This window comes from Hyperolius riggenbachi, chromosome 6, assembly GCF_040937935.1.
Source record: "Hyperolius riggenbachi isolate aHypRig1 chromosome 6, aHypRig1.pri, whole genome shotgun sequence".
Lineage (NCBI taxonomy): Eukaryota > Metazoa > Chordata > Amphibia > Anura > Hyperoliidae > Hyperolius > Hyperolius riggenbachi.
Genome location: NC_090651.1, coordinates 61,207,924 through 61,352,102, shown reverse-complemented (window position 1 = coordinate 61,352,102; position 144,179 = coordinate 61,207,924). Strand labels below are relative to the sequence as shown.

The following is a 144,179-nucleotide window of genomic DNA, read 5'->3' as shown; positions in this document are numbered from 1 at the left end:
GATCTATATAACAATGGTGACCAGCGACCCCACTCATATACACAATATTTTGGCAGTTGGTCTGAATAACTACAGTAAATAACAAAATACTTGAAAATCTCCCATGAAGAGATGGACCAGTCCAAAACTTGTCAGATCTATCAGACTTTTGCTACCTACTGTAAGCGACAGCAACATGGGCAAAACATAATGTATAGTGCATTTTACTCTGGGAGCAATGTACATTTATATCTATGTGTTTAAATGGTAACCGTTTTTTGTGATAGTGTTCCTTTAAAGTGCGATTGTCAGTCATAAAATCACTGCTCTGTGTTTATTGTGCAGTGTACAAACTGGAGCTACATTGCAAGCACTCCAATATAATCATAAATGCGTCTGCTATAATAAATCTTATCTCGGTCAACCTGGCTCTATTTGGTACATTGCCGAGGAGAGGGAAGCTTGTTATCTCCCCTCCCACATTCCTGCTTCTCACTGATTGGCTGAGCGCAGTTCAGTGTGAAGTGTGAGCTATGATGTGCTCAAGTGTGTTTACAAAGCTATCTAGATATGACAGTGCAGTTTCAATGAGAAAAAAAAGAATAAGGGAGGAAATGACATCAGGATTGGCTTCAGTCAGAGGCAGTAAAAATGGAAAATGCCTGAAACGGTTTTCTCTTTATTTAGTGTATAAAATTCACTGAAATCAAAACATGGGCAGTACAGTACATCAGTTATGTAAGTAGCACAGGTATTCATATACTTATACATGTGTTTTTTTTTCTGGGATAATATGGCTGTCCCTGCTGCTTTAAGAAATTCAATTTTGCTTTAAAATTTAGGAGGGAGGTTAAGCCTGTATCCATATTTGGGTGGGGGCGCCCTCTCATTTCTCTCCTTGCTGTGCACAGAGTTAGCAGTGTCCATACACAGGCCTACCAAAGCTTAGCATGAAGTTGGCACTGTCTGGTCCTCTAGGTGTAATATGTTACGTTGTAACTTTTAAACCCATGTTGACGTTTGTGCAGTGAAAATGGCTTAATATTATTGCTCTTTTCCAGACACCATAAAGCATTTTGGCATATGGGTGCCTCGGGGATAAATTAGGACCACAGGCAGCTGCCTGATTAACTGCAGTTGTTTGGAGATGGATAATTAAATGAACACCCTGGGAACTTAGTCACTATGATGAGACAAACAGCTCAGAGCTAGAAGTTCCCTGTCCTATCGGAAACTGCAGACTCCAGAAATACAGGGGGATGTTAAGCTGATCATTCTTCAGCCTGCTCAGCTTTTATTCCTGCTGCTCTTAGACAATTCACTAACTGACTCCTCTCCCATCTGGAGGATTATAGAAAGTGTTATATTAAAAAGGACTGCAAGTGATGAGTAGTAAAATGTAATAGTTTTATTTCTGTTTCAAAAAAAGAGACAATTCTCACGCACCTTCCCTACATCACCAACACGCTACTCATCCACACATGGTAGTTATGTGGTGTCCTGATATAACTAATAACGTTAAAGGGATACTGTAGGGGGGGTCAGGGGAAAATTAGTTGAACTTACCCGGGGCTTCTAACGGTCCCCCTGCAGACATCCTGTGTTGACGCAGCCACTCACCGATGATCCGGCCCCGCCTCTGGTTCACTTCTGGAATTTCAGACTTTAAAGTCTGAAAACCACTGCGCCTGCGTTGCCGTGTCCTCGATCCCGCTGATGTCATCAAGAGCGCACAGTGCAGGCCCAGTATGGTCTGTGTCTGCGCAGTACACTCCTGGTGACATCGGCGGGAGCGAAGACACAGCAACGCAGGCGCAGTGGTTTTCTGACTTTAAAGTCACAAATTCCAGAAGTGAACTGGAGGCGGGGCCGGAGCATCGGTGAGTGGCTGCGCCAACACAGGATGTCTGCGGGGGACCATTAGAAGCCCCGGGTAAGTTCAGCTCATTTTCCCCCGACCCCCCTACAGTATCTCTTTAAGGCTATAAAAAAATGTTTGAAATACTTTTGCTTTTTTCCTATATAAGTGAGCTGCTAGCTCTAGAGTCACTTGTGATAAAACTCCTCCGCTTGTAGTCTTCTCATAGAGAATATTTATGTGCGCATAAAAACAAAACATAGATATATGGAGTTGTATTGCTTGTACTTATATTCCAATAAATGGCAAGATACATGTCACCTATATCTTTTTAAGCTTCACTCACCCTGATGTCATTTGGGTATGAAGCTCCGTGATCCATTGTGTCAGTGATCTCCTCCCGAATGCCGGAGCGGGTTCCAGAGTAGTTCCGCAATTCCTCCGCGTTAGATCAAAAAGCGGCGTCTCGGCTGTAGCCGTCCAGAGATCTCGCGAGAGTTCGACCCAGTGCGGGAGTTTACCGATACAGGTTCCAATTGGCTCTTGCTGTAACGTCGCCTCTTCGGGTTGTCAAGTACTTCCCGCGGTAGCTGGCTGTATTGTGCGGTTCACCTAGAGGCAGAAATCCGGATTTCCTGCGTTCCACAGCCACCCGCAGCACTTCCTAGTTACCCAGAGGTTCTATCAAAAATCATAAGCAGTAACAACGTCCTTTGATGGTTCAAACCAACTGATTAGGTACTCCAGTAGTCCATGGGACGCCCCTCTGGACTCAGATTGACATGTTTCAACAACTTCGGTTGTCTTCATCAGAATCAGTACCTAATGGTCCTCAGTGGTCTGCCATCTTTAAACATCATGCCGGCTCCTCCTCTTCCATACCTTCCGTCCTTCCTACTATCCATAATAACGTCCTTGGAGATATATGTGTATTAAAAATGTCTTATTTCAGTGAAAAGAAATATATATATATATATATATATATATATATATATATATATATATATATATATATACACACACAAAATAAAAAACTGGACACCACCACTCCCCAGGTACACCGTAAAAAACTCCCCATACATACCATACAAGAAATAGGGATTAATACTCCACATTCTCATAGAAACCCTGTAAACCTCCATTTCCTCATTAAGTCCCCTCAGGGCAAGAGTCTCGAGATTAAAGATCCATCTGCTTTCCCCTCTCGACATCTTTGCTTTATAATTCCCACCCCTCAGGTCTCATTCAATCATTTCTACCCCCCAAAAAATGGTATGGGGAGTTCTTTGTGGTGTACATGGGGAGTGGTGGTGTCCAGTTTTTTGCCGCACGTCGATTGATGTTGGCCCGCGACTTGGTCCCAATTTTCATTTTCGGGCCACTGTGTATCTGAATTTTACACCCCTGATCTAACTGCACTGAAATCAAAAGATAAAGGAACTCACCAAGGTTCTAATTTCATAAGCTCTGAGTTTGTATGAGCTGGTGATCGGACAAGTAAAAATACATTTAATTATAAACCAGGGAGAGCTTGAAAAGGAAAACAGTATGGTTCAGTTAATTCTTTCAATGCGATTGTTCATCTTACAATTGATTCAGTAAATCCATTGAGACTGTGATAAACCTTGTGTGAAACTTCACAAGAATGTCTTTCCATTTGGTTGATTTTCCACCATCGTATTGATTCTTTGTTCAGTCTAACTGGCTTCCACTTTCTCCACATTTTATTGTGAATTTAATTTTTTTCCATGCATATGGTGTGAAATATATCACAATTTGCAATACACAAAACGTTTTACTTTGCAAGTAAATCATTTTTACAATATTACATTTTTATTAACTAACTGGCTGGTTTGACAAAGTTGTTTTCTTCTGGGTGCTGTCTGACTAAGCAAGAGTGAATCCAAACTCCTCCAAATCTGGGCTATCAACCTGCAGGGAGCTTGTTTGTTCTATTTTTTTTGTGGGGATTTCCTCCGGGAAGCCTGTTTTCCTCTCACATGCCAAAAGCATAGCATTGAATTTATTGGCCTGCAGCAGCCGCGGGCAAACTACGGTTCAACCTGTGGCCACTATGAAGCCGGCCTGTTGGCAGAGAGCCTCGATCTCTCCCCTCCTCTCCCTCCCGCCGTCCTTTCAAAGTTTGGTGCAGCACACAACACAAGGCACCCACCAATTACTCGTTCTCGCTGCGCTCTCCATGGCAACGGTGGGGTCATGTGACATTCCGTCAATGCGTAACAGTGTGTCACATGATGCCAGCATCGCCATGGAGATCCCCGCTGGAACGAGTGGTTGGATGAGTTACTCCCAGTCGCTCAAATCCCGGAGGATTTGCCCACCGCTGGCCTAAAGCCTCGTACACTTGCTAGATAATCTCCGACCAAGACAGTTATTAGGCCTTATCTCGGCTAAGAATCGAATATGTGTACAGCTGTCCCTGACACAAGGGCGTTGCTAGTATCCTGAGATCCGGGGCACCTTTGGGCACCCCAGCCGAAAATGGGTGTGGTCATGCACTAGAATGTAAGTGTGGTCATGAGTGAAACCACATTTACATGAACTTAACAGTGATCTAAGTAGGCCTGTCCAGAAAAATGTTGGATGAAGCCCCCCTCTCCATTAATACAAAAAAAAAATGCAGCATATAATATAAATAGCCAGTGTCACTTAAACATAACTAGGCATAGTTACCTGCCTTCTGTGCTGGCTAGTCTGGCTTTCTGCTCAGTGGTCTGGCCTGCCTCCAGGTTATCTGGCAGTCCTCCCATAGCATTCCCATGCATCCTTCCATGCTCCCAGAATGCCCCCATAGTAAAACCACAGCTCCCTGCATGCCCCCATAAAGGCATCTCAGCACCCAGCATGGCACCACAGCATAGTATGCCCACAGAGATGCCCTGTGTGGTGCCATGCTGGGGTGCATTGGCCTCTATGTGTGTTGTGGTGGAGTAGGGAAAGAAGCCCAGAAGAGGAGCTGTTTGCAGAATCTGGAGACCAAGTGGCCAGAGGTAAGTACTGCCGTCCGCTGCCTGACTCTGCCTGAGGGACATCCGGGGCTCCCCAGAATAGATCCGGGGCATATGCCAATGATCTTTGGGGCTAGCAACACCCTGGTTGTTTAGTGTACTTTCTTACTTAATTGTGAAGGGCCTTGGCGCACTTTTGTGTTGCTAAGCTGATTCCAGCAGCGTGCATCAGAGTGCAATATTCAGGGATATCAGAAGTGCATAGACTTTTGCACTGTGCAGCAGGGTGTTCAGACAACACAATGCTGCATGCATTTCTATGTTCAAAGCTGTGCTGTCCCATTCAGCATTTCAACTGAATGGGGTTTGCATTTAAATTGGACCAGCGCTGCAATATTGAGTTAGTCCTGGGGCCTATTAGAGCGTTTTCAGCGGTGCTTTTGAGATTGCCGGCGATCCCAAAAGGGCTACGCTGATACAAGTCAATAGAGAGGAACCCGCACCCACTATATCGATTTGGCCAAATCACAATTGCAGATCCTGCAGCATTTTGTGAGCAATTGCCCTCCAATACAAAAGATAGAAGCGCTGTAAATCGCTTTTCTAAACTGTGGGTGGTTTTTACGTTTATGGCTTTCGGTGCATAGCCCTGCCCCCTAGCACAAGAGGTCATCTGCTCTTCTTTAGTTGGAGATAAAAAGCGCCTATGACCTCTTGTGCTAGGGGGCGGGGCTACTTGCCGGAAAGTGGTGGAAATGAAACTTGGAAGCCCGGAAAGTATTTTAAACTTTATTTCCACAGGTTAAAACAAACAAACAAAAAGCACAGTACAGTCGCCTCTAATAGATTACACACCACCTCCAAGCACCACAGAAATTGTACCAGAAACCCCTCTGGGGATTGTTGCACAAAGCAATTGTGTGGTTGCAATTGAAGCTGTGATCCCCAAGTGAGCCCCAGGGCCTAATTCAGGTTCAGTGTGCTTCTGTAAAACGCACAGGCACCTGCATTGCAATTCGAGAGTGAGCCTTAACCAGTTGAGGACCACAGGCTTACAACCCCCCCCCCCCCCCCAGTGACCAGGCTATTTTTTACAATTCAGTGCTCTGCAGCTTGAACCGCTCGCTGCAGGGCCATACAACTTAGTACACAAATTAATATTACCTCCTTTTATTGCCACCAACAGAGCTTTCTGTTGCTGGTATCGGATTTCTGCTGCAATCAGTATTTTTTTTTTTTAGTAATTTTATTGTGTACTATTATTAAATAAAAATGAGTATTTTATATAATGTATCCCTCCCCCCCGACAGCCAATCCCTGCGATCGTCTCTCATAGGCATCAGCCAATGAGAGCGATCACTTTGTCTCTGTCTCCAGGGGACAGCCAAGTGACAGGGATGTCCCCAGTACAGTGCTGCGCTAGATCACAGCGCTGTACACAGTAAATAAATTGCTGTTTGTTAGAGTAGCAGCCTGCCGACAACAATCGCCGCTGGCAGGCTGTTTACAGAGAGGATCTCGAGCAGGGATGCGAGCCGATCACCGTTATGCGGTCCATGGGGAACCACCTTCCCAATGCCTATTGGCGTTAGGGGGTCAAGAAGGGGTTAAATGACAAGCCACGAATGGTCTCACTGTACTCGCACTTACATGGCCACTGAAATCCGCTCGCTCATATGCCGCCCTGTCATACCTCCTCCCCTCCCCTTTGACAGTACATGCTGTTTGGCTGTTTCTAAAGAGCATGTCTGTACAGCCCTCATTCCCCGCAAAGTCCCTCAACTGACTGAGTATTACTCATTCAGGGAGACATTGATTGAAAGGGTGTGCTGGGCTTTATACTGTGACTGTGGTAAGGAACTAGCTTATGATCTCCTCACTCACTGTAATCTGGAACACTGTAGAAGAAGCTGACACTATATAAATACATACTAGTAATGGTTTTGAATTCCCCCAGCTGTAGGAGGTTTTCTGCCTCTGCTTAGTAATGTAGATGGCTGAAATATGCTGATATTTTATAATGGTAGTTGGATCACGTTGTGCTCATCCAGATATCATGCTAGGTTGAGCAGACTGGAATATAGAGCGTAGCGCATGGCTGAGTAATTGAATATAATGCTCTCTATAGGAGTCAATGGGACAGTACATCTGGAATCTGTGTGTGCTATCATTCTTCAACTGTTAATGTACATATCCTTAAAGAGGAATTTTAGCAAAAAGGGGAAAAATATTACATTGCAAAGTGAGAAGATAAAAATTTGAAGCTAGATCAAGAAATGATTGATATTCACCTTTATTTATAACCACACCCACTAACAATGCGATAGGCTAAAATGTTGTTTTTGTATAGATACACATACAGTAGGCACAGAAGGAGATGCTGCTTGTTTGGCAGTTGAAAACTGCCATTTTTCCTACAATGGAATGAGGCTCACAGACAGGAAGCTGTCAGGACCTAGGTCCTGACATCATACTGTGGGAGGGGTCTCACCACAATGTAAGTCGTACAGACCCCCCTAAATTTCTATTTGAGAAAAGGAAAAGATTTCTTATGGGAAAGGGAGTATCAGCTAATGATTGGGATGAAGTTCAATCCTTTGTTGCAGTTCCTTATTAAAGGGACCCTGAGCAGTGGGTTAAATATAAAATTGGTGCTCACCAGGGGCTTCCTCCAGCCCACCGTAGGCTGCAAGGTCCCCCGGCGTCCTCCTGGCTCCATGCTGGGTCCCTCTGGCGGCTCAGTTAACGGCGACACTGTCAGGCCAAGGCTTCCTGATCCGTGACGCTCCTGGTCATCACGCCGGCAGCTACACGTCATCGCGATGGCCGGCATCACAGTCCTGCGCGTGCACGGTTCATAGTTAGAAAACTGTGCATGCGCAGGACTGTCACGCCGGCCGTCGCAATAACTCGTAGCTGCCGGCGTGATGACGAGGAGCACCACGGATCAGGAAACCTTGGCCTGACACTCAGTGGGAGTGTCGCCGGTAACTGAGCCACCAGAGGGACCCAGAACGGAGCCAGGAGGACGCCGGGGGACCTCGCAGCCTACGGTGGGCTGGAGGAAGCCCCGGGTGAGTACCAATTTTAATTGGGCTCTGACCAATAAAGCAATATGCTAGCATTATTTACCCCCTTTTTAAGATACTGGCCTGTCAACCACAATATGTACAATATAAGCTGGTAAATCGTGCATGTTGCTGAGCTTAAATAATATACATCAAAGCTGTTCCCACTGCCTCTGTGAGATTGGATTGACCCTCTGAAGTCATTATAGCACATTTCTGTTTACTGCTCATAATATCTACATCTAGTTTAACCTCCTTAGCGGTAACCCCGTGTGTGACACGGGGTAAGCCGCCGGAGGGTGCCGCTCAGGCCCTGCTGGGCCGATTTACTTAATTTTTTTTTTGCTGGACGCAGCTAGCACTTTGCTAGCTGCGCCAGCACCCCGATCGCCGCCGCCGCGCGCCCGATCGCCGCTATCCGGTGCGGCGCGCCCCCCCCCCCAGACCCCGAGCGCTGCCTGGCCAATCAGTGCCAGGCAGCGCCGAGGGGTGGATCGGGTCTCCCAATGACGTCCCGACGTCGCTGACGTCGGTGACGTCATTCCGCCCCGTCGCCATGGCGACGGGGGAAGCCCTCCAGGAAATCCCGTTCTTTGAACGGGATTTCCTGATCGCCTATCGCCGGAGGCGATCGCTACATGATTTTAAAAAAAAATAATTAAAAAAAAACTGCTGCGCTGCCCCCTGGCGGTATTTTTCATACCGCTGAACTGTATATTAGTGCTGTATATAGTAGAATGTAGTAAATTATTTAGGAAACACACTTTTCCAGTTTCATCATCAGAAACACTTCCTATATCTGTATATTGCTGTATACAGTATATTGTTATGTAACCCCGCCCTACCAGTGAGGATTAGCTTAGGCTGTTTAGCTATGTGGAATTCTCCTCCTAGAGCATTCTGGGAGACCAGGCATCCTTTTCCTTCCTTCTGAATTCTCAGTAACAAGCCTTCTACAGAGATGCACCTGACAGGACTAAAAATGTTGCCACGTGCAAGGCCGGATTTATACTTTTTTGCCCCTAGGCTGTGTATGTTGCGCTCCCCTTTCATGTGCAGCAGCGCCCCTCCCATTCCATGTGCAGCCCCCTCTTCCATGTGTATTATGCAAATGCTGTAGCCCTTCTCTTCATGAAGAGCCTCCTTGGGCATCAGTTTACCTTTTTACACATCTTGCTTCACATTTTCATCCTCCTCTTTCCTATGTAGCAAGTCTTCTTTTATGCTCAGGTGCTCCCTTTGGCTGCTGCTGCCCCCTTTGTGGCCTTTCCAGAAATCTGGCCCTGGCCACCTGTGATACATTTCAGAATGTAAATCAGGGTGGGGAAAGATTTTACAGTGGGCGAATAACTGACTAAATAGTTTGTAAATGGAGGTTAGATTTACATACCTGCGGCTTCTTCCAGCCTCTAGCAGTCTATCTAATCCTTTGGTGTAGTTCTGCTGCTCTCCAGGGTGTGGCTGCCCCCTCCGATAAGTCCCCAGACCACTCTTGTGGTCAAACGCTACTGCGCTTACATGGTCACATTCACACACCTCTCTTGATCGCCCTTCCGTAGCCAGGAGCATTTAACACTTGCACGGTTCACAAATGCTTAAGCATTCCCACCCTTGGGAGCCCAATAGAGAGAGGCACCTGCACATGTGTAGTAGCCACAGCTGTGTTCAGGGATTTTTCTGAGGGGCTAGCAGCACTGTGGAGAGCAGCAGAACTACAGCAAGTGACCTGATAGACTGTTAGGGTTTGGAAGAAGCCCCAGTTAATTAAATCTAATCTACCCCCACATCCCTGAAGCAGGTGGTTTCAAGTACCACTAACAGTGCAGGTTTTGTGGCAGTCTACAGTTAGATTGCCACAAAATCAGCTCTGCTAAGACACAAATTACCTCACCTGTGAATGTTTGTGGTTTCCTGCAAAACATGCACTGTTGGTGGCATAGGGCTGGGAAGCCCTGCTCTAGAAGCCTGTGCTATATGAAACAGTGGGTAAATTGACCCTCCGCAGGTAACTTTCTCTTCCTTTATTTGTTCACTAATTACTTAAAGGAACAACCAAGTGTTCTAAAATGACAATGTTCAAATAATGTCTAAGTAGCTGTGTAAACATTTTCCTACTTTTTATGTTAAATAGAGGCAAAAGTTGTAATTCATTGTGTGTAGATTTTAGTTTGGTTGGAATGTCTCATTTCTATAGGTGAAACTCTGCAGTCTGACATGCTAAGAACAGTGTAATATTGATGCAGAGTTATATACAATCGCTCTGGTGTCGGAGTTCACATACTATTACAAATGTTTATGTTGCACATAAGATACATTTCCTCTGCTTTCTGCAGACAGCTCAGTCAGAGACAGGCAGCTGCTGAGAGCTTTCTCCCACACACAGGGTTAACAGATGCAGTGTGCGGGAATTCCCCCTCCCTTTATGATTTAGTCCATGCATGCGCAGACCTGTCACGCCGGCTGCCGTGATGAAGCGAAGCGGCCAGCATGATGGCCGACACCAGGCCCGGGTGTCGCTGGGTGACGCCGGTAACAGGGGGCCAGCGGAGGCTGAAGGAGAGGAGCCAAAAGGACGCCGCGGGACCTCGCTGTCTACGGTGAGCTGGGAGAAGCCCCAGGTAAGTGTATTCTTTTAAATGCGGGCGCTCCTCGGAGTCCCTTTAAAAGCACTTCCCAAACAATTCCTATTTCAATTGAAAAAAACATGTTACTCAATGGTGTTCCTTTAATTAGGAGTCAATTTAATAATATGTCCTGCAATTATATCCGTTAGATGCATTGAAAAGTCATCAGAGCAGTCTCACAGTGTTTCATATTATTTTATTATTAGTATTTTATTTTTTATTACTGTGTTTAATGCATTTGGGTGAGCAATTAATTTTAAAATGTAATCCCACTTTAAAATGCATTACATGGTCAGTTTATATGAATTTTCTTTCATTTCATTTTACTTAATTATTCAATTGACTTCATGTAATGGATTCTGTTGAACATAATATGTTTTTGTTGTTGTTTTTTTTAACATGTTTTTCTTTTTCAAGAGTAGAACATAATAATTATTCTTGTTATTAAAAAATGTTTGTTTTTTGCACATTTTTGTAATTATGGCAAGGTTTTGCTACTTGATGACGTTTACCCAGGGCCAGGTCTAGTAACAATGGGGCCCCCGGGCAAAATTAAAAAGGGCCCCCCCGACAGACACCCTGACCAAAAAAGCAGCATTAGAGGCCCTTTGTTGCAACCAAATTTTCCCCCCGTGGGCCCCAGACCCAGCTGCCATTGCCCCAGATCACCCTCCAATTAAGCTGTGTTCCCCGGGACCCCAGCAATGTCTTTGGTAGAATAGTGCTCACCTCTCCAGTGCAGCCAGGTCATAAAGGAGAGGCGGCCCTGCAAGGATGGAGTTGGGGGAGCGCCTGGGCAGCACCGTGGCGTAGTGGTTAGCGCTCTCGCCTTGCAGCGCTGGGTCCACGGTTCAAATCCCAGCCAGGACAACATCTGCAAGGAGTTTGTATGTTCTCCCCATGTCTGTGTGGGTTTCCTCCGTGTACTCCGGTTTCCTCCCCTAAACATACAGATACGTTTATTGGCTCCCCTCTAAAATTGGCCCTAGACTATGATACATACACTACATGATACATATCTATATATGACTATGGTGGGGATTAGATTGTGAGCCCCACTGAGGGACAGTTAGCTGCGCAAGATATTGGCGCTATATAAATACTAAATAATAAATACATAATCAAATACATGTCAGTCATGGACTGACAGAGGAGAGCACCCATCAGGACAGGTGAAACACTACTCTGCCAAAAGCATTGCAATGGCCTCGGGGAGCACAGTTAAGTTGGATGGGGGCATCTTGGGGACCCCTCCAGGCTCTGGGGCAATTGCCCCCTTTGCCTTTATGGAAGCACCGGCCCTGCGTTTGCCTATTCTTCTTCTGTTACATGTACATTTGCACAGAGGTTAATATCATCCAGATCCAGAGATTAAAGTAACAATGTAGGAATGCCTTTAGATGTTGTAATGAAAATAACAATGTGTGGTGTGTGGATGTAAAAACAGCAAAGAGGTGTGTTATGCGCAGCAGGCATATAAATGATCAATGTGTACATTTAATGTCCTGAGGGTATGCATCATGTAAAAGCCATAGCTGGAGGAAAGCAAGCCAGACTGCTGAAGGGAATATATCAAACTAAAAAAAGTGTGTGAAACCTAAACGGACCCCAGGGCGCTTTGTTGAGAGTGACATTTGTCTGTACCAACACAATGTAAGGAAGTGCACAAGGATTCATTTGCAAACTCAAATTAAAGGGGCAGTACACCAGAAATCATATTTAATTTGTAGGCGGAGTCTGAGGAGCACATCACATTCTGGGGATAAAATGAGCCCGTTGTAGATATTGTCCTCTTCACTAATTTAAAGATCCCAACTGCAATTTGATCCACTGCCTCTCAACCTAATCAGCACTTTTACAGAGGAAGGAGCGCCACTGGCCAGTCAGCGGCTTAGTTTACCTTTAATTAGCACGTTCTCCATACTGTAAAAGACTGATTTGAACACTTATTCCTGCTGCATTCATTCTAAATACAGAGGCCCAAATAATAAACATTGCTATAGTTTACAGAAGTGCCTTATGGCCAGCAATAGTTAGTCTTGAGGTGTTCGAGTCTAATTATCGCTGGCCATAAGGCGCTTTTTGTGATTTTATTGACCTGATGAAGTGAGAAATACCAGAGAAACGTGTTGTCTGACCATACTTTGTGCAATAAATGCATGAAATTTTAATAGAGTTAAATTGTCTACTTTGGCTTCCACAGGAGAGGTAAGCCCAGCAATACCTCTACTTTTAAAATGTTTTTTTTTTAAACTAGGATTTTTTTTTATATATGTTTTTTATCCTTTTTGGCACCTCTGTTTTTACCGTATTTTTGCATTGACTATGAAATCGGATTTCTGTGGACTGACCTTTTAAAAAATATTGGTGTTCACTCTGAAATCCGTTGCTTTAGCAGAGATGAAACATGAGCTGTACTCCAGCTATGGTGTATCATGGTGTGTAATATGAATTTAATGACTTGTGTTCTTCCTTGGTGAAATATGATCCTAATAACCTAACCATCTCCCTCTTGATTTGTCTTGTAGACGCCGGCAACTCCAGGTGATGCCTTTATGAAATACCCCACCCAGCTGCACCCCGCCATTGCCCCCATGTTCGGAACCCTCTCTTACAACCCAGTCGCTCTACCATCAGGTGAAAAAAGGCCCTTGCCGCTCGTGGAAAGACGCAGTTATATCAAACACAAATGTTAGCTCTATTAATCTTCCCACCGCCGCTGCTGCAGGGGCCTTGTAGAGATATTTGTTGACCGTCCCTGGAAGCGGTGGCAGGTTAGATAAATACCGAGACACAAAGATTGTTGGGTAATTCTGTGATAGAACCTCAGAACGGCCCGGGGGAATAGTTCTACTGTGTATATCATACTTTATAAACTGTACAGTGCTTCATGAAAACCTCAGCTGGTAGCAGGTACGTAAAGCATTTCATGCTCCTGTCAAAAGCACTTTTTGTATGGCCAGTTCAAGGCATGCGGACACTGAGCGCTGGATTAATCTGTTCACAGGAATATAGCTGGAGATGCCACAGAGCTTAAGGCTCACAGCTAAATACACAGTAGCGATCAATAGTATGTGAACAGTGTTATTGCCAAGATATGTATGCTTCTGTTGGTCTTATGAGTCACATCTCCACCTCCACCATACTCATCACCTTACTGGAGATGCTTTCCATGTGCTCATCATTTTTTTTTTTTTTTTTTAGTTTTTATTGGCATTTCTTGATAATAACAAACTTTTCAAAGAGTTTGATAATACATATATCTGTTTGTTAGTTTCACCAAATCAAACATTGTTGTGTTACAGTTGTGAACTCTTAGTATACATGAATAGGTATTAAGAACATAAACAAGAGGAATAAGAACGTGTAGTACCAACGGGTACTACTCTAAGCAAATTCTATTGTATTCGACTTAAGCTCGAGCGAGTCTCATTACCTTGGAGTACAGCCTTATATCTTTTATCGGTTTACCGATGGACTAGTGGAGTCCAGGACTGAGGAGCTTTTTCCATGTTGAGGTGAGGTATTAGTATATAGCAGGGAACCAAGTCTCAGGCCTGTAGTGTCCCAGGTAGACTTGGGTTTGCTAATGTAGGAGATCTGCGGGGTCCAGAGGGGTAGTGTGGAGGGGGGGGGGGGGGGATTCATGGGTGTGGGGGGGGAAGAGTACTGGTTCTCTATCATCTCTTAAGTGGGTTCTCAATGGGTTGTTTTGAGGCACCTAGTAAATTGAGTCCTTTTACCTGACTACTAAATTGTTCCAGTCAAAGGACCAGTGGTCTAACCCATGTGCTCATCTTTTAAACTACCGAAAGTACCTCTGTCACTCAGTGGCGTAGCTAAGAAGCTGTGAGCCCCAGTGCAAGTTTAACATTGGGGCCCCCCAAGCATGCTGTAGAAAACAATTGATACAACTCACCAAAACCAATAAAGGACAACCACAGTGCCAGAGGTGTAATAAGGGGATGAGAAACTGTGTGTTAATGATCACCACTATTCAAATCATCTATAGAAGTGAATATTATCAGCACAGGACCAATTAAGAGCTAATACTGTGTTTTAGGGGTGGGCCTCTCTAGGCCAAGGGCCCCGATGTGATCGCTACCTCTGCACCCGCCATTGCTACCCCACTGATGTCACTTGATTCATGGACCTGAACTCTTGCACAGGACAGAAGGAAAGCAGAGAGAAATACACCCTGTATGTATTTAGAGAGTTTAGCCTAATTCCCCTTCATCTGTGACTTATCTCAACTGTAATTTGATCTCTCAGCTGTGTCAGCTGGCTGCCTCAGCAGAGCAGCTAATTTGCTAACATAGGATGATAACCCTATGTCTGCTTCCCTGAAAGCAGGAAGTAGACACTTCATTGAAGGATTTTGTATCAGCTATAACAAAGAGATGTTTTTCTTTAAAAGTTATTATGCTGTTGCTTTTCTTTTTGAGCAGAGAGGAAGTTCTGAGTTCAGGTCCGCTTTAAGGTACTTTGTATAGTTTAAAAGTCCAAACACAGAACCCGAAAGAACCCTTAATGTAAAGCTCTGTGTTAGAGCTGCAATGGTCAGCGGGTGTAATTGGCAATTACCCACCCAGGGTGAATAATCCAGAAATCAAAATTACATTTTCATTGCAGTTAGACTGCAGTGGAACTGTAGCATAATACTCACACTGATAACTCATTAGAGTTGAAAAACTCGGTATAACCGATGAAAGATAGATGTTAACCTTTAAATAAGGCTATTGGATTCCAGGAAAGTCCTATTTAGAGAACTATAGATACATTAGAACTTTTTTCCAGGGCTGTGGTGTCGGTACAAAAATCATCGGTCACTGTCTATGACTCTGCAGCTAATAGAACCTCCAACTCCAGGTACCCAAAAATGGCTCCGACTCCTTAGTCTAATACTTACCAGGGCTGTGGAGTCAATACAAAAATCATCCAACTCAGTCTCCGACTCCGCAGTTTATAGAACCTCTGACTCCAGGTACCCCAAAATGGCTCTGACTCCTCGATTCCAACTCCTTAGTCTAATACTTACCAGGGCTGTGGATTTGGTGCAAAAATCATCTGACTCTGACTCCTCAGTTTACGAAACTACCGACTCCAGGTACCCAAAATTGCTCTGACTCCAACTCCTCAACTCCAACTCCACAGCCCTGCTTTTTTCTGCTCCCCTACATTTTTTTTCATCCCCCCCCCCCCTTTTTTTTCTTTTCTGTGGTGTAACTAGCAGTTTCCCATAATAATTCCATAAAGCAGGATGCACTTAGAGTAGTTCTGTGGCACCTCCTCTAGCAAGTGGTGGCCTAGGCAACTACCCACCCTTGCCTATATCTGAAAACAGCTGTGAATTTAACAAGACCCGGACCATTGTAGACTACCTGAGGAGTTCCTAGACAAGGCAGCAGTCTTCACTGTAATGAAATATAAAGCAAATTTCACTTTTACCGCTTTTCAAAATTTGACCTCCCTTTTAAGTACAACGAATTAAAAATAGAAACCTCATTTCATCAGCAACCCCCAGGAAGAGGAGCAGCTGCATATGTCATTCCTTTTATCGCAGTGTATCCTGCATCTAGCAGCCTGTTCAGCAGAGACTAGACTGTGGCTATAATTAGACATGACTAGAAGGCAGTGGGGGAGATGTGACATATAAGCCACAACACTAAATCAGGCCTCTCAGGGCCCCGAGCCATGGACACATTCTCAGGGAAGGAGGAAAATCTATGGGTAACCTTTCAATGGGCGCTCTGCTATTGATCCGTCACCGCTGGCCAATGAAAAGGATAAAATAATGTGATTTGTTTAAGCAGGTAGACCTTGTAGCCTTAATCATAATGGATCCCCAGCAAGTTAAGGTTTCATTTCGCAGAAACCGTAGCTGAATTATATGCAGTTTAAAAGCCCAAAACAGGTTAGAGTGTTAGTGTGTTTATACATATGGGCCCCTGATCAATAATGCAAAATATGTCACTCCCACTATATTCAGTGTAAGATGTTGCTCGGGGCTTATTCAAGAGTAACAGAGGCAGTAGCATAATGAAGGAGCTTGGGGCCCTAGTGCAGGTTTTACATGGGGCCCCTTGATATGGCGCCTCAAAACCTACCAAGGACAGCTGCAGTGTCAGAGAGGTGTAATCAGAGTAATGATTACTATTCATTGTACATATAGAGGTATCAATTACCAGTGTAATAGCACCAATGCAAAGCTAATAAGATGGATGAAGTAGGGCCCCTAGTGGGCACCTCTGGTCCAGGGGCCCCGGTTTGGTCGCAACCTCTGCAATCCCTATTGCTAGGTCACTGAACAGAGGTGCTGAGCTGTGCTCATTATGATGCCTTGGCAGAAGTGCTGACAGCAGCTGCAAATACTGGAGTAAAGCCTGGTAGGCTGGTACGCACTTTTAATTATAATTGACCAATCACTGACCGATTTTACTACCTCCATGTATTATGAGAGTTTACCGACACAACCCACTCACAATATTCAATATCTGTGACCCTCACATTACATGGAGGTGGTAAAATAGGTCAGTGATTGCCCAATCATAATTGAAAGTGTGTACCAAGCTTGAGGCTTAAGGTGCATACACACATCCAATTATGATTGGTCAATCACTGACCAATTTCGCCACCTCCATGAAGTATGAGGGGCAACAGACTTTGAAAACCATGAACAGATTGTGTATGTAAGCTCTCCTACTGCATGGAAGTGGTAACATTGGCCAATCAAAATGGGATGTGTGTACCAAGCTTTAGATAGCTCATTTTTCTAATGTAAACAATAGCAGTGACATACTTGTATTTTATGTCAGATGTTTTTATTAATTAACGATAGGAAACATACAATTAGAAACAATGGCATTGGCAATTAGACTGTCCTGTCCGTTCTCAGTAGGCTGGTCGCCACTTACGTTCCTGCTCTACTCACCTGTCCTGTGTGTCTTCCAATATCCGACGTCCTCCTCCGCTGCTTTAGTAATTGGCTTCTGCTGCCAATTATTGATGTGGCAAACTGTTAGCAGCGAACAGGCCATGAGGAATGACCTCAGGCTCATTTCCGCATTTGTCATATTACGCCTCACTGCGCAGACGCTTTTCACGTGTCCTTGATTGTGCGCCTGCAGCCGGGAGCGCTCTGCGCATGTGTATGAACTAACGCAGAGCACTCCCAGCTGCAAGCGCGTGATCAAGGATGCTCGGCTGGGAAAGCATCTGTGCAGTTAGGCGTAATATGACAAATGCGCAAATTACCCCAAGGTCATTCTCCATGGCCTGTTCGATACGAACAGTTCAGGCCATCTCTACTGCCAAGCCGCTTGGCAGGGGCGTAACAATAGACCCTGCAAGGGATGCAGTCGCAGGGGCCCCAGAAGCCACAAAGGGCCCCATGGGTGGAGAAGTTTATTTTCCCTGTCCTGAGACACTGACAACTAAGGGCACGGAGAGAAAAAGTTTTCTCTTGTCTGCACAATTGTTCTAATGACTGCATCTGCTCTGCCACTGATAAATAATCATAGAAAGTTTTGCAGACAAAGATTTGTAGACAGTCCCTATTCAGTGTGCATCAGGATCTTGTGTACAGCGCCTGCCCCCAACCTCTCTAGCCCTCCCCAAGTGCTCTGTACTGTAACAAACACAGACCATTTGTATTGCGCTTTTCTCCTGGCGGACTCAAAGCGCCAAAGCTGCAGCCACTAGGACGCGCTCTATTGGCAGTAGCAGTGTTAGGGAGTCTTGCCCAAGGTCTCCTACTAAATAGGTGCTGGCTTACTGAACAGGCAGAGCCGAGATTCGAACCCAGGTCTCCTGTGTCAGAGGCAGAGCCCTTAACCATTACACTATCATTACATCCTAACCATTACATCTAGTAGTGATGCTAAAAAAAAGTCTGCAGAGCCAGTTCTGCTCTATCAGAGATGGACCGAGTGAGTGTAATAAGCTGAAGCTGGGGCACACTCCTCTGTCGGCTTTCTGTATATGTTTCCTGTACACCATGTGTGTGGGGGGGGGCATCCAAAGATTTGCAGGGGGGGCACAGTGATTTCTAGTTACGCCCCTGCCGCTTGGCTTTTTATGAATCCTCTTCTTAGAAAAATATATATATTTATTATATATATATATAATTATTTCCCACGTCTAAACCCTGTATCTGATGGCTTATAGCATGTAGCCCCACCCCCTTGCAGAGAAGTGCCATGGCAATAAAATAGAGAGTGTCACCATAGCATATCTGTGCAAGGGGGTGGGGCTACGCACCGTATGTCGGCAGACACAGGTCTCAAGTAGTGAGTTTAACTTTTTCTAAAATAAATAAAGGATCTATAGAATGTTTATTTTACCCAGAATAGGCTCTTTAAGATGATGTATGGGGAACATTCAGCTCAGCAATCTTGTAGGAAAGGCATTTATTTGTGTATGACACATGAATAACAGAACAGCAATCTGACATGGGGGAAGACCAATCTAGAAACTACAATAGAGTAGAGCAGCACAAAATCACATAATGCTGAATATACACATCAGCAAAATGCTCCGTGCCACCTTGTGGCCATTTTACGAAACACAAACACTCTAACATAATAAGGATGTACTGTATCTATGATATGGCTAGAACTACAAATTCTACTGATCTTTACAGGGGTGCTGTATTCACCCTCCCTTGTCCAGGAACGGCAGTAATGTGCTGATGTAATTTCAGCTGAGAACTCCCCTTTTCCTGCATCATCTCCCCAAGATGTATTGTGATAGTTGCCTCTAAGGATGCTCACATTGAAATAGCTTTTTTTGAATCGTAGCTACAAATCATAGCCCCACCCCCCAGGAAAAGTTTGATGAGGCTCCCTCGATGCTCACAACGCTTCCCTATCCCTAGCCTCTCCTTGGTGCCCCTTACAGTCTGGTGGCCCAACCTTCATAAAAAAAAGCATGATTACAACAACCGATATTTGTAAAGCGCTCTCCTATAGAACTCAATGCGCTTATACATGTCTCAGACCAATAATTGGTTGATTGGTAAATTGTGATACAGAGGAAGAATTCTATGGGCTTGGTTCACAAAGTGGTGCTAACCTAGTTAGCACACCTAAAGACTTTTGGGCGTGATAAGCATTGCACTAAGTAGGTTAGCATCGCTTTGAGGGAAAAACTCACGTGCAAAGTTTTGAGCGCAAAGTCCGGTGCGCGCAAAACGTTGCATAGGGTTTTATGGCATTGCGCGCGTAAAACTTTACGCGCAAAACTTTACACGCGAGTTTATTTTATCATGCCTAAACTGAGTTTAGGTGTGATAATGGGATTTTCACCAGCGTGCTAACAGTTAGCACGGCTTTGTGAATCAAGCCCAATAAGTCTGAAAATGCCAGGATAAACAGGTGGCTTTTCAGTCTGGATTCGAATAACTCCAGGGATGGGGCTGTCTTTACTGGGTTACATAGTTTGGTTGAAAAAAGACATTCGTCCATGAAGTTCAACCATAAATAAATAAATAGAATAAAAAATAAAACATCATTCAATGTGTAGGATGGAATTCCAAAGGGTAGGGGCAGCATGACAGCTGTGTCTCTAAAGGTTTTGAGGTGCACTCTGGGAGTGGTCAAGTTTATGGATCCTGCTGATCTGAGGTTGTGGGAGGGTGTGGTGCAGTCTCAGAAAGTCCATCATGTATCCAGGGCCCAAACTGTGTAGGGATTTAAATGTTGATGACCATCTGGATCTTCTTATTACCTGAACTGGAATATCAGAGGGAGGGGAGGGTTAGCAGTGCAGTCGTGCGGGCTGCTCCCCTGTAGTTATGTCCCTGGACCCATGGCAATGGGTGGAAAAGTGACAGCTGGTCCCAGAAGCACGCAGATAAACTGCCTGATGATGATGTCACTTAGGCCACATACACACATCAGACCATAGTCTTTGGAAAATGAAAGATCACAGACCAATCTTACCACCCTTCATGCAGTATGAGAGCCATACTCTACACAGTCTTTTCTATGGAGCTGAACTCCACATCAGAAAAAAATCTTTGCAAGATGCTGCACACACAGATGCTGTACAGACACAAAAGTTCAGTATCTGCAAAAGATCTGTTCCTGCCAAAAATCCATTCCTGCAAATTGCAATGATAGTCTATGAGATCTGCAGATCGTCATACACACATGATTTAACTGACATTCATCTGCAGATCAAGCAATCATCTGCAGATCTGAAAATCCATCCTGGTGGATCTGATCTGCAGATGAATGTCAGTTAAATCATGTATGTATGATGATCTGCAGATCTCATAGACTATCATTGCAATTTGCAGGAATGGATTTTTGGCAGGAACAGATCTTTTGCAGATACTGAACTTTTGTGTCTGTACAGCTTCTGTGTGTGCAGCATCTTGCAAAGATTTTTTTCTGATGTGGAGTTCAGCTCCATAGAAAAGACTGTGTAGCGTATGGCTCTCATACTACATGAAGGGTGGTAAGATTGGTCTGTGATCTTTCATTTTCAAAAGACTATGGTCTGATGTGTGTATGTGGCCCAAGTCTGACTGTACCATATTTTCAATTAGGGACAATTACCTCAATTCACTAAGCAGTTTAGACTAGTCTACAGATGGTTTTTAGTCTACTGATGGTTTGGTGTAATGTTTTAGACCTGTTTTTAGACCTGGTCTAAGATTCCTGACAGAGATTAGACCAGCTGATTTCTGTAGGTAAAGTAAAGGTGCGTACACACGTCAGATAAAAGTCTTAGGAAAATGAAAGATCACAGACCAATCTTACCACCATTCATGTAGTATGAGAGCCATACCTACACAGTCTGTTCTATGGAGCTGAACTCCCCATCAGATGGAAATCTTTGCAAGATGCTGCACACAAAGATGCTGTACACATGCAACAGATCAGTGTCTGCAAAAGATCAATCCCTGCAAAAGATCCATTCCTGCAAAGTGCATTCATAGTCTATGACATCTGCAGATCCTCATACACACCTTGTTTAATGGACATTCATCTGCAGATCAGACAATAATCTGCCGATCTGAAGATCCAACCTGGTGGATCTGGTCTACAGATAATTGTCCGTTAAACAAGGTGTGTATGAGATCTGCAGATATCATAGACTATGAATGCATTTTGCAGGAATGGATCTTTGGCAGGAACTGATCTTTTGCAGATACTGATCTGTTGCATGTGTACAGCATCTTTGTGCGCAGCATCTTGCAAAGATTTTTATCTGATGGGGAGTTCAGCTCCATAGAATAGACTGTGTAGATTATGGCTCTCATACTACATGAAAGGGGGTAAAATTGGTCTGTGATCTTTCATTTTCCAAAGACTTTTATCTGACGTGTGTACCTACCTTTATTCTGTGAAGTATTTTAGATATGAGGATGGAACCTTTTGAATTAATTATGCAGGAGTTTAATTGTATGCAGAGGAAAGCTCATCAGAGGAGAAGGATGTCATGTCATAGCTACTCGTTTGTGAATTGCATCTTTTGATCATTTTCCCTGCTTTACCCACCTAATTACCAAATGGTTTAGACCAGGTCTAAAAACAGGTCTAAAACATTTGGTAATAGTGAATTCCCCTTTGATGCAACTGACCAAACCATCAGTAGACTAAAAAACATCAACAATGTGAATATTATTGGTGTGTTTTGTGAGGAGATGTTGATGTTTACTGTGAGCACTGCAGCAGGACGGCCATACGGTTATGAAAATGTGACGATATGGCCATTTATTGAGAGCAGAAGGCTTGGATTTAGCAGATCTGATGAATCCTTCAGTGGAACAATACTGACCTCTACTGGCTGACAGCTATAACCTTTGTTATAGTACAGATTTTTTCCATGGACAGTGAACGTAATTTAGCTTTACTTCTCTCAGGCTGTAGATGCTTCAGAAAATACAGTTCAGCCTGTGTTTGTAAAATAGTTTTCTGCTATTAGGTGCCAACAGATTGCAGCTCCTGCCTGGCTCATATCGGAACACAGTCAGGCTTCTTTCACACTGTGCTAAATCGAGCTAAAAAGTGACATAACGCAGTTGTGTTGTGTTGTAACCATACAGTGAGGCATACAGTATAATGAAAGTATGCATCACTGCTACAGTAATTGCGCCCGTTGCCCTGTAAATGCACTGCATGCTGTGTGGTACCGTGACAAAACGTGCTGTAATCATTGTGATAGCCCCAAGGGAATATCATTCCATTACTTGATGCAATGATGTTGCCAATTGCCAAGCAATGGGCATAGTGTGTAAGAAGCCTAAAGGTTTTTGAAACGTTAGTACATTAGTGATTGCAGAATTTCAGTAGCATGCATGGACTAGTATTAAGAACTTTGTAAAATAAATCTTCACTCCCCTGGATGGTGGGTGCAAGCCAGGGCAGTTTCTAGGCTAAATTGCACCCAGGGCGAGGGTGTAAAAATTGCGTCCCCTTCCCCGCGAACCCTTACTCTTTAGGGACAGTCACACAGCCTCAGGTCACAAGTAGATCTGCCTACTTACTAATGACCAGCTGCTCATCCAAGAGAAAGGAGGGATCAGGAAAACAGGCGAAGAGAGCCCGGAAAGCCGACTCCTCCATGGGCGCCGCGTACTGACAGCCTGCAGTACCGCTACAGGACATCAGGTGTCATCACGCGGTGGTGACTTGATGATGACTTGACGTCCGCTGCAGGCAGCCCAGGAGGAGTCAAGGAAGGTGATCGCTGTGGTAATATTTCTTCTTCCATTTGGCTGCACCGCACGTCACCAACTCCCTGGCGTTTATGCCCTTCTGCCTGCGCCCCCTATCTTCTACTTGCTGGTCTGCGCCCAGGGCGGTCGCCCTTTCCGCACTGCCCAAGAAACGGCCCTGTGGCAAGCTCACAACTGAAATGTCAATACTGCAAATTCTTTCACCATTAGTCAACTTTTGCTGCGGTCTGATATAACCAAAGTGAGGGTTTTAACCAACAATATCAGACTCTTAAAACCCTAGTTCAGTCTTCAAATATTTTTTTTATGTGTATGATAGTAAATTTACATTATTTTGCAATGCACAAAACTTTGCACATTGAATATCTGTGCTCCTTGCAGTAAGTATATTGAAAATACCTGACTGGCTGGTTCCCGTAGCTTCCTATCCTGCTGAGATGGCAGTGCAATATTATTGGACAGACCTACTCCCTGTGCTGCTGAGACTATTTCTGTCCAGCACTGCAGTTACATCCCAGAAGTTGTCACTGTCCCGGTTCGGCGTGTAAAGAAAAAAAAACTCTTTCAACACCCACCATATAAATAGATGTCTTTATAAATAGGTTATATAATATATATTCCACTCCAGAAGATCAAAGCCTATTGCTTATGATTTTGTTTATTGTTGAAGGGTTGTCAGCATTTGGAGCAGCTTGCAGTTCTACACACCTTTTTGTTTTTCTAGAAGTACAAAAATAAAGCTTTATGAAAGATAAATGAGCTTTATAAAAAGACGTAGAACACAGAATTGTGTGAGCTGTATACATGTAACGAGGCGTATGGTCTGCTGAGACTGACAGCTCCTCTAGGGCTTTCCTCAATTAGGAGGAAGCCGTCTATTAGCTCAGCTCCCAGGAGGCACTCTGACTGGGAAGGAGGTCATTTGGTCAGTGTGAGAAGTATGATGTGTGATGATAGATGTAAAATTGGTACTTCTCATTGACAGGCTAAGAAAAAAGTCTCAACATATTAGCAACTTAAAAAACTATCGTTTTTGAAATTTGTTTTAGTTTATTCTTCCCAAACATCTCTCTTTCTGCGTCTCACTACCTCCCCTTGCTTGCCTGGGTTTCCTTCAAGCATCCTGGCTTCCACCCACATCACCAAAACATACTGCTTGGTTAACCAGCCTCCCACTATATTGGTCTAAAGGGGGATTGTCAGCCATAAAATCAAATTCTATTTACCCACTCCCCCGTGTTTAATATGCTGTCTCAAACCTGACCCTGCAATCATTTCAAAATAATCATAAATGTTTCTTCTGTAATAAATCTTATCTCAATCAGCCTGGCTCTATTTGGTACATTGCCGAGGAGAGGGAAGCTTGTTATCTCCCCTCCCACATTCCTGCTTCTCACTGATTGGCTGAGGGCTGTTCAGTATGAAGCTGCGGAAATGTGATCTATGCTGTGCTCACATGTGCTTACAAAGCAAGCTAGATATGACAGTGCAGTTTCTAAGAGAAAAAATGAAAGTGAGTGGGAGTGATTTTAAAAAACGCTAATCAATTGCAAAACGCTCAGAAAAGCACTTCTAGTGTGAATGGGCCCTCAGGGAGGAAATTACATCTGGTTGAATTCAGTCAGAGGAAGTAAAGATGGAAAATACCTGAAATGGTTTTCTTTTTGTGTACTATATAAAATTCATTGAAATCAAAATGTGGACAGTACCATTCATATGTTATGTAAGTAGAACAAGTATTTATATACTTACCGGTATATGTGTGTGTTTTCCTCTGGGATAATATGCCTGTCTTTGCTGCGTTAAGGCCCGTACACATACTAGATTAAAGTTGGTTGAGGCAGCCAACAACGACCACCTCTGCCAATAATCTGACATGTGCACAGCAGCCCTGACTACCGCCCAGCTCTTAATTGGTCCTGTGCTGGTAATAATCACCTCTATAGATGCTGTGAATAGTAGTAATCCTTAACAAACTGTTCCCCATCCCCTTCTTGCACCTCTGACAATGTGTTGTCTTTGGCAGGTTTTAGTGCGCTGTATCAGTTGTTATGTATAGAGTGCTGGGGGGGGGGGGGGTACCTTTGTACCCTTGTACCTATGTACCTAATGGGGGACACATGCTGCATAATTGTAAAACTTGCACTTGGACCGATAGTTCCTTAGGTACGCCACTGCCAGTACAATCATATAACAGGCTTTGCAGAGAATCTACAGATGTGAGATTGATGCCTTATCCGGTTTAAAAACATTATAAAATATATATAATCTCCATACCAGGCAGCAATACTCCTGTGAAAACTTTGTATGGGGTGGTGAAAAGCCAATAAATAATTGAAATGCAGCTTATTGTGGGTTGCAGCATCTTAGCTGTAGTCAGGTTTCGAGGTCAGGACAATTGTTGAGCAGCTGGAAAACTGCCCCTTGGTGATATCAGAGGCTTCACTTGAGGCCCTCTATACTGTATGTAGCAAGCTGACACTCACTACTGTAGACAAAAGAGGCGGAATTACAAAAAGCTCCAAATTTGGCAAGTGCTGTTCTGAAGTTTTCATCATGGTGCTTGCCTGTGACAGAGCGGGATGAAGTCATGGTGGTGTGACTCATAATGACATGTAGAAGTCACTATCAACAATGACAAAAGCATCCGATTTCCACTTTGTTTTCATATCCGTGCCTCATGCAGTATAACAGAAATTACTGATGTGTAATTATTAACATAGAGGCCCATTCACTTTGCGGTAATCTCCCCAAGTGCTCCCATGTTGCAGTGGCTATTAATTTCAATGAGACTGGCCACAGTACCCATGGTGCATCGCAATGTGGCCAAAGTACTGTAGATGATGCAGACTCTGCAGTGCGTTGTCAAGCGGTATCTATTTAGATTTATTTGTTAATTATTCAAAATGCAGTGAAGTACTTCTTGCCCATCAGGGAGCACATCACTGAGCAGGGGGCGGAGCTATGCAAATTATCCTGTTGACGCAATCTGCCAAGAAATGGTGCAGTGCGATTGTCCTGCTGTGGTCTCTACTACCACAGGACAATGGCACCGCACCAAAGGCTTGATTCACTAAAACCGTGATATGAGTTATCGTGGTTTAGCGCGTGTTTTCGTGTTTGCGTGCAATCGCAAACTTGTGCGCGCAAATTTGCGATTGCGCGAAGACAGCCATGATATGAGTTATTACGGTTTAGTGAATCAAGCCCAGAGTGCAGTGTTCTCCCCAAGCTCTTTTAGCCGGGTGCTCCACCCGACTAGTTTTGGTGAGCACCCGGCTATCATCAGCTCACCTCCTCCTATGCTGTAAGCATAATTGCTCACAGAAGCACTGGCCCTGCATTTTCTCATCTAGCCCCACCCGGCTACTTTTTCATGCCACCCGGCTGGAAAAAAATTCTGGGGAGAACACTGGAGTGTGCTTTTAACCTAAAGCCAATGCCAGTAAAAGTTTTATTATTGTCCTCTGGTCCCAGAATTGTTATCACTTCTTCTGCAGATAGGAAGTAGTGAAAAATACAATTTCAGCCATGACTGTAGATAATGTGTGGTTTGAAATAACACCAATAATGGTAATAAAGTTGTGTACACACCTCTTGACTTATGTAGCCCATCGGGATCAGGACCTGGGGGTGAGCTGATCCACCGGGCAGAGTGCTTGTATGCTGGCAGCCAGGGGGTCGCTGTACACACGTCTAACTATCAGCTTAGGTAGTCGTTATCGCTGCTTCAGTCAGACATGTGTACGGGCCTTAAAGTGAACCCGAGGTGAGTGATATGGAGCTGCCATATTTGTTTCCTTATAAACAATACCAGTTGCCTGGCAGCCCTGCTGATCTATTTGGCTGCAGTAGTGTCTGAAGTACACCAGAAACAAGCATGCAACAAATCTTGTCAGATCTGACGATATTGTCAGAAACACCTGATTTGCTGCATGCTTGTTCCTGGGTCTATAGCCGAAAGTATTAGAGGCAGAGGGTCAGCAGAACAGCCAGGCAACTGGTATTGCTTAAAAGGAAATAAATATGGCAGCCTCTATATAACTCTCACCTCGGTTTCACTTTAAGAAACACATATGGTCCCGGCCCTTGTCAGCTTACAATCTTACACTCTAACCATCTAGAGGGTAGTGGGGTGGTAACACTAGGGGAGGAGGCATAGCGGTTAACGGATGAGGCAGTGAGCCTCCAATGCTATCTACAGATACTTACTTTTATGATAACTATCCTGGTTCCAGCATCAGAAATGCTTCCTATATCAATATATTGCTGCATATTGGCATGAAGCCCCGTCCTCCCACTGGTGCTTAGCATTGGCTGTTTATTATCAGGGATGTGTTAGAACAATTTCGTGAAAAGTGAAATCAGCCATGGAGGGGTGGGGAGGGGCTGTGTATGCAAGGGTTAACTCACCTAGGCCGCCGCCTCACTTCCAATGTGTTCCACGCTGCTCTTATTATACCTATTGGGATAACCCCTTAAACCCTGCGTACACAGCCTAAAAGACTTCAGCCACACGCTCACCCACTTGACTTACACGCTCTGAGACTATTTCGTTTTTCGTTGAATCGTTCTTGCTCACCCCTAATTACTATGCTGAATTTCCCTCACAGAGCATTCTGGGAGACGGGTGTTATTTCTGCTGGCTTAGGAACACAGATCCTCCACACATTCCGCAGTGATGCACCTGCCAGCAGTAAAGACGTCGCCACTAGTGATACATTTTAGAATGTAAATCAGGGGGGAGTAAAGATACAATGAAGACAATTTACAATGGTTTAAAAATCGCGTCTGCCATCTTGGCTATGATATAACTTCCGAGTCAACCCTGTCTTCTCTGGTAGAAAAGTGCATCACTGAATGAAGCAGGAAGAGATACGCATGGCCATTGCAAGAGGCTCCTTCAGAGGGGTCATAGCACGACTGTGTTGTAAGTCGTCTGGCTTAAGGCCTCTTTCACACCAAGACGTTGCATTTTAGGGGACGTTAAGGTCGCATAACGTGCCCCTAATGCAATGCATGGTGGTGTTGAAGTTGGACCTCACATTGAGCTGCGTTATGAGGCTCTTGGTGCTATCCTTGGAAGTCCGAATCTTTTCAATGATTCAGATGATTCGAATTGGAACATTGAAAAGATCCGGATCTTTGAACCGAATCTTTGAATCATTTTACTAGGGAAGCAGGAAGCAGGGGTGCAGCAGAGTGAGAGGTGCAGGAAAATGAAGGCACATTGAGGGTGCTAATAGGGAAGGGAGAGATGCAGCAGGGAGATTGTGCTTGTGCACAGAAGCTGCAGTTCCTGTTTCTTCCAGACATCCACTGTGAACCGAATCCTTCATTGTGATGATCCGGATGGTTCGACTCACAAAAAAGATCTGGATCAAAGATCCGAATTGTTCATGATCTGGACAACACTACAGTGCAGTGAATATTAATCAGCCATGTGGCTAGGAACAATAGCGGACTCTACCCTTACTGAGCATGTGCAAACAGTCTAACGCAGCTAAAACCACGTATAACGCACAGCATGCTGCACTTTCTTTGAACGTCCAGCGTTACCATGTAACGCAACATGGGCACTGTGAACAGCCCATTGATTTTTCATTACTGTGAGTTGGGCTGCGTTACAGGCTGCTCTAACGTGCGCCTGCAACGTCCCACTGTGAAAGCAGCCTAAAGGCATGCCCATGAGAGGTGCTCGGAGTCCCTTTAAGAAATAAGCACGTTTATTCATGATGTTATTTTCAGTTGCTCTGTACAAGATGCTGACTTTTTCTTTAAAGGGATACTGTAGGGGGGTCGGGGGAAAATGAGCTGAACTTACCCGGGGCTTCTAATGGTCCGTTCAGCTCATTTTCCCCCGACCCCCTACAGTATCCCTTTAAATAAAATATGTTAAAAAATATCTGAAAAGGGCAGACATCTCTGCTAAAGGACCAAAATAATAATAATAAAATAATAATGATGACAGCTTCAGACAACTAGACAGGGTCCCAGAGGCTGAGCTGGGTGTTCTATATGCATAGATTTCTTGATCAGCACATTAAAACATGATGGATGGTATCACCTGTGTGTCACTTTTAAATTAACCCTTCAGATGTTGAGCCATCCATAGATCCCACGGAGACAATTAATCCCCAGAGGCCCTGCGTAGTTCAGCGTCTGCCCTTCCGGGACGGGAAGGTTTAAAGTCAGGATTTACAAGATCATGATTAATGCAGGCCTGGCTGATAAAGGGGAGGCCATATTTTAATTTTAAGGAGCCGGTTTGGAGCGATGACCCTGAAAATCGTTCTTCGGAAAATTGAAATCTGACAGCTAATGTGTTTGCGCATAATGATTCAGCTTCATCCTTAAGTCGAGGAATAAACACGTGTGAACGGAAGAGGCCATTATTGTTGAAATAAATCGGGCTTTTAAAAACGTTGTGCCGTGATATGACAATTATAACGGTTATGACTCTGCACAAATTAAATAAAAGCCATTCGTAAGGCAACCCAGAATGCCATTCAGCCTACGCTACGCGATGTAATAAATGACCGTGGGCTGGCAGGGCTGGCGGTAAGGACAGGAGGACAAATGACCCCAGAGCTAATTTTTTACAATTCGAAAAGTGGCTACTGCTGAGAAGGTTCTATGCAGAGTTCACCAGACACAGCGGGCTATTATAAATACAGATACATCCAGATTGAATTGCTAGCATTACTGGCATGTGTAGAACTAGCTAAGCAATCTGTGGCAAATTAGGAAACATTCAGAAGATGTTTAATTATTTTACTATCGGTTCTACTATATTTTAGTTTATTATGTTTACTATGTTCATATATAGCACTGACACCTTTGTGGCACTTTACTGAGTCCACAATTGTGTCACTTAAGTAATGTACACTCATGCAATAACCATCAGCTGAAATGGCCGATAAAATCTGTTTTAGCCGACAATCGTGTGTACAGCAGCCATCAATCAATATTGCTGGGGCATCGTTAAGGATCCATCCTGTTGAGTCCTAAAAGGGTTATTTTAATGTTAAAAAAAAAGAGTTTAACTTAGGGCTGGTTCATGCGGACGTCTGCCGAGCTTTAGCTCGGCGCCGCGTTCAAACGCCGGCATTTAAACACTAGCTTTTGAAGGCTTTTGGTACGCCTTCAAAGCTAGCAGTAAGGGCCCTTTTCCACTAGCAATCGCTAGCGTTCACGCTGAATTAGCGGCGATTCCCCGACGTTCGCGGCCGCGATTTTGCTATGCTATGCACTGCATAGCAAAATCGCGGCAAATATCGCTCCGCCGCGCGTTCGCGTTCCCGACAAAAACGAATCGCGGTAGTGGAAATGACCTACCGCGATTCCTATGTTAAAAAGCAAACCGTAGCGATTGTAAAATCGCTAGCGGTTTGCGTTTTTGCGATTCAGGCTGGTGGAAAAGTGGTTTTTGCGCTGGTGGAAAAGGGCCCTTAAGGTTCTTCACTAGTTTGCCGTTGTTTAACGTCTCTCAAAGCAACATGTTGCTTTTGGGTTGAGACGCGATGCTGGGATCTACCGCCATGCTTCCATGAAAGCCTGCAAAAGCCGGTTCTGAATGCTCCCATTCACTTGAATGGGACAGCGCTTGATCCTGAAACCTTCAAACACCCAAATTTTGTGTTAAACGTCGGCAAACCATCCTTCTGAACCAGCCTTACCTGGTGCTTCCTGCAGCCCCCTGGAGTCACGCCGTCCTTTTGAGTCCCTCTGGTTAGCAGCAGCGACCCCCGCGAAGCTGGCCGGGGGTGCGGCCCAGAGCCATGCGCATGCGCAGTTCGCTCCCAGCATCGGGAGAACAGTAAAGAGGCGTGTGGCCAGCCAGGTTTGCGGGGTTCACCACTCGCTTCTTCTGGCCAAAGGGACTCAGAAGGACGGCTTGGGCACAGGTTGACTTCAGGGGGCTGCAAGAAGCCCCAGGTAGATAAAACTCATTTTTTTCACGCTTAAGATTTCCTGTAACGACTTCCGATGCCTGAGCATCAACAATTGCAAAGTTATTTTCAACCTCCACCGACCGATTGAAGCCACGCCGTCATCTGCCAATTGTTATCCCTCTGCCCCCCTCTACAGCAACAGAAAACATCGCTAGTCTCAAGGCTAGGGATGTGTCTGTACAGTTTCCTGAATTGTCATCCAAGGCATCGTTTCTCGATCCCAATGGGTGACGATTCTTGCATGTGTGTAGTTAGCTTCACTGTAAAGCCTTGTACACGCATCCGATTCTGATTGGCCAACCACTGGCCGATTTTACCACCTCCATGTAGAATGAGGGCCAACAGATCTTGAATACTGGGAACATTTTGTGCAAGTAAGATCTCATAGTACATGGAAGTAGTAAAATTGCCAATAATTGGCCAATCAAAATTGGAAGTGTGTTCTTGAGATGAATGATATGGGGCAATTTATACCTAGGGCTTCCTCCAGCCCCATGAGGAGCGTGGGTTCCATCGCCGTCTTCCCCGGTCGTTCAGTTAATCCAGGATCTTCTCCGGTATCTTTCAAAGTCAGGGTCAGTCGTGGTCTTCTGTGTTTGCACGCCCCCGTCGTGCTCCTGGGACCTGGAGCATTCTGCACCTGCGCAGTACTACTATGCAGGCACAGAATGATCCTAGCCGTGGGAGCGTGACAGGGGTGCACATGCGGCCAGGCTGCACAGGCGCAAACAGCCGCCGCTGTTGAAGATACCGGAGGTGATCCTGGAATGGCCGGGAAGGACGCCGATCAAACCATCGGTCCTCATGGGGCTGCATGTAATAGCGCATTTGGCCGGCGGGCTGAACTGCCTGATAAACGAGCAGTTCTGCTGCCCTTGGAAAAGAGGCTTAAAGCTGAACTTCCAACATCCCAAAGTAGCAACACCTGTCTATCAGAATGGGAATCCTGACATTTATGGGAATCCTGTCATTTCAACCTTCTGGTGACATGTGGCAAGATTATAAGCTAAGATGATCTGTTTAGCTTAATGGTATTTAATTGCATTGCTGGCAAAGGTGCTGGCTGCCCCTGTTTTCTGACTGCCAGCCTGGCCAGTTGACCATCTATCTTTCTATGCTTCCTCAGTGGTAACCAGCCCAGCTCAATTCACGTAGCCTAGAGAGCTGGATCGGACTGCCATTCAAGTCTCTATGCTCCAGGGATGGTGATTTCAGTGTGGCTCAAGGATGGTGACCATTGGTTTGCAAACCGATGGCAGTCACCAATTAACATACTGGCATTCCTAGGCTCATACCTAGTATGTCTAGTGCTAAATCCGGTCCTAGCTGTCCAGCAGGAAATATAGCTGCTAGAATCCTTGTGGCTACCATGTAGTCTCACAATTCTATTACTGTAGTCTGTTAGTGTTGGTTTAATGTTATTATTATTTTTTATTTTTTTTTGGAAAGGTGGGGGTGAGAAGAGCTTAGAGATTTGACAGCTTAATTGTAACTTCACATTCAACATCTGTGGCTAGCGTGAAATCTCACTTTACAAGCACTTGAAACATGTGGTTACATAAACTGTCGCTGAGGTTTGGCTGGTCTAGTTTAGGATGCATCAGTGAATATATTCCACCTGTACAGCTTCAGACACTTGGTCAGGGTGGCCTAGATACTAAATTCTTTTAGAGCCTTTATTTCTGATCCCTAATTTGCTTATTACTTGCCTTACTTACACAATGCATCTGCTTCCACCAGTAGCAATGCACCCCCTTCCTTATACCCCCTATATAGTAACAGCAACACCACCACCGAACCCCCTGAGATGTCCGCCTATACCCTACCCCAACTGTAGTGGCAGCAATCACATCCTTCTACAGGCACTTCAAGAGTGGCATCAATCCCCTCCTCCATTGTATCATACTCCCATCAATAAAGTGACACTGCACACCCCAGTTCTTTTTCTCCAGGCCTTCAGCATAGTGACAGAACCCCTCCTCCTCAGGCCATCATCTGGGAACTCCAGGTTCCTCCTACATCCCAAAAAACATAGATAAGTTAATTGGCTTCCCCAAATATGGTTTTTGGCCACTGCCAGGAATGTCAAACTCCAGTCCTGAAGGGCCGAGGTCCTCACACATTTTTGGCTCAGTGAAATTAATTGATGGGACTGAATCAGAAAAGGTGTAGTCCATCAATTAGAACACATTTCTCCATTTCTCAGTCCACTGAAATGGATATGGCCGTCGAGGACTAAGTTTGACATCTGCGCTTTACATATGACTAAGATATGTATTAGATTTTGAGTCCCTCTGAAGGAAAGTTAGTGACCACAGTATGTGCTCTGTAAAGTGCTGATGTCAGTGCTGTTTAAATATGAAATAAAAAAATGTTTTACCTTAGAACCATAGTCAGATTTTCTTCTCTCTTACCTTTAAATGATGAGGTTCTATCATTTCTGGTTCCCGAGGACACTGCCCAAGTTGAGTCAAACGCTATAACAGGGATGTTGCAGTAAATTCTGATCGATTATAAATCTTCCTATAATGCTAAGTAAGCGTATTTACTGCTTTCTGAGAAACCCAGATGCTTCATGTAGCTATTCCTCCATAAACATTTTTGGCTCCAATTCCATTTTGAAAGCTTTTATTATTAATACAAAATTTGCTGGCTCTTGAAACACGTAATTTCCTGATTGCTTTTTATTTCTCTTTATCCAACAGGCTATGTTGCAATGGGTGCAGTCCAGCCGTCGTTTTGGGGACAACAACCATTGATACAGCCACAGATGGTCTTGAGTGGCCAGCCTCCTGTTGCTCAGGTTATGCAGGGAAACCAGACAATAACATGGGCCCAGCCGGGCCTTTACCCTACTACTCAGCAACAACCATGGCCTACTCTGCCTGGCCAGTTTCCACCCACTGCCTTCATGCCAACTCAGACTGTATTGCCTTTCCAAGCAGCCATGTTTCAAGGTAGTACCGCTCCAGTCGCCACTGTCCCACCTTCAAGTGACTCCATGCGGTCAAGTCCACTGCGGCCTGATGAGAAAGTAACCAAGGAGATGTTCAAGGATTTCCAGATGGTGAACGCCCCTCCAGTGCCATCCAGACAGCCGGACCAGCCTGTCCTCTCATGTACCTCAGATGCCTTCTCAAGTTACTTTGACAAAGTTGGGCTGGCGCAAGACACAGATGACTGTGATGACTTTGATATCTCACAGTTAAACTTGACGCCAATGACATCCACCTCACCGTCAACTAACTCACGTAAGTATCTTATTGTTTGTTGAAGTGAGCTGGTCAAACCAGAAAAGTGCCTCAAGTTAAAAATACAATCAGTATACAAGCCCTTGTGATGGAGAGGCCAACTGTGCAGCCAGAGGTGCTAGTCCATAGTATTTTTTTCTTTTTTTTTTTCTTTACTAGGCTGCTCCCTCTTACCCCATAACCCCCCCCCCCCCCCCGACCCTTTTAGTCACTTATACACTTCCATTCAAACTATTCATCCATGCCATACAATTCCCATTCAATCATATCATCTATGCCATACAATTCCCCTTCCAGTCCATAGTATTCACACAACTTACAGCCTACATTTCTTGCCATGCTTTTATGTCTTCTCCCAACCATCTTAGGCATCCAGCATGCTTTATATCTTAGAGTTTCATATTAATTTAACAAAGATTTGAAAAAAAGAGTAGAGGAGGTCCACAGTTGGGGTACCGGCTTGGGTCTCTGGTGGAAGGATCTCATCTGTAGACTCCCCATGAGCCTATACCCATTATGGAGAAACAAATCACCAGCTTCCATCTAACATAGAAACATATGGGCATATTTGCAAAAGCACATTACATTTTTTCTGGTCCTGACACCAGTTACGTGTAGCAATTTGAGCAGTTAGTGCAACAAGGTTAATGCACACGTTGCTTGGGTATTATGCTAATTGTGCAACGCGTGCTCTGCTACTGGCTTCAGTACTGGTAGAATTGCCATAAGTAGGCAGAGCGTGGCAGTTTTAACTAATAAATATCCGCAATAGTCATGATTGGGATTTATTAAGCCCATTGTGACCTGGTGGATACTGGCTCATTACAAATCCTTGTTTTTTTGTCTGAATGACCGTACCTCCAGGCCATGGCAAATCTAAATAGAAAACAAAGGTTGATGCAGCTGAGCTCCTTTTTGTCTTTCCTGAAAACATTTTTGGGTCGATTCACCATCCTACAGTAAGGCCCGGTTTACATCTGCGTTTTTTTGCAGAGCCGGCCGTACGGATCCGGCCATCTGGATCCTACAAAACGGTCCGTTTTTTTGTGCTGTAAAACGTCCATTTTTCATAGGTTCCTATCGTGCTGCAAAACCTTCCGTTTCCGTTCCGCTGAGCAAAATGGTTTGAAAAATTGGGTCTTGCTGCATTTTTTTTGTCCATTCAGTGGAACGGACCATGGAACCGTATGGCCGGTTTCGTTGGCAAAAGCTAATGTGAACCGAGCCTAAAACTGCACAAAACTACATCAGTTTTACTGCTACTTACACCACTACAGTAGCATGCGTTGTGCAATTAGCGCAACCTGCGGTACATAAGTAACTATTGTATTGCTATGGTAACACACATCACTTGCATAATGCGCGCTACCATAGCAATGCAGGCATTACCCATGTAACACGGATTGTTCTGATCGCACATAGCGCGATATGCTAGTTGTGTATGTATCAGAGCACAGCAGTTTTACCATAGAATAGTGAAAGACCACTTTGTCACTAGCACAGAAGGCTTCTGCTGTTCACGGGAGGTGAAGCACTTAGGTAGATATTTATACGTAGAGATAATTTGTTTATTGCAGTTTTTGCTTGTTGTGACATGTTCTAAAACACAAAAAGGTTCACAGATGGTTACTTTAGTTTTTTGTTTTTTTTTTGGGGGGGGGGGGGCTAACTAAAGCTTGCAAGTTAGTGCATGGCTATAGGCTTCTCAATAGTAATGTGAACATTGCAGAAACGTCTGTCAATCTATCAGGTGCACAAGTGCCCCTAATATTAAAGCGGAATATAACCCTGCATTTCAACTTTGCTCTAAAACATTATTTACAGCATATTATATGCAAAAAGCATTTTTTTTTTACTAGACCAGCATTGGAAGGGTTAAACACAGAGGTTTAAGGTTTCGGGAGAGATATGCAGAAGTTCAGATTGTTACATTCTATTTAGTTATATGTATCTATTGAGAAATGTTACACACTTTGGCTGTCCTCCAGCTCCTTCTCAGTCAGAGACAGTGAGTCACATTCAACACTTAGATACATTTATGTAAACAAAATGTATCTATGTCAGCTTTGGATGCGTCTGCAGAAATCTCCAGGAACTTTAAAGCTGTGTGTAACCCTTCCAATGCTGGTCTAGTAAAAAAAAAATGCTGGTTGCATATAATATACTGTAAATAATGTTTTAGAGCAAAGTTGAAATGCAGGGTTATATTCCGCTTTAAGGGTGCCCATACATTGCTCAATTTTGTGGTCTCATTGACCTTTTGATTTTATCAGAATGGAGGAGAATCATTGCCACAACATGGCCCCTCAGTTGATGTTTCAATTTATTCCCAGATGAAATTGGTCTGAAGGATGAATTGAGCGCACTGGGAAATTTCAGTCGCTAGGGCTGAATCGGGTGCGCGGCGGTAACAGTGTTTGGATTCCTGAGGACCAACAGACCCCTCAGCTGGTGACCTCTCCCCCCAAGTGTATATGTGCCCCTTTTTGCCCATGTGCAGTGTTGAAGCCTCACTTGTCAGGCTGCCACGAATCCTGGCTTCCGTTGTGAAGCGTCAGTGTGAGCCCCTGTACCACCTGACACAGGCCCTTGTAGCTACATCACTACATGCCCCGTTGTCACATAGCACAGGTGCTCACATTGACACCAGAGGAGGCTGGGATTTGTTTGCGTTGGTGGAGAGATGAGCCTCTTAACACTACATACAGGCATGGGGGGAAAGGGTAGATTTCATGCTGAAACTATTGGAAAGCTGTCTGCAGTGTGTGGACAGGCAATATATACCTCTCTGATCAGATTCAATCAGAGAGGGATCTATCTAATGGTTGATCTGGTATGGCCACCTTTAGCCTTTGAGTTGACAACACTTTTGGGAAACCAGTCAGTGTCACAATGGAGTTATTTGCTTCTAGTTTTGATACATCTTCTAGATAGAACACAAAAAGGTCTGCTGATGAAGTTACTTAAGATTTTGGTTTATTAGGCTAATTAAAGCTGCAAGCTGGTGCATGGCTATAGGCTTCTCAAGAGTAATATCTGAACATGGCAGAGACATCTATCAATCTATGAGTTGCACAAGTGCCCCTTACATTAAAGGACCACTATTGTAAAATATTGTACAATTTACAATACATTTAAACACATCCAAATAAGAAGTATGTTTCTTCCAGAGTAATGAATGGGAACGCTAATCAAACGCAAGTGCTCACAAAAGCGCTTACAGTGTGGATCCGGCCTTACAGTAGGTAGTAGAAATCTGACAGAACTGACAGGTTTTGGGCTAGTCCATCTCTTCATGGGGGATTCTCAACATGACCTTTATTCTTTATACAAATATGATGGCCAGTCTCCCTGCTCGTTGCACACTTTTTTGGGCAGTTGACCATTCACTAAATGCTTTTGAAAATAAAGAAAACCCTGAGAAACCTCCCCAATGAGGCGATGGGCTAGTTCAGAACCTTTTGGTTCTGTCAGATTTCTACTACCTACTGTAAGTGACAGCAACATAGGAGAAAATTTATTTATGGCTCATTTTACTCTGGAACAAATGTACTTCTTATTTGTATGTCTTTTTAATGTTATTATGTTCACAATAGTGGTCCTTTAAAGTGAACCAGAGATGAAGCACCCTCATGTATTTTACCGTATATATCTGTGGGAACATTAGAGAAAACACCTACCCTGCTCTCTGTTTCATCCTTTACTGCTCAGCCTGCTTGTTCGCAGCCCTGATACAATCCGCCACTGAGCATTTAGTCTGGCTTTGCTCAGGAATCATTATAGCGGAGTCTGTGTTTTCTGATGTCTTTTCGAGCCCAAGCCTGCCCCCTTCTGGCTCTGCTATAATGACTCCGCTTTAATGATTCCTGAGCAAAGCCAGAGTGAATGCTCAGTCGGGGATTTTATCAGGGCTGGTAAAAGGCTAAGCAATGAAGGATAAAACAGAGAGCAGGGTAGGTGTTTTCTCTAATGTTCCCACTGATATACAGTATATGGTAAAATACATAAGGGTGCTTCGTGTCTGGTTCACTTTAAGCCTTTTAGTTGTCAACATTTTTGTAAGTCATTTTGGGAAACCAATCAATGTCACAGTGGAGAAGAATAAAGAAATCGGAAAAGATAACATGAAAGGTGGCATTTGTCACCATGTGATGAGTATGATATGTTTACCGTTCTGTGAATCATGCCAAGGCCTGGACTCTAATGCCCATGCTTGGTAGCTCTTTCCTGAACCCACGCAGTGTCCTCTTTCATTAAGTCCACCATTAATAACTCCTGCTAGATAAGTGTTTACTTGTGAAGATCTAGGGCCCTCCTGCCGAAGCCCTGCGTAAACCTTCCGCACTTGAATCTATATACACAGCGACTAATAAAAAGGCCATGCTTAAATATTTCATCCGTCGCTGCATGATGAATGCATGTTTCTCCTTTGAAAAATGCTTCTCAACAGGTTCAGACAGCAAACAGGCGGCCCGGGAAAATTATTAGTCTCAAACCACTGACTCCAAGAGGAATTTGATGGAGTCTGTTAAACTTCTGGCAGCAATATCTGTAATACACAATGAAATATGGATTTCATAACAGCCTGTGTTCTTTTATCTATTCGCCAGCAAATTATTTTTTTTTCTTCATCACCACTTCGCTGTGCCCTCCAAAAACACAACGCCTTCTCAAAGTCATTTTCTATTGCATTTTCGGAGCAAGCTGTAAATATTTTTTTTTCTCCTTTGGCCTTTAAAGCGGAATATAACCCTGCATTTCAACTTTGCTCTAAAACATTATTTACAGCATATTATATGCAAAAACCATTGGAAGGGTTAAACACAGAGGTTTAAAGTTCCGTGGAGAGATATGCAGAAGTTCAGATTGTTACATTCTATTTAGTTATATGTATCTATTGAGAAATGTTACACACTCTTTGGCTGTCCTCCAACTCCTTCTCAGTCAGAGAGATGAGTCACATTCAACACTTAGATACATTTATGTAAACAAAATGTATCTATGTCAGCTTCGGATGCGTCTGCAGAAATCTCCAGGAACTTTAAAGCACTGTGTAACCCTTCCAATGCTGGTCTAGTAAAAAAAAAAAATGCTGGTTGCATATAATATACTGTAAATAATGTTTTAGAGCAAAGTTGAAATGCAGGGCTATATTCCGCTTTAATTAAACCAGCTAAGCACTATTTATATATAAATGGACAAATCACTTTCTATTTACACAAAAAAATTAATAAATAATGCTGTAGGCTTATATGCACTTTGGCAGGATGTCTGTGGCTGTGAAAGATTTATAATTAAAAAGTTCAAACACGGTTTGAGATTTTACATACATCCAATGAAAGAGGTGGCACAAAACTGGCTGGAAAAACAGAGTAAGAGCCAGAAACCCACTAGGAGCGATTTTCTGAGCGTTTTGCAATTTGAGAGCTCTTGCTAATGTAATGCTATGGGTGTGATCCCACTTGAGCGATGGGTTTTTTTTTAAAAATCCCCCATAGCATTGCATTAGCAAGAGCTTTTTCAAATCGCTAGCGATTAGAAATCGCTCCTAGTGGGTTTCTGGCCTTAGAGACGTTTTTAAGCCTAGGCAAACTAGGCAGTTGCCTAAGGCACCATCTGCTGGAAGAGGTATCAAATGTTTATACCAACTTTATAATTAAAAAGTTCAAAGGCAGTTAAAGATTGTACGTACATCCAATGAAACAGTTGGCGCAAAACTGTCTGGAAAACAAATAGAGCCATTTTTAAGCCTAGGCAAACTAGGCAGTTGCCTATGACACCATCTGCTGAAAGAGGCATCAAATTATTATAGTGAGTTAACTCACTATTTTTAATGGAATTATTTTACATAGCCGCTGACATAATGGAAAGAATGGGGATGTGGAATATTCATACCGGACTAGAACTACATCTGGACTATCCAAGTAGAGACAAGCGCCACATCCATAGAACATATATAAAAGCACAAGTGTCCTGATTGGAGCTGCTCCTTCTACATACAACTTAAACAGTAATCGGAGAAGGTAGCACATTCACAACCATATAGACAAATAGGCAACAATTTCAGTTTATGAATAAGTCCTAGTTCATTCAATTCTCTTAGGAATTAACACTTGGTAACGTCTTGGCATCTGTAATTCTCTGAATATATCCACCACCACACCATATGGTAACAGACTCACCAGCAAGACCCAAATGTAGGTCTAGTTGCGCGTCAGGACACTTAGGGGCTGGCCCCCACCTCCACGAACTGTCACCTGCCTGGGTTGCTCTTCTTTCTTCATATGCACATATCCATTCGCCATATAATATTACCTCAGAGGAAAAAAGCCTTTCATAGTGTAAAACTGTAAAAATGTATTGGTTTCTAAAAAGCGATTGCACTCACAATATGTAGACTCAAATGTAGGGCACAGAGTTTTAACACAGGCTCTCCCCCATCAAGTTGGGCTCTGGCTGCCACTTTTTATCCCCTCTGCTGCTATCACTGGTGTCCATGCATGCTTAAAGAGACTCTGAAGCGAGAATAAATCTTGCTTCAGAGCTCATAGTTAGCAGGGGCACGTGTGCACCTGCTAAAACGCCGCTATCCCGTGGCTAAACGGGGGTCCCTTCACCCCCAAACCCACCCCCTCAAGACTTGGTCGCAAGTTGGTCGTAAATTATCTTCTTCCTGGAGATAGGGCTAACGGCTGCAGCCCTGCCTCCAGTCACGTCTATCAGACGCGCTTCGCCGCCTCTCCCCCGCCCCTCTCAGTGAAGGAAGACTGAGAGGGGCGGGGGAGAGGCAGAGATACGCGTCTGACAGACGCGCGTGGGGCAGGGCTGCGGTGCTTAGCCCTGCCCCAACCAGGAAGCGCTCCCCCGCTGACCCCCGTTAAGCCGCGGGATAGTGGCGTTTTAGCAGGGGCACACATGCCCCTGCTAACTATGAGGTCTGAAGCGATATTTATTCTCGCTTCAGACTCTCTTTAAGCCACCACCGCAGATCGGGATGCTCTCGGATTTCCCACACTTACTTGCTAGTCTCGCTCTCAGTTCCGTACCTAAGCTCTGTCCGACATGTTTCATCACAATTGACTCATCAGGAGCTCAGGAGCATCTGAAGCGCACACGGACACCAGTCCTAGAGTCAGGCAACTGGTATTATTTTAAAAAGAAAAATGCATGTCCTTCTCAGTTCAGGTTCCCTTTAAAGACTGTCCCGGGGAGTGGCGGAGGACTGCGTGGAAAGCCTCTGGAGGAACCAGAGGCTTCCCTCTCCTTGGGTAACTATTTACTTTTTGACAATTATTACGCCTTGGGTTCTCTTTAATGAACAGCACTGAGCTGACACGTATGACTGGAGGTAGTATGTATGACATATTAAAGAGAACCCGAGGTGGGCAGATGGGACACAGGGGCTTGTTCTCTGCCTCATAACATGCCTCTGTGTCCCGACACCACCACTCTCTGCCTCCACCGCCGCGCTATGCCCCCCCCCTCTCCCCACCCCCCGAGATTAGTGACAATATTAGTCGCTATCTTGGAGGTAAACATACATTCTTACAGGGTTTCCAGAGCTGCCATTGGGCAGCTCTCTTTCCCTGGCCATGCCCCCTTCCACTCCCCCGCCTCCCTGCACGCTGGATGAGAGAAAAAATCTCTATAGGTCACGAAAGTGAAAGTGGGCCAGTGAAACCCACAGGAGCGGCGTTTTTGAGGCTACCTGATCCGCTCAGCCCCACGGATCAGGTAACCTACTTTTTTTTTTTAGCCCACCTAGGGAAGCTGCCACTGCTTGTCTCCTGAATGGGCTATGAAAATAGATGTGTAGTTCTTTTTTTTAGTTTATAAATGCCTGCACATGACCATGAGCAGTGAAATACGTCTTTCTCTTCTAGTTTATACTCCAGGCACGTAGATGCTGTTTGAGAACATTTTGCCTGGATTTGAGGTGTCCTATATCCCCTGTGAAGATACTTTAAAGCCACATTTCGGTAGCTAGCACATGTTATTATTTATCATGGTGTCTTTTAACTTTTTTTCCAATGTCATGTCTTCCTAGCGCCCACGCCAGCTCCAAGGCAAAGCTCGCCATCAAAGTCCTCAGCGTCTCACACCAGCGATCCCATCCCAGACGACATCTTTGAAGAAGGCTTTGAAAGCCCCAGTAAAAGTGTAGAACAAGATGCAGTAAGTAGCTGGAAGATATTCAAATACAAACCTACCCTCCAGACAACGCAAAGCCACTAATACAAATTATTACAAGAAAAAAGTAAAAAAGAATATTGATGGAAGTTGAGTGTCGATGCTGCGCGCTACAACTCTGTTTGATGTTTGAGATATGACAGATGATGGAGCATTGTGTTCCACTAGAACGGGGCGGAATTTATGTTCCTTATCATAAAGACTAAGAGAGGATATTCCAAAAGGAAAATCACTGCGAGGACCTCCGTTTGTTAGAACTGAAAATAATCTTCAGATTGTTGAGGAGACTTCTCTATTCTGGGCAGATTTTGACATCTTGTGAATTAAAAGAAACCACAAGTGAGAAGGATATGGAAAGTGCCAAGGCTGTTATTCTTATTATGTTGCTTTTGTATACTGTGGGCATCTTCCACAGAAATATGCACGATACCCAGAGTAGTTAATTTCACTACCGGTCCATTAATCTCCCCTTGTGGTATAATTCTTTCCACATTTTAGGGTCTCAAAGCAGTGCAATTTTTTGTATGCTTTTAGACCCTGAAACCGCAAAGCAATCATGCCACTGGAAATGCACTTACCTCCCTGGGATTCAGCGCCGCAGTTCTCCCTCATTCTCCTGGTGGCGCTGTACCCCTATAGTGAGATCGCCGGCTGTCGTCATGACAACAGCCGGCGAACTTACCAGAGGGATCCAGAGTCTCCGAGGGCAGGAAGTAGAATGGCTGCTGGCATCTGATTCCCCGGGGAGGTGAGTTGAAATGCCCGCTGCAAGCTAGACTCTGCATTAACTTTGCAGCGGTCACCACAAGTCAGACTCAGGGTTACCGCTCTGAGCTGTGGATTTCTAACTCTGCTTAATCTGGAGTTACCGCTAAGGAGGTTAAAGGAGCTCACATTGTATTGTCCCCAGCATAGGCTAAACGGAACAGGTCGTTTTGGTGCTAAGCCCCGAGCACTGAAGGTGGGCGCCAGCACTTATGCTATAGTGCTTGCCCCGCACAAGTGTAATTTGGGATTCTGATCACTGAACTTTGAATTACTTCCCCCTCCGAGCTGTTATGGCTCCAAGGGGGAATAGTACTTACGCTACCAGGAATTTGAGCGGCAGCAGGGCGAGGAGTCATTCGGCTGACCCTGCGCCCAGCTCACCGGCAATGTTATAATACGTACGCAGGCTAAAATTCCTAAAGTTTCGGGCCAATTTCACACAATAGCATATTTACCTTCCAATACGTTACAATCTCCATGCAGATCGTACTCTGGCCAGAGATTGAACCTGACTCTTGGCATCAACCCAAGAGAGCTAGCTGTATTTTTACCTTGACTTTAAGGAGAAATAATTCATGAATTAATACAGATAACAAGAGATAAATCATCCTTTGAGAGAGATAAGGAGAGATAGGTTTAAGGTAGCCATACACTAACCAATATTGTGGCTGATTTGATAACGTTATCAAATTGTAAAAGAATTGATGCCACAACATGGACGATCAATCAAACTTATGCTCAATTTCCACTCAAAATCAGTTGAAAAGATTGATCGCACATGCTGGTAAATCTCAGTCGCAAGTGCTTGATCGGGTGCGTGGCGGTAATGGCGTTTGATATCACAAGGACAGATGGTCCCCGGGACGGTTTACCCCCAAGGGTAAAAGTGCCCCCCCCCCCCATGCCCTTGTACAGTGTATTCTAGAAGAGTGAGACTTAACTGAGCATGGACACCGGGGGGTCACTTTTTCTCTTGGGTGGGTGGCCAGGCAGGCGGCGGAGGGGCTAGACCGGTTTCTGATAGATTTCATGCTGAAGTGGGTGCAGTGTATGGCCAGGCAGCAGATCTTTTTCTGATCAGATTTAAACAGAGAGGGATCTATCTCATGGTTGATCTACCCATACATCGACCAGTGCATGGCTACCTTAAGACAGATGAGAAGGTATATTCATGTACTTCCAGTAAAACTGATGGTACTTACACAAGTTACATACCTCACATTGCGCAAATAGTGCAACCCATGTTACCAAGGTAACGCATGTTATACTAGCACCATATGCATGTGAGTTGCAGTAGTTGCGGAGTGTTCGCAACATAACTTTCACGTGGACCAGTAAAATTAGTGTGCGCTACCTGCGCACAGCAGTTCTACCAGAGGTATGTGAATATACCCAAGGAGGAATAAATTATGAGTTAACACAGATAAGGATAGATAAATCATGAGTTTAGCTTATAACGCATTAATTAAAATAGTTAAGCGGAGATAAATCATGAGCTAAGATAAGGGGTAGCAAAAAGTTAACATTTTAATAGACCTTTTGCAAATTACATAATGTTGATCACACAATTTGAGTCAATGCATTGTATACAACTAATGCATTGCTTGTACAACATGCATTATGCTAATTGCATAACACGCATTAAGCAAGTAACATAATTTGCGTGATACGTGATATATTCTGAGCACAGAAATGTTAGCATTCTTTTGTGAATATACCCTAAGATGAGATATGGTAGTTCATGTGATGAGTTTTATGAATCATCAGAGGTATATGGAGGCTGTTATATTTATTTATTTTTAACTAGTACCAGTTGCTTGGCAGCTCTGCTGATCTTTTTTGCTCCAGTAGTATTTGCATTACACCAGAAACAAGCATGTGGCTAATCTTGTCTGGCAGGGCTGCCAGGCAACTGGTGTTGTTTAAAAGGAAATAAATATGGCAGCCTCCATATCTCTCTCATTACAGTTGTCCTTTAAACCTTAAAGTGCATGCATGAAATAGAGGCACAAGGAAAAATGGGCACCTGGTGAAGCCAATATAAGTCTAAACGATACATACTGTTATGAATTGGGCGCCAAATGAAAACAAAAAAATGTACTGTGGTAATGACAATAGTAAAGCATTGGTAAATGCTACCGATATTTTATTACAACTAAACCTGACCCTACTCTCACACAGAACCCCCCCCCCCCATGCCTAGCCGTAAAACCACCTTCTTGATGCATAACCCTAAAACCTCCCTTCCTGACACCTATCCCTAAGACCCCCCCTTCCTGACGCCTAACCCTAACCCCCCTTCCTGAAACCTATCTCTAAGACCCCTCTTCCTGACATGTAACCCTAAAACACCCATTCCTGACAACTATCCCTAAGACCCCCCTTCCTGAGGCCTAACTTTAAAATCCCCCTTCCCAACCTTATAATTTTTAAAACCATGAATTTCAAAACGTTATTTAAAAAAAGAAAACATTTTTCAACCATTCTAATTTTCAGAAGGATAAAAATGTCAAAAACTACACCATTCTAATGTTTTCCAAATGATAAAAATTACAAAATCTATAACATTCTATTTTACAAAACGATATTTATCGGGGCCCCAAATTTCTTTTTTAGCCAAACATCCAATATTTACATTAGCTCCTATGGCGGTGCCCAAATAGTCCATTAGCCTCAGTTGCCCAAATTTCCTGCTTCCCCTGCGGCTGTGAGGACTCGGATGCGTGCTGAGGAAGACTGCAGCATGCTATCCATAAATTCCCCCGCGTCGCATCGCGCCGGATCACATAGGTAAATCCGCGTCAATGGAAACTACTCCAGTGACGTGAATTGGTTGCAGTTCCCTTGCGTTGCGATGCGGAGCAGTTTCCACATTGCAACGCGTCTAGTGGAAACGGGCCCTTAAGTGTGATGCTGCTCTGAGGCTGTTAGCTTCTGAGTATCCCATTCCCCCCAGTTATGTTTATATGTAAAAATAAAAATTAATTGTGTCTTACTCATCAGTGTTGACATCTGGTTGGGTTAGCTGTCTGCCTCGTAACTGAAGTTCAGTTGAAGTGGCAAATGTCTCCAATAATGTTTGTGAAAATCTTTTTAATGTGTAGCGCTGAGTTAGAGCACATTGTTTCTTTAGAGTGCATTGTTGTCTTTTTTCTAAGTAGAAGCCACGCTGCTTGCTTTCTGTCTGACTGACCTCAATCTTTACCTTCTTTTCTACTAAACTCTGACCTGTGTAGATCGTTCAGGGAAAAGTACCAGTTATGATGTTTTTGTGTGTTTTAGCCTGATGCACCTCAGGCCTCCTCCTGCACTGACCAGGGCGAGTCCAGTGGCGATACTATAGCCCCCGAGGTCGGTAGCTAGATAGCACAGACTGGGGTAGGTATCTGTCCTTTAACCTCTTCTCTTGCTGTTGTGTTTCTACTTGCATGTTTCCTTTTATTCTCATTTCATTGCTTTGCTTGAACGCTGTGCTTTTGTTAGAGCAGTCGTGTGAAATATGTTTTTGTATCACAAAGGCCATCTTGCATGATTTTGTGAAAGATTCCTATGTGCATGATATTTCTTTTTTTTACTATTTTTTCAAAGGATCCTATTGAGGCTTCCCTCGGTGGTCCGGTGTTCTCCTTTGGTGAGTGCGGCCCCCCTCTGCATCATTGCTGCACGGCTCCCCCTTCCGCATTTATGGCCGCACATTAGAAGCTTGAGCCAGCCCGCGCATGCGCAGTAACACAGAACCTGCGGCTCCAGCTTTACAGCACATGTGCTGTGCAGGCCATGAATGCGGTAACAAAAATGTTTTGTCGCTAATCTTTGGGGACTAGGGAACAGCAAACCACCAAGGGAAGCCTCAATAGGATCCTAATGCTTCCCTCTCCTTAGGTAAGTATCTGATTTTGTGTACCCGAGCTTTGGCTCTGGTACACTTTAATGTACACATCTCCTGGGTGGGAATCAAGTAAGCATAACAGCGTAAGCGTACTTACATGTCCCCCATCCTGTCCATTAGGATCTGTGCATGCGTTGCTAGGTAAGGCTTTATGACCTTGGCTGAGGACGTTCGCATTCAATGCTTCACATGCGCATGCGTGGAGGCAGTCAATGCGACACATCCATCGCTCCTGATTTATCACAGCCTCCCGTTCACATTGCTTCGTTAGAATGGATCCATTCTAACGCAGCAATGTAAACGGATCCTATTGATTAACATAGGATCCGTACACCTCCGTTAGGATCCGGTCCGTGTAGTTCTGCTGCACGTTGCCTGCACAGTAGAGCGGACCTGATCGGGCTCGGCTATTTCCACCTGAGCCCAATCGGAAAGCTGCTACTGCGCCTGTGCTTTATCCCGGTAAGTAAATATTTGCTGCTTGTCATGTTGCAATTTAGGGATGTCGTACATTTAACAGATTATTTAGCTATACAGTATATCATAATGCATCTTTAACATTTTAGATGTGATTGCAGTCATCCATTAGCTTATAGTTTTCATAGACTCATGCCACAGCAAATCAACAACTTTTGCAGTACATTTTGGCCACTGACCACCACTTTACCATCTCACGCAAAGCTTTCCTTTACTTATTGTCCTATCACTTAACCCGACTGGCCATGGCTCTCTTTCCCCTTTATCTCCTAATGCTGTGTGTGGTGACATTCTAATCCCTTCACAATATGGGCCCTGGATGCATGAAGGACTTGCTGAAAATGCACCACACTTCTCACAACCTCAGATTAGCAGGATCTATAAACATGGTCACTCCCAGAGTGCACCTCTAAACCTTTGTAAACAGAGCTTTCTGTCATGATGCCGCTATAATTTGGTATTCTCTACCACACCCAGTAAAGACAGCCCCATCCCTGGACTTATTCAAATGCAGACTGAGAGCCACCTGTTTAGCCTGGCATCTGCGTAGAATTATTCCTCTGTACCACAATTTACCAATCAACCAATTACTGGTCTGAGCCATACCTATGTGTTTTGAGTCCTACAGGAAAAAAGTGCTTTACAAATGTTTTTTTTGTTATTGTTGTACATATCATCAACCCCTATGTAAAATCTGTGCTTGATTTGTTCACTGCATCATCTGTAATCCACCATTGTTTTATATTGTTAATTTGTGTATTGTTATAACTAGCTTTCTGTTGTAGAGCACCACGGAAGATGCTGACGCTATATAAATCAATAATAATAATAATCAACACACTTACAATTAAAAAAAAAAAACCCATCACGTTATTATTTAATCTCTTTTCCATAGGTCCTATCACAAGATCCTATCTATGCTCAGATCAGAAGACCTAAGAAACAAAGCTAATGAGCTTGTGGTTCTCTACGACTAGACTGTACAACCGGCTGGCTAGCGGCAATCAATGGCAACAGCATCTATCAAAAGACACATCAATGGGTTTTGGCACCGTACGGAACAAGATTGGTCTACCGGCGTTGGCAGCACAAAGGAAGATAAAACAAACAAACAAAAAAGCAAACACAAGCTCTCCAACGTAACCAACCAGAAAGCTTTGTAACGGAAGTTGATTTTAGACTTGGCTATTTTCATCATTTTTCTTTCTTTCTTTTACTTTTTTTTAATTTAGGAAGAAAGGAACGCTACATTTTACTATTCTCCAAGTACCTTCACCTTTTTTTGTAATTTTTACGCGTTTCCTTTTTTTAAAATAAATTAATCCAATCTTTATGTAGCAGAAGCTGGAGCTAAGTTTACACCATTTTTTCTTCGTCAATGTTTTCTTAGTGACGTTTGAAATTAGAGAGCCCTCACTGAAGAAGAACAGTTTTCTTTGTGTCACGAATCATGGAATTTTTTTTGTTTTTTTGTTTTATTGGTGGGGAGAGGGTGGGAAGGCATTTTCTGAAACCTGGGTCCTATAGAATATCAATTGATATCATTTTTTATAATATTGCCTCTTTGATGTTAAGCGAACAAAGGAAAAGAACCACAGACTTTCATGGTCTATTTGGTTGTAGACCGGATCTCACCACTCTACTGGATAACAGACAATACAATAAGCAGATTGTTATTTACAATGAAGTTCTCGAAGTAAAAAGTTGGGAGGTATTTTTCCTCCACACTTATCTTGCTGCTGTACGGCTATGCAGTCAAGTTATCCCTTCTACGTGTGCCATTTTTGAAAGACTTATCATTTGCCCAACTCCTCTGGAATAATGCCAAATTGACATTTGGATAAAATTAGACTTTGTTCTGAGGCTACTGAGGCATGAATTTTGTTATATAAAAGAAAAAACTCTGTGATTAAATTCCTCATCTCTGTCTCTTTTGTACATTAGAGGGAACAAAATCTTTTTATAATGCAATGTTAAAATCTTGGGACAGAAAAAAAGGCTTTAAATAATTAACGTAAAAAAATGACAGGTTTTGTAAATATGAGTTTTACAACATTTTAACATTGTTATATTATTGTACAAGGCAGACCGTTTATGTAGTTGAAAGATTTCATGAGCAGGATTCATATATCAATTTTTTAACCTCAGAGTAATTAACCTGTCAGAAAAAAAAAAAAAACATAAACAAAAAAAACAAAACAAAAACATGACTCAATTCCAAAAGCATGTTTTTTTTTCTTTATAAAATTGTATTTAGGCTCCATCTGTCAGCGTTTTACACCGTCAGCTGTGTTTAATCAGGTTTGCTTGCCTCCCTGCAATTTATTTTATTTTGCCTCTTGTTTATGTCACGTCCTTCCATGCTTGGACAGCGTTGTTTATTTCCATTGTCCTGCATATTCACAGAGCATCTTTCTGTTGTATCTCAGGGCAGTAATAAACACTTCTGTTTCCTTACGTATACATAAATATATGTACTAAAATCAAAAAATATGACATTTCGCAATCTAAGCAGGAGTTGCACAAGCAGTTTGATTAAAGGAACCTCACTCTCAACATGGTAGAATTCTAAGCAGAGAGTGCATCAGAGATGCAGTTACAGTATATCACATAGAGATAAATAGAAAGTATACATGAATTTATAATGAGAAATCGATCTGGTGGAAGCTGCAGCAGGACATTTCCCATAAATAGAAAACTAATAAAGCCAAAGTGGAGTTTGTGCATATATATATATATATATATATATATATATATATATATATATATATATATACACAGGGTTTGGACAAAATAATGGAAACGCCTTGAAAATCAACAACATATATTTTAATATGGTGTAGGTCCACTTTTTGCGGCAATTATAGCCTCAATTCTCTGTGGTATTGATTCATACAAATTGTGAATTGTTTCCAAAGGAATTTTAGCCCATTCTTCAGTTAAAACACCCTCCAGTTCTTTTAGAGATGATGGCGACAGAAATCGACTTCTTACTTGAATCTCTAATAGCGACCATAAATGCTCAATAATGTTGAGGTCTGGGGATTGTGGTGGCCGGATGAGATGCTCAACTTCATTAAAATGTTCCTCGTGCCATTCTTTAACAATTCTAGCTGTATATCTAGTCTCGGCTGGTAATTCTTCCATTAAGGGAAATCATTGGCCGAGCGGATTTCCAAGAAATGGCACTCCAGATCATCACAAAACCCCCGCCATGTTTTACGGTTGGGAAAGGCTGAGGACGTTTTTTCCTTCTCTTTCAAAGGCAGTCATTACTTTTGAAACAGTACCTCTTGAAATGCCAAGCATTCGGGCAGTTTCTGTTACAGTAGCGCCTGCCATACGAGCACCAACAATTTGGCCTCTTTGAAAGTCTAAGAGATCTGCCATTTTTATAATTTATAACCAACTTTGGTTTAAATATCTGTAAAAAAAACTATTATTTTAATTAAACATATCAAATAATAATAATAATAAAAAAAAATTAACATATGTCAAGTTTTGATTGCTTAAAACATGTTTAAAGATTATGATGCCAAAATGTTAAGTGTTTCCATTATTTTATCCAACCCCTGTGTATATACAGTACACACACGCATATACATATACACACACACAGAGAGAGAGGAAATGTTTTATTTTATGATTATATTTAATTACAAAGTGTTAAATTTTCTCATATCCTCTCAGGCATAGCAATCCTGCGAACACCTAGCCTAAAGCTGGTCACACATGGCAAAATGCTTTCTAATCTACATTATACAAAATATTGGTTGAAAAAGTTGGACATTTCCAGTACAGAAGGCTAATGGCTATGTTTTCTGTTTTAGGCTGGTTTCACACCAGGACGTTGCGTTTTAGGGGGCATTATGGTTGCACAACGTGCCCCTAACGCAACGCCTGGTGCTCTCTGCTTTGGACGTCAGAGTGAGCCGCGTTGTGCAGCTCACTCTGGTGTCCGTGATGCGCACTCTTGGACGCATGCGGCATCACGTGGTCCCGCCGGCCAATCGCCGCACAGAGCGACCGCTCCAGGAAGTAAACACTGCAAGTCACTGAGTGCAGTGAATATTAATTAGCCATGTGCCTGGCCGCTCTCCGCTCCTCCCCAACGTTACTGAGCATGTGCAAACAGTCTAACGCGGCTCTGCCGCTTACAAAGTACTGCATGCAGTACGTTATATTATGGCGCAGCGTTACACTGTAACGCAACGTGGGCACTGTGAACAGCCCATTGATTTTTCATTGCTGTGCGGTGGGGTGCGTTACAGGATGCTCTAACGTGCGCCTGTAACGTCCCACTGTGAAACCAGCCTTAATAATGGTTGTATACAAATCCCAGACCTTTTTTCTTTGTCTGATTTGACCATTCAAAAACAGCATTCAAAGATCTAACCAGGTGTGCCTAGTTTAAGGCCTGACACTGGAACAGAAGACCCGTTAATGTGGTTAATAAATTATTTCACTTATGCTGAAGAGCTGTATGATCTTTCTCTCATCCCCCAGCATTGTACAATCTCTAAGGAGTACGCAGACTTTATGAATTAAACCGAAAGGGTGAATAAAGTTTAAAATCTAAACAGAGCTTTTTTTCTTTTCTTTTTTTCTTTAACGATTTCAATTTTGCATAGATAAGTAGATAAGCCTGTATAAATGATAAAACAAGAAGCCTCTGAGCTGACTGCAGAAATGTATGGATTATTTACTCATCTCGTTGGTTTGTATCTTTGTGTGATTAATGATATACAAATACAACCTTGCATTGGTTATAGGTTCCATGATGGAACCACATTTTAAAGGGGCAATGTGGTAAAAATCATTAAAAATAAATACATAATACAAATAAAAGATAATGCCTCAGTAAGTTTAAATATATAACAGATAAAAAAATAATAAATCAAAAACAAATTATTAACATTATTTAATAGGAAAACCAGTTTATGGTGCAATACATTGTTCTGCTAAATATTACGAAATATAGTAATTTTTATAAACATACGTAATTCCCCTTGGATAAATTGTCTTTATTATTATTTTTGAATATATATATATATATATATATATATATATATATATATATATATATATATATATATATATATATACATACAGGTAGTCCCCGACTTACTAACGCCAGACTTACGAATGACCTGCCAAACGGCATGGATTCTGGGATTCACATTGGACTTTGAAGTTTGTAGTTTTTAAGAAAATCGATTTGAAAAAATTCAAAGAAAAAATGGCGTTTAAACTCGTATAAGCAGGTACAGGGGGGGGAGGTGACACAGAGGGGGACGCTGGTGGCACAGGGGCACAGAGGAGGTACAGGGGTAGGGATGCTCATTCGGATTCCGCGGAAATGCAATTTCCGAAATTCCGATCGGAAATTGCATTTCCGCATCGGAATGCGGAAATCGGTAATGCAAGTGCCGTAGGCGGATTTCCGCCGGAAATCGCGGAAATTTCAACCGACTTTAACATCTATTTGCTCAAAAACGATAAGGTCTTTTTGAAAAAAATTTTTGCATCTTGTTCACAAGATTCGGTTTAATAAACCCTGAAAATTTGGCGTTTCTAGGACTTAAGGGGGCTTTGCTATTAACCGCTAAAGTCGGCGGATTTTTCCGCTGACTTTAGCAGTTAATAGCAAAGCCCCCGTAAGTCCTAGAAACACCAAATTTTCAGGGTTTATTAAACAGAATCCTCTGAACAAGATGCAAAAAAAAGTTTTCAAAAAGACCTTATAGTTTTTGAGAAAATCGATGTTCAAGTTGGGCGGAATTTCCGCGATTTCCGGCGGAAACTCCGCCTTGGAATGCGGAAATTGGTAGCGGAAAGCGGAATCGGTAATCGGTACATGACGGAATGCGGATTTACCGCAGAATTGGAAATTGGCATTCCGACCATCCCTATACAGGGGACAGAGATGGCACAGTGTTCCAACCTAAGAACAGATTCAGGTTAAGAATGAACCTACAGTCCCTATCTCATTCATTAACTGGGGACTGCCTGTACATACATGCACACACACATAAGCATTGTTGTTATTTTTTTTTATTATTTCCTCGATAGTGCCCCTTGCAAGACAAAAACCTGCATGCTGAGACAATCTTTTTTAAAGACGATAAAATGAAAGTGGATCCGAGGTGAACTTTTACTTATTGCATAATTATGTTCCTTTCCTATTGTTTATAGGGCATTCCTCAAGTCAAATACTTTTTTGTTTTTGTTTTAATACTCTAATTCCCTATAAACTAAATAAGCCACGCCCACAGGTTTTCAGAGAGCCTTGGCAGTAGCAAGGGCTCATGGGAGCTCAGTCTGGGCAGGAGGAGGAGGAGGTGTTACTAGCCATTGATTTCAGAGGCAGAGGGAGGAGGGGGGGGGGATTAGGTTTTTTTTCACAGGCTTAGTGATCAAGATACAGATAAGCCTGCCTCTGTGTAATGTTTACAAACAACATGGCTGCTGTCATTGTATCACAGGAAGAAATAATCATTTTCTATTAAAGCTGTTTGCAGCTAGATTTGCCATGTAAACTATCTAAACTTTAGATAAGATATATAGACAAGTTATTTTGTTATATTTAGTTTTTCATCTCGGATCCGCTTTAAGCTTGGCTTACTTAAAGGAGAACTGTAGTGAGAGGGATATGGAGGCTGCCATATTTATTTCCTTTTAAGCAATACCAGTTGCCTGGCAGCCCTGATGGTCTATTTGCCTAAAGAAGTGTCTGAATCACACCAGAAACAAGCATGCAGCTAATCTTGTCATATCTGTCTAAATTTGTCAGAAACACCTGATCTGCTGCATGCTTGTTCAGGGCCTATGGCTGAAAGTATTAGAGGCAGATGATTATCTGAATAGCCAGGCAACTGGTATTGCTTAAAAGGAAATAAATATGGCAGCCTCCATATACCTCTCACTACAGTTCTCCTTTAATGCCAATCATTAGATTCAATCAATTCTGATCAAAAATCTTTTGGAAAATGTCCATTGTTTTACCACCTTCCAGCTCCTGATAACTGTAAGATCTGAACCAACATACAGTAGATCACACTCAGCTGCCGCTAGTTTTGTACTGGTCAACGTGGCCCAGTGATATGTGAAAGTTGCATTGTTACACCAGCATCTAATGTTCCTGTGGCCATTTGATGGGATAATAAATGGAAAATTCTGATTTATGTTCAATCAATAAAATAACTGAACATCAATCAACATCTCTTATTCTTATATTATAGAATTTTTATCAAAATTTTAACAGAAAGAAATGATTAATCCATGAAGTTATAGGTAAATGGTTACAACATCATTAACATTTGTACAGAATTTAGTGTAACACAGCCACACACACACTGAAAGATGGTAGAAGTTAAAAAATAGAAGATAAATCAAGCGATGATACTAAAGCTAAATATATTGATATGACAGCGCTCCTCTTCTAAATCCTTATGACCTGCAAGATTAAAAAACAACTACACATAGTGCATTACTGCTGGTTTTTCCAAATTAACTCAAACACCCTAAGTGCCGAGAAAGTGCTTTCACTCGTGCTCCACTTCTAGTGCAGACTTCCACCGATTCCCTAAAAAATGCAGGTTCACCAGATGTATACCACCTCAAAGCCAGGTGGATCTAGCGCAAGGGTAAAACCACAATGATCTGACGTATTTAAACTTCAAAAGCTTTTTAATCCAGATTCCTCAATAAAAATATACAAAACAAAACATGGCATAAAACCTTTTAAAATTCATATAAGCCCTGCGCTAAATGCGCACTCACGTCATCCAAAGTAGTTCTAAGCGTATCGGGCTCCCTGGCCCAGTGATGTACCCTCTCGTGCGAGGTGTGATGGGGGCATGGTTAGAGGTATGGCAGGGGCACTATGGTGAAAAAAGCGTAATATTTAACTTAAGGACCGGGCTGTTTATCTCTCATCTGTGCTGCGTGGGCTCTCCAGCCCGCAGCACAGATCGTGTGCATGGCAGGGCGATCAGACTTCCCCCCCCTTTTTTCCCCACTAGGGGGATGACCTGCTGGGGGGGTCTCAAAGCCCCCCTGCGCAGCGATTTACGCCCTCCCTTTCTCTCCCTCCCTCTCCGTTTCCCTATGGGCTGCCTAGGATAGGCTTCAGCCTATCAAATGTCGTCGATCCCCGGCCAATCAGAGGCTGGGGATCTCCTTTACGGCGCTGCTGCGCAGCAGCGGCGTATTGATGTAAACAGCGGGGATTTCTTCCCCGCGTGTTTAAAATTAGCCTGCGAGCCGCGATCGGAGGCTCGCAGGCTATTCACGGAGACACCCTCCGAGCAACCGTTTCCATGTAAAACCACAAACGACCAACCGCCGCCTATCGGCGTTAGCTGGTCGTTAAGTGGTTTTTAAAGTACATGTAAACATATACAAATAAGAAGTACATTGTAACGATCTGCTAGTGTGTGAGCACACAGACAGTGTCAGTAGAAGGCAGCACTAACACTGAATACAGATAATGAGAGTGGTCAGGCAAAACGGGGTCGGTAACAGATCTGGCAGACACAGTACAAAATCGGCAGGCAAATACAACGTTAGTAGACAGGCAGAGGTCGGCAACAATCAGATGTGCAAAGGTACAGAATCGGTAGGCAAAGCTAAGTGAGTGTTCAGGCAGAGGTCGGCAACAGATCAGATTGGCAAAGGTACAGAATCGATAGGCAAAGAGTAGTCAGAGGATCAAGCAGAAGTCAAGCACAGTATATCATATCCATCAGTAATAATAATATAGGCTAGCTGGTATGGAATCCCCGGGGTCCTGCCGGTTCAAGCCACACACGGAACTGACTAAGGTCTGAAGCCTTCACTGCGAAGTGTTAGCTAGAGCAGACAGTGAGCAAGTGTCAGCACAGCTCTTAAATAGCCCGGGTAAGCAGGCAACCACGCCCCTAAGCCACTTGGCCAATCAGGCACTGGAGGTGGAGCCATGCGTGTCAGCTGACAGGTGATCAGCTGACACGCGTCCTTAGAGTATTAAAAGGGCATCGCCGACAGCGCATGTGTCCACCCTCATTTGCAGTCTGAGAATCATGCAGCCAGATCTCTGCATGAACGCTGCTGACACCATCCCTGACAATGCGGACAGCCGCACCGGAAGTCCCAGATGCGCTGCCAGCGGAGGCAACAGAAACTGACATGGTAAGCGCAGGATTACTGACATACATTTTTCCCAGAGTAAAATGAGACATAAATTACTTTTCTCCTATGTTGCTGTCACTTACAGTAGGTCGTAGAAATCTGACATTTCTCACAGGTTATGGACTAGCTCATCTCCTCATGGGGGTTCTCAGCATGGCCTTTATTCTTTATAAAGACAGTTTTTTGGCAGTTGGATGGAGCATCCGCCATTTACTAAGTGCTTTTGAAAATAAATTAAATCTTGAGAACCCCCCATGAGGAGATAAGCTGGTCCAAAACCTGTCGGTTCTGTCAGATTTCTACAACCTACTGTAAGTGACAGCAATATAGTAGAAAAGTAGTTTGTCTCATTTTACTCTGGGAAAAATATACTTCTTATTTGTATATGTTTAGATGTACTTTACATTTTAAAAATGTTTGCCATAGTGCCCCTTTAAGTGTGCCTTTTATTAAAAAAAAGGGAGGTACGCACCTCCCCCTCCCTCCCCCCCCCCCCTCCACACACACACAGTAAGTAACACTACGCACAAACACACACACTTTAACCACTTAAGCACCAAAGGCTTTACTCCCCTAGTGACCAGGTTATTTTTTACAAATTATGCCACTGCAGCTTTAAGGGCTCGCTGCACAGCCATACAACTCAGCACACAAGTGATTCCCGCCCCCCTTTTCTGCCCACTAACAGAGCTTTCTGTTGGTGGGCTGGGATGTTTGTTTATTTATATTTATTTGTGGGGGGTTTAACCACTTCACCACTGAGGGGTTTTACCCCCTGAGCACCAGAGCAATTTTCACCTTTCAGCGCTCCTTCCATTCATTCGTCTATAACTTTATCATTACTTATCGCAATGAAATGAACTATATCTTGTTTTTTCCGCCACCAATTAGGCTTTCTTTAGGTGGGACATTATGCCAAGAATTATTTTTTTCTAAATGTGTTTTAATGGGAAAATAGGAAAAATGTGGGGAAAAAAATAATTATTTTTCAGTTTTCGGCCATTATAGTTTTTAAATAATGCATGCTACTGTAATTAAAACCCATGAAACGTATTTGCCCTTTTGTCCCGGTTATAAAACCATTTAAATTATGTCCCTATCACAATGTTTGGCGCCAATATTTTATTTGGAAATAAAGGTGCATTTTTTTCATTTTTGCGTCCATCCCTAATTACAAGCCCATAGTTTATAAAGTAACAGTGTTATACCCTCTTGACATAAATATTTAAAAAGTTCAGTCCCTAAGGTAACTATTTATGTATTTTTTTTAATTGTAAATTTAAAAAAAAAAAATTAATTACAAAAAAAAAAAAAAAATGGGGAGTGTGGGAGGTAATGAGTTAATTTTATATGTAAAAGTCATTTATTTGTATGTGAAAAATGTGTAGGGTGTAGTTTACTATTTGGCCACAAGATGGCCACAGTAACTTTTTGTTTTAATGCGACCTCCAAGCTTCCTTCCGGAAGCTTGGAGGAAGTATAAGGAGGCTGGACACGTGAGTTTGTTCTCACAATGATCGCGCTGCCCATAGGAGAGCAGCTGATCATTGCGGGGCTTAGATCAACGAACGGGAATGGATTTTCCCGTTCATTGATCTCTGGGCGAGCGGGCGGCGGCGTGTTTACTAGCGGCGGGCGGCGTGTTTACGAGCGGGAGCGCGGGCAGCGTCGGGAACGCGGAAAGTACGTGTTTCTCCGTCCCTGGTTGTTAAAGGATGGAAAAAGGGGCGGAGAAATACGTACGTGCGGGGGTAAAGTGGTTAAAATAAATGTTTTTATTTATCTTATTAAAACCCCTCCCTCCCCCCCTGCCAGCCAATTATAGCGATCGGCTCTCATAGACATCAGCCTATGAGAGCCGATCACTCTCTGTGCCTCTCAGGGGACACTGCTGCCATCGATCGCAGCGCTGTACAAAGTAAAGTTTCGCCGTCTCACAGTTTCCTAGCGGCTCCCTGGGAGACTGATGACGGAGCGGAGCTCCTGCAAAACCCCACCCCAGTACTTCATGCCAATTGGCATGGAGTGGTCCTGGGGCTGCTGCCGCGTTCACGCCGGTCGACAAGGAGTTAAGGTGGCCACACACGATACAATAAAATGATCGATTTTACGGAAATTGGAAAATATGATCGGATCTCCCGTAAAAATCGAAAGCTTTTTTTTACACTCAAAAATTGATTGCAATACTTAAATTGAACAGATATTTAAGGAATTGTATAGTGTGGTCACCTTAAGAGGTGAAGGTGCAGATGCTGCCCTCACCTGCTGTCCTCTGAAAAGAATGATGCCCTGCGCTCTCACCATGGCTCATGCACGTTGTTCTCATAATGCCGCCTGGAGTCTGCATCTTGCCCATACACTGCCACTGCTCAACCCCTTGGGGTTGCCATGTCAACAGAACATGGAAGCCGGCTGGCCACTGCGTGTAGTGCAGCGGCCCGCCTTCTGTGTTTTTGGAACCACAGGGGCTCAGGGCGGGACGAGTGGAGCTCTCGTCGTTGCCAATTAGCAGGCATAAGTTCATAGCGCTCGCTACGTTACTCTGATAAGGCATGTTAACTCTGCCAAGGCACGCTAATTGTTATAGTGAATTAACCCCCTGATCTGCTGCATGCTTGTTCAGGGTAAAAGTATAAGAGACAGATGATTAGCAGGACAGCCAGGCAACTGGTATTGTTAAGGAAATAAATACCTCCACATACCTCTCACTTCAGTTGTCCTTTAATTAGCTTCAGATTCACTTTAAGCAAAACCGTATGGCTTATACTGACCATTTCAGCGCTTAGGGCCCGTTCACACTTAGAACCGCAGAACACCGGCGTTTTGCGGGAGTGATTTTCCCGCGATTAGCGCGGAAAAATCACTGGACACTGCGGCGGTTTTGGAGCGATCGCGATTATCACGATCACTAATCGCGGAACGCTCGTCGCCGGCAAACCACTGCATGCAGCGCGGTTGCGGTTATCGCTAACCGCAACCGCGGCAGTGAGAACATTGCCACTCGCTACATTGTGTAGCAGTTCAGCGGTTTGCCATGAGCGGGAATCGCTCGATTCCCGTTCAGGTGAGAACGGGCCCTAAGTGTCACATTAACCTTTCTCTACTTACTAGAAAATGTTTGTATTCACACTTTTTACAATGTCGAGCCATGATGCTGCAGGTTCTGCTGGTAGACAATAGGGTAAATAGCTTTAAGATTTTTTTTTTTCCCACTGCAAATGATTAATTTATTAAATCTAAACTAAATGATTCCTTTTCAAGACATATTATTAAAAATAAGGACAGTCATCTCACACTGAGTTCTAAGTCGTTGTGCTCTCTTATTAACGATTTACATTAATCAGGTTATGCGTACCGTTTTGTATTATCCATGGACTTTCACAAATGGCTTTACATCTGCAAATCAATATTATTAATTCAAGTTATGCCTTTGATTTCAGTTCTGCTTGGTGAACATAATTAATATGATCAAAGTTTTGGAGATGCAAAAAAATCAAAAATGATTTATGAAAATAATTACAGTTGTGATATCAGTGTTGCAATCTGATGCGGAGTCTGTAGATTGGATGTTTTAGATGAAGATGCAGACGCAAATTGTGCCACTACTTCCATCGATGCTGAACGAGTCATATAAAGAGTTTCATCACTCAACTTAAATTAACTTAACATTGTGAAAGGAATTTAAAAAATATATATATACTAATTGTGTGTGGGCTAATGCTGGGCATACACTGGTCGATTTGGACGATCGATTGACCTATCGATTTTTAGAATTGATTCAAAATAAATGAATCGATCGAACATGAATCGATTTTTTTGCCCGTACACTTGGGTCGATTTTTGTTCCATTTTTCCAGCTTTAATTGATCAGTAGCTATTTTCGATAACAAAATAAGCAACCTGATGAATCAGATCGAGTAAAGGTTGATCGAATACACAGGGCAGCCATCAGGGGGGGACAACTGACACTGCAGTGAGGGGCCCCCCAAAGCACTGGAAGGGCCGCATGTGCTGGCTGCGGGCCTGTGGCTCACTAACCAGCACACCACATTCCAGCACTGAGAGAAGAGTGACATCAGCGCTTGAACGTGGGGAGCAGATGAGTGAGCCCGCTACAGCGGACTTTCTATACTGGGGCACCACCTATATCTGGCTACAGGCTACCTATACTGGGCCACCACTTATACCTGGCTACCTATACTGGGGCTGGAACCACCTATACCTTGCTACCTATTCTGGGGCACCGCCTATACCTGGCTACCTATACTGGGCCACCACTTATACCTGGCTACCTATACTGGGGCTGGAACCACCTATACCTGGCTACCTATACTGAGGCACCACCTATACTTGGCTACTTATACTGGGGCGCTTATAGCTTGCTACCTATACTGGGGACACCTTGACCTAGCTAGGGCAGGGGGACGAGCTGAGACAGAAGGGGACAAGAGGTAACACAGGGGGATAAAAGAGGCACGAGGGAACAGAGGTGGACAGAAGAGGCACAGGAAGACACGAGATGAAATGGGAACATGAGGTCAAACAGAGGGACACGAAAGAGGCACAAACTGAGGTGAGACAGAGGGGGACAAAAGAGGCACAGGAAGAAAAAAGGGGGACAAAAGAGAACAAATAAAAGATAAGAACGGACCTACAAGTCCCTATCTCATTTGTTAACCGGGGCCTACCTGTATTTTGCTAGTATTTGGCTCCACCCACAACATGCCATAGTCCCGCCCACTGTTTGCCACATCACGCTGTGCATGCCACTTTCTTCAGTGTCTGAGCCATGCACATTTTTCGCCGCAGTGCACTCCGTGCACGGACACAGGGGTGGGGTGGCTAGTGGGCAGGAACAGCAACCAGTGGGTGGGTGCAGGGAGGGGGGGGGCCAGCCCTGATGATGTGTGAGGGGCCCCAAAATTTCTGATGGCAGCCCTGCGAATACATAATGAAAAGCTCTCGATTCTTGCTCCATTAATTGAAATAACCCGACATACTCGATTGATTCATTTTAACTTGTTGCCAATTGGCGTGAACGCGGTGGCAGCCCCAGGACTGCTCAACGCCAATTGGCGTGAAGTCTTGGGGGCGGAGATTGCAGACGATCACCACTAGGAGACTGTTAGACTGCGAAACCACCGTCTGTTTACATGGTACAACGCTGCGATCTACTGGGGACACGGCTGGCCATCTGTGAGGCTCAGGAGTTATCTGCTGTCTTTGGCTGGCAGGGGGAGGGTGGGGGAAAAAATAAATAGGGAAATTTATTTAAAAAAAAATATACTGTATATATAAAACAAAACACAGCACCAGCGATCACAGCCCACCAACAGTAAGCTGTTGGTGGTCTGCCGATAAGAATCAATTCCACAGTACATCAAAATGACATCTCCATTTTTGATCCATTCAATTGATTTATTGGTTATAATAATTGATTGAAGTAAATAATCGACCAGTGAATGGTCACCTTAAAGGATACATCTGGGCAAAAATAAAAAACAAGATCTATTTACCTCGGGCTTCCTCCAGCTCCTGGCAGCCTATCTGTCGCTTGCCACAGTTCCGGGGTCCCGGGATCCCCTCCATTGCAGATGCCAACCTTCTGCGCCTGCATGATCGTGCTCGTGTAGCCTGGAGCATGTCTGCGCAGAACGCTCCCAGCTACAGGATCGAGAGCAGCGCAGGCGCAGTAGATTCAGACCTGGAGAGGGACACTGGGCGAGGGCCTCCAGACACTAGCTGGGAGTGGAGCTGTGGTGAGGAACAGATAGGCTGCCAGGGGCTGGAGGAAGCCCTAGGAAAGTAGAGCTGTTTTTTTGTTTTTGTTCAGACATATTCTTTAAGAAGGATACTTTCATATTTTTCATTTAATTGCTAATTACTTGTAAATAAGTAAAGTAAAGTAAATAGCTTCTGGGAAAGTACACTAGAGGTGGCCATACACTCATCGATTTTCTCATTCGATTCCTTGCAGATTTGATTCAACTGCTAGTATTCGATTCCCCAAAATGTCAGAGCCATCGATTTTTGATTGATTTGATTTGATTTGACTGAAAATAGAGCAAAAGTATCTATTGGACACAGAGGCGGGACAAGGTCCTCCAGCACCCAAGGCTGAGACACCAAAGTGCGCCCCTCCATCCCTGCCACCCCAGCCGTCACACACTGATTGCTATTAGACTAAGAGTCGCCCCAGGGCCCCCAACACCTCAACCACTTCAGGACCGCAGTGTTAACCCCCCCTAGTGACCAGGACATTTATTACTAAAATGGCCACTGCAGTTTTAAGGCTAAGCTGCAGGGCCGAACAACTCAGCACACGAGTGAGTCCCCCCCCCCCCCCCCCTTTTCTCCCCACCAACAAAGCTCTCTGTTGGTGGGGTCTGATCGCCCCCCAGGTGTTTGTTTTTTTGGGGGGGGTAAATATTTATTTGATTTTGAAATTTTCCATAAAATTTACTATTTTTTTTAATTTGTTCTTAATCCCTCCCTCCCCCCGCCAGCCAATCAGCATGAGCAGCTGGCATAGGTTTCAGCCTATGACAGCCGATCACTGTTTTGCCTGCCAGGGGGACAGCCATGTCACACGGCTGTCCCCAGTACAGCACTGCTGCAGATCGCAGCGCTGTACAAAGTAATTAGTTGGCGGTTTCGCCGTCTAACAGTCTCCCGAGCGGCAATTGCCGCGCACAATCTCCTGCTAGCCACATAGACGGCCGTTCACGCCAATCGGCGTGGAGCAGTCCTGGGACTGCCGCACTGCTCACGCCAATTGGCGTGGAGCAGTCGGCAAGTAGTTAATCTCTAGTTATCGATTGATGGCCCATAGTGCTGCACTGCATTAAACAGTGCATCTCTGCAGTTTTCAGAAAAATAATTGATCATTTTGGAACATTGGGTGGAAATCTAGAAGTGTAGCAGCTTTAGATTATTTATCTATGTTATTTATTCTATTTTGTTTAAGTTTAGATCTAAAATGATTTTTTTTTAAGGAAAGAAAAGTTTATTTTGCAAAAAAATCCTTGGGTTACAAGTAATACAACAGGCTTCGTATGTAGAACATCATACAAAAAAACAGGACAGTTAGTGGGTTACCATACACAATGTGCAAATTCAGAGCAATCAGTCTCGGTTCAAAATAGACCTTATTTTAAAATAAAAATATTTTAAGTTGAAAAAAATGTGTGCTTTGCCTATCTGTTGTAAAAATAAGATTCACCACCATGAGCAAGAAGAACATAAGTTGGCTATGCATTGTTAGATCTTTTTAAAGGACACCCAAGGTAAAAATTAACTAATGACAAAAACAATTCTATCTATCCTCCATCTCCTAAAAAATACTTTTTTTTTAGATATTTCACAGTTCTATAGTTAAATCTACTTGTTAAGATTTTACTGTTTTATTGTTTTTTCTCAATGACACATTCATTGAAGTATGCAAGAGCTAAAATCTATCAACTGTTGACCCTTCTTTATCTCTTTCCTGCTCTTAAAAGCCATTTTCTGCTAGGAAAGTGTTTTATAGTTGTAATTTCTTATCAGTGAGTATCACACTGTAGTCTGACCCAGTCCTGACTCAGACAGGAACTGCCACTTACATACCTGGTGTTTAACTCTTTCAGACAAAGAAAGAAAAAAAACCACAGCATAGTTATTTGTGTGCTAAGCACTGTATATACACGTCTATCTCATCACGTCACCTCGGGTATCCTTTAAGATTAGACATTAGAGTCAATAAAAATAAACAATGGCTTTTATTCAATTCATTTATTCTCCTAAGTTTTCTTCTAAGAGATCATTTTTCATCTTCTGTTTAAAATAACTTTTTAGCACTCTGCAATTGTAAATGTACCCAAAACAGGTTAACAAGTACTGTCAAAATTATTCAAAAAGTCAGAAAGGTCAAAGGTCAAAAAGTACTGTCAAAAGTATTATTTTGCTGTCCGGTAACTTAAAAGACATTTTATTGATACAATGTGAAAATGTAACCCGGGGAAAAAAAGGTAATTGAATGAGGGCCAATAAATCTAACCCAGATCTATTAAGAATGTAGGTACTGAATGTGACAGCCATCTTTTGAGCTTCACCCTGCATATAGATATTCTAGCGCTCTGGGAAATAACCTACAGTGTACCAATGCCAATGTGACATTATGAGATAGGCATTTGTACAGTGCCAGGCTGTCTCCTGTAGCATGGATCGAGGGGGGTCCCTAGAGCTGTGCAGCTGCACTTGCGTCTGTGTGGACTGCGCAGCCGTGGCAACCTCCGACGGCCCTTTTTGAGGAGGCAGGAGAGCCCGACCCGGGCTGTGGGGTTGGGAGGCGGCCCGGGGGGAGATTAAGCAGCGGGGACCCGGCGGAATTGCACAGAGGGCGCGGATGGCTTCCTCCGTGCCTTCAAAATTCCTGCAGGTACAGATTCTTTTCTTTATTTGGGCTCGTAAGTCCTTTAAACATAAAACTGTAGGAAATCTAAAAAAAAGTCAATTTTAGGAGTTGGATCTCATCAGTTTATTTTCACCTCAGCACCTGCTAGCTGACAGGAGGCATCATGGTCAGTGGTAACTGAACTATAAACCCTTGCCCACACAGATAGGTGCTACCACAAGTAGTGTAAACCTGATTCCTATCACTGGCGCACGGAAGGGGTTGTTCCGGGTGTCTGGAACCACCCCCTTGCACCTAGACCGGAAGTGCCTCCGGAATCTGAGCAGCGGCAGCCACTGAATGTAATAGTGCAGCTGCCGCTTGCTCATGTGTGTGCGCAGTAGGGGGGCCTGGGGCCCGCTAGCCGTGGGGGGGGGGAGCGCTGTCACCCTCCCTATTGAGGGACCCCCCAGCCAGATATGCTGCTTCTTCCCCGCAGCCCCGCAGTCTCCCGGAGGCAGATCAGGGCTACGGCAAGATGGCTGCCGAAGCCCTGCTCTGGAGACTGTGTCTCCAGTACAGGGCTTCGGGAGCCATCTTGCCGTAGCCCTGCACTCTGCCTGTCAGCGCAGGAGATGTGCTGCAGGAGGACTCGGGGAGCTGGTGCCAGATGCCAGGAGAGGAGAAGACTTCTGTCAGGTAAGTGATTTGTTTTTTTTTCACAGGTGCATTTTTTTTCTAGTTTCTGCTGCCTACATTACGATTTTCAGGTGTCTGCTGCCCACATTACGATTTTCAGGTGTCTGCTGCCCACATTACGATTTTCAGGTGTCTGCTGCCCACATTACGATTTTCAGGTGTCTGCTGCCCACATTACGATTTTCTGGTCACTGCTGCCCACATTGCGATTTTCAGGTGTCTGCTGCCCATATTACGACTTTCAGGTGTCTGCTGCCCATATTACGATTTTCTGGTCACTGCTGCCCACATTGCGATTTTCAGGTGTCTGCTGCCCACATTACGATTTTCAGGTGTCTGCTGCCCACATTACGATTTTCATGTGACTGCTGCCCACATTACGATTTTCTGGTCACTGCTGCCCACATTGCGATTTTCAGGTGTCTGCTGCCCACATTACGATTTTCATGTGACTGCTGCCCACATTACGATTTTCTGGTCACTGCTGCCCACATTACGATTTTCTGGTCACTGCTGCCCACATTGCGATTTTCAGGTGTCTGCTGCCCACATTACGATTTTCAGGTGACTGCTGCCCACATTGCGATTTTCAGGTGTCTGCTGCCCACATTGCGATTTTCAGGTGTCTGCTGCCCACATTACGATTTTCTGGTCACTGCTGCCCACATTGCGATTTTCTGATGACTGCTGCCCACATTGCGATTTTCAGGTGTCTGCTGCCCACATTGCGATTTTCAGGTGTCTGCTGCCCACATTACGATTTTCTGGTCACTGCTGCCCACACATTGCGATTTTCTGGTGCCTGCTGCCCACATTGTGATTTTCTGGTGACTGCTGCCCACTTTACGATTATTTTCTGATGACTGCTGGCTGCTGCCCACATTACGATTATTTTCTGATGGCTGCTGCCCACATTACGATTATATATATACACTGGCTGTATGCAGGGGGAACTGGCTATATACACTGGCTATATGCAGGGGGATCTGGCTATATACACTGGCTATATGCAGGGGGAGGCATCTGGCTGCATACAGTGGGTATATGGGTATATACAGGGGGGGGTGGGGGGATCTCTGGCTATATATACAGGGGATCTGACTATATACACTGGCCATATATACAAGGGGGATCTGGCGAAATACAAGGGGGAATGTACTGAACGGGGAGTTATCTGGCTATATACTATAAATGGGGATCATATGGTTACTTATCCTAACTGGGGGGGGCCTCATCTGGCTACCTGTGTGATAAATGGGGGTCATCTGGTCACCTATACTAAAGAGGGGTGGGGTAATTTCGTTATCCATAATAAAGGGGGGTTATCTGGCTACTTAATCACTGCCACATTATATATATTTTGGCGAAACGCTACTGCATCATGTGTATTTTGTAGGGAAACACTGCGCATTGTGTGTATTTTGTGGAGAAATGCTGTGCATCATGTGGATTTTGTGGGCAAACGCATGCGCGGTAGTGTGCGGCTTGCCAAAAGAGACCTATCAGGAACCCCCCCCTTGAAAATCCTGGATTTGCCCCTGCCTATGCCAGAGTAGCAACTGTTCTGACCCTATTCAAGCAATGTTTTCACACCCACTGCCTTGTTGTGTCACAAATTGACCCAGAGATCGCAAACCTAACATTGGCCAGAATTCACTAAGCTCATCTCCTGTCGTTAGTAATGATTCTCTGCTGTGTTTACTGTTATCACCATGATTATGAAGCATTCAGTATTCACTAAGCATTTACCTCAGGCAAACCTTAAAATGAAGATTCTGTCCTTAAAGTGAACCTGAACCGAGTAAAATTATTTAAAATAAACACATAATGTACCTGTAAATTAATATTACATACTTACCTCGCCGTCAGTTCCTCTTAGCGGCTCACCATTTTCTTCTATCAAGGTTTCCTTCCATTTCAGACAAGATTTTGTCAGAACTGAAATATATCAGTTGCTGTCAGTTATATATCAGTTATAACTGAAAGGACAACTGATGAGCAAGGTAATGTCCATGTTTCCCTATGGCTTAAGTGGGTGATACAACAGTTTAAAGTGGACCCAAATTAAAAATACAAGATTTCAGAAATAAAATCTATTTTCTAACTCATAAGAATAAATAGCAGGCTTTTTTTAGCTGCATGATGACAAATATAAAATATTTTACATTTATTGGAGGAACCCCTCCCTTTCTTTCATATTCCCAGGACAGAATCCGACAGACTGGTGGAAGAGATAAAAAAAAAAAAAACACAGGCTGCTACTGATGATGTCACGGGGAGGTGATCTCAGCTTGTGTGAGATTTCACATAAACGACGCCCCTATTAGAGCTGCTCAAATCTGGAACCGGGAGACATCCGGATAGTTGCTATCCGGATATCTCCCAGCAAACCTGTGTGGGGTGTGCGGAGGGTCAATCTTACCTGTCTGTCATGTTCTTCGTCCGTCCCTCGGCGCCTCCCACAATGCGCTCCACGCACGTCACGTGATTACAAACACTTCCTCCTTCAACCCGGAAGGAGGAAGAGTTTGTAATCACGTGACCGCCACTTGGACCGCATCATGGGAGGCGCCGAGGGACGGACCGAAGAAGACGTCAGACAGGTAAGATTGACCCCCGCCCACCCCGCACAGGTAACTGGGAGATATCCGGATACAACTATCCGGATGTCTCCCGGTTCCGGATTTCAGCAGCTCTGGCCCCTGTGAGGGAGGGCAGCTGATGACAAACACACCTATGATCTAAAACCTTCTACTAGTCTCAGAAGTTATGGCTGCCACCTGTAAAACCCTAGTTATGAAAAGAGAAGGGTGAAAGGCATGCACTGAAATGCTCATAGGCTTGAAGTAGTGTTTATTTATCTTTGTATGCGTCAGAGTGGTGTAACTAAATATATTGAATTAAAAAAATGTTTGGTTTGGGTCCGCTTTAACAGTGTGCTGATCAGGAAGCTGTTATGGAGTAATTTATATATGATCAGCACACAGTCCAAAAGCAAAAGACGAGTCTTCAACAAAGAATAAGAGCAGGTAAATCTCCACCACAATAAGTATGGGGGTCACGGCACAGCTCTGCAATAATGGATACTCAAAAAAGGAAAGAGGCTTACCAGCTGGTGACAACCCACATTATAACGTTGTATCAATGATTGGGAAGGACATCAGGAAGCAACAGTCTGTCCAGGATCCACCAATTCAGCAATGATTCATCTCATGAATGGATATCAGTAAACATCATAAAAAACAAACAAATGGCAACTCTAAGTGTAAACCGTTTAATATAGAGTCTTTATAGTAAAAACAGCTGAAAAATAGCATAAAAACACAACTTACATACGGGGCCCATGCAATGGGAACCCCGAGAAAAAAGCACGCGTGTATGGGTCAGCAGTAAAGGACAGTATAAAGGTGCCGCCTGTCTCCTGCCCGACCGGTTTCGCAAAGTAGCGTCATCCCCTGATGACGCTAGTTTGCGAAACCGGTCGGGGAGGAGACAGGAGGCACCTTTATACTTATTGTGGTGGAGATTTACCTACTCTTAGTTTTTGTTGAAGACTCGTCTTTTGTTTTTGGACTCTGCGCTGATCATATATAATTTACCTGTTTGTGAACTCTGGACATTGTTCTTCTTTCAGCAGCGGCCACTTTGTTTCCTTGGCGCTGATACACATATGCAAACTTGTTATGGAGTAATGGTCATTTTCAAAATGGAGGACGGAGCATTCCATTGATCACAGTGGACAAACAGGATGCGGGAGAGGAAAAAGAGATTGATGAGTAGACTACACAGGAGGTAAGTATGATGTGTATGTTTATTTTAATTTTCAATTCAGGTTTGCTCTAAAGCGTATCAGAGCTGTAATATAAAAAAAAAGATTTATACATACCGGTACCTGGGGCTTTCTCCAGCCCTATCCGCTCGGATCGCCCCCACCCACCGTCCTCCACTGTCTGCAGCTTCGTAAACCGGGTCCCATCACTGCCATCAGTCGCCTCCAGCCTACGCACGAAAATTTGCGTACCTCTCCAGCAGGAGGGGGGGGGGGGTGATCAGGAAAGTTGTAACTGTGTCTCATGCTCCTTGTCAACTCCTTTCAACCAAAAAGATGGCTGCCCCTATGAAATCACACACATTTGCATCTTCTTTTAAAACAGGGTAGGTAAGAGATTGTTATCTATCTATCTATCTATCTATCTATTTTAATTAACATGACTCATGTAACTTAATGACAGTATGTTTGTTTAGGCTCAAGTTCCCCTTTAAGGTTTCAGTCCTTAAAATAACATAATTCAAAAGTTAAAGACGGGCCCATAAAGTTAAAGACGGGCCCATATGTAATTTACTTTTTCTTCTAAGTTTTCTCCTAGGAGATCATTTTCCATCTTCTATTTAGAATAACTTTTTTAAGAACTTTGCAATTCAAAAAATACTAAAAAGTAGGTGAAAAAGTTCTATCAATATTAAATAGCTGCCCCCCAATATCAGCCAGAAGTCATAGCTGCCCCCCAATATCTGCCAGCAGTCAAAGGTGTCCCCTAATATTGGTCAGCAGTGAATTGATGGCCCCCTATATCCTCCAGCAGTCATAGGTGGACCCATATATCTACCAGCAGCCATAGGTGGTCCCCTATATCAACCACCAGCAGCCATAGGTGTCCCCCAATATCCACCAGCAGTCATAGGTGGACCACATATCTACCAGCAGCCATAGGTGGTCCCCTATATCAACCACCAGCAGTCATAGGTGGCCCCCAATGTTACCAGCAGTCATAGGTGGACCATATATCTACCAGCAGCCATAGGTGGTCCCCTATATCAACCACCAGTAGTCATAGGTGGGCCCCCAACATCCACCAGCAGTCATAGGTGGCCCCCAATATTACCAGCAGTCATAGGTGGCCCCCAATATCCACCAGCAGCCATAGGTGACCCCCAATATCCTCCAGCAATCATAGGTGGCCCCCACTATCACCCGGCAGCCATAGGTGGCCCCCAATATATTCTCCAGCAACCATAGGTGCCCCCCCCCCCCATATCCACTATCATAGGTGGCCCCCAATATCAGCTAGGTTTGAGTTGAAACAGCCATATTCAGGTTGAATAAAAGAACAACCCAAATGCGAACACCAACACTATAAATATACAAACATTTCCTGCCTCACAGAAAACAATTTCCCTTTTCCAAAAAGAAATGTTTTGGAGTGAAATTTTGCTGTGTTTAGTTTTATAACTTTGGAGCATCTGAGCCAGATTTCTGCTGCTCTCTCCATTCTGTCCTTTCTCTCCGATGATGTAGATCAATCAAGCATAGATTGTCTGCACTGAGTTCACACTGACATGAATTGTTCATCAGCAGAAATTACTGCTCTGTTTGAAAGTGCGAAACGTAATTGAATTATATCATCCCTACTTTTGTCTCATCAGCGTAAAAGACACATTACACCTCATTCCTATGTCATTATTTTGTGAAAAAAAAATGTTTCCATGCTGCCAAATTAATATAGCCTTGCATTTTATGTGTTTTTCATTGTTGTGTTGGGAGAGATGACACAACCTCTGCTTTTATTGACTCTTGGAGATCCGTCTGTTAAAACAAATGTGTGTTCAAATCTATTTGTACTTCTCTAAATTTTTAACCAAATACGGGAAGGGATAAAAGTAATCTCACAACCTGACAATAATTAACATGTCATCATAGCATCTAAGGTCAGTAAAGTCCATCTAGACAAGGACTGGTGGCAATGCTGTAAAACCAGTATTTGAATATTGACCTAACAAAGAGTCGTCTCAGATTGTTTGTTACAAAAATTTACATACACCGATTAATTATATACATGCACTATAGAAGTAAAGCCCCATCTACACGATACGATTCTTTATACGATTCGATTACAATTCTATTTACGATCCGATTAAATCCAACATGTCCAATCAGGATTCGATTCGATTCAATTCGATTTGCCATTGCAAATTGTTTGATTTGCTAAGCATCCTGCACTGTATGCTTTGAGCACATGAAGAGTACATTTACACCTGTGCATCATTCCTGCTGATCATTCCCTTTGTGTGCCTGCCCATACCTTTTGTTTTGAGCTTAATAATGTTAGGCGGCAATTAAAAACACATTAAGACAAAGGACAGACTTAACTTCATGTAACAGAGGTGTATTACTGGAGAAAGAAGTGTACAAGTAGCAAGGCCAGGACTTTTTTTCTGGTTGTCGAGAATTCTGTGTTCTGGATAACGAGGTTTTACTGTACCTTTGTTTCATTACTGTGCTTTAAACTGTAAAGTTACAGAGCTATAAAAAAAAATAAAAAGTGAGGAATGATTCTTACTTTCTTGTTGGTAGTGTGTTTCCCACACTGATAATTGCATTACAGCACTGCTGCCACAAGAGGGCACCCTCATCCTATCACTAGATGTTAAGAGAGGTTGCATTTGTTTAACTTTCTGTTTTCTGTGCAATTGCTAAATGGACTTTAGGTAGGACAGAACAGCAGCCTGAATCTGAGGAGAGGACAGCAGGGAGAGGCACCATGTTGTTTTACGCTGTCCTGCTGAATTTTGCACTTTATTTATCCAGGTAAGAACAAACGGTTTATTTTTTGATTTAAAGCATTGGTAGCCATGTGTGCAAAATACGTCTATTAGAACTTGGTACATAAAAAACTAAATTCAGGCTACAGCTAAAGGTACATAGATATTAGATAAAAATTGGCTGATGACTGCTTCGGCCGATGATTATTCCCCTTTCTAATGTGTGTACAGCATGCAGGGGATGCCTGAGCATGTCTGATCGCAATGTTATATTTGCCCAAACCCCCCCCCCCCCCCCCACACACTATGTCATGCACTAGTCGTTGTCCCTCTACCCCCCTCCATAGCTACAGAATGCAGGGGAGTGATGTGTCTGTACAGCATCGGACTCCGATTGGTCGCTTGAGGGATCATTTCCTGATCCCTGAGGGCCAATGGGCATACTAACCACCCCGGCGTTCTATTAGAACGGCCAGGGCGGCGGCGCAGCACATTTTTTAAATTTATTTTTTTAAATCATGTAGCTAGTTTAGCGCTAGCTACACGATAGCCGCTGTGCAGCGGCATCCCCCCACCCCTTCCATTCGCCTCCGGCGATCAGAGCAAACAGGAAATCCCGTTCAGAACAGGATTTCCTGTTTGGCTTCCCCCATCGGGATGACATCATCGACGTCATGGTGTCGGAGGGAGTCCCGATCCACCCCTTAGCGCTGCCTGGCGGCTGGCGCTGATAGGCCAGGCTGCGCACGGGGTCTCGGGGGGGCTGTTGCGTGGCGGGTAGGGGCGCGCGGCGGCGATCGGTATAAACACGCAGCTAGCAAAGTGCTAGCTGCGTGTTTTAAAAAAAAATTATGAAATCGCGGCAGTCATGGATGAGCTAAGCTCGTCCATACCGCTAAGCTGGTTAAGTATTCTGAGCTTAAATGATCAACATTTAGGGCAAGTTTCTACTAGCGTGGGCCATTTGTCTCTGAGACAGACGTGGCATTTGTGCACTGTGAATACGCATCTGAATCCCTGTCGCTGTGTTATGTACTGCTATGGTGATTTAGACACAATTGTCTAGAATTGTGAATGAGTGCTTTAGAATTTTTTGATGCATGCAAATTCAGAAGCAGACTATTGATCTAAATAGGATGAGATTACAGTTGCATATTCCTGTGCATGAAACCACGCAGAATCAATCGCTTTGGGAGTGCTTACTAACCTGTGAGAATGTGAGTGTACCCGTCATGGATTGATTCCACCTTCTATATTCTGGGACCAGTGTTTTGGGAAAGCCAGTTAACTTCCCAGTAGTTTTTTGGGATGTAAGAGGAGACCGGAGCGCCCAGAGGAAACCCACATATACATGAGGAGAACATACAAACGCCATACAGATGGTGTCCAGGATGGTAATCACACCTGGGACTCCAGCGTTGTGAGACAAGAGTGCTAATTAGTAGGGATGCTTATTCAGATTCTGCGGAAAATAAATTTCCACATTTGCCAATGGAAATTGGCATATGCGATTGTAAAATGGAAAACGGAAATCGGATTTCTGCGGAAATACCGCAATACCTCAACTTGATAATTTTATCCCAATCACAGAACTCAGAAGCATTGGACCAATCGGAGAATGAAGAGTCAACTCCAAAGTATTTGACCAATCAGAGAACGCAAAAAAATGACTACTTGGAAATCGGAAAACAGAAATAAAAAAATCCGTGGAATTGGTAATCAACACTGGCAAAAAAATGGTATTTCCGTGGAATCGGATATCATCATTTCCGACCATCCCTACTATTTAGTTAAATAAGTATGTCAGCAAACGCTACACAATTATTCCACATTTCCATCATTATTTGTAATACAGGTAGTCCCCGTTTAATGAACAAGATAGGCTCGTTCTTAACCTGAATCCGTTCTTAAGCCGAAACGCGGTGCCATCTCTGTCTTCTTTGCATCCTATGTGCCCCCCTTTACCTCCAGCGTCCACCTTTGTGCCTGTTTGTCCCCCTGTGCCTCTCTATGTCCCCTCTCTCTGTGCCTCTTTTTGTCCCCCACTATGTTTGTACCCCATCTGTGCCTCCTTTTGTACTTCCTCCTTACCCTCGCTTTGCCCCCTCTGTGCCTCTGTTTGTGCTTCCTCTGTGCCCTCACTTTGCCTTCTCTTGCCTCTTTGGCCCCTCTGTGCTCCCTCTGTGCCTCTATGCCCCTTCTGTGCCTCTTTGGCCCCTCTGTGCTCCCACTGTGCCTTTCTGCCCCCTCTGTGCCTCTTTGCTCCCACTTTGCCCCCTCTGTGACTCCAAACAGAGTCCAATGCTGTCGGTCCTCCTCTCTCTGCATACAGCTCCCTCTAGCCGCGTACAACACTGCTTCCTGTATGTCGCATGACATACAGGAAGCGAAGCGGTGCTGTACGCGGCTAGGGGGTGCTGGATGCGGAGAGAGGAGGACAGACAGCATTGGACTTGGTTTGGAGGTGAGTCCAGAGGGCACAGACAAGGCAAAGTGGGAGCAAAGAGGCGTCATCATGACGGGATCGAGACGTTCGTATCGGCGGGTCTTTCGTAAGTTGGGCGTTTGTAACCCAAGGACTACATGTATATTTCTGAATGAATTATTTATTTATAATACAGTATCGTTTTCTCTGCTGTGCTAGCAGTGACAGTATCATTAAAGGGATTGTAAAGGAGGTCATAGCAGTTGCATGGGAGGGGAATAATCAAACTATTGCGGGTTTGAGGGAGGCATTGTACCATGTAAATATTAAACTCTGAGAGAGTTATTAGTAATTATTTCCATAGCTGACGTGTCCTTATTATCCTTTGTGCCTGCTACACAGGATGCAATTTCCTGTCAGATTGATGGGTCAAATCGATAATTTCCGGCATGTCCAATCTGCTTCTGATCAGGGGAGGATCAGGGAGTACTGATCTGAACATCGATCCCATTCTCAATCAGAAGCAGGTTGGAAATTATGGAAATTTGTCCCATCAGTCTGACAGGAAATTGCATTGTATGTAGCAACTTTTACAGTGGCATAGCAATAGTGGATGCAGAGGTTGTGACCAAACCTGGGCCCCTGGACCAGGGGCCCCCCTTCATCCATCTTGTTAGCGTTCATTGGTGCTATGCTGGTAATGATACCTCTGTATGTGCATTATGCTGGGAATACACCATAAGATATTTTGGCAGATAGATGGTTCGATAGATAATTTCCAGCAGGTCCAATCTTGTTTTTGATCGCTTTTTCAGATCGATTTCTCATAGAAGTGAATGGAAATTGATAAGAAAAACGATCGGAAAATCTATCAGCAAGTTGATCGGACAGTAAATCTGCTGAATAATCTCATTGTGTATTCCCAGCATTACACAGTGGTAATACATACTGTTTCCTTACACAGAATACACCTCTCTGACACTGCAGTTGTCCTTGGTAGGTTTTGGGGTGCCATATCAATAGAGTGCTAGGGGGCTAATGTAAAACTCGCACTGGGGCCTCAAGCTTCTTAGTTCTGCCGCTGAGCTTTTTTAAGAGACACAAACATATTTCAAATAGTAGCAGGAGATAAGGGTGCCGCCAGGGGGTGGTTAGGGTTAGGCACCACCGCGGGGGTGGTTAGTTTTAGGCACCACCAAGGGAGGGTTCTGTTTGAGAGTCGGGCTGGGTTAAGCTGTATTGTTGAATTACGTAACGATTTTTAACATTAATATCTTTTCGTTATTATTTCCTGTATATGTTTACAACGGTATTTATCGTTAACAGTGTGCCTGTACTTTATACTGCAGCAGTGTGCCTGTACTTTATACTGGTTGAACTCGATGGACGTATGTCTTTTTTCAACCAAAATAACTATGTAACTATGTAACCAAGTTTGACAGCAATGTTTATCGTTATCAGATTTCGTTATCCACCTGCGCCATTTCGTTATCCAGACGTTCCCTTTTTTCACAGCGCCCTTCTTTCATGCACACTTTCACATTATAGTATGCTGAATACTAAAGAGAGGTTACAAACATTATAAACAGCCACAAAATATGACGCCAGAGGGTAACACTGGCTAATTTGTAGCCGTAACTAAGACATAGAGATTGGATCCGTCAAGACGTTGGCCCAAAATGAATGATTATGGCGCTCAATCGGCTGTCGTTAAACATTACTTATGAACTTTCATTAAACTATGTTGCATGATTTTGCGAAAAAATGTGTTCATTGCGCAAAATGTTTGGGGAAATTGCTTAGTGGGTATGGGCCTTAAGATGGAGACACAAACAGCAATAAAAGCTCAGACGTTTATTAATTTTTTGGCTTAAAGCGGATCCGAGATGAAAAATTAACTATAACAAGTAACTTATCTATATATCTTATCTAAAGTTTAGCTAGTTTACACAGCATATCTAGCTGCAAAAGTTTAAAGAGTGTATGATTATTTATTCCTGTTATACAATGTGGGCAGCCATGTTCTTTTTCTCATATTGTCACAGGCTAAGAGCTGGAGATGGTATCAGCTTTCTTGTGTGTAAATTCAGTCCCCTCTCCTCCTCCCTCCTCCCATCTGCCTTAGAAATCAATGGCTAGTAACACCTCCCCCTCCTCCTGCCCAGACTGAGCTCCTGTAAGCCCTTGCTATTGTCTGAAAGTGCCTTGGCACTCTGAGGGCTGTGGGCGAGGCTTGTTTAATTTATAGGGAATTAAAGTATTAAAACAAAAACAAAAAAGTATTTGGCTTGAGGAATGCCCTATAAACTTTAGGAAAGGGACACAATTATGCAATGAGTAAAAGTTCATCTCGGATCCACTTTAATCATTTTGTTAGTATATTTGGTCATGTGAAAGAAATGTATGTTCTCTGTGGGATTATTCTGGAGTGCCCAAGCTGTGATGGTGTCTCTGGGTCTGCTTTAAAGGACAACTATCAAAGGTACCTAAAATTCTAAATGCCAAATATTTTTCCAGTAGTTAATAGAAAATAACAATACAAAGGCTTTTTCTCATGTTTTCTTTTGTATGAAAAAAAAAATGACAGAGAAGAATTCTTACTGTGGGCATCACTATGGACGGCTCTGACCAGCACATCCAGCATACAAAAACAGTCCTCACTAGCAGTAATACTGTGAGTAAAATTAGTTCAGAATGATAGAAAGCAGAAATATACCTTCAAATAATGTGTAAATAATCATCAGCTGCAGCAGTGTGCCTGATCCTCTCTCTGTCTCTGCCTCAGCAGTGTAAAGTAAACAGTTTACAGCCAGGGAGAAGTGTAACCTAGCTACACAGTACAGCTCTACATCCCCCTCCCTCCGATGCCGACACAAATTGTTACAAACAGCTTAAGAACAAAGCATTATTTTCACACAGGCTGTGCTGAGAGACCTCTGAAAAGCTTTCTAGTGTTGCTGGCTAAAATCTCTATAGGAATGAGGGCTTAACAGAAAAACTGGTCCTTTGATGGTTGTTGTTTAAGCAGTGCTGTGATTTATGTCCCTTCAGTTGTGAGCTGTATGATGCCAGCCATGGTCTTGCTAAGAAGAGATTAACGAGAGCTGCTGTCGCTCCGCCAACACCCATAGACTGTACAATGTCCACCTGGTCATCGTGGAGTGGATGTGATCCATGTGAGAAAAAGAGAGTAAGTACAGATGTGGGTGTTTCCCCTACATTTATTGACAATGATTGTGAAGATTAATAGCAGTGACATGATATTGCACAATTTTGCTGATCTATTACATATTTAAAGGGTACCTTGAGGGACACAGGGCCTGAGGCACTAACCAGAGTAAATATTAGCATGCAGAGAAAGCGCATGGCAATATTACCTTTAAATACTACCTGTACTACCTCAGCAGTGACAGGTTATTAGCTCGACCTGCAGTATTCGAGTAACACAAGCATTGCTATGGTAACACACTTCATTAATGCACATTACTGTAGCAGCGATTGCAGTACTCCAGTACCGTGGGTTGCTCTAATAGTGTAACTGGCTGTACGCTGCTGCGATAGTATTGGTAATATTGCCTGGCACAAGTCTCTGCATGCTAACTTTAATGCTGGTTAGTGCATCAGGCTCAAATTTGGCAAATGCCAGTCAAGTTACCATGTGCAAGTAGTGCATGGCAACCTTACTGGTACATACGCCAGATAATGTGCATATTGCCGGTGTAATGCTTGTTATGCAAGTAGCCTAATGGTGGCCACTAATGATATGCAGATGATACACAACTGTACCTCTCGGCCCCAGACCATAACTCCCTCCTCACACGCGTTCCCGACTGCCTGTCCGCTATTTCCTCTTTCATGTCCTCTCGCTTCTTGAAACTTAATATGAATAAAAGTGAACTAATAGTCTTTCCACCATCCCTGTCCATTTCTCTGCCTGATATTACAATAAATGTTAACAACACGTCTATAACTTCAGTTCCCAAAGCACGGTGCCTGGGGGTAATATTTGATTCTTCTCTCTCATTTATTCCTCACATTAACTCCCTAACCAGCTCCTGTCATCTCCAACTCAAAAACATAGCATGTATCCGACCTTTTCTCTCCCTTGACACAACCAAAATGTTAGTACATGCTCTTATTATATCTCGATTGGACTATTGCAATATATTGCTTGGTGGACTTCCAACTAATCGACTAGCACCGCTCAATTCTGTACTGAACTCTGCTGCTCGACTCATTCATCTCTCCTCTCGCTCTTCCTCTGCTGCTCCTCTCTGTCAAGCTCTTCACTGCATACCAATTAACCAGAGGATTCAGTTCAAACTCTTAACCCTAACCTATAAAGCTCTCCACAATCTCTCTTCCCTTTACATCTCCTCACTAGTCTCCAGATACCAACCCAACCGCAATCTCAGATCTGCACACGAGCTTCTTTTATCCTCTTCTACAATTACCTCCTCACATTCACGTGTACAAGACTTCTCAAGTGCCTCACCCCTCCTCTGGAATGCCCTTCCACAGCACATCCGCCACTCTCCCACCTTTTCCGACAAGCACATTCTCTAGCATAGGCCATGCACCCACTAAATAACCTAATTACGCTCTGCCTGTACATATACTGTATACTTCCCACACCTCTTGTTTCCACCCCATTCCTTTAGATTGTAAGCTTGCAAGGTCAGGGCTCTCACCCTTTTGTGTCATTGAATGTTATTAACTTAATTGCTTGCACTCTGTTACAGAGCCGGGACAAGGTCCTCCAGCACCCAAGGCTGAGACACCAAAGTGCGCAGCTCCATCCCCCCCCCCCCCCACCCCACCCCAGCTGTCACACACTGATTGCTATTAGACTAAGAGGCACCCCAGGGCCACCAACCTCCCCAACATCTTAATCTCTAGTGACCTGGCTTGCAGTCACTGCCATATATCCCCTTTTCTTATTTCTCTCTGCTTCAAACACAATAGGGGAATGATAGCTGAGTGAGTTGTGCTCCCCCTCCTACACTGCACCCTGAGGCTGGAGCCTCTCTAGCCTCTGCCTCGGCCCGCCCTGCTATGTTATACATTTATACATTTTAGTCATCATGTTACATTTTCTATTGTAATCAGCAGTTCTGTATTTTGTATCAGTGTTCATATTTGATGTATATTATTGTCTGTATGATTCATTATGTATCCCTTGTTTGTTTTCTTACATTGTACATCGCCACGGAATATGTTGGTGCTTTATAAATAAATAATAATAATAATCCAATCTTTTTCATCCAATCTTACCATTTCTATGTTATATAAGGTAACTGCCTAAATTATCCATTCAATATATTCACCCTTATACCCCATAGATTTGGTAAAATTGGATGAAAAAGATTGGATAGTTAGTGGCCACCTTTAGGCACATCACCCTAGCTAGGTGCACGTTACCTAGGTAACTCAGGTTTCACTAACTGGGGAATTTGCACAAGGTCCCTTTTCCACTGGGAAGCGCAAGCGTGCTGCGTTGAGGTCGAGCAACCCGCAATTTGCACTCGCCACGTTTGTGCAGTGAAGCCGTTGAGAGTGGTCCATGACCGTTCAGAGAATTGCGATTGTGATTCGAGAAAAAAAAAATCGTGCTAGTGAAAAATGAGCACCACGCTTTCCATGTAAATCACGGTGCTATTGTGATCTGCAATATGGCTGCAATCTGCTTTTTTGGAATCTGAAGTAAAATAAAACTTATGATATAATGATTTGTATGTGTAGTACAGCTAAGAAATAAAACATTAGCAGCAGAGATATGAGTCTAATATTGTTTCCAGTACACAAAGAGTTAAGAGTTAAGTTGTTATTCATGCAAAAAAAAAAAATTCTGCACAGGAGAGTTCAAAAGATCATTAGCCCGCTCTGTGAAATCATTTAGAATGCTGAGTGTAATGTGTAAACTGCAAATATTAGAGAATGATGCAATGTTATAAAAAAAGCTATATGACTGAAAACAAAAATATGAGACTTGGGCCACATACAGACATCAGACCATAGTCTTTGGAAAATGAAAGATCACAGACCAATCTTACCACCCTTCCTGTAGTATAAGAGCCATACTCTACACAGTCTTTTCTATGGAGCTGAACTCCCCATCAGAAAAAAATCTTTGCAAGATGCTGCACACACAGATTCTGTACAGACACAAAAGATCAGTATCTGCAAAAGATCTGTTCCTGCCAAAAATCCATTCCTGCAAATTGCAATGATAGTCTATGAGATCTGCAGATCATCATACACACATGATTTAACTGACATTCATCTGCAGATCAGATCCACCAGGATGGATTTTCAGATCTGCAGATCTGCAGATGAATGTCAGTTAAATCATGTGTGTATGATGATCTGCAGATCTCATAGACTATCATTGCAATTTGCAGGAATGGATTTTTGGCAGGAACAGATCTTTTGCAGATACTGATCTTTTGTGTCTGTACAGCATCTGTGTGTGCGGCATCTTGCAAAGATTTTTTTCTGATGGGGAGTTCAGCTCCATAGAAAAGACTGTGTAGAGTATGGCTCTTATACTACAGGAAGGGTGGTAAGATTGGTCTGTGATCTTTCATTTTCCAAAGACTATGGTCTGATGTCTGTATGTGGCCTAATTTCTTTGCTACTATTGTTCTATCAATTATCCGTACTACACAACCAATTCATTATATCATTTTTTTTTTTTTTTTTAGTGTCACTTTAAGTGGATTGCAACTAGTGTAACAGGCCTTAAGTGACAGTAATGTTACCAGATGTTTTTGAAAATGCTGAGATAAACCCGTGCGTGTACAGGCCCAGTGCTATATAAAACTATGTGCTTTTTGTTTCCCACTTGTGTGATCATGTTTTCAGTAATGCACTGTGTGTGCAATCTGAAAGGTCATCAGAAGTGCATAGACTGCCATATGTTGTGTTACAGTGCGGTATCGCAGTGCATGCTTGCAGGCCATTTGCACAAACTCAGTGCAATTCCATTCATTAAAGATGAATGGCATTGCATTAAAATCAACGGAGAATCGAATAGCAACACTGCTACGGCCACCTATGTTTGCACAAAGCGTACAAATAGTACAAATCACTATCGCTTAGAAAAGGCTGCTAGTGGGTTTGAGCCCTTACTGATAACTAATTACAGACTATAAAACTTTTGCATGGCAGAGAAACATTTCTGAGTGCAGGAAACAGATAAAAAAAGGTCAATTCTATTTTCTGTTTCATTTGTTTTGCACAGTACCGCTATACTCAGGCAACACAGGTGTCGCAGTTCTTGGGTGAACGCTGTGAAACGGTAGACCGCGAGGAACAATCATGCACTACCACTAGTGTCTGCAGGAAAAACAAGCGATGTGAAGGATTCCAGTGCGTGGAGTCTGGTGAGAGATTCTTACCATATAACAACATGATAGTGCAGGGCCAGGCCGAGGCATAGGCTGGAGAGGCTCCAGCCTCAGGGCGCAGTGTAGGAGGGGGCGCACAATTCATTCAGCTGTCATTCCTAATTGTGTTTGAAGCAGAAAGAAATAAGAAAAGGGGATACATAGCAGTGACTGCAAGCCAGATAACTAGAGATTAAGGTGTTGGGGGCCCTGGGGTGCCTCTTAGTCTAATAGCAATCACTGTGTGACGGCTGGGGTGGGAGGGATGGAGGGGCGCACTTTGGTGTCTCAGCCTTGGGTGCTGGAGGACCTTGTCCCAGCTCTGTGATAGTGAATATAGAAAATAAAACCAACATCCTCTCCAGTAGGTCCAAAATACTCCATGAGTCATGTCAAATGAGAGAAATTGAAAATTGACTCTGTTGGTTCATAACCAAATCTGATATGGGCATTAACTTGTATGGCAGGGGCATAACAAAAAACCACTGGACCCCCTGCAAAACTCCCCCCCCCCCCTGTTTTCTGCACAGGTAAACTGAGAACCAATGTTATTCAATTGGCTAGTGCACACGTGAATGTGTTTTCCCCATGCAGATAAAAACAGACAGCAGTGAAGTACTGCACACATTTTCTCTATCAATTACATTAGCTTCCGTGATAAACATACATGTTTTCACACACACAGACACACATAACATTCAAACAAACACAGAACACTTATATCGTGCTTTTCTCCTGGCGGACTCAAAGCGCCAGAGCTGCAGCCACTAGGACACGCTCTATAGGCAGTAGCAGTGTTAGGGAGACTGACCCAAGGTCTCCTACTAAATAGGTGCTGGCTTACTGAGCAGGCAGAGCCGAGATTTGAACCCTGGTCTCCTGTGTCAGAGGCAGAGCCCTTAACCATTACTCCATTCAGCCACTGCTACTCCATTCAGCCACACACATAGGGCTTGATTCACGAAACCGTGATAACTTATATTACGGCCGCTCTAGTGTTTTTGCGCGCAAACACGAATTTTCACGTGCAATTGCGAATATTAGCGCGGACGTGATATGAGTTATCACGGTTTAGTAAATTAAGCCGTAGTGTGCAGAAAACACATATGGAAAACTGACAGACGAGTATGTTCCCAGCCTCAGCTTATTACACTCACTCTGTCCATCTCTGATGGAGCAGAACTGGCTCTGCAGACTCCTCCAGCATCACTACAGTACACAGCACTTGGGGAGGGGTAGAGAGGTTGGGGGCTTGGCACTGTACACAAGAGCCCGCTGTACACTGAATAGGGACTGTCTACAAAACTTTGTATAATTCCCTATTAGTGGCTGAGCAGATGCAGTCATTAGATTAATTGTGCAGAGAGCAAAAAGTTTTTTTCTCTCTGTGCCCCTAGTTGTCACTGTCTCAGGACAGGGAAAAGAAAAAGGGGCTTCTGGGCCCCGCTGCAGTTGCATCCCTTGCAAGTGTCTATTGTTACGCCCCTGTTGTATCGGTATTTAACCTGTTTGAGGTTGGATGTCTGAATACTTAAAATCTGATCTCAAATTGAGAGTATCCCTTATATCATGGGGCATCTCTGACGTTAATGACCACTGATGATTTAGCAATTACATTGGTGCATTATTTTGATATGAACCTATGTGATGTTGAACTTCTCTGTTATATGTGTGCGTTTTGGATCAGTGAATAATGGCGCACAGCGCCTATGCATAAAAATGGTGCCGCATTAAAAAGATACGCTTATCGCTATTTATCGTTAGTACTGCATAATAATGGCGCACAGGGAAAAAAGAAGAAAAACGGCACATAGTAACTTTATTTATCAATAGCGCCGTTCATATGCCAAACGGAAGACGTTATTGCACACAGTAACGTTATTTATCAATAGCGCCCTACATAAGCCAAACTGCAGACGTTATTTAACTGCAAAATGGGGAATTGATTTAATGTAGCACTGTCAAGGTTAGGGTTAGGCACCACAAGGGGAGATTTAGGGTTAGGCACCACCAGGGGAGATTTAGGGTTAGGCACCACCAGGGAGGTATTTAACCACTTCACCACTGTGGGGTTTTACCCCCTGACCACCAAAGCAATTTTCACCTTTCAGTGCTCCTTCCATTCATTCGTCTATAACTTTATCATTACTTATCGCAATGACATGAACTATATCTTGTTTTTTCCGCCACCAATTAGGCTTTCTTTAGGTGGGACATTATGCCAAGAATTATTTTATTCTAAATGTGTTTTAATGGGAAAATGGGAAAAAATTTGGGAAAAAATTTATTATTTTTCAGTTTTCAGCAATTATAGTTTTTAAATAATGCATGCTACTGTAATTAAAACCCATGAAATGTATTTGCCCTTTTGTCCCGATTATACAATCGTTTAAATTATGTCCCTATCACAATGTTTGGCGCCAATATTTTATTTGGAAATAAAGGTGCATTTTTTTCAGTTTTGCGTCCATCCCTAATTACAAGCCCATAGTTTATAAAGTAACAGTGTTGTACCCTCCTGACATAAATATGTAAAAAGTTCAGTCCCTAAGGTAACTATTTATGTATTTTTTTATTGTACATTTTTTTAATTTTTTTTTAATTACAAAAAAAATAAAAAATCTGGAGTGTGGGAGGTAATGAGTTAATTTTTTGTGTAAAAGTAATTTATTTGTATGTGAAAAATGTTTAGGGTGTAGTTTTATTATTTGGCCACAAGATGGCTACAGTAACTTTTTGTTTAATGCGACCTCCAAGAGTCCTTCCGGACTCTTGGAGGAAGTACTAGGAGGCTGGGTAAGTGTTTTTTTTTTCACAATGATCGCGCTGCTCATCGGAGAGCAGCGGATCATTGCGGGGCTTAGATCAACGAACGGGAATGGATTTTCCCGTTCATTGATCTCCGGGCGAGCGGCGTGTTTACGAGCGGCCGGCGGCGTGTTTACGAGCGGGAGCGCGGGCAGCGGCGGGAGTGCGCAAAGTACGGATTTCTCCGTCCCTGGGGGTTAAAGGATGGAAAAAGGGACGGAGAAATCCGTACGGGCGGGGGTAAAGTGGTTAAGGGTTAGGCACCACCAGGGGGGTGCTTAGGGTTAGGCACCTCCAGGGGGGTGGTTAGTGTTAGGCACCACCAGGGGGGGGTGTTAGGTTTAGGCACCTCCAAGGGGGTCTTAGGGTTAGGCACCACCAGGGGGGGGTCTTAGGGTTAGGCACCACCAGGGGGGTGGTTAGAGTTAGGCACCACCAGGGAGGTCTTAGGATTAGGCAGTGGCACCACCAGGGGGGTGGTTAGGGTTAGGCAACACCAAGGGGGTCTAGGGGTTAGGGATAGGTACAGAGAGGGTTCTGTGTGTTAACGCTAATTTTCAATAAAATAAACAGAGCTAAATAACGATAAGGCTTTAACATTAAATAGCGATAAATTACAAACGGATTAGTGGCAACACCGTGTGCCATTATTCGCAGTACGTATACAATTTTTAACATGTCTATGTAACATTTTGTATAAATAAAAAAGTGGTTTTATGAAATAGATGACCTGACTGACGAATCCTCATATAAATTGTTTACTTTGTACAAATATATCTCTACCCCAATAAAAATTCCAATAGCCCTACCGAGACAAAGATTACCATCTTTTTCGGGATGTTGGGAAATACATACACAGTGTCGGACTGGGAAGTAGAAATGCTGAGGTAATCCACCTGCTGGCCAAGCAGAAGAAACAATGTGTTATCACTCCCAACAGAAAGCTGTAGCAAGTCCTCACTGTGAGCAGCAACACCTGATTACTGCTGCTTGGCCACCAAGTGAATTTCCTCAGCTTTACCACCTCCCAGTCCGACACTATACACCAATCAAATGGTAACTAACAACATTTGTCATCCTCCATTGCAGGCAGGAATTCATCCTCCATTGCAGGTGAGGAATTCACCTCACAGTGGTGTGTCTGGAGGCACAGATGTCCTGGCACCCTAGACTTTGACCTACATGATCCTACAAACCACCTCCAAACTGCAGTGCAAATGTGCTGCCTGGCCCAGCTGTCACTTCTCCCTTGCCCATCATAGGTAGCTACAGGTGTCTCTTAGCCTTAGGTAGCCAGAGGTATCCTCAGTATTAACTAGCTAATAGTGCCCTTGACTGAAGGGAGATTTGGCTTCGGACTCTCCACATGGAAGGAGAGAAGGAGGAGCTAGGGGAGGGAAGTGAGCCGCCTTTTCATCACCAGGCATCTATAGGCACGTGCCTACAGTGCCTTAGAGTAAATCCGGCCCTGTTCCATTGTAAAAATGTGGGCTTTGTCTCAAAATATTAAAAGTATACCTGGTTACTCAATTTATGCGCCACCGGCTGTGAGCACTCTGCTCATGCACACAGGGGCGCCTTAAGGCATAGGCAGGACAAGCCTTGGCCTGAGGCGGCATGCTGGGGAAGGCGCTGCAGCGGGACCGAGGCCACCCGCCGCTACTACTGTGCACTGCAGAACAATTCATTATATTTATTTATTCTCCGGCTGGCACCATCTCCGGTGCCTGAACCATCAGCAAGCCCCCATTGCCGCCTCTACACACGCCCCCTCCTACCGCTCCTGGCCAATAGAAGCAGTGTTCAACACTGCTCTTCCCACTCCTCCTTTAGTCCGGCCCCTTCTCCAAAGCAGCAGCCGCATGGTACAATGTTTACCAAGTGCGGTGCTGCCTCTAACTCCGCCCCCTGCCAGTCAACCAGGAGTCACCAGAGCGTTTGGGCTCCTGCTGCCCAGACCGTGCCCCGTCCTGCCCCTTGGCCTTGCGTGGCACACTGGTAGCTTCCCCCAGACATGTGGCTGCGTCTCCCTCCCCACGCACAGACACTCTTCCAGTCGGCAGAAGGACCACCAGGAAAGCCTCAGGAGTGTGTGTCTGCTGTGACTCAGGCACTGCCAGAAAGCCAGCCTCAGCGCAGCCTCGCAGGAGAGAGAAAGTTAGTGGGATCGGATGGAGGGAGTGTTCTGAACACAGGCACAGCAGAGCAGCCAGCGTCATCTGACCTGGAGTGGAGCTACATGGAGAGCCTATGAGTACAGAGGACCGGCAGTAACACGTGTGTGAGGCAGGCCTTGTTCACATCTTCAGACACACACCGTGCTAGTGACCCCCCTCCCAACCCCCTCTCCTTCCCACCCCTCCCAACCCCCTTTCCATCCCCCCCCCCCTCCTCTGTAGTGAAAGTAGCAGAGATAGGATCGGAAGCACTGTATGAGGTATCTGCAGTGCTTCCTATCCTGTCTCTGCTCCTTTCACTACAGAGGAGGGGGAAGTGTGTGTGTGTGTGTGTGTGAGTGTGTGTGTGTGTGTGTGTGTGTGTGTGTGTGTGTGTGTGTGTGTGTGTGCGTGTGTGCGTGCGTGCGTGTGTGTGTGTGTGTGTGTGTGTGTGTGTGTGTGTGTACTGTATATGTGTGTGTGTGTGTGTGTGTTTTCACTGCAAAGTTTCTTTGTCTGACTGCCCTGTGATTATCCTGCAGGACATATGTTTCCCATATGCTCCATCCTCTATCTCCCTCCCTCCTTTGATTATTTTCTGGTGAGACATTGGCGCATTACGATTACTTTCTGGTGAGACATTGGCGCATTACGATTACTTTCTGGTGAGACATTGCTGCATTACGATAATTTTTGGGTGAAATGCTGCCGTATTACGATTATTTTCTGGTAAAAAGCTGCCGCATTACGATTATTTTATGATGAAACATTGCTGCATTATGATTATTTTATGGTGAAACGCTGCCACATTACATGGGGCAGGGCACCTGGGCACAGGTTTTCTTGCCTGGAGTGACAAAATGGCTAGAGGCACCCCTGCATGCACATGATGTAGTTGTGATGACATGCGCTCCCAGCTTTGCGATGTAGGAGGTGCCCACCTGCGCACTAACACCTGACCCGGCCAAACCAGAGGAGGCTGCCGGGGGCACATAGATAGCAAAGGAGGGAGGACAGGAGGGAGCGGTGGGCACCAGGACAGCTTCCAGCACATGACTGCTCCCACCGTTTTTCCCACTTAGTTCAACTATTGACGTTATTAAACTTTATTCCCACCCTTAAAATTAATATATTTCTTATTTTCAAATGTTAATATGAAGGAAAATGAACCAGGATAGAAAGGACCAGTGTGGTTTGAATTATAAAACATATTTTTCTTATGAAATCTTTATGGTATGCGGGACTAGGGTTGTGGCAGGGTCGTGATTAGGGGTGTGGCAGGGGCGTGGCTTTAGTTTTTCTTCTTTCTTTTCTCAAAAAGTTGGGTGGGACGTGTTCTCATATCTTCTTATAACAGCATCATTAGCAGTCCAATCCCACTACATAGTGTAAATGTGTTAGTAGATGTTATTCTGAATACCACACTGTCCCACACAAAGCCAGCCCTGACTCTATTCTTCTTGTGCTGCAGGAAAGTGTATCCCCAGCCGCCTTAAGTGCAATGGAGATGACGACTGTGAAGATTTCTCCGATGAAAAAAACTGTAACGTTATCCGTAGCACATGTACAGGTGAAATGGAGCAGTTCTGGTCCATTGAGAACCTGGGTGCTGGGTAAGTGACATTTTATACAAAGATTGGGAAAGTGTACGTGTGTCAGTATGTTGTTCATGATCCTGGATCCCCAGGGACTGAATGGCATTGTCCTAATCTAAGTTGTCAAATACCACACACAAAATAGTCTGAATAAAGGTGAATTATGCACTTGAAAGGCCACAAGATGACATTATTAACCACCTCAGCCTTCAGTCGTTTTTCACCTTATGCATTAGAGCAATTTTCACTTCTCATTCATTCACCGATAACTTTATCACTAATTATCACGAATTGGTCTTTTTTCTGCCACCAATTAGGCTTTATTTGGGTGGTACATTTTGCTAATAATTATTTCTTAATAAAATGCATTTAAATAGGAATATTAAGAAAAAACGGGGAAAACGTTCATTATTTCTTAGTTTTCAGCCATTATAGCTTTAAAATAATATAATTAAAACCTATGTATTTTATTTGCCCATTTGTCCCAGTTATTAGACTATTTAAATTATGTCCCTATCATAGTGTATGGCGCCAATATTTTATTTGGAAGGTACATAAAGCACATAAAGGAGCATTTTTTCAGTTTCGTGTCCATCACTATTTACAAGCTTATAATTTAAAAAATCTTTGTAATATACCCTCTTCACATGCATATTAAAAAAGTTCAGACCCTTAGGTAACTAATTGTTTTTTATTTTTTTTTTCATTGTAATTTTTTTTTTACATGAAAAATTTTATTTGGGTAATTTTTGGTGTGGGAGATAAAGAGTTAATTTTAAATGTGATACTGTGTGTTTATTTCATAAAAAAAGTGTGTAGATGTAGTTTTACTATTTGGCCACAAGATGGCCACAGCCAAATTTTTTTTTTAGTCCTGGAAGCCAGTACTCTCGGAAACTTTTTTTTTTCTTTGGAAAGATTGCGGCTTCTCAAAGAAGCCGTCTGTCTTTTTACCGGGGACTTAGATCAATGAATGGGAACTAAGTTCCCATTCATTGATCTCAGCTAATTATAAATGTCAAAAAAATGTATTTATTTATAAAAAAAAATAATGTGTGTGTAGTTTTACTATTTGGCCACAAAATGGCCAAAGTGAAAAAGTCCTGGAAGTGTGATCATACGCTTCCAGGAAGAAGAATGAAGACAGGGAACTTTTTGAAACTCAGGAAAACCGCAGCGCCTGATGAGACACTGTCGGCTTTTCTGCGGGGGCTTCAATCAATGAAAGGGATCTATATTCCCTTTCATTGATCGCTGGGCTAACATCCGTTGGCGGGAGCGCGCACGGCCTACGGGAGTGCGCGCAGCCCAACTGGACAACAATGTTTGTCCAGTTGGGCTTAAGTGGTTAATGTATTCTTTATTTTAAGGGCTTAAAGGACACCCGAGGTGAAAATAAACTAATGAAATAAGCGATAGTATCTATCTTCCTTCTCCTAAAAATGACTTTTTAAAATAATCGACAGTTTTATTTTATGTTTAAATCTACTTTTTAAGTTTTATTGTTTTATTGTTTTTGCTCAATGACACATTCATTGAAGTATATCAGAGCTAAAATCTATGAACTATTGAATTTTTTTTTATATCTTTCCTGCTCTCAGAAGCCATTTTCTGCTTGGAAAGTGTTTTATAGTTGGAATTTCTTATCAGTGAGGGTCACACTGTAGTCACTTCCTGTCTGAGTCAGGACTGAGTTAGCCACTTACATACCTGATATTTAACTCTTTCAGGCAGAGAAAGAAAAAAAAGGAACACAGTATAGTTATTTATGTGCTAGGCACTGTACATGCCCATGTCTATCTCATCATGTCAAATGTCCATATGGTATCCTTTACCTCATGCCTTATATCTCCTTATCTGTTTATCTCACAAATTAGCTCTCCTTGGGGTATATTTAGTAAATGGCAATAAAATGACCGTGTGCGAGTAGCTCATGGTAATTTTACCGGTATTACACCAGTTACATGGCGCACAAATAGCACAACTCATCTAGGGAGTGAGGGTTGTGAGAAATGCACAATGTTCTGTTAAGGAAATAAATCAACAGTGAAACAGTTGTCCCAAATTGTAAAATACATTATGATATTTATTATTTGCTTAAGCAAATGGAAGCTACCACAGAGTGACACATGGTTGTGACACTCACAGGTGAGATCAGTAACTTCTGATTTTCCAAGACAAATGATGAGGTTTATATACTGTTTAAGCCAGCATTACACCAATGGTACAGTAAGAGAAAATCTGGAAAAACAAGAGTAATGGCTTGGGAACTTTTACAGACAATTCCAGCTTATATGGATTTAACAAAAGGAGTTTTGGTTCGCATCATAAATAAATACATCAATAGTGGGTTTCAATCACATCCTTTAACCACTTGAGGACCGTGGTGTTAACCCCCCCCCCCCCCCCCCCCCCCCAGTGACCAGGCCATTTTTACTTACCGGTAATTGTGCCACTGCAGCTTTAAGGCAAAGCTGCAGGACCGCACAACTCAGCTCACAAGTGATTTCCCCCTCCTTTTCTCCCCACCAACAGAGCTCTCTGTTGGTGGGGTCTGATCACCCCCACATTGTTTATTTTTTTTTTTTTAAATATTTGTTTTTTATTTTGAAATAAATTTTACACATTTTTTTACTTAAACTTTACCCTCCCTCCCTTTGTCTTCCCTGCCGGCTAATCACGCGATCGTCTGTCATAGGCTTCTGCCTATGAGAGCCAATCGCTCTCTTGTCCCCCAGGGGGACAGTCGTGTTACACAGCTGTCCCCAGTACAGCGCTGCTGCAGATCGCAGCGCTGTACAAATGTAACGATCGGTGTCAGCCAGAACAGATTTTCTGATTATTGGTGATCTGCAGTATCACCAATAATACAAGTATAGCAAAGACACACAGGATACAAAGATGTAAGATGGTGTTTGGTGCAACAGTAAATATAGATGGAGATACCCACTGTCCAGAGGAGCTGGTGAAGGGAGTATCTCTAATCAACACAGTAATCAGTATTCCAGCAAGCTGGAGACTCGGAGGAGTAATGATAGGTTTACTAGACTAGAGCTGCCCCCATCCTGTGGAACTCTCTCCCACTGCAGTGCCCATCAGGCTCGCTCCCACCTTCAACACCTTCAAAAAAGCACTCAAAACTCACTTCTTCAAGGAGGCCTACATCAACTCAACACTGCCCTAATCCTTTCTGCCAATAACTTCTTGCTGCGACCCCTCCTTTTGTGTCACCAACCCCTCCGTCTAGATTGTAAGCCTTTGGCAGGGCCCTCTCCCCTTGTGTATCATACTTGACTGTGTGCACTTTACCCAGAATTTGGAACTTGTTACCACTACCACTCCAGTTTATGATCTGGCATTGTACTACTGTCTGCATTGTGTTGTGTATCTTTTTGCTATTACCTGTATTGTTGTATCTATTGTCTATTACCTGTATTGTTCTGTCACCCCTGTTATCATTGTCTGTAACCTTATTTATTTTACAACGCTGCGTAATATGTTGGCACTATATAAATCTAATAAATAATAATAATACCCGAGGAGCGGGTGATGCACAGTAAGACAATGTAGCGAGATCACTCGAGGAGCGAGTGATTCAGACTGTACTGCAACAGGTGATCCCCTGAGTGGCAGGGGATGCAGACAGCATATAATGATAGCTAGTCACCTGAGGAGCAGGTGATTAAGACTGTACTGCAGCTATCAACCTGAGAAGCAGGTGACTCCGACTATACTGCAGCTATCTACCTGAGGAGCAGGTGATTCAGACTACACTGCAGCTATCTACCTGAGGAATGGTGTGTATATCAAAAAGCGCTGCAACGTGCATATACCACTAATGTATCAGGTGAAAACTCCTGTGAAAAGTCTCTCAAGATAGAGCTGAACAGTTCCAATTATGAGTCCCTGTGTATGCGCCCTTCTGCAGGATATAGCAAATCCCTTCTATAAAGTTCTTGTATGTAGATAGCGCTCCACTTCAGTAGATAGATAGATGAAAGATAACTTGTCCCCTTTAGGACCGCACTCACCCGTTCAGATGGACCACTGTCAGACTGGTCAATGAGGCTTAAGTGTTACTCCTCCTTGGCATCCGTCCAGGACGTCCTCAATGCGCTGTCCGCCGATTATACATGTAGGAGTATGGATCCTATGCGGATAGATGACTCCAGTGTGTCTAGACGCTCCTCATAGAGGATATGTCTCTCCAATAGTGTTGGATTGAAATTTAGCAAAAAGAGGTTATAGTTTTTGAGAAAATCGATTTTAAAGTTTCAAAGGGAAAACTGTCTTTTAAATGCGGGAAATGTCTGTTTTCTTTGCACAGGTAACATGCTTTTTGTCGGCATGCAGTCATAAATGTAATACATATAAGAGGTTCCAGGAAAAGGGACCGGTAACGCTAACCCAGCAGCATCAGCAGCACACGTGATGGAACAGGAGGAGGCGCAGGAGGAGAAGGCCACGCTTTGTGAGACACAACAACCCAGGCCTTGCATGAGGACAAGAAGCGTGCGGATAGCATGCTTTGTACCGCCATGCAGTCATAAATGTAATAAAGATAAGTGGTTCAATAAACAGGGACCACGCGGCAACGCTAACCCAGCAGCAGCAGACGTGATGGAACAGGAGGAGGCGCAGGAGGAGAAGGCCACGCTTTGTGAGACACAACAACCCAGGCCTTGCATGAGGACAAGAAGCGTGCGGGTAGCATGCTTTGTACCGCCATGCAGTCATAAATGTAATAAAGATAAGAGGTTCCATAAACAGGGACCGGCAACGCTAACCCAGCAGCAGCAGCAGCACACGTGATGGAACAGGAGCAGGCGCAGGAGGAGAAGGCCACGCTTTGTGAGACACAACAACCCAGGCCTTGCATGAGGTACCGCCATGCAGTCATAAATGTAATAAAGATAAGTGGTTCAATAAACAGGGACCACGCGGCAACGCTAACCCAGCAGCAACAGACGTGATGGAACAGGAGGAGGCGCAGGAGGAGAAGGCCACGCTTTGTGAGACACAACAACCCAGGCCTTGCATGAGGACAAGAAGCGTGCGGATAGCATGCTTTGTACCGCCATGCAGTCATAAATGTAATAAAGATAAGAGGTTCCATAAACAGGGACTGGCAACGCTAACCCAGCAGCAGCAGCAGCACACGTGATGGAACAGGAGCAGGCGCAGGAGGAGAAGGCCATGCTTTTTGAGACACAACAACCCAGGCCTTGCATGAGGACAAAAAGCGTGCGGATATAGCAGCAATGCTTTTTGCCGCCATGCAGTCATAAATGTAATACAGATGAGAGGTTTAATAAACAGGGACCGGAAACGCTACACCATCCCAGATGTTCATTGGTCATGTTACTTGGTTGGGGTCCTGGAGTTTTGCGTAGTCGTTTCCAATCCAGGATTGATTCATTTTAATTTGAGTCAGACGGTCTGCATTTTCTGTGGAGAGGCGGATACGCCGATCTGTGACGATGCCTCCGGCAGCACTGAAACAGCGTTCTGACATAACGCTGGCTGCCGGGCAAGCCAGCACCTCTATTGCGTACATTGCCAGTTCGTGCCAGGTGTCTAGCTTCGATACCCAATAGTTGAAGGGTGCAGATGGATTGTTCGACACAGCTACGTCATCTGACATGTAGTCCTTGACCATCTTCTCCAGGCGATCGGTGTCGGAGGTGGATCTGCACGCTTCCTGTTCAGTGGGCTGCTGCTGCATGGGTGTCAGAAAATTTTCCCACTCCAAGGACACTGCCGATACCATTCCCTTTTGGGCACTAGCTGCGGCTTGCGTTGTTTGCTGCCCTCCTGGTCGTCCTGGGTTTGCGGAAGTCAGTCTGTCGGCGTACAACTGGCTAGAGGAGGGGGAGGATGTCAATCTCCTCTCTAAAGTCTCCACAAGGGCCTGCTGGTATTCTTCCATTTTGACCTGTCTGACTCTTTCTTCAAGCAGTTTTGGAACATTGTGTTTGTACCGTGGATCCAGAAGGGTATAAACCCAGTAATTGGTGTTGTCCAGAATGCGCACAATGCGTGGGTCGCGTTCAATGCAGTCTAGCATGAATTGAGCCATGTGTGCAAGAGTCCTACCAGAATCCTCATCATCCTCTTGTGAGCGTTGTGATAGTTGTTGTGATGCATCATAGTCGTCACCTTCCTCCTGGTCTGCTTCTGCTGACCATTCGCGCTGAATTGTGGAAGTTCAACGTGCACCGCTCTGGCCCTCGTCAGTGGTGGCATGAAATTCCTGCTCCAACTCCAGCTGTTCCTCCTCCTCTTCTTCGTCATAGCTGCTGGGGCCAGCGTTCCCTGAGGCGGATGGCCTGATGTTGGTACCATCACGCTGATCGTTTTCTCCTTCAGATTCCCCCAGTTGCATCATGACAGCTGTTTCCTTGATTTTCAACATTGACCTCTTCAGTAAACACAGCAGTGGTATGGTAATGCTGACTGAAGAGTTGTCACTGCTCACAAGCAACGTGGATTGCTCAAAATTTTGGAGGACTTGGCAGAGGTCCAACATGTTGGCCCAATCGGATCCACAGAAGCTTGGCAGCTGTCCGGATGCGCCTCGGTACTGCGCCGTCATGTACTGGACCACTGCACTCTTCTGCTCACAAAAGCGTGCTAGCATGTGCAGCGTAGAATTCCAGCGCGTAGGGACATCACACAGCAAGCGATGGTGGGGGAGATTGAAGCGCTCCTGCATCTTGGCGAGTGCCCCCGAAGCAGTACTGGAATTTCTACAATGTTTGGCCACTCGACGCACCTTCAACAGAAGATCGGCCACGCCTGGGTATGTCCTCAGGAACCGCTGAACTACTAGGTTAATCACGTGCGCCAGGCAAGGGATGTGTGTCAGCTTAGCCAACCTTAAAGCGCGAATGAGATTACTCCCATTATCACACACAACCATGCCCGGTTTCAAGTCCAGCGGTGCCAGCCACAAATCCGTCTGTTCCTTTATTCCCTTCCAAATTTCCTCCCCTGTGTGCTGCTTATCCCCAAGGCAGATCAGCTTCAGCAACGCTTGCTGACGCATGCCAACAGCTGTGCTGCACTGCTTCCACGATCCTACTGCTGCTGGGTTAGCGTTTCCGGATGAGGTACAGCTTTGAGATGCGTTGGAGGAGAAGGAGTCAGAGACGTAGGTGCTGCTGTTGTTATCCAGTGGGAGGCAGGCGCGGAGCTAGGGGGGGTCGGGGTAGGACAAGTGCCCCGGGGCGCCGGGTCCCCAAGGGCGCCCAGCTGAGCTTCGGGGTTTTTTTTGTTTTTGTTTTTTTTTTTGTTGCGGAGACCTGAGGAGAGCAGCGCAGAGAAGAGAGAGAGCTGTGCGGACGGTGGGGAAGGGGGGCCATATCCCCCCTCCTTCCCTCACCTTAGGTGCTCTCTCTCCCTCGCTGTCCCCTCCAATGTCTGTCCGGGACGGTGCTGGCAGCGGCGGGCGGAACTCACCTCCGTCTCGCTCCAGCGCCGGGCGGAAGTTCGGGTGCGCAGCCGCTGCTCTGGTCTGGACCAGACCAGAGTAGCGGCAGATCCATCCTGCGCTGCGAGAGACGGAGGTAAGTTCCGCCCGCGGCTGCCAGCACCGTCCCGGACAGACATTGGAGGGGACAGCGAGGGAGAGAGAGCAGCTCTTCCTCTTCTCTGCGCTGCTCCCCTCCTGCTGGGGAGGGGGACACCTGACCTGGCTACCTACTCTGGGCACATATATACCCCTGGCTACCTACTCTGGGCACATATATACCCCTGGCTACCTACTCTGGGCACATATATACCCCTGGCTACCTACTCTGGGCACATATATACCCCTGGCTACCTACTCTGGGCACATATATACCCCTGGCTACCTACTCTGGGCACATATATACCCCTGGCTACCTACTCTGGGCACATATATACCCCTGGCTACCTACTCTGGGCACATATATACCCCTGGCTACCTACTCTGGGCACATATATACCCCTGGCTACCTACTCTGGGCACATATATACCCCTGGCTACCTACTCTGGGCACATATATACCCCTGGCTACCTACTCTGGGCACATATATACCCCTGGCTACCTACTCTGGGCACATATATACCCCTGGCTACCTACTCTGGGCACATATATACCCCTGGCTACCTACTCTGGGCACATATATACCCCTGGCTACCTACTCTGGGCACATATATACCCCTGGCTACCTACTCTGGGCACATATATACCCCTGGCTACCTACTCTGGGCACCTATACCCCTGGCTACCTACTCTGGGCACATATATACCCCTGGCTACCTACTCTGGGCACATATATACCCCTGGCTACCTACTCTGGGCACATATATACCCCTGGCTACCTACTCTGGGCACATATATACCCCTGGCTACCTACTCTGGGCACATATATACCCCTGGCTACCTACTCTGGGCACATATATACCCCTGGCTACCTACTCTGGGCACCTATACCCCTGGCTACCTACTCTGGGCACCTATACCCCTGGCTACCTACTCTGGGCACATATACCCCTGGCTACCTACTCTGGGCACCTATACCCCTGGCTACCTACTCTGGGCACATATATACCCCTGGCTACCTACTCTGGGCACATATATACCCCTGGCTACCTACTCTGGGCACATATATACCCCTGGCTACCTACTCTGGGCACATATATACCCCTGGCTACCTACTCTGGGCACCTATACCCCTGGCTACCTACTCTGGGCACCTATACCCCTGGCTACCTACTCTGGGCACATATATACCCCTGGCTACCTACTCTGGGCACCTATACCCCTGGCTACCTACTCTGGGCACATATATACCCCTGGCTACCTACTCTGGGCACATATATACCCCTGGCTACCTACTCTGGGCACATATATACCCCTGGCTACCTACTCTGGGCACATATATACCCCTGGCTACCTACTCTGGGCACATATATACCCCTGGCTACCTACTCTGGGCACATATATACCCCTGGCTACCTACTCTGGGCACATATATACCCCTGGCTACCTACTCTGGGCACCTATACCCCTGGCTACCTACTCTGGGCACATATGTACCCCTGGCTACCTACTCTGGGCACATATATACCCCTGGCTACCTACTCTGGGCACATATATACCCCTGGCTACCTACTCTGGGCACCTATACCCCTGGCTACCTACTCTGGGCACATATATACCCCTGGCTACCTACTCTGGGCACCTATACCCCTGGCTACCTACTCTGGGCACCTATACCCCTGGCTACCTACTCTGGGCACCTATACCCCTGGCTACCTACTCTGGGCACCTATACCCCTGGCTACCTACTCTGGGCACATATATACCCCTGGCTACCTACTCTGGGCACCTATACCCCTGGCTACCTACTCTGGGCACATATACCCCTGGCTACCTACTCTGGGCACATATATACCCCTGGCTACCTACTCTGGGCACATATACCCCTGGCTACCTACTCTGGGCACATATATACCCCTGGCTACCTACTCTGGGCACATATACCCCTGCCTACATATATTGGGCACATATACCCCTAACTACATATACTGGGCATATACCCCTGGCTACATATACTGGGCACATATACCCCTGACTATATATACTGGGCACATATACCCCTGACTATATATACTGGGCACATATACCCCTGGCTACATATACTGGGCACATATACCTCTGGCTACATATACTGGGGACACATACCCCTGCCTACATATACTGGGCACATATACCCCTGGCTACCTGTTCTGTGGACATCTCTACTCCTGGCTACCTGTTCTGGGGACATCTATACTGCTGGCCACCTATACTGGGGCTACCTATTTTTGGGGAACCACTGCTGTCAGATTGAGTGTATTTTGGGGAACTGCTGCCAGGTGAGAGGTGTCTACCATATTAAGGGGGCATTCTGCCTATTTATGTGAAATGCTGTCTATTTATGTGCCTCATGACTGCTGAATTTGTCTTGTTGGGGGCCTCATGGTTACTGAATTTGTCTTGTTGGGGGTCTCATGATTTGTTGGGGGCCTCAAGATCGCTGAATTTGTCTTGTTAGGGGCCTCATGATTGCTGAATTTGTCTTGTTGGGGGCCTCATGATTGCTAAATTTGTCTTGTTAGGGGCCTCATGATTGCTGAGTTGGTCATGTTTGCTCATGATTGCGGAATTTGTCTTGATGGGGGGGAGCTCATGATTGCTGAATTTGTCTTGGAACATGCTGGAAGGTACCTACTGAGGGAGGGTGGGTGAGCGTGAGCCTGCTAACCTCCATGTACGTTTGGCTCCACCCATAACCACGCCCATATTTGGCCACGCCCCTTCACCTTAGGGGGCGCATTAATAGTCTTTGTCCCCGGGCGCTGAAAACCCTAGCTACGCCTCTGGTGGGAGGGACGGCGGTGCAGCTGTTTGCGGCGTGGGCAACACCCGCGCTGTAGCAGGTGAGGAATCGCTGCCAGGCTCCACAAGGTTCACCCAATGCGCGGTAAGGGAGATGTATCGACCCTGTCCGAACGCACTCGTCCAAGTGTCAGTGGTGAGGTGAACCTTGCAGGCAACGGCATTCTTCAAGCTTCGGGTTATTTTGCTGACCACGTGCTCATGCAACTCAGGCACTGCAGAGCGCGCAAAGTGGTAGCGGCTGGGAACCACGTAACGTGGGATGGCCACTGACATCATGCCCTTGAAGCTGTTTGTCTCCACCACTCGATATGGCAGCATTTCGCAGGCCAGAAGCTTGGCTATGCTGGCTGTTACTGCCACGGCCCGGGGGTCATTTGCTGGCAATTTCCTCTTGCGCTCAAACATCTCCGACACAGACAACTGAACCGTAGCGCTGCACACGGAAGGGCTGTTGGTTGTTGTGTTTGATGAACACTGGGAGACCTCAAGAGCACTACTCCGGAAAGTGACAGTGTCAGCGTCGTCTGATGTTTGTGAATGTTGTGAGCCACGCAATGGCTGGGCTACTGCTGCTGCTGAGGCGGGTCTGGTGGTGAGTCTGGTGAACCCAAGGGAGGCAGTGTTGCTGGTACCCTGTCCTGCCGCGTTTGCCCACAGAGTGGGATGTTTGGATAGCATGTGGCGGCTCATGCTGGTGGTGGAGAGGTTGTTAATACTTTTCCCCCTGCTCAGGCGGGTCTTGCACACCTTGCAAATCGCCATGGTAACATCCTCAGTGCAGTCTTCAAAGAAAGCCCAGACTTTGGAGCACCTGCCTCCTTGCTGGCGATTTCTGTTTGCTCCTCTTTTGCCTCTCACTTGAACTTCCACGCTTGTGGTGCCTGAAATTGCGCGCCGCCTACCTTGTGGCACAAGGCGAACTCGTGCAGCAGTGGGTTCTTCAACAGACTCATCTGTGCTGCTGCTACAACGGCGATGTTCTCGTTCACAAACAAAATCTGGGTCTCTGTCCACATTGTCCATACCCTCCTCTTCCATCTCCTCAAACTCGTCATATGTCATTGTGGGGAGCCGCCGCCGTGGAGTAGAGCTCCCCAGAACAACCTCTGCGCAGCTCACTCCAACGTCGTCTTCCAGATCTTGTCGGCCGACCTCCTGCAATTGCAACCCCTCCTGCCCAACTTGCTCTGGGATTTGGGTTTCCGAGTCCTCCTCGGACTCACCTTGTATTTCAGTGCGCGGTGCATTTCCCACAGTTAATGGTTGTGAATCCGGGCACAACATTTCTGGCTGTTCCTACATTGACCTTTGAAAGGTGGAAGTTTGTTGGGCTGGGAATAGCTCCTGCGAATACCCCATTGTGTCCTGAGGTAATTCATCGGACTGGTTATCTGGCAGTTGTGTGCGTGGTGTCGCTGCCGGTTGTGTCAGCTTTGTGCCCACTGGCTCCTTGTAACTGGCTGAGGACTCGGACCTCGTGCGTGATGTGCTGGTGCTGCTTAACCCACTGCTGGACGCTTGAGAGGTCATCCAAGTAATTATCTGGTCCTGTTCTTTTGGATCTGTGAGGGTTGTTGTCCTGGACAACATGGGCGGTATTGAGTGGGTTTTCTTGGGTGCTCCCCTGTGGCATGTACGTGAACCGTCAGGGGAAACACCTCTTCCCTTGCCCCTTCCTCTTTCACCGGATTTCTTCCTCATTTCACTTATCCTTACAGTACACGCTGACTGGCAGCAGTACAGTGGCAGTACAGAAATGCTATACAGTACCACTATTCCCAGCAGCGACACAGAGCACAATGCTATACAGTGGCGAGTGAGCGGTGTACCACTATTCCCAGCAGCGACACAGAGCACAATGCTATACAGTGGCAGGTGAGCGGTGTACTACTGTTCCCAGGCCCAGCAGACACAGAGTGGAAGTAAACACAATGCTATATAGTCTGGCTGAGCGGTGTGCACAGAGTGGCAGTACACACAATGCTATAAAGTCTGGCTGAGCGGTGTACACAGAGTGGCAGTACACACAATGCTATATACTCTGGCTGAGCCGTGTACACAGAGTGTCAGTAAACAATGCTATATATAGCGTGGCTGAGCGAGGTACACAGTGGCAGTACACACAATGCTATATAGTCTGGCTGAGCGGTGTACACACAGTGTCAGTAAACAATGGTATATAGTCTGGCTGAGCGGTGTACACAGAGTGTCAGTAAACAATGGTATATAGTCTGGCTGAGCGGTGTACACAGAGTGGCAGTAAACAATGGTATATAGTCTGGCTGAGCGGTGTACACAGAGTGGCAGTAAACACAATGCTATATATAGCGTGGCTGAGCGAGGTGCACAGTGGCAGTACACACAATGCTATATAGTCAGGCTAAGCCGTGTACACAGAGTGTCAGAAAACACAATGCTATATATAGCGTGGCTGAGCGAGGTGCACAGTGGCAGTACACACAATGCTATATAGTCAGGCTGAGCCGTGTACACAGAGTGTCAGTAAACAATGGTATATAGTCTGGCTGAGCGGTGAACACAGAGTGGCAGTAAACACAATGCTATATATAGCGTGGCTGAGCGAGGTGCACAGTGGCAGTACACACAATGCTATATAGTCAGGCTAAGCCGTGTACACAGAGTGTCAGAAAACACAATGCTATATATAGCGTGGCTGAGCGAGGTGCACAGTGGCAGTACACACAATGCTATGTAGTCTGGCTGAGCTGTGTACACAGAGTGGCAGTAAACACAATGCTATATATAGCGTGGCTGAGCGAGGTACACAGTGGCAGTTCACACAATGCTATATAGTCAGGCTAAGCCGTGTCCACAGAGTGTCAGAAAACACAATGCTATATATAGCGTGGCTGAGCGAGATGCACAGTGGCAGTACACACAATGCTATATAGCCAGGCTAAGCCGTGTACACAGAGTGTCAGAAAACACAATGCTATATATAGCGTGGCTGAGTGAGGTACACAGTGGCAGTAAACAATGCTATATATATAGTGTGGCTGAGCGAGCGGTGTACTACTGTTCCCAGCAGCGACACACAATGACTGGGGGGGACCCTGGCTAGCGTGGCTGGAGAGTGAACTACCCTGCCTGCCTACCCAAAGCTAAACCCACAGACAAATGGCGGAGATATGACGTGGTTCGGGTATTTATTTACCCGAACCACGTGACCGTTCGGCCAATCAGAGCGCGTTCGGGCCCGAACCACGTGACCCGTTTGGCCAATCACAGCGCTAGCCGAACGTTCGGGGAACGTTCGGCCATGCGCTCTTAGTTCGGCCATGTGGCCGAACGGTTTGGCCGAGCACCGTCAGGTGTTCGGCCGAACTCGAACATCACCCGAACAGGGTGATGTTCTGCAGAACCCGAACAGTGGCGAACACTGTTCGCCCAACACTACTCTCCAATGTACCTCCAGACGTCAACAATAACCCCTTAACTCCCTCTGCCCCTCCTCTGCTTGTCGACGATATTAGGTTTTTATACACATTATATAAAAAACATAGCTATCATAGTTTTTCCACGATATTAGGTTTTTATATACATTATATAAAAAACATAGCTATCATAGTACATAAGGCTAGACTTATTGCAGTATGGTCTTATAACAGTATAATTCCTCAACAGTTCGCTACGTAACTGATGATTACCATGTGCTGCCTGCATTTGTCGAATATGTACCCTTACCTGTTAGCTCTCCTGATAGTTGAATAATTTAAGAGAAACGCTTTGTGAACCCCCCCGAGTAGGGATGGCCAGAAATGTTGATTTCCGATTCCATGGAAATGTCATTTTCCGGCAATGCCGATCTCCGATTCTGCGAATGTCTGATTTCCATTTTTGCATTTATGATTCTGATTTTTGAGGAGTTTTTTTGCATTCTCTGATTGGCCAAATACTTCCGAGCTGACTCTGCATTCTCTGATTGGTCAAAAGCTTCCAAGTTCTGTGATTGGGCTAAAAATTTTCGGCAATGTGGTATTTTCACAGAAATCAAATTTCCATTTTCTGAGGAGTTGTTTTTTGGTCATTTTTTTGCATTGTCTAATTGGCCAACCACTTCCCAAGCTGGTACTGCATTCTCTGATTGGTCCAATGCTTCTGAGTTCTGTGATTGGGCTAAAATTACAGAGTTGCAATAAAAATGCAGTAATTCTGTAGAAATACGATTTCCATTTTCCGATCGGAAAAGCAGAAATTTCATCTCCGCGGTAGCCAATTGAGTTGCACAACCCCCGCGTGCCCCGGTATCCTTGTTCTGAGATCAGATGTAGGGTACTCAGAGCCGGGACAAGGTCCTCCAGCACACAAGGCTGAGACACCAAAGTGCGCCCCTCCATCCCTCCCACCCCAGCTGTCACACGCTGATTGCTATTAGTCTAAGAGGAAACCCAGGGCCCCCAACACTTAATCCCTAGTTATCTAGCTTGCAGTCACTGCCATGTATCCCCTTTTCTTATTTCTCTCTGCTTCAAGCACAATAGGGAAATGATAGCTGAGTGAGTTGTGCGCCCACTCCTACGTTGCGCCCTGAGGCTGCAGCCTCTCCTGCCTGAGCCTCGGCCCGGCCCTGAGAGTACTGATACTTATAACCCTAAGGCCGGTTTCACACTGCAAACTGGCAGTGCGGCGTGCCCGCCACACCACACCACCAAAAACAAGCCTTTCGGGAATAGCGCGTTACTGCGTGGTGTTCCCATCTGGCCACCAGCCAAGCAGGAAGTGATGCGTGCATGCGGTCACTTCCTGCTTCGGGTAATGTGGAAGTGCACGGAAGCGTATTGTAAAAATGTTAACGTTTAAAAAAAAAAAACACGCCGCCATAGACTAACATGACTTCCGGCCCAAAGCAGAGCGACACAAGTAAGTGCAATAGCATCGGGGAATGCGGCAAAAACCTCACTTCCATCGCATTGCGCAGTACCGTGGCAGTATGAGAGCTGGGGTGCGGTAAAAATACTGCACTGCCCCGGTGTGAAAGGGCCCTAAAGTGTCACAGCTAGAGGGCCTCCATGTGTGAATGTTGAAGGGTCACCAAGTGCCATTTTTTGAGTCAAAAATTTATATAAACTGTTCCTGGTAAACCTGATATGTGATGCCAGTGTATAGAAGGGAATATTTTTGTGAATTAAAAAAAAAAATATCAGAATGTCCACAGTCCGCCTAATGTCACATATACTCTATTTCAGACTGAACCTCTTCACTAATATGCGTGAGGGCTTCGTGTTGGATCACCGTTACTTTGGTGGCGGATGCGCTCCCCATTACATCCTGGGTACGAAGTTCAGAAAACCATATAATGTGGAAAGTTACGTTGCTGAAGTAAGTTGGGACAAATGTTGGCATCCATCTTTGGTTACTGCAGAGCATCTGCTTTAAGGTGGTCACACACCATACAATTTTTTCAATTTAAGAATTGCAATAAATTTTTCTGACTGATTGTAACATTTCAAAATCTGACCAATGTACCACACACCTATGTTACATTTTTTCCTCAATTATGACAAAAATGATTGGACACTCTGAGAAAATTGCTTGGGTGTGTATATTAATAAATTAACAATCCAACACACACCATACAATCTTTAATAGAAATTGAAGAGAAATATCTGGCATTCCAGATCGATTTAAATAGAAAAAAATGGGAAATCCGATCGGATTTTTTAGTCGAATGAAAAAAAAGCTTTCGATTTTTTTCGAGAGATACGATCGTTTTTATCGAATTACTGTAAAATCGGATAATTTTATTGTATCGTGTGTGGCCACCTTTAAAGTGACACTAAAGCAGGGGCGTAGCAATATCCATAGCAGCCATAGCATCTGCTATGGGGCCGTGAGATGCTATGGGGCCGTGGAGCAGAGAGGGGGCCCAGATAGTCCTTGATGCGTTCGCTATTAACTTTCCTTTGTTTCTCAACCCTCTGACTTTGTCTCTTAGCCCAAGGGCTATACACAGTGTGCATTACACAGGAATGTAAACTGCCCAATCAACTCCTATCCATAGGGTAGGGCCAGGTGGCATTGCTCAGGAGTGCCTAGTTCTGAAGGCCCCATGAAAATGTTGCTATGGGGCCCCATAATTTCTAGCTATGCCACTGCACTGGAGTAGAAAAAAACTTCTGATATTAACTGTATTTTTATTTTCAGTTATATAGCTTTTTTTTTTTTTTAGAACACTGCATCATTCTGTCATATTTGCAATTATAAGCCACAGTCTGTATTTTAAAGTATGAAACAGAGCAGGGCTAGTGACCCTTTGATCTCCCTTGCAGCAAGGGCTTGTTCACATCTAAAATGGAAATCGCTGACACCAGAGATTTTCAATCGTTTGCTAGTTTTTTTTCCCTGCCTGACGCTTACCTGCGCTCTTTGATTTTGTGTAAAGCGCTTTTCTAAGTGCTTTTTCAGAGTGATTTATTTTTTCACTTTCCGATGCAAGTCAGGAAGTGAACTCCTTCACCTGGAAAAGCATGAATACAATGTATTTATTCATGAAAACGCTGGGGAAATCGTTATACAAAGAGCTTTTTCATGCACTTTGTGTGATTTCCCTATATTTTCCATTGAGCAAAAATGCTCAGAAAATGGTACAAGCAGCGTGTTGATGTGAACTCTCTAATAAGGAATCATTACACAAACGCTTTTACGGTGATTTTGAAAATCTTAAAAAGGGCGAAAACGCCCTAGGTGTGTCTGAAGCTGTTTTTACTGTTTATATATGCATATTTGATATTCAGTATTTGTTTTAGTGCTGCCAATCCAAGTGTCCTCTGCCAGCCAGGGCTTGCTGGGACTTGTAGTACAAGGGGGTGCTCATATCTTCCTGCCTCATTTCAGATGAAACAGAAAAGCAGTGTGGGGGCTGATATTGTGGAGTGTGTCACTGTTGGCAGTATCAACAGAATTACATAAACTGTAGTATAGTGAAGTAACCACAAGATGTCACTGCATATGCAAAGTGCTGCAATGATCTATATGGTATTGTGATTTCCTGTATTGATTCTGTGTTCCTCTTTGTTATAAGTAAGCTGCATTTCCTGATGGTTGTGTATGATTTATTTCTGCATGTTTTTCTTCAGTAAAAAGTTCTAACTTGTTATACTGGGTGCCTATCTGTGTCTACAGACTCTGCTCTATCAGTCACAATATCAGCCAATGTGAAACCTGTTACAGCCCTTTCACACTTAGGCGATTAGCGGACGATTCCTGCTAATTGCTAAAGCACTAATGCTTTTTAAAGCGCTAGTGCTTAACTACTCTGTGGTAGTGTTCTCACTGCCGAGATTTGCACCAATCACAGGTGCTCCGCGATTAACGCCAATCGCAAACGCGTAGCATGCAGCATTTCTTCGCGATTTGGGAGCGATCGCGGTACAGTGCTATTAAAGCGCTGACCACGATCGCGGAAGTGTGAACGGGGGTTTTACTGCATTAATTGCGGTAAAATCAATGCACAAAACGGTAGCGCTAAACGCTGCCATTTTGCGATTTTAAGCGAGAACAGGCCCTTAGTGACTGTTCAGGCATTGCAGTCAGGACTAGACTACCTGGGAATGATCCAGCGTTTCCCCATTGTTTCCTTATCTGGGCTGGCAATCGGCATCCATTTTCTGGGACAAATACAGTATGCTGTTAGTGGACCTACCTCAGGGTTCTTGTTTCACCTAACTTCCTAGTATCATGCTAACCTCCGGAACCAGATGAAGGGAGGAATTAAGACAAAACGCTGTAGAAATTTGACCAAAGCGATATCTTTTTTGCAGCACAATACACCTGCACACATGGCCAATGTCATAGCTGCCAAATTGAACATCCTGTGTCTCTAATTGGTCTACCATCTGACCTATTATCCGTTCCCAAATTTGAAGAAACACTTGAAGGGGAGATGTCTTGAGGACATTTCTAATGTCAAACAGAGCTGTTTTGAGGCCAGCCAAAGCAAGTCAGTTAAAAATGGCACCAGACGCGGCCACTATAATAATGACGCCTCATAGAAAACCATTATTGAACGATATTTATCGTTTTATAAAGTTAAAAAATGACACCGACCGTCAAAACATTATTTATCATTTTAAAACCTGCTTTTTTTGTCCTGCCTGAACGATATTTATCGTTTTAAGCCCTACTTTGCTTGCGTTTAGAAAATGTCTGCCGGCCAACTTTAACGTTTAATAGAAAAGCCCCCTTAAAAGCAAGAAACACCAAATTTGCAAGTTATGTTAAGAAGAAAATTGGGAACAATAGGAAAAAAGTGTTTTCAAAAAGACCTTACAGTTTTTGAGAAAATCGATTTTAAAATTCTCCTTCTGACCGTGGGAAAATTAAACGTCCGCCGACTTTAGCGGTTAACCTGCCTGGCGTTCTATTAAGATCGCCAGGCAGGCTGCGGGAGGGTTTTTTTTTAATAAAAAAAAAACTATTTCATGCAGCCAACTGAAAGTTGGCTGCATGAAAGCCCACTAGAGGGCGCTCCGGAGGCGTTCTTCCGATCGCCTCCGGCGCCCAGAATAAACAAGGAAGGCCGCAATGAGCGGCCTTCCTTGTTTTGCTTACATCGTCGCCATAGCGACGAGCGGAGTGACGTCATCGACGTCAGCCGACGTCCTGACGTCAGCCGCCTCCGATCCAGCCCTTAGCGCTGGCCGGAACTTTTTGTTCCGGCTACGCTGGGCTCAGGCGGCTGGGGGGACCCTCTTTCGCCGCTGCTCGCGGCGGATCGCCGCAGAGCGGCGGCGATCAGGCAGCACACGCGGCTGGCAAAGTGCCGGCTGCGTGTGCTGCTTTTTATTTGAGCCAAATCGGCCCAGCAGGGCCTGAGCGGCAGGCTCCGGCGGTACTGGACGAGCTGAGCTCGTCCAGACCGCCCAGCAGGTTAATAGCAAAGCCCCTTGAAATGCCAGAAACACCAAATTTGTAGGGAATGTTAAGAAGAACAGTGGGAACAAGAAGAATATTTTTTTTTTCAAAAAGACCTTATACTTTTTGAGAAAATCAGTTTTAAAAGTTCAAAGAAAAAAAACCGATATATTTAAATGCTGCCGGTCAAAGAGTGTGAGAAATATTTCCCAGCAGTATAATAGCAAAGGCCCCTTACATCCTAGCAACACCAAATTTGCAGGATATGTTAAAAAGATAGTGGGAAACAATATTTGAATAAAAAATTAACATTTTAATTTTGGGGAATGTTTTGCCTGAGTGTGGTAAATCTGAAAAAAAATGACGTGGGGTACCCCTCCCGAGCCTCTGTAACCCTTTGTCCCCCATGCACGCTGGCATAGCCAGAATGCGGAGCCCTGGCCGACTGGGGCTTCGCACCCTGAGCTATACCAGCCCGCATGGTCCATGGTATGGGGAGGCTCGAGGCGGCCAAGCCTTCCCCTCTGCCTCCCCGGAGCCCTTGTCCAATCCATGGACAAGGGGCTCTTCCCCACCTCCGGTGCCCCAGGAGGAGGTGGGGGCGACAACTCCCTGCGGGGGGGGTTCATGGCGGCATCTGGGAGTCCCCTTTAACCACTTGCTGACTTGCACACTCATAACGCGCGTCGGCAAAGTGGCAGCTGCAGGACTAGCGATGCAGATCTGCGTCGCCGGCTGCAGGCTAATTAGTCAGGAAGCAGCCGCTCGCGCGAGCGGCTGCTTCCTGTCAATTCACGACGGGGGGCTCCGTGAATAGCCTGCGGGCCGCCGATCGCGGCTCGCAGGCTAAATGTAAACACAAGCGGAAATAATCCGCTTTGTTTACATTTGTACAACGCTGCTAACAGTAGCAGCGTTGTACCAGATCAGCGATCCCCGGCCAATCAGCGGCCGGGGATCGCTGTCACATGACAGGCAGGAGCCTGTTAGAGGCTGCACAGGAGAGATCCGTTCCTGTGCAGCCTCCGATTTCCGGGGAAGGGAGGGAGGAGAGGGAGAGGGGGAATCCTGCGGTGGAGGGGGCTTTGAGGTGCCTGTAGAGCCCACCCAGCACAGATCAGCGAAAACAGCGCTGGTCCTTAAGGGGGGGTAAAGGCTGGGTCATTAAGTGGTTAAGAAGGGGACCAACAGATGCTCATCCTCCTCCCAGGAGAAATGAGTATAGGGGTACCCATTTCCACAAAGGGTTAAAAATGAAATAAAAACGCAACTACGAAAAACGTATTTTATTAATCTAAATGAACCATAAATACTTACCTGTACCTTTAAAAAAATGTTCCCACACCCATATCCTCGGTAAATGATCCCACGAATACAGTATCCTCTATCTTGCAATCTTCTTTACATTGATTGAAGATCTCCGCTGTCCCGACGCCACACACGCCGCCCCCGCCACAGCTCTCAGCTTTACAGTATAGCTGAGAGCGCGTTTATACAGATGCATTACCGCCGGCTGCCCTCCCTGCCTCCCCCCACCTGTCACCCTTACCCATGCTGGCACCCAATGCACCCATGGGTGACAGGTGTGAGAGAGGCAGGGAGGGCAGCGGGAGCCGGCGGTAATGTGTCTGTATGGACGCACTCTCAGCTATACTAAGTATAGCTGAGAGAAAAAAGCATCTTTAAATTTTGGCTCCAAAGCTCCCCATTGGTTCCTTATCCTTATTCCTGTTAAGGAACCAATGGGGACCATTGGAGCCAAAATTTAAAGATGCTTTTTGCTCTCAGCTATACTATAGCTGAGAGCAGTTCAGCGGGGGCGGCGTGTGTGGCATCGGGTGCGTGCAGAGATCTTCAGTCAACTGTAACTGAAGATCGCAAGTTAGAGGATACTGTTGCCGTGGGAAAATTGTCGTGGGAATTTTTTCTTAAAGGTACAGGTAAGTATTTCTTAAGATTGCAAGATAGAGGATAATGTCGTCGTGGGACATAACAGATTATAGCGTGAGACCTTTCCCAAGGATAATGGTGTGGGATTTTTTTCTTAAAGGTACAGTTAAGTATTTCTGAAGATAGAGGATACTGTCGTCGTGGGACATAACAGATTATAGCGTGGGACCTTTCCCGAAGATATTGCCGTGGGAATTTTTTCTTAAAGGTACAGGTAAGTATTTCTGAAGATTGCAAGATAGAGGATACTATCGTCGTGGGACATAACAGATTATAGCATGGGACCTTTTCTGAGGATATTGGCGTGGGAACTTTTTCTTACAGCACAGGTACAAGTACAAGTACAGGTAAGTATTTCTGGTTAATTAAGAACATTAAAGGACTTTTCTCGTTGTTGCGTTTTTATTTCATGTAACCCTTTATGGAAATGGGTAAGGGGTAATTTGTACCCCTATTCTAATTTCTCTTGGGAGGGGGGTGTGCATCTGGGTTCCCCGTCTTAAAGGGGACTCACAGATGCCACCATCAACCTCCCCCCCAGGAAGTTGTCGCCCCACCTCCTCCTGGGGCACCAGAGGTGGGGAAGAGCCCCTTGTCCATGGATTGGATAAGGGCTCTGGGGGAGAGGGGAAGGCTTGGCCGCCCCTCTCCCCCGGAGCCCCCCATATCATGGACCATGCGGGCTGGTATAGCTCAGGATGCGAAGCCCCAGTCGGTTGGAGTGCCGCATTCTGGCCATCCCAGCCTGCATGGGAGACAAGGGGTTACAAGGGGTTACAAAGCCTCCGGAGAGAGGACCCCACGGCATTTTTTAAAAAAAATTCCCACACTCTGAACATTAAAAAAAATTAAATAAAAAAAAAATGTTTAAATTTTTTTTTTAAATATTGTTTCCCACTATCTTTTTAACGTATCCTGCAAATTTGGTGTTTCTAGGATTTAAGGGGCCTTTGCTATTAACTGCTAAAGTTGGTGGGAATTGTTTCCCTAATAACTGTCATTACGGCATTTAAATGTATACTTTTTTCTTTAAAATTTTAAAATCGATTTTCTCAAAAAGTATAAGGTCTTTTTGAAAAAAAAAATTCTTCTTGTTCCCACTGTTCTTCTTAACATTCCCTACAAATTTGGTGTTTCTGGCATTTAAATGGGGCTTTGCTATTAACCGCTAAAGTCGGCGGGCGTTTAATTTTCCGATGGTCAGAAGGAGAATTTTAAAATCGATTTTCTCAAAAACTGTAAGGTCTTTTTGAAAAAATGTTTTTCCTCTTGTCCCCAATTGTCTTCTTAAGGGAGTTATCAGGGCAAATCTGTGAAAAAGAGTGGTACTTACCGGGGGCTTCCTCCAGCCCCAAGCTCCCAGGACGCTCTGAAGTCAGCCGTTCGCCGGAGCTCCGACCCGGGTCCCGGCGATGACGTCAGAGCGACTGCGCCTGCATGATCGGCGCTGTCAATCACCGCCACGTGGGCCAGAGCGGAGGTCGCTCTGACGTCATCGCCAGGGACCGGGTCGGAGCTCCGGCGAACGGCTGACTTCAGAGCTGCGACGAGGGAGGTTCTGGGAGCTTGGGGCTGGAGGAAGCTCCCGGTAAGTACCACTCTTTTTCATAGATTTGCCCTGATAACTCCTTTAACATAACCTGTAACTTTGGTGTTTCTAGCTTTTAAGGGGGCTTTGCTATTAAACGCTAAAGTCGGCGGGCAGACATTTTCCAAACGGCAGCAAAGCAGAGCTTAAAACGATAAATATTGTTCAGGCAGGACAAAAAAAGCAGGTTTTAAAATGATAAATAGCGTTCACAAGGTCTGCACTATTTTAACCTTTTAAAATGATAAATATCATTTTAAACAAATATCGGGCAGAAGGGGGCTTTATTGAACAGTCTAGAAAAGCTGCAACTACGCTGTACCAAGTGCATCAGTCTCAGGGGGGAATATGTTGAATCAATGTGTTATTTCACAGCTCTGGGCTCTGTTCTTGCTGCCAGGAACGTAAAGCCAGGAACTTATCAGCACCCTCTCTTATTTTTCATAAATTAAAAGCCAGGAATTACAGATTCTTAAGAAATTCCCACCTCCTATATTTAAAGCAAACCTGAGACCAAAGAGGTCTCAGACTTTTATACATACCTGGGGCTTCCTCCAGCCGCCTAGAGGCTGTTCGGTCCCTCGCCATCTCACAGCTACTCCTGTCTCCCACTGGATGGCCCAGTACTGTGGCTGAGTTGCGTTTTGTCGTGCATGTGCGGCCAGGCCACGCATGCTCCCCCGTCACGCTGCTGCGGCCGGGAGCGTTCCTGCACAGTAATTAGAACGATCCCCGGGGCCGTCCAGTGGGAGACAGGAGCAGCTGGGGAGACGGCGAGGGGCCGAGCGGCCTCAAGGGGGCTGGAGGAAACCCCAGGTAAGTATACAACCTGAGACCTCTTTGGCCTCAGGTACACTTTAGCCACATTATTGTCTACCCCTGACACTTGGTGACTAGAGATGGTCAATGAGATACACATATTGAGATGAGATGCAGTTGATGCAAAATTATGCAACTTTTCAATGCAAATGTATGCAGCTTGAAAAGAGGACCAATTGAATCCCACCTCGGCTTGATTTGATTGGTTCACTTTCAAGCTGCATAATGTTGCATCAAAAATGTGCACAATTCTGCATTACCTACAAATCACTGCAGTCTCCTTGATCATCCCTGTTTCTGATGACTTAAAGTGAACCCAAGGTGAAAATAAACTGACGAGATAAATAGTTGTATTTCCTACTCCTACTTTTTTTTTTTTTTTACATCCCATGGTTTTATTTTATATTTAAACATTTAGAAAGTAGATTGAATGTTTTAGTGTCCCAGAGTTAAAACGCATGAACTATTGGCCATTATCTGTCTCTCCCCTATCCTCAGAAGTTGTATTCTGCCAGGAAAACTTTTATGGCTGTAATTTGCTTATCAGTGATGTTTACTATATTCCGACAAGGTACGGAGAAGACAAAAGCTATTGCTTGCAAGGCGGCAAAATAAAACAAGTAAAACAGCCTGGTTATTAATATGTTTTGCACTGTACATACCCATGTTTATCATCCCATGTCGCCTTGGGTACACTTTAAAACTATCCTAACTTGTTTTGTTTTGCTTTTTTCTTATAGGGAAGAGGTGAATATAAATTCACCTTATCTGACCACAGTTCATACTCAGATTACAAGAGGGACTACTTAAGCATCCAAACAAAGCAAACCAGTTTCAGCATCGGCTTCGCAATTCCAGAAGTGTTTGAGTTTGGATTCAGCTACAGTGATTCCAAGTTTAAGCAATTTGTGGAGAAAACAAGGCAATATGCGAATACGGTCAGTATACAGAAAAGGTTCAGGCTTGCGTACCTTTATATGTTTGTGATGTGCTGAATATATGCGACAGCCAAGGGCCTAACTATAGCCATAGAAGACCAGACACTGGCTATGGGCTGGGTTGCCACCTCATCCCTTTAAATACCGGCACATATGAATTACACATGCCTTGTGGCTAGTTAGATGCAGTTTAGGCACTGATTATGTGTGAGTAGCCCCAGAACCTGTATAACTTAGATGTGCCGGTATTTAAAGGGATGAGGTGGCAACCCTGGCTATGGGGCCCAGGAGCACAGGCTAGGGGTGCCTAGCATCTGCCAGTAGAATGATTCATCCTTTAACAGAACTTACACAATGACTTGCTATGTAATAAACACATATTCCAATCAGGTACTTCTTAGAGATTGCCATAAATGTTACTATATTGTGGTAATTTATTAGTTATTATTTTAAGAACCTACACCTGGCAGTGATATGTCTTTAAACATGAACTTTAACCCAGGATTCAGCTTCATTACAATCAGTAGCTGATACCTCCTTTCCCACGAGAAATCTTAACCTTTTCTGGAATAGATCATCAGGGGGGGCTGTATGGTTGATATTGTAGTGAAACCCCTCTCACAGTGTGATGTCATGACTAAGGTCCTGACAGTTTGCTGTCTGTGAACCACCTTGTTGCACTGTGGGAAGTAACGGCTTTTTCCAAGTGCCAAGAAAGCAGTATTCCCCTCTGTGAACAGAACTCTCAGTAACGAACATTTTGTACAGACCACCTGGCAGGACTAAGGCCCAATTCACACCAGTGTTAAAAAGCATATCGAAAGTGGAACGGAAGGATACTGTACAAATGGAACGGATGCGAATGGATACAATGTTAACCAATATGGAACCTCTAAACGGAAGCGCAACTTTGCTGTAGCACCAATTGTTCCGGACTGCAGAGCCCAGCGGTCCAAAAACAGAAGATGAAGCCCTGTATTGGGGGCAATGAGAGAATGGAACGTTTCTTCACACTAATAAAGAAATGGACCATTCTAGGGCCAAAATCCACTGGTGTGGAGGTCTGGGGGAGATGTGGGGGGACATTTCATTGGGGGGATGTAGGGACACTTCACTTGGGGTGGGAGTCTGGGGGGGGGGGGGGGGGATGTGGGGACGCATCACTGGGGCTGAGGGGATGTGGGACTGGGGACGCTAGACTCCTGAGTGGGAAGTTGAGGGAGGGAGGGTTTCTTACCCAGGCTTCCATCTCTTCCCCTTCACCTTGCATCACGTGACTACCATGCTTCCTGGTAGTCACGTGACGCAAGGGTAAGAGACGAAAGCCTGGGTAAGAACCCCTCCCTCCCTCACCTGCCCGCTCAGCAAAGCGGAGTGGCAACGGACCTGATTGACTGGTAATCAGATCCGTTTTCACGGATCCGTTTGCCAGTGGGGACCAAACCTTATGGATCCAGTAAAGCGGAGACTGGGTCCACTTTACCGGATCCCTTTGGCTTTAAAATACAGGTGCTCTTTAGGGCCAGTTCACACTGTATTTCAGAATGTAAATCAGAGAGAGGAAAGATTTTACAATGGACAAACACTGACTAAATCATTTATAAATGGATATTGCAAGAAAAATTGTGATTTTAATCATTACATTTTATTTACCAGAGTTCCTCTGTAGGAGATGAGAAAGTCATTCATCCAACTATGAATTTGGCATTGGGCTGTTATACCTTGTTATCCCTTTGAGGATAATGAAAAAGAGAATTGTATAAAGGGCTAAGCTGAGAATGAGGCCTGCGGCCCCTATACGTCTATCCTTACTGGTATTACCTTACAAAATGGCAATCAAAGTAACACAGTTAGCTTAGTATTATTAACATTGATTTAGGGTCGGTTCACACTTGTGATGCGCATACAACATTTTCCCCCATCCATTCCGCATCTGCACCTTGTCTACATCGTCAGTCACGTCGGCCCGTATGCATCGCCGCTCACCTGTCCCGCTGCTGCCTGAAGGTAGCCACTAACGGTCCAATTTCTAGCGAAAAATCATTCGAGCGATCAGAAATTCTGATTGGAAGTGAAATATTGTAATAAATCGTTCACTACACCATCAACGAACCAATCTTTACTTCCTATCTATCACAACCAACAAGAAGATCCAAATTTTGGTTGGACGAAAATTCATTCGGGCGACATTTTTTTTCACTCGTTCATAATCGATTGTGTCCACCAATGGAAATTATTTACAACCAATCTGATCACAATTTCTAATCACTTGAACGATTTTTCGCTAGAAATTGGACTGTTAGTGGCCACCTTGAGTCCCTTCAGGCTGACAGATGCATGCATGCAGCTCTACATAGGCTGCAGCAGGCCAATTCTGCCTAGCAACAGACGGAATATTCATTGGTACTACATGAACCAATGAGCTGAGGATTCCCATTGGTCTTTTGCAGCCCTAAAGAGATCCTCTGGCCACCATGCTGTTTTGTATTTTTTAGTTACATTTAGTGGGGGCTAGCAGCATCCACCAAGCCCCTAGACTTTCTCCAGGCCCTAGGTAGTAGGCAACTGCCTAGCTTTGCCTTGTGGATGATCTGGCTCCGACATGAGTATATAATATAAATATAGAGGCAGTCCCCTCAGTCTATTCACTTTGTCACTTTTGTATTGATCTAAAGAAGTCAGAAATACCTGTGGAATTCCCTTACCGAAATCGGTTTGGTTATCCGACATCTTTTTGAATTGTCACTGCAAGCACCTCCACCATGTGACACCAGTGCATATAGTGACGCCAGTACATGTGGCGGTGTCACGTGGTACTCACACTCACGGGATTCACACCGGTGTGACAAATGAGCCTTCAATACTCACCGTGTCCCGGGGGAGGGGAAATATACACAGGGGATAAAATGCTATTAACGCTGCGCACCTGATTGAGCCCTTCAGATCGAGATTTTCCAGCATGCCTGATCAATCCCTTTGACCGATTTCATCCATAAAAAGATGAAAACGATTGTCAATCTTACCACAATGACGTCTTCATCGGGTCCGTACGCGTCGCCTCCCACCATGCGTTCCAAGCGCCGCATTGGCCGGTTACTGACATTGTTTACAATCTATTGGCAAAGGGGATGTGTTTGCATACAGACAACTAGGGTAAAAATTAAAAAATGGCATCCTGAATAATTGTTTATGTTGTGCCATAAGTTATTACGGGTGCTCTTTCAGAGCCTTAAAGTGGGATAATCTCTGACGTAACATTCAATAAAAATGTGTTTTCCTACATTTTATCACCCATACAGTTATCATATTTGCTTTTGTATACAATTGATATCGCCTGTGTATTTACACATGACAAATACCCAAAGTACAGTTTATCTGCTCTTCAAGCTGCCATTGAATTTTATTGCATAGCTGCTGTATTTATATATTAAAATCTATCTAGTAATCACTTCTCAGCTCTCTCTGCTTCTCAGCTCAGTACGGCTCCATTTCGGCAGTTTGTTAATGTTTACTAAATGTATCTGACAAAGGAATGTAAACAAAAGATAATGTTATAATCTCTTTGGATGCAGCCAGAAACTGTCCACTGAAGAACAAAGTGCTGTGTTTAACTGTTTGAATGCTGTTCTTCTACAATATTTTTTTGTGGTAGTAGATTTTATGCTGTAAATAATCTTTTAGAACATAGAGGAAATACTGAGTTTTATACCACTTTAAGTAATAAAGTTCTTGTGGATATTGCAGCAAAGTTTATTTGTTAACGCCCGGTCAGATTTGCAAGTGGCGAAGTACAAGCTGAGATCCCGTGGCTGGATGCTGCACTCCGGGTTCTTCCAAAGGGTGAAGCAGCTGCCATCAGAGTACGTGTACAGCGAGTATCGGGACCTCTTTCGTGACTTCGGAACACATTTTATAACTGAGGCAACTCTGGGAGGAGTCTATGAATATACCCTCATTCTCAATAAGCAACATGTCATAAAAGAAGGTAATGGTTTCATTTTCAACATACAAACTCATAATAAAGAGTGATCAACACAAAACCCAGATGAAAAAAATATAGTGTCTGATTTCCCCCCCAAAAGCCCTTCAAGAGGCAAAACAAGCATTTGTCCATAGGCTGTTGTGCTGTATACTGTACTTACCAGAAAGTCCACCAATTTTTTTGACTAGTGTATTTCAAATAAAAAATAAATAAATAAATTTAAATAATCCACAGCCAAAGTGGTTGATTGACAAAATCCTAGTAAAATTGCCATAACGCTATCGGCGTTAAGTGCATTGTGTGCACATAGCGCAGCTCCCAGTATGTACATACCCTGTGGTGGTTGCATACCCTGTGTGACGCAGCTGACGATTTTTGCGTGATGTGTAGTACAGCCAGCATACACTATGGCCTCAATTCACTAAGCTTTATCGAACATTTTATGGAACGTTTGATAATTTACCTCATGTGTAAAATCGAATTTTTAATTCACTGAGGTGTTATAGATTTATTGAACGTTTTATCAATAAAACGTTCAATAAATATAAAACACCTTAGTAAATTCAAAACAACAGACTGCCTCAGATGAATCGATAAAATGAACAAAATTGAAATCTTATCGTTTTTGGCCATCTTTATGGTTAGTGCTAGGCACAGCAGAGGTTAGGGTTAGGCTAGCAAGGGGGTCATGGGGCAAGGGTTGTGGTAGTAATAAAAAGAGTGTACGCCTATTTGGTCCTGATAATGTGTATCAATATATTCATACAATGAGATGCATTCATCTGAACAAGATAACCAAAAAATAGCACACTTTGATTGTATTTTGATCTTGCAGCTTACACTTTAAATGATGTAAAGACCTGCTTGAGCCTGGGCTTCTCTCTTGGTGGTAATATCGAAGGTGTTTACATAAGTGGCAGTATGTCAAGTGGCGCCTGCGCAGGACTTCTGAAGGAGATTGGAGGTAAGAAGCAAATCACCATACATAGCTCTTTTCATGGGATGTCTTGCTAAGGTAAAACACCTGGAATAAGCCATGGGAACTTAACGCAGTGTCACCTCAGCTCTCCTCATAGCATCCTGCTGCATCTACTCCTGCATCACGTGATTGCACGTGATGTAGGAAGAGATGCCAGCACTAGTGGGAGAGCAGAGTGGTGACAGGAGGTGACCGTGTAGGTGAGATACCAGAGCACCTCTTCCGTATGTGCAATATTCTGCATCTCAGCTGGGGTACACAGGACACCTGGGTATGCCCGGACAACTGCACAGGGCCCCGGGTGTCAACTCCCTACCTTGGAGGACACCTGCGGCAGCCCGCTCCCCCCTAGGAACGCCACTTTCAGTATCATAGATATAAACACCAATACCCATTCATTGTCTGAAACATCACTAGAATGGCTGTAGATACTCTTCATGAGACTCTAAATCACTTTTTTACTTCTTGGTTTTAAGCACACAGAAATAAGTAAAACAGGAAGTCCACCAGTGTTGCCAACCTCGGAAATACATTTTTACTGACAAAGCACAAAAATTTACTGACATAACACTTTTTTTTTACTGACATCTAATATTATTGAAATTAAATGAAAGAGATCACACATGCGCCTTTGCGTCCAATACACCGGCAACCACGTGGGGCGCGAATGAGTAAGAAGAGTGCAGTGGCGGACACCGGACAGGTGAAGTATTAATGCACGGCATCTGGGGGGGGGGGGGGGACACATTGATACATTTACATTTTGGGGATGCGACCAGGGGTTTCCGTCACATTTGTTCTCCATTATCGCAGCCCTTACCGCTGCACACTTTATCGAGCATGCCAACCTAAGATTTTCCAGCACGTCCGATTGATACATGTGATCGATGCATGCAACCAATTTCGGCCCGAAATTGGTTTAATTGTCAACTAGGCATGCACTAGGCACTGATTTTTATAATATCAATAATAATTGTCTTATCTGATGGTTGATCGGCCGCCAAGTCTACAGATGTATGGCCACCTTTAGCTAGAGCAGTGTACATTCCAGAGTGATACCGTAAACTGATAAGCGGTAAGTGCTGTGATCTTCTAAGAATGAGAGAGGGTTTTTTTTTACTGACACCACAAATTTTTTCATGGACTTTACTGACAGCCCAGATTTATTGACTTTTTTACTGACTGTCAGTAAATTTACTGACGGTTGGCAACACTGAAGTCCACCATTAACTTTCCTCTGGTAAAAAGTTGAAGGTTGAAAGCACTGTATGGCTCTCTTAAAGCGGACCTGAACTCAGACCATCCTCTCTGCTTTAAAAGATACACAGAGTGATAAAAAGATAAACAGAGTAATAACCTTTAAACAAAAAAACATTTTTGTTACAGCTGATGAAAATCCTAAAACAAATCTCCAGTGTTTCTACTTCCTGATTCATGGAAGCAGACATCTTGTTAACAGCCTGTGCCTACAAATGAGCTTACCTGCCATCTCTGCCGTGGCAGTCATGTGACACAAGGGCAGGGAGAGATCAAATTACATCTTGTGATTAGACACAAATAAGCAGGAATTAAACAGACTAAACTCTCTAAATACAAACAGGGTGCAATTCTCTATGTTTTCCTTCTGTCCTGTACAAGAGTTCAGGTCCACTTTAAGAGCTCATTAACTTGAACAACAGGAGTTGGCACTCAATGTCTGACTTCTCTGTATTCCCTTCCTAGTGCTCTCCTTGCAACACTACCTTCTTCCCTTTGCAGAGTAGTGCATGCGGAGAAAATTGCTGAGTGATCTTCTAAAAACGTTCACACTCCCCTGATCACAGTCCTTTCCCAGCTGCACACCCTGAGATACACTGACCAGATGGTCATGTGACACAGCACAAGCTGAAAAAAGGAAGTCTTGTAAAGCTAAGGATTCAAACAAGGAAGCACAGATTACATGGGAGCCAATGCAGCTTATCAACATCCCAAGATGGGAAATATAAGATTTTGTAAAAGGCTGTAGCCATAAACCTCCGTTGCGTCCAAAGCAACCACTGGTTGCATATGTGAAAAAAGGGGATTGCCGCCAGTAGAATATTAGCAATATTCTACTACTGTATCTTGATTGATAGTAAAATATCAGTACTATTTACCGATATTTGACTATGGCTAAACCTAACCCTACTCTCACGTAGAACCCTCGATTCTATTGGGCACCTTACCGCACCGATATTTAAGTGTATTTCTCCTAATCGGATGCCTCTGGGCACCGAATTTTACCTGCTTTGCGGCATATCGTGGCCGTTTTAAAAGCCTCGATTTGCGGCAAAGAAGGATACATTTAGGCGCCCAATAGCGAGTGCCGCCATGTGCCCAAATTTGCCTGTCTGCAGGAGTATAGAAGGTCCAGGGGTGGCTTTGTTGACTCTCTGGAGCTTGAGTTTGTCCCTGGCAGTGGTACCCACGTACCAGACAATGATGGAGGACCAGAGAAAACTGTCCAATTAGATCTCTAATGTGAACCTAGTCCATCAGCTCTGTGTTTGGCTGAAAGAGGCACATGAGGAAACATGGGCACAGCCACTTACCAACCATGCCACTTGACAGGCAGTACAGAGGATGGGGGGGGGGGGGGGGGGGGCTGTGGCAGCCATAAAGAGTTTAAGAAATGTTTAGTTAATGGTTAGGGTTAGGCAGTCTTTGTTTAGAAGAGTAGGTAATAGGGTAAGGAGAGATTAGCTCTAGTTGCTAGGTTTAGTAAATTATGCTTAGATGTCAGGAGTTAACATTTGGGGTTAAAGAGGAACTGTAGTGAAAATAACATAATGAATAAAATTGCTTACTCTTTACAATATTTGTTTATAGATTATTTAGTCAGTGTTTGCCCATTGTAAAATCTTTCCTCTCCCTGATTTACATTCTGATACTTATCACTGGTGGTGACATCTTCAGTTCAGCCAGGTGACCTGTACGGAATGTTCCTTACTGAGCAGTGTACGCACAGAGGGAGTTATTTCTTGCTTGGCACTGCAGTTGGAAAAAGCCATTATTATATCCCACAATGAATTGAGGGTCACAGACAGCAAACTGCCCAGACCTTGGTCCACATTACACTGTGGGAGGGGCTTTACCAAAATATCAGCCGCACAGACTGCCCTGATTATCTATTTGAAACTCCCCCGATGATCTACTTTAGAAAAGGTAAAGATTTCTAATGGGAAAGGAGGTATCAGCCACTGATTGGAATGAAGGTCAATCCTTTGTTACAGTTCCTCTTTAAGTTTCAGGAGAGGTTCAATGTTGGTGAGATGGGGTTAATGTTAGGTGTTAGAAAGTTGTTAATGTATAGGGGGGAGATTAAGTTCAGTTGAGAAGAAGTAGGGACACTGTAGCAGAGCAAATTGTTCTACTGGAACCCAAATGAATGGCACTGAGATCAAACATACCTGGTATTTATGCGGTGTCCGGAGCAGATGTCATGTTTACACCTACGGATTGAACCATGTCCCTCTTTTTCATCTTTTTCAGGGGTGTGCATTTGTTATATGTTCATTTATTTTTCCATAAATGAGATATTGCCGTGTTGCAGATACGACTGATAACAGGAAAGTTGTTGAAGATTTTGCCGTTCTTGTGAGAGGAGGAGCCAGTGAACAGATTGCAGCACTTGCGTTCAGGGAACTGCCCACACCAGATCTGATGCAGGAATGGGGAGACGCAGTGTACTATAACCCAGAAATCCTTAATATTAAGGTATTACAGATTTATATCGCTTGAGCATAATAATCTTTTTGTTTTCAGCTAAATAGGGGTTATTGAAAGAATGAGTTTGGCTGATGAATGGGTTTGACTAATGAAGGAGTTTGGCTTTTGTATGAGTTTGGCTGCTGGAGGAGTTTGGCTGCTGGAGGAGTTTGGCTGATAAAGGAGGTTGGCTTATGAAGAAGTTTGGCTGATAAAGGAGGTTGGCTTATGAAGAAGTTTGGCTGATGAATGAGTTCAGCTGATGGAATTTGGCTGATGAAGCAGATTGGCTTTTGTATGAGCTTGGCTTTTGTATGAGTTTGGCTGATGAAGGCATTTGGCTGATGAGGGCATTTGGCTGATGAAGGAGTTTGGCTGATGAATGAGTTTGGCTAATGAAGGAGTTTGGCTGATGAAGGAGTTTGACTGATGAATGAGTTTGGCTAATGAAGGAGTTTGGCTGATGAAGGAATTTGGCCAATGAAGGAGTATGGCTTTTGTATGAGTTTGGCTGCTGGAGGAGTTTGGCTGATAATGGAGTTTTGGCTTATGAAGGAGTTTGGCTTATGAAGGAGTTTGGCTTATGAAGGAGTTTGGCTTATGAAGGAGTTTGGCGGATGAAGGAGTTTGGCGGATGAAGGAGTTTGGCGGATGAAGGAGTATGGCTGATGAAGGAGTTTGGCTGCTGGAGGAGTTTGGCTGCTGGAGGAGTTTGGCTGCTGGAGGAGTTTGGCTGCTGGAGGAGTTTGGCTGCTGGAGGAGTTTGGCTGATGAAGGCGTTTGGCTTCTGTAGGAGTTTGGCTGATAACGGAGTTTAGCTTATGAAAGAGTTTGGTGATGGAGGAGTTTGGCCGATGAAGGAGTTTTGCCTATGAAGGAGTTTGGCTGATGAAGGAGTTTGGCCGATGAAGGAGTTTGGCCAATGCCTTGTAAGGGTTTTTTCGCCTTCCTCTGGATCAACAGGGATATGTGAGGGAGCAGGCTGGTGTTGTACTTTGTTCTCAGGTTGAATTCGATGGACGTATGTCTTTTTTCAACCAAAATAACTATGTAACTATGTAACTATGAAGGAGTTTGGCTAATGAAGGAGTTTGGTTTTTGTATGAGTTTGGCTGATGAAGGCGTTTGGCTGATGGAGGAGATTGGCTGCTGTTGGAGTTTGGCTGATAACGGAGTTTGGCTTATGAAGGAGTTTCGCTGATGGAGGAGTTTGGCTGATGGAGTTTGGCAGATAAAGGAGTATAGCTTATGAAGGAGTTTGGCTGATGAATGAGTTTAGCTGATGAAGATGTTTGGCTGCTGGAGGAGTTTGGCTGCTGGAGAAGTTTGGCTGATGAAGGAGTTTGCCTGTTGAATGAGTTTGGCTGATGAAGGAAGTTGGCTGTTGAATGAGTTTGGCTGTTGAATGAGTTTGGCTGTTGAAGGCGTTTGGCTGATGAAGGAGTTTGGCTTTTGTATGAGTTTGGCTGATGAAGGCGTTTGGCTGATGGAGGAGTTTGGCTGATGGAGGAGTTTGGCTACTGTAGGAGTGTGGCTTCTGTAAGAGTTTGGCTGGTAACGGAGTTTGGCTTATGGAGGAGTTTGGTTGATGGAGGAGTTTGGCTTATGAAGGAGTTTGGCTGATGAATGAGTTTGGCTAATGAAGGAGTTTGGCTTTTGTATGAGTTTGGCTGAAGAAGGCGTTTGGCTGATGAAGGAGTTTGGCTGCTGCAGGAGTTTGGCTGATGGAGGAGTTTGGCTGTTGGAGGAGTTTGGCTGTTGAAGGAGTTTGGCTGTTGAAGGAGTTTGGCCGATGAAGGAGTTTGGCCGATGAAGGAGTTTGGCCAATAAAGGAGTTTGGCTGATGACGGAGTTTGGCTTTTGTATGAGTTTGGCTGATGAAGGCGTTTGGCTGATGGAGGAATTTGGCAGCTGGAAGAGTTTTGATGATAAAGGAGTTTGGCTTATGAAGAAGTTTGGCTGATGGATGAGTTTGGCTGATGGATGAGCTTGGCTGATGAAGGAGTTTGGCCGATGAAGGAGTTTGGCCGATGACGGAGTCTGGCCGATGAAGAGTCTGGCCGATGAAGAGTCTGGCCGATGAAGAGTCTGGCCGATGAAGAGTTTGGCCGATGAAGGAGTTTGGCCGATGAAGGAGTTTGGCCAATGCCTTGTAAGGGTTTTTTCGCCTTCCTCTGGATCAATAGGGATATGTGAGGGACAAGGCTGGTGTTGTACTTTGTTCTCTGGTTGAACTCGATGGACGTATGTCTTTTTTCAATCAAAATAACTATGTAACTATGAAGGAGTTTGGCTGATGGAGGAGTTTGGCTTATGAAGGAGTTTGGCTGATGAAGAGTTTGGCCGATGAAGGAGTTTGGCCGATGAAGGAGTTTGGCCAATGAAGGAGTTCGGGAAGGAGTTTGGCTGATGAAGGAGTTTGGCTGCTGGAGGAGTTTGGCTGCTGGAGGAGTTTGGCTGCTGGAGGAGTTTGGCTGATGAAGGAGTTTGCCTGTTGAATTAGTTTGGCTGATAAAGGAGGTTCGCTGTTGAATGAGTTTGGCTGTTGAATGAGTTTGGCTGTTGAATGAGTTTGGCGGTTGAATGAGTTTGCTGATGAAGAAGTTTGCCTGATGAAGGAATTTGGCCAATGAAGGAGTTTGGCTGATGAAGAAGGTTGGCTGATTAATGAGTTTGGCTGTTGAATGAGTTTGGCTGATGAAGGAGTTTGTCTAATGAATGAATTTGGCTGATGGAGAAGTTTGGCTGATGAACGAGTTTGCGATTGATTCACAAATTGCTTGTGAAACTTTTCTTTAAATGGTTTAGTGGCCGTGCCACCTCAGTATCATAAACCATAAACCTCTTCATATTTTGTTTAAGAAAATCCTTTTTGTGGGTTTGATGCAGTTAGATTCCAAAACTTTGTATTTAATCCGCTGCGCTCTCCACTTTGTCAATTAACCAGAGGCCTAAATGACTAAACCTCACATAGCGTAATACTGTTTTGTCAATAAGCCAACACTCCTCTTGGTGATGGTGATATTGTAGTAGTGGAAGTAACCTTACCCATATTTTGTCTTACAGGCCAGCCCCTTGTATGTACAGATTTCTATCCCTTGAGCATAATAATCTTTTTGTTTTCAGCTAAATAGGGGTTATTGAAAGAATGAGTTTGGCTGATGAATGGGTTTGACTAATGAAGGAGTTTGGCTTTTGTATGAGTTTGGCTGCTGGAGGAGTTTTGCTGATGGAGGAATTTGGCTGATAATGGAGTTTGGCTTATGAAGAAGTTTGGCTGATGAATGAGTTTGGCTGATGGAATTTGGCTGATGAAGCAGCTTGGCTTTTGTATGAGTTTGGCTTTTGTATGAGTTTGGCTGATGAAGGCATTTGGCTGATGAAGGAGTTTGGCTGATGAATGAGTTTGGCTGATGAATAAGTTTGGCTGATGAAGGAGTTTGGCTTTTGTATGAGTTTGGCTGATGAAGGCGTTTGGCTGATGAAGGAGTTTGGCTGCTGGAGGAGTTTGGCTGCTGGAGGAGTTTGGCTATTGAAGGAGTTTGGCCGATGAAGGAGTTTGGCCAATGAAGGAGTTTGGCCGATGAAGGAGTTTGGCCGATGAAGGAGTTTGGCCGATGAAGGAGTTTGGCCGATGAAGGCGTTTGGCCGATGAAGGCGTTTGGCCGATGAAGGAGTTTGGCCGATGAAGGAGTTTGGCCGCTGGAGGAGTTTGGCTGATGAAGGAGTTTGGCTGATGAAGGAGCTTGGCTGCTGGAGGAGTTTGGCTGATGAAGGAGTTTGGCTGATGAAGGAGTTTGGCTGCTGGAGGAGTTTGGCTGATGAAGGAGGTTGGCTGATGAAGGAGGTTGGCTGATGAAGGAGTTTGGCTGTTGAATGAGTTTGGCTGATGGAGTTTGTCTAATGAATGAATTTGGCTGGTGAAGAAGTTTGGCTGATGAACGAGTTTGCGGTTGATTCACAAAATGCTGGTGAAACTTTTCTTAAAATGGTTTAGTGGCCGTGCCACCTCAGTATCATGAACCTCTTCATATTTTGTTTAAGAAAATCCTTTTTGTGGGTTTGCTGCATTTAGATTCCAAAACGTTGTATTTAATCCGCTGCGCTCTCCACTTTGTCAATTACGGTAACCAGAGGCCTAAATGACTAAATCTCACATAGTGTAATACTGTTTTGTCAATAAACCAACACTCCTCTTGGTGACGGTGGTATTGTAGTAGTGGAAGTAACGTTACCCATATTTTGTCTTACAGGCCAGCCCCTTGTATGAGCTGGTGACAGCAACAGATTTTTTTGGGGCGAATGTCCTGCAAGACAATATGAAACGTGCCCTCGAGGAATTCCAGTGGGAGACCAGTTCCTGCCGCTGCACCCCATGTGAAAATAATGGAATCCCTGTTTTGAAAGGTACAGTTCCCAAATATCAGAGTCTAGTTATGGGGGTGTTATGGTGGACACATTTGTTCCATGACCTCTAGGACAGGGCTTCCCAACCCTGTCCTCAAGTACCACCAACAGTGTTTGTTTTGTGGAAATTCACAGAGGCAGGTAATCAGCTCTGCTGAGACACTAATTACCTCACCTGTGAATGTTTGTGGTTTTCTGCCAAACGTACTGTCGGCGGTACTTGAGGACAGGGTTGGGAAGCCCATTGGGGGGGGACTACATAAAAGCTTTGCTGGGGAGAAGGACATGATTCACATTTCACTCCTGATCTTAGAGCAACTGCTGCATGGTCAGCAAGAATCAGAACCAGTATAAAGGTGGTAAGATGAGTCCTCTAGTACCTAGGTGCTCAACAGAAGGTACCTGTACCCCTGGTGGTAATTGGGCTGGGTTTAGGGGGTACTAATACAATTAGTTTTTGGATTTAAAACATGATAAATAATGCATAAAGGAGCCTGAATAAGCAGGGCCAGACTCTCCCTGACCAACAGCATCCTACCCCCCCCCCCACTGTTTCCTGTGCAGTGGCCCTCTGGGTATGAGCGAGTATGGTCTGCACATGCCCAGTAGCATGAAGCTGTTACTCCTTAAAAGTTATTATGCTGTTGCTTAACTTTTAGAGCAGAGTGGAAGTTCTGCGTTCAAGTCCACTTTAATTACCTCCTACCCCCCCCCCCCACCCCCGTAGCCATGTGCCGTTCCCACCTTTATTATAGGTTGCTAGTTGCCCACCCCCCTTATAATAGGTTGGCAGTTGCTGTTTCCCCCATCCTCTTTAGTATATAGCCATGCTGTTTCCCACCCCTCTCGTTTAGTATAGGTAGCCTTGTGTTGTTCCCTCCACCTATAATATAGGTAGCCATTTGTGCCCCATTCCCCTTTAGTATAGGTATGCACTGATGTTCGGCTCCCGAGTGTGTCATGTGATGAACTCGGGAGCCGCACATCAGTACAATTCACCGGGCTGATAGCAGAAGAGGAGAGCACAGAGGAGCGATAAACTCTGCTGGACCTGCTTCTCAGCACAATAAGAGGGGGAGAGATTCTGCAACTTGCGGAGGAGGGGAGAGGGGAAGCACATCGTCTAGCAGGAATGCAAGGAGTTCCAAACTTCTGGTTGTTCTGCAAGTACAATGATGGAGGAGGGGCGCTCACTGAGCGATGCTGGCCACTCTTCCATTAAGTCTCCTTATTGCCGCTGATGTGAGGTCTGCTATTGGGAATGTGGGTGCCACTGCACAGAAGCACAAGGACGAGGGGTGCAGGCATGGTGCTCATGCGCTGCTGCGCCTATGGCATGAACCATGCCGGCACCCCGATAGGTACGCCACTGTATGTGTACACGCTTATTAAAAGATAAGATATCCAACTCTCTGTTCACATAGTCTGCTACCAGATAGCCAGTGTAGATATTGCTATCCCAGTAAACTTCTCTACTGCTTCTGTAAACTTTGAAAGCATTCCTGGCTTAAAGTGGACTTGAACTCAGAACTTCCTCTCTGCTCTAGGATACACAACTGCATAATAACCTTTAAAGAAAAACATTTCTTTGTTACAGCTGATACAAATCCTGCTATAAATATGCAGTGTTTCTACTTCCTACTTTCATGGAAGCAGACATATTGTTAAGATCCTGTGTTTACCAATTACCTCTCTGCTGCGGCAGTCAGCTGACACAGCTAAGGGATCAAATTACCTTAGTGACAGATGAGGGGGAATTAGGCTAAACTCTAAATAAATACTTACAGGGTGCATTTCTCTCTGTTTTCCTTCTGTCCTGTGCAAGAGTTCAGGTCCACTTTAAAGCTTGTGTGGATGTTTATGTTGGGCTACGGTGAAGTGTGGGGGAAGGTAGCACAGTGTGATGTGAAGCATGTATTGTACTACTGGTCTCTGCAGAGGCTCGGGACAGTGAAACAGTTACAATTCTCCTGCTCTGTGAACAGGTCGGGACATTTGCCCAGTGCCCCGTGACACCTTGACCCAGCCAGCAAATCGTTAGTGTCACGGCGAAATTGGGACAGTTGGCAGGTCTGCCTCGGCCAGGTATTACTAATGCTGGTCAAACAAGTACAGATTTTAATTCAGCTTTCTTTGACCGCTAATTTTCTAACAATGGCCTCAATTCACTAAGCTTATCTCCTGTCTTTAATAACTCTTCTGAGCTGTTTCTACAGTTATCACCATTGAGATAACTGAAGAAACAGCTCAGAAGAGTTATTAAAGACAGGAGATAAGCTTAGTGAATTGAGGCCAATGTGAGAGTGTAAAACAATCAAGCAATCTGTTCATTTCAATCAGATGTAATTTTTTTTGGCTCTCCCATTCTCTCAGCAATTACTTTCACTCCCAAACAATTGGTAGCAGTTATTTTTTAAAGTGGTCATGAGTTCTTGCACAAGGCAGAAGGAAAACGGAGAAATGCATCCTGTATGTATTTAGAGAGTTTAGCCTGTCCAATTCCCCCTCATCTGATTAATCACAACTGTAATTTGATCCCTTAGCTGTGTCAGTTGACTGCCACGGCAGAGCAACTAATTTGTCAACATAGGATATATAAACAATATGCCTGCTTCCATGAAAGCAGGAAGTAGACACACTGCAGATTTATTGCAGGATTTGTATTGGCTGTAACAAAGAAATATTTTTCTTTAAAGGATATTATGCTGTTGCGTATCTTTTAGAGCAGAGAGGAAGTTCTGAGTTGAGGTCCGCTTAAACTTGTTGGTTTGATTTCATTCTACCAGCCCCCTGCAGCCATCCTGTGCCCTCCAAGTCACTCACGGAACTTCTGGTCCCCCACCGCCAGCCAGTTTTGATTTTGCCGCCACGCGTATCCTTGAACACGTTCCTGCAGGTACCGGACGCTATTGCAGAAGTCAACACGTATCTTTGTACACGTTGCAGGTGCAGGTGATGTGCGTGGCGACCTGCCGACTCCGAGTCGGCAAAAACTAAACTAGCTGGCGGCGGGAGACCAAAGGATCCCAGTTAAGAATGGTGCAGGATGAAAAATGGTGCGCCGTTCTGCCGATAAATGTATCATAAAACGCTATTTACCGTTTTAATGTAAATACATCATATGTATCAATGTAAATACATCGTCAGAACGGTGTGCCATTCAAAAGTGCAGGGGGGCTAGTGAGGCAGCGAAGGGTCGGGGGGGGGGGGGGGGGGGGTCAGCAAGACACTGGTGTTAGCTAGTATGGTGGAGGGAGTAGGATTAGGTGTAGGGGGATGTGTGCAAAGGCATACATTACCTAGTCCCGGCTGGCGATCGCTCCTTCACTTCTTAGTTAGTTTGCAGGAGTCCTGCATCCAACCAATCACCATGCGGGGACTGAAGCTATATGGTGATTGGCTGGATGCAGGACTACAGCAAACTAACTGAAGAAGTGAAGGAGCGATAGCCGGCCGGGACTAGGTAATGCATGCCTCTGCACACATCCTCCCTCCACCTAATCCTACTCCCTCCACCCCACTGCCTAACACCACGTCATTTTTTAACCCCTAAAACAATAAATATCGGTTTAAAATGTAAATTAATGTGGCACCATTATTTAACTTATAAAACATTAAATATTGCTTTATAATGTAAATTAATGCAGCGCAATTTTTAACTGTTCTGCCGTACGTGACTTTGAGGGCACAGGATGGCTGCAGGGGGCTGGTAGAAGCCCCAGGTAAGTGAAAAATACTATTTTTTTGTATTGGTTTAGGTTTCCTTTAAGCTAAACTTTGCTGCATAAAAACACTTTTCACAATAGTTTTCTTTCCCTATGTTTTCCAGAGAATCGCTGCGAGTGTATTTGTCCATTGGGGTTTAAAGGGTCATCTTGTGAAATCACCAAAAGGCCAGGTACTGTCAATAATTATCGTGTCTTTTCTTCTGTTGTGTGGTGTGGGGCATAGGTCACAATTATGACTATGATGATAACTATTACAGCTTTTCACTACTTTTTTTCCACTGCAGCGCAAAAAATGACAATCAAATGACACTGCGGCAGAGTGAGCCGACACAGTCATATGCACAGGCGCACCACTCAGTGACGCACTCCTTGCTGGGCAGGAAGTATATCACTGGGATTCCCAGAGGCCCGCACATGTGCACCCCACTGCTCTCCCCTGCGCACACTTACTGCCCCGCCCATAGACTTCCATTACCTCAAGCAACGTGCGTTAAGTATGGCGGTTACAAACAAAAAGAAGGGGGGGTCAGCCCTGAGGAACTAGCACTACACCATGTATATGCAAATATAGAAAATATTTATTAATCAATATACACCACTACAAAATTGTTAAAATCAACTAAAAATGAGAAAGCCATATCCACATGCACTATATGTCCATCAAATAAGAAAACATACCTATAATGCTTAATCAATAATAATATATGAGAAATGCTAGCAACCAAGATGCTCAGAATAAGAGCTCTCTTGAGCTAAGAACCCGGGTCAGTAACTCAGCTGATAAAGTGCAATAACGGACACGCTGCAGTAGAAACAAAGAACATATACATAGAAAAAACCTGATATAGTGACCTAATGCATCCTAACCGTAATGAGTGAGATCAGACGTGACCATAGGTAAACAGTGTAGAGATAAGGCAGCTGTGATACTTAGCCGAGCAAGGAGGAAAGTGATGGCAGTGGTATGACCCAGGTGGGGAACCCCCGTTGGACTGCTCCACCGATATCGCGGCCGTCGCGACGCTTTTTCAAAGAGCCGTGGGATCCGTGCCAAGTATGGCGCTTACAGTAACGCTCTACAGCCCTTGTGTCGGGTTGGATACTTTTCGGCGCACTGCAATGAACCAAAATAGGTGTGAAAGTCTACGTAGACTTGCATTGCTTTTGTGGCTCATTGTGGGAAAAATAGGGTAATGCAACGCAGGTTTAATCTGCCAGTGTAAAAGGGGACTTAATGTAACCTGTACTGCTATCATCACACACTTGACATTAAAGGGAATATATCCAGGCTCTGAAAATAGAATAGAAAAATAGACAGGGTACTATGGATATTAGTTTCAAAACATTTTCGTTTCAGAAGGGGAAAAAAATCATCCTATCAAAAGGAATGTCCAGGCTCCGTAAAAAAAGATCCGGTGCTTCCTCCAGCCCCTGGCAGCCGGCATATCCCACGTCGCAGCTCTGCATCCAGCCACTGGCCCAGGGTCCCCTCCACGAGGTCGTCCTCTACTGCGCAGTACACTCTGGACAAAGTTGACTTGATTGACGCAGGCGCAGTAGAGGACGACCTCATGAGGTCGATCGATGCACTGGCGGGGACCCCGGGCCGGCGGCTGCGTGCAGAGATGCTGCATGGGACATGCCACTGCCAGGGGCTGGAGGAAGCCAGGTAAGTAGATGTTTTTTTTTTTTTATGGAGCCTGGACATTCCTTTTATTATGATGATTTTTTTCCCCCCTTCTGAAAATAAAATGTTTTGAAACTAACTTTAAGGGCGCTTTTTCATTTTTTTAAGCGCTCGAGATTTTTCAAAATCCCCCTGAAAACACTTACACCATGCATTCCTATGCGCTAGTTCAGATTGGGGTGTTCCGTTTGCTTTCCCATCTGAAAAGCGCTGCATGGACCATTTTCGGGGGGATTTTGCGATAATGGGAGGTGTCGGAAAAGCGCAAAGCACTAGAAAGAGTGATTTTTGCCAGTGGGTGTTTATTTTCTGTGTCAATTTAAATGCAGGGCCGGTTTAAGCAACAATGGGGCCCCAGGGCAAAATAAACCCGGGGGCCCCCCCAACAGATACCCCGGAACAAACATCGGCATTAAGGGACCTTTTTTTGCAGCTGGTATAGTCAGGGTGTGAAGCCCCAATCAGTCGGAGCTCCACATTCTGGCTACCCCAGCCTACATGGGGGACAAGGGGTTAAAAAGTTTCAGGAGGGGGGACCCCACATAATTTAAAAAAAAAAAATTCCCACACTCTAAACATAAAAATGCCAGGGATCTTCATACAGCCATATTGCGGCTGTATAGCGATCCCTGGCCAAAGCGCAGCGGCTGCGGGAGAACGGCGGCTTGGGCAGGACCGGCGCAGGACAGGACGGCTACTAGGGGCTTGAGGAATTCCCAGGTAAGTGAAACAATGTGTTTAAAAACACTTTACAGTTCCGCTTTAAGCAGAAAAAAAGCTTTTAACAAAAATGCACGGCCCACCCAAGCGCCGGGAATCGCAAAAAAATTGCATAAAAAAACGCCCAACGTGAACACTAACGCGATCAGAACGCAATGTGAGCAAGGCCTTACAGTGTGAACCAGCCCTTTTACATTGATTGAATATGTGTTCACACCATACTCAATCAATCATTTTATCACATTTTCTACAAAATGTATTTGTCGATGGAAATAAAAGTTGTTTTCGCCATTTCTAATTTCACTTGAACATTTTATCTATTCCGGTGAGACCCTCCTAATGTTGCAATTAAGGCATCTAATGACATTATTTATGTTTGCAAAACATTGCATCTCCTTTTAGGATTAAAACCCACTAGCAGCTTTTACTAAGCGCTAGTGATTGGAAAAGCTCTTGCTAAAGCAATGCAATTGGTGATTTTTATAAAATCACATCGCTCAATTACACCCATAGCATTACATTAGTAAGAGTTTTTCAAATCACTAGTCCTTAGAAATGGCTTAGCAATGTACTGCTAGTGAGTTCCAGGCCTTAACCACCTTAGCAGTATGGACGAGCTCAGCTCGTCCATTACCGCCAGAGGGTGCCGCTCAGGCCCTGCTGGGCCGATTTTGATAAAATAAAAAGCAGCACACGCAGCCGGCACTTTGCCAGCCGCGTGTGCTGCCCGCGAGCAGCGGCGAAAGAGAGTCCCCCCAGCCGCCCGAGCCCTGCGCAGCCGGAACAAATAGTTCCGCCCAGCGCTAAGGGCTGGATCAGAGGCGGCTGACGTCAGGACGTCGGCTGACGTCCATGACGTCACTCCGCTCGTCGCCATGGTGACGAGGAAAGCCAAACAAGGAAGGCTGCTCATTGCAGCCTTCCTTGTTACTTATGCTTGCCGGAGGCGATCGGAAGAACGCCTCCGGAGCGCCCTCTAGTGGGCTTTCATGCAGCCAACTTTCAGCTGGCTGCATGAAATAGTTTTTTTTTAATTAAAAAAAAACCCTCCCGCAGCCGCCCTGGCGATCTCAATAGAACGCCAGGGTGGTTAATGTCCAATGTATACAAGCTGCCTGATCTAATATCTTGTCAACATACAGGAATCAAGTCTGAAGAAGGCTTATTAGCTGAAAGCGTACTCTTTTTCTTCTAAATTTAGTCAATAAATGGTATTATCCTGATTCAAAACTTCTTCCATGTTATCTAACAAATTAAAGGAACACTATCAAACCGAGTGTTCTACAATGACAATGTACAAATCATGTCTAAATAACAGGGTAAACATTTTCCTACTTTTCATGTTAAATATCAGAGGCAAAAGCTGTAATTTGTTGTGTATAGGTTATAGCTGCATTTGGAACAATTCATTGGCAAAGGGGTGGTGTCTGTACTTCAATAGCCAGTGCTGTTCTTTGTAAGACTACAGAGTTATAACAACAGCCTTGGTTGTCAGGTTTCACACACAATTACACACAAGATACATTTCCTCTGCTCTCCCTGTAAACAGCTCAGTCAGAGACACAGGCAGCTGCAGTTATGTTAGTGAGACCTGTCTCATGCACAGGGTTAACCGATGTATTGTGAGGGAATCCCCCTCCTCTTGTGATTCACTAGTATGTCAGATTTGGCGTTAGGAAAGTGTGAAAGGAATTTGACAACAATAAACAAAGAGATAAGCATTCAAATGTATACACCACTACTTAGCAGCACTTCCCAAACTATTCTCATCTCAAATTAAAAAAAAAAACATTAATCAATAGTGTTCCTTTAAGATAAAAATCAAATGGTTTGGGTGTATTGCGTATGGCCAGCTTGAGATAGCAATGAAGACCGTCATTTTAGGATGCCTCAGCTGATTGGTTGCTTTCCATTTCAGCCCCTGCGATAGACGGAGCTTGGAGCTGCTGGACGGCTTGGACTCCATGTTCAGGAAGAACTCAGACGAGACAGCGCTACTGCAATAACCCTCCCCCGAGGAATGGAGGGCAGCCTTGCTCAGGGCCCAATAGTGACTCCAGAAGCTGCTAACTGTGCCAAGACATATAGGAGAACATGGAGCTGTATGTGATGTGACACATGCTTTCCGTAATTATGAGTCTTAACAGTTAAAGTCAACAATCAATAACAGTTAAATAAAACTAAACATCACCACTCATAACTGTTTTTCATCTTTATTTTGAACAAATGTGTAACTATAAAAATAGCGGCGCATGGTTACTTTGGAACAGTGGCATAGCTAAGTAGCTATTTGCTACAGTACAAGTTTTACATGCCCGCTTGTTAATGATTATTGTCATACAAAGCATCTATAGAAAGTAATTATTACCTGCACAGGACCAATAAAGAGCTAATACTCTGGCCTAAGTGCGGGAGAGACCTCTGCAACCCCTATTGCAGAGCCACTGCTTCGGAACTTGTACAGGATCCCTTGGTAATTTTTGAATTATGGTTTCTAAACTCTGTATTCCAGTAATCACCAACACCAGAAGTGTGCTTTTCAAGCACATTTTAGGCCTAGGAGGTGATAAAAGTCATATGTCAACTGAATAAACCACCTGGGATACGAAATGGCAGTACTGGTGGTTGGGAAAGGTTCCTCCTTGCTGCCCTGTTTTGCTACCAGGTGGATACACACTATGTTGCCGCTGACCAGCCGGCAGCCGTGGGCTGAATTAATTCTTGAGACGGCAGATAATTCATTATCTGTCCTTATCTGTCTGAAAGGGTTTCTTAAAGTAAACCTGAAGTGAGAGGGATATGGAGGCTGCCATATTTATTCCCTTTTAAGCAATACCAGTTGCCTGGCTGTCCTGCTGATGCTCTGCCTGTAATACATTTAGCCATAGACCCTGAAAAAGCATGCAGCAGATCAGGTGTTTCTGACAATATTATCAGAACTGACAAGATGTGTGCTTGTTCCTGGTGTAATTCAGACACTACTGCTGAAAAATAGATCCGCTGGGCTGCCAGGGCACTGGTATTGTTTAACAGGAAATAAATATGGCAGTCTCCATAACACTCTCACCTCGGGTTCACTTGAAGTCAAATTATGTCAGTATGAGTACAAGTCAGTATGATGCAAAAACAAACATATTTATTAAAGTCTTGTCCAAACAATCAGAAAAATTAAAAACACTTAAAACCACCTTCTTAAACCGACTGTTGTCGGAAATCTCTCCTGCAGCTGGGAAAAGTTCCTAATAGTGTCTAAATAAATACATCTAGTGCCTGATAACCTGATCCACAATATAGCACAAACCCCTATTCATTTCATAAATTTGACAGTCAGTGTAAACATAAGTAAAAAAGTAAAAAACAACTAATAAATAACCACTATGCACAAAGTATGGCAGAAAGTGCTGCGTGCTAAAAAAGGTGCAAGTGCCAGGTAATTAATATAGATGAATCAAAAAATGCTGCCATATACATGCCTCCATAGAAGCAGCAGACCGCTGCGACCGTGCAAGACGAATTTCCCCTTCTCCCCCCGGCAGATGGGTCCTCTCACTATTTGCTAAGCACGATCAGCACACACTTTCTTGTATATGGTTATATGTATATGGCAGCATTTTTTGATTCATCTGTATTAATTACCTGGCACTTGCACCTTTTTCAGCACGCAGCACTTTCTGCCATACTTTGTGCATAGTGGTTATTTATTAGTTGTTTTTTACTTATGTTTACACTGATTGTCAAATTTATGAAATGAATAGGGGTTTGTGATATATTGTGGATCAGGTTACCAGGCACTAGATGTATTTATTTAGACACTATTAGGAACTTTTCCCAGCTGCAGGAGAGATTTCCGACAACAGTCGGTTTAAGAAAGTGGTTTTAAGTGTTTTTAATTTTTCTGATTGTTTGGACAACACTTTAATAAATATTTTTGTTTTTGCATCATACTGGATGTCAGTGTTGTATATTAACAGCATGTCTCTGAAAGGGGCTTCTTTTCTGTGGTGTTTTTGATTATGTTTTCAGCCTTAGAGAGACACATTATCATGTGCAAACATATAGCTCTATTGATTGTGGTACTAAAAGGGACTATCGACGTTGTCGCCTCAATACTTACAATTACACTAATCTTGAGATGTTAATCACTGCTGTATGTTCGCCATCCTCGGCTATGGAATATGCTCCTTGAAGGATACCTTTTATGAATATTTTGCACGTCTTTTGTCTTCAACAAAGACTATTTGTATTTTTGCATATAAACCTTTTTGAGTTTCTTCAATATCTTTTACCTTCCAGGAGCCTATAGGCACAGATTTCCTGGCACCTCAGACTTCACCCTCCATCAGTGGCGGACACAGCCAGCAGTGGGCCCCTGTGCAAAATTGTAATTGTGGGCCCCCTATGACCTGCGGCGCGCGTAGCGCGCCGCGGCAAAAAATAGTGGATAGAACCTGCGGCGCGTAGCGCCGCGGCAAAAAAATGGGCGTGGCAATGACCGGATGAGGGCGGAGCTAACTGTAACTTAAAGCGAACCCGGGGTGAGGGTTTATTTCCTTTTAAACAATACTAGTTGCCTGGCGGCCCTGCTGATCTATTTGGCTGCAGTAATAAACTGAATTACACCAGCAACAAGCATGCAGCTAATCTTCTCAGTTCTGACAATATTGTCAGAAACCCCTGACCTGCTGCATGCTTGTTCAGGGTCTATGGTTGAAAGAATAAGAGGCAGAGGACCAGCACGGCAGCCAGGCAACTGGTATTGCTTAAAAGGAGAGAAATATGTCAGCCTCAATATTATTCTCACCTCAGGTTCCCTTGAAAAGTGCAACGCAAAGACAGTGGGCCCAAGTTTTGGTGACCCTTTCCCCAGAAAATTCACATAATTGTGCAGGTTTTCTCAAGAAAATACACATATATGCCCAGAAAATACGTGCAATCATGTCGGCAGTTATGCCCAGAAAATACGTGCAATCATGTCGGCAGATATGCCCAGAAAATACGTGCAATCAAGTCGGCAGATATGCCCAGAAAATACATGCAATCAAGTCGGCAGATATGCCCAGAAAATACGTGCAAACAAGTCGGCAGATATGCCCAGAAAATACATGCAATCAAGTCGGCAGATATGCCCAGAAAATACGTGCAAACAAGTCGGCAGATATGCCCAGAAAATACGTGCAATCATGTCGGCAGATATGCCCAGAAAATACATGCAATCATGTGGCAGACCTGCCCAGAACATACACCTGCTAATATAAATAAAACAAAAACATTTACTCACCTGCAGCAGCAGACCTCCTGTCCCAGCCTCCATCCGGCGCGCAGCTCCCATGGGTGGTTGGGTGGATAGGTAGCCTAGTGGGTGGGTGAGTGGGTGGGTGGGTGGGTAGGTAGCCTGGTGGGTGGGTGGGTAACTAGCCCGGTAGGTAGGTAGGTAGCCCGGTGGGTGGGTAGGTAGGTAGCCTGGTGGGTGGGTTGGTAACTAGCCCGGTAGGTAGCCGGGTGGGTGGTTAGGTAGGTAGCCTGGTGGGTGGGTAGGTAGGTAGCCTGGTGGGTGGGTTGGTAACTAGCCCGGTAGGTAGCCGGGTGGGTGGTTAGGTAGGTAGCCGGGTGGGTGGTTAGGTAGGTAGCCGGGTGGGTGGTTAGGTAGGTAGGTAGCCGGGTGGGTAGGTAGGTAGGTAGCCGGGTGGGTAGGTAGCCGGGTGGGTAGGTAGCCGGGTGGGTGGTTAGGTAGTTGGGTGGGTGGTTAGGTAGGAAGCCTGGTGGGTGGGTAGGTAGCCGGGTGGGTAGGTAGCCGGGTGGGTGGTTAGGTAGTTGGGTGGGTGGTTAGGTAGGAAGCCTGGTGGGTGGGTAGGTAGGTAGGAAGCCTGGTGGGTGGTTAGGTAGTCGGGTGGGTAGGTAGGAAGCCTGGTGGGTGGGTAGGTAGGTAGGTAGCCGGGTGGGTAGGTGGTTAGGTAGCCGGGTGGGTAGCTATCCGGGTGGGGGGCCCGACTCCTATCCTCCCTCCCTCCCTTCCTTCCTCACCTCGGGGGGCCCCCTCCCGATATGCGCGGCGGGAGAGCGAGCAGCAAATGCAGGAAGTCTTCAGGGCTCTCCACGCATCCGCTAGAGGCCCAGCCGCTGAGTCTCTAATATGTCTCCAACTGGAGACATATTGGAGACTAAGCGGCTGGGCCTCTAGCGGATGCCTGGAGAGCCCTGAAGACTTCCTGCATTTGCCGCTCGCTCGCTCGCTCTCCCGCCGCGCATATCGGGAGGGGGGCCCCCCGAGGTGAGGGAGGGAGGATAGGAATCGGGGGGCCCCCCGGGGAATAAAATAATAAAAAAAAATTTTTTAAAAAAATACTTAATGGGCCCCTGAAGAAAACGGAACTTCAGGGGCCCTCGTGCGGCGGCACGGCCTGCACGGCCGTATGTCCGCCACTGCCCTCCATAAACCTACAAACCCCCACCAAACCAAGCGATTGAGGTCCGCACAATCTTCAACTCGTTTTCAAATCTTTATTATTAAACAAGGTTAAAACATAATGCTATCAACAGCAACAGTCAGCTGTTTCGGGCTCCTGTCCTTTTTCAAGCTGCCCAGCATTAACCACATAAAAAATGACATGCACTATATATACAAGTGATCAGCCAATCACTATACAGGAAGTCAAACCCCCACCAAACTGCACCGCAAGTGTGCTGGCTGCCCCAGCTGCCACTTCTCCCTTGCCCATCATAGGTGCCTACAGGTGCTTCTTAATACTGAGGGTACTTTTGGCTACCTTATACTAAGTAACTAGAGGTGCCCCTGACTGAATGGAGATCTTGTCAGCGGAATGCTGAGAGCAGGGTGAGTAACCTCTCATTTACACTCTCATCAGGACTCTGTATAGGGATGGAGGGAGGGATGCACTCAGGGAGGGAGGGGTGAGCTGCCGTTCCATCATCAGGCGCCTGTAGGCAGGTGCCTACAGTGCCTTATGGTAAATCAGGATCTGCTTAGATGCTAACACATGCACCATTCAGAATGAGCTCATCCTGGCTGTAATCTTGGTTTACTCTAGAACTGAGTGAATCAGTGAGAGACGCAGGGTCAGGGCTGCAGCTGATGAGTTATTTGCACACTATCTTGATGCTTAATCTCTGCTTTCTGCTATTCGGAAGACATTTCAGTCACAGGATTACAGCCAGTAAGGACTGTCTCCATATGCTGGATGTGCTGGGCACAGTCCTCTATAGTAATAACCACTGTGAAAACTGCTCTCTGTAAATGTCATATTTTCATCACATAAGAAATGAAAAAAAATGCCTTTGTATTGCTACTTGCTAGTAATTACTAGAAATAGATGTGGCATTTAGAATTTTAGTTAACTTTAATAGTTGTCCTTTAAGAGCCAATGTTTCAGCAGAAGATTATAATCAGAGTCCTCCCTTAAGACATTTTCTAGAGAACAGAATTCTTATCAAGCATTGAAACATTGTGCATTTCCCAAGATCAGTTGGTTGTGGAGTCTGAAAGGTGCCAGGGCCAATTCAGAACCATAACAGCTCCCAGGAAATCGGGAAAAGGTTCGTCTGAGCAACTCCAAGTTTAGCCTGGGGATTTCGGTTCTGTGCAGTGAATAGGCCATCAGTCATTCAATCATAGAAGCCAATAGAAAGCTCCTATTGTGGTTGACACCTATAATCCACTCATAGCCCACCTACAGTGGGATGTGATTAACCAGCCTGGCGGTATGGACGAGCTCAGCTCGTCCATCACCGCCGGAGGCTGCCGCTCAGGCCCTGCTGGGCCGATTCGCATGAAATAAAGTGCAGCACACGCAGCCGGCACTTTGCCAGCCGCGTGTGCTGCCCGATCGCCGCCGCTCTGCGGCGATTCGCCGCGAGCAGCGGCGAAAGAGGGTCCCCCCAGCCGCCCAAGCCCTGCGCAGCCGGAACAAATAGTTCCGGCCAGCGCTAAGGGCTGGATCGGAGGCGGCAGACGTCAGGACGTCGGCTGACGTCGATGACGTCACTCCGCTCGTCGCTATGGCGACGATCTAAGCAAAACAAGGAAGGCCGCTCATTGCGGCCTTCCTTGTTTATTCTGGGCGCCGGAGGCGATCGGAAGAACGCCTCCGGAGCGCCATCTAGTGGGCTTTCATGCAGCCAACTTTCAGTTGGCTGCATGAAATAGTTTTTTTTTTATTTAAAAAAAACCCTCCCGCAGCCTCCCTGGCGATCTTATCAGAACGCCAGGGTGGTTAATTAACACTTGGAAAGATGGAGGTCTTTCTATATATAAGATTGATCCCTAGTTTTATGTTTACTTTACTTTTACTTTGCCTTTACTTTCTTTTTGCTTCACTTTTGTTTGTGTTGCTTATGTACAGTATAGCCTAGTTTAGTTTACTTCTGATGACAGCTTCCTAATGCTGAGTATAGTTCAGTTTAGTAGTGCTGACGTCTGATTGCAAAGCCACTACATCAAGATCTGAAGTTATATTCATAGTTCCTGCTTTGATGCTGTAACCAAGATGATACTGAAATGAACACCTTGTATTTCTGAGAGAACTCCTTAACCACTTGCCGACCAGGGGATTTTTCACTGATCGGTGCTGCAGGGGCTCTACAGCCCGCAGCTCCGATCAGGAGTGCAGCAGGACGATCAGACTACCCCCCTTTTTTCCCCACTAGGGGGATATCCTGCTGGGGGGGGTCTGATCGCCGCCGGCTGCAGTTGCTTAGCGGGGGGGCTCTTCAAAGCCCCCCTCCGCAGCATTCTCCGCCGTCTCTCCCGCCCCCTGTGAGCTGCGCAGGACGGATTTCCGTTCTGCGCATTGAAGGATAGGCTTCAGCCTATCATATGCCGGCGATCCCCGGCCAATCAGAGGCCGGGGATCGCCGATCTGCCGTACGGCGCTGCTGCGCAGCAGCGCCGTATGATGTAAACAGCGGGGATTTCTTCCCCGCCTGTTTACATTTTGCCGACGAGCCGCGATCGGCGGCTCTCCGGCTGTTCACGGAGACACCCTCCGTGAACTGACATGGAAAGGCCGCTCCATGGTAACCCGCAGACGACCAGTTTACGCCAATCGGCGTTAGCTGGTCGTCAAGAGGTTATAGGTCCTCTGTCGCAAATATCTTAAAATGTAAAATACATGTAAACACATACAAATAAGAAGTACGTTTCTTCCAGAGTAAAATGAACCATAAATTACTTTTCTCCTATGTTGCTGTCACTTACAGTGAGTAGTAGAAATCGGATATTACCAACAGATTTTGGATTAGCCCATCTTCTCATGGGGGGTTCCCAGGGTTTCCTTTATTTTTAAAAGCACTTAGTGAATGGCAGTTGCTCTGTCCAACTGCCAAAAAAATGTGCAGGGAGGCTGTTCAGCATCTTTATATAAAGCTTTTTAAGGGAATGTCTTTATAAAGAATAAAGGTTATGCTGAGAATCCCTTATGGAGAGATGGACTAGCCCAAAATCTGTCGGTAATGTCAGATTTCTAATACTTACTGTACGTGACAGCAACATAGGAGAAAAGTAATTTATGGCTCATTTTACTCAGGAAGAAATTTTAAGATTTCCGCAACAGTTCCTCTTTAACTGCTTCGAGCATCCATGGTCTACATCAGTTTTCTAAAGCTGTGTGAATGTCCAGATTACAGACTAGGTGTGACGATTTGTCACTGGTTCCGGATGGTAACTAATTCATATCACAGATTACAACAACAAATAACATTTGTAAAGCGCTTTTCTCCCATGGGACTCAAAGCACATAAGCATGGCTCTGACCATCGTGGTACAGACTACAGAGGAAGAATTTTATAAGTCCGGAAATGCCAGGCTAAACAGGTGACTTTTCAGTCTGCATTTGAATAGCTCCATGGATGCATCTAGTCAAAAATGGCGCAGAGTAAAAAATGGCGCACCGTTCTGCCGATCATAAAACGCTATTTACCGTTTTAATGTAAATACATTAAAACGGTAAATAGCGTTTTATAAAACAGAACAGTGCGCCATTGAAAAATTGGAGGAGGAGAGGCGGGGGTCGGGCTGGAGGAGAGGCAGCGGGCAGTAGGCTGGCAGCGGGGGTCGGGCTGGAGGAGAGGCAGCGGGCAGTGGGCTGGCAGCGGGGGTCGGGCTGGAGAGGCAGCGGGGTGGAGGGAGTAGGATTAGGTAGCATGTGTATACATTACATTGTCCCGGCCCGGCGTTCGCTCCTCACTTCACAGCTTGCACGAGTCCTGCATCCAGCCAATCACCATGCGGAAACTGAAGCCGCATGGTGATTGGCTGGATGCAGGACTCGTGCAAGCTGTGAAGTGAGGAGCGAACGCCGGGCCGGGACAATGTAATGTATACACATGCTACCTAATCCTACTCCCTCCACCCCGCTGCCTCTCCAGCCCGACCCCCGCTGCCAGCCCACTGCCCGCTGCCTCTCCTCCAGCCCGACCCCCGCTGCCAGCCCGCTACCTCTCCTCCAGCCCGACCCCCGCTGCCAGCCTACTGCCCGGCCGCTGCCTCTCCTCCAGCCCGATCCCTGCAAAAAAACACATATAAAACGATAAATATCGTTTGAAGTGCAGCGCCATTCTGACACTATTGGCGCTGTGCGCCATTTTTGCCTGTCCCCCCATGGATGGTGCTGTCTTTACTGGGTGTGGCAGGGAGTTCCAAAGAGTAGGGGCAGCATGACAGAAGGCTCTATCTCCAGATTTTTGGAGGTGCACTCTGGGAGTGACCAAGTTTATAGAACTTGCTGATCTGAGGTTGTGAGAGGTGTGGTGCAGCTTCAGCAGGTCCTTCGTGTATCCAGGGCCCAGATTGTGCAGGGATTTGAATGTCAGCAGTCCAATCTTGAAGAGTATTCTCCATTCTACTGGTAGCCAGTGCAGTGAGCGAAGGATCGGTGTAATGTGACAGTGGCGAGGCTGGTTTGTTAGCAATCTGGCAGCAGCATTCTGCACTAATTGCAGGCGACGCAGGTCCTTTTTGGGGAGGCCAGCATAAAGGGCATTGCAGTAGTCCAGCCGTGATGTGATAAGGGCGTGGACTAGGGTTGGAAGATCCTCTGGGGGAATCAGATGTTTAATCTTTGCAATGTTCTTCAGATGAAAGTAGGAAGATTTAACTACAGATGAAATTTGGTTTCTGAAACTTAATTCCCCATCGATTAGTACGCCAAGGCTGCGCACAAGGTTGGAGCTGTTTATGTCTGAATTCCCAATCCTGATTGGTGTTGCTTTAGGATAGAGCTGTTTTGATGGCGAGTGCTGGCTTTGGACAAACAGGACTTCAGTTTTGTCAGCATTCAGTTTCAACCAGTTATCATTCATCTATGCCTGTAGCTCAGCTAAGCAAGAGTTTATTTTTGGGGTAGGGTCTGTTCCACCAGGTTTGAAGGACAGGTATAGCTGTGTGTCATCCGAGTAGCAGTGGTACGTCAGGCCATGACGTAGGATAACTGTACCGAGTGGCAACATGTAGATTGCAAACAGCAGAGGGGATAGGATTGATCCT

At 44.7% G+C, this 144,179-nt stretch overlaps 2 protein-coding genes across 12 annotated transcripts in view; both read left to right on the top strand.

The window, feature by feature from the left end:
- DAB1 (DAB adaptor protein 1) overlaps positions 1-52,296 on the top strand; it is a 996,155-nt gene extending 943,859 nt beyond the window's left edge. For 7 of the 11 annotated variants that reach the window (XM_068239410.1, XM_068239407.1, XM_068239402.1 and 4 more), the window contains 5 exons: positions 13,027-13,135; positions 33,847-34,392; positions 42,440-42,567; positions 46,633-46,728; positions 48,612-52,296. In XM_068239410.1, coding sequence (XP_068095511.1) covers positions 13,027-13,135; positions 33,847-34,392; positions 42,440-42,567; positions 46,633-46,713 — 864 coding nt within the window. In that variant the 3' untranslated portion in view covers positions 46,714-46,728; positions 48,612-52,296. The remainder of the gene's footprint in view (positions 1-13,026; positions 13,136-33,846; positions 34,393-42,439; positions 42,568-46,632; positions 46,729-48,611) is intronic. The other 4 variants (XM_068239411.1, XM_068239409.1, XM_068239404.1 and 1 more) reach the window with 2 other exon arrangements.
- Positions 52,297-72,437: 20,141 nt separating this feature from the next.
- C8B (complement C8 beta chain) lies at positions 72,438-134,882 on the top strand. The gene is made up of 12 exons (XM_068239398.1): positions 72,438-72,543; positions 77,974-78,112; positions 82,166-82,307; positions 88,746-88,887; positions 104,492-104,624; positions 113,256-113,453; positions 117,198-117,438; positions 118,271-118,399; positions 121,986-122,149; positions 126,394-126,547; positions 130,377-130,445; positions 134,601-134,882. Exons 1-12 carry the CDS (start codon positions 72,497-72,499, stop codon positions 134,750-134,752), a joined length of 1,710 nt encoding a protein of 569 aa, XP_068095499.1. The 5' UTR covers positions 72,438-72,496; the 3' UTR covers positions 134,753-134,882.
- The last annotated feature ends 9,297 nt before the right edge of the window (positions 134,883-144,179 follow it).

Coding starts and splice junctions, on each gene's coding strand:
- C8B (XM_068239398.1), top strand. CDS start 72,497: ATGTTGTTTTACGCTGTCCTGCTGAATTTTGCACTTTATTTATCCAG. Junction 122,150..126,393: donor CAGAAATCCTTAATATTAAG/GTATTACAGATT, acceptor TTTGTCTTACAG/GCCAGCCCCTTGTATGAGCT. Junction 130,446..134,600: donor TGAAATCACCAAAAGGCCAG/GTACTGTCAATA, acceptor TTTCCATTTCAG/CCCCTGCGATAGACGGAGCT.